The sequence below is a fragment of the Panulirus ornatus genome, chromosome 43, assembly GCF_036320965.1.
Source record: "Panulirus ornatus isolate Po-2019 chromosome 43, ASM3632096v1, whole genome shotgun sequence".
Classification (NCBI taxonomy): Eukaryota; Metazoa; Arthropoda; class Malacostraca; order Decapoda; family Palinuridae; genus Panulirus; species Panulirus ornatus.
The window spans coordinates 22,502,259-22,646,437 of record NC_092266.1 but is presented as its reverse complement, the minus strand read 5'-3'; the positions used below and the strand labels follow the sequence as shown (position 1 = coordinate 22,646,437).

Below are 144,179 nucleotides of genomic sequence, written 5' to 3'. Positions count from 1 at the left end.
ATGGGGAAAATCTAGTAAATTATCCTTAGTTGTTCTTGAAGGAGCTCAGCTTAGTATGTGTTTTGTGAATTTTCCTGATTTGCACTTCTTCATCTCTCCTCTGCCACTACAGGTGGATGACTAATGCACAAAGAACTTTTCCAACTACTGACAGTTCAGCATCGACCTAATAATTTTCATTACTATTAGTGCCCCAAAGTTTAGCACCACTAATTCATGAAGGGCATAAACCTGGGACATACCTTCCCCTCTCATGTTAGACAGGTAACTGAGAGGCACTGGGATTCTTTCACAGCACTAGATTCAGATGCTTGTGACAAAAGGCATCTCTTCATATCAAAAGGATGTCCCCTGTTCAGGTAAAGGCATCCCATACAAGTATGGCTTAGGTACCCACCGATAGGACATTTTGCTATATGTGTAATCATAACTTGAAAATCTTTTCCCAGTGCAAATAGAAAATTTTTGTGAGGCTCCTCTGCATAGCATTGATGTTTAGAGGGCAAGAAGTGGCTTTCCACATCATAGAATGTGCTAGTATGGCTAGGGTTTTTTAGGGGTTAAGATTAGCTAATTTGACTCCTATACTGTCTCAGCATGCAATCCTTTACTCTGTATCTCTCTTCCTTTTGTTCATCAGCTAATTTCACTTTCCTATACTGTCTTAGCATGCAGTCCTTTACTCTGTGTCTCTCTTCTTTTCACAGGACCAAACTTACCCTAAACTTTAGTCCTTTACTGTCCACTCTCATCACCATAATTCCTTTCACAAAAAATTAATCTCAACTGCATGTACATTACTAATTAGGTTCTACTGTTTCATCTAGTCTCCACTTGAACAGACTGGAAGAGGCTGTACCATTCCTATTCCCTTTCATACATACAATTAAGCTCTTTATTTTCACTACTTTCCTCAGAGTACCAACATTTTCTTACATGGTCCTCTTATATTTTTTTATAGAATATTCTTGAAGATTTGAGTCTTTGTCTTAGTACACCTACAGTTCATATTCTGATTCCCATTTTTCAGATACCTTTCTCTTGATTGCACTTGTGCTCTGAACAACATACTTTTGATTGCAGGTGTTGTACTTATTCCTCCATTAGCATCTTGTCTTCAGCAAAATTGCTCTTTCATTTTTTGATATTCTTCAGGTCACCTCTTCTACTCTTGCTTTCAGTCATTGCTGGGTGACCTGAACTTGTCAGTTAGATGTGACACTTCTGACACATACAATATTTCATCTTGATCATGAAATCCTTTATCTTCCAGTTCTAGCTCTCTGCATAATGCATACAATCCAAGAGCATTTCAGGGCCATTTTTAGTTCAGTCTATAATGCATTTTTCCATGTAAGAAATTCACATACACCATCATCTTTTTGCATGGATGAATTCTCTTGGGTTAAAATCTGGTCTGTACAATCAAGACCTTCAGCAAATTCCTTATATCTTACAGTTCCCTTTCCAATCATAATATGCTCCATCACTGTTGTACATAACACATTGCATCTGTACTCAACAAACCAGTTCCTGTAATATTACCAACATTCTTTGTGGACTTACCTTTGTACTGTATCACAATCATTATATTCATGCTGACATTTTGGCCTGTTCCTTTGTCAGGCTCACACAGATAAGGCATAAAAGAACTGCATATCAATCACCATTATGCCCTTTTTACAGCATGTGTCCCAGTTCTTGTTTCAGTATCTTGTGTTGAAGACTTTAGCAGCTCTTCCTGATTGTGATACCCAGGACAGCTGATACACAGATGTTCTTTGTTATCAGCACCATAGCAGTTGCAATTAGATGTGTGTCTATTTGTAATAAAATTATCAGGATACCCTCTTAGCATAGTGCTGTTATATTTGAGCATCAGAAACAGCATTTCATTTCATTTCTTTCTATTACTTTTCCTTCATATTTTGATTATCCTTTCCCATTGCTTTAATTCTACTCCAAGATAACCCTTTATTGTTATTGAAATATATGCTCATGTTCATTAATGACTGCAGTACTAATCATTGTTTTTCTGTCCCCTAACACCCCTCTAGCCTTATTTTTAGCTTCTTTTTTCATCTTCACTGTATCTCGTTTTTAATTTATACTCATTTGATTTTCTCCCTTGAATTTGTTTTTTTTCCTCTTTATACATCTGTGCTTTTCCTTTCATCACTGTATTCTTAAATTCAAAGCAGTAAGTTTTTTGTAATAGTACATTTTATTAATAACCTTCTGTCAATTTTTCAGCTTATTGTCTTATTTCTGTAATGTAAATTGTAATGTTTACACCATTGACATCTGCCATTGATTTACTTCACCCACAAAGCACTGTGAAGGAAAAAGTAAAGAAATTACATTTATTTCCATTTATGGCTCTATTTTTATAGCCACTTTCTAGTAGCATTTCCATGGTAAAAAAGAATTACTGAATATAATATGTATTTTAGATGATTGTGAATATTTGAATTGTAGGATAGAAAATGTGTTAAAGTATTGATGAATTTTGTAAATATTGAATATGAGGAGGTTAACAAAGGCAGTGAGAATGAATGACTATGAAGTAGTTTATTATAAATTTTGTGATTTGCAGATTTTAGTTATCAAATATGAAATTTTCAGTGTATGTATCAGTGGTAGTCCAAAGCGTGGAGAACCAGAGGGTGATGAAGCAGGAGAAACACCTCCAGACTGTTCTCTTTCTCAAGAAAGCTATTCCAAGTACGTATTTTATGATCTTAATCTGAATTATTGAACTTCTTGGACGTCATTTGTAAGGTTTGCATTGCTAGTTCTCTATTTACTTTCATCAACTTCCCTTATGTTGATATCAGTATTCAGATAACTTGCTCATGTAAGAGTTTCCTCCTTTTCTTGTTTTTGTTGATAATATGTTTTAAAGAGCGTCCTCTGATTTACCACTATCTTTTTTGTTGGAGGTTCCTTCCTCTGTTGACATGATTGAAAAAGCATTTGATATTGTTGTCGTTAGATAATGAGCTGTTTTCATTTTGGTAATATTATTATTCATAAAACTTTCTTGGCATTACTGGACACTACCTTCTTGTAGTTAATCTGCAGTTGTAAAATCACCCCTGGCCAAGTTGAATCATCAGAGTAAAATATCTAAAATATCTTGCAACTCATTTGGAGGAGTCCATCCTTTACCCTTTACTGATTTTAGTGTAGCCTTGAAGCTGCAGTAGCCCCTGGAGAAGGAGTCCTGGGGCAATTTTATAGTGATAGTGATGATGATAATGATAATGATAGGGATTATGATAATGATAATAACAAAAATGATAATGATAATAATAGTATAATTACAATATTCTGAATCTTTCCTTCATTATGAATTCATTATCCACATTCCACCTTCATTTTGATGCTACTGTTTCAAGAGCATTCATTATTTTGATATAATTATTTTTTGAGATTTTTATTCTTTTATGTAATTTTATAGGGTGTTCTTTCTACTGATATATATTTTTGAAAGCTTTAGTTACTGTGATATAATGGTAAGACTGTTCTTAATTTTCTTGGCATCATTATTCTAAGAATGTATTCTCATTTCATGTCAATGTTTGAAGATTCTTTTTGTTCTGTACAGTTATTCTTAGAACTTTACCTTTGATAAGATTATTTCCTTGATAGCATGTTTATTAGGTTGTTATTTTTTTGTGGTATACTTGTCTAATTGTCTGTATAATAGATATGTTAGTTTAGATATGCATAGATTATAATTGATTTCCATTATATTATTTTCCACTTGTACAGTTACAGATACTGTTTTGATTATCTCTTTGGTGGAAGATATATGTTTTTCATTGAACCGAACAGAATTGATCCATGATATGAAGAGCTTAGCTGTTTGTTTCGGAGAGCAGTATTGTAAATGTGTTTGAAATTCCATACAATTAGATGTTGGCACTGTTGACTGAAGTCAGCAAATCTTTCTCTTAATACTATTATCATTCTGTGTATCTTCCTTTTCCTTGTGTCAGCCTCCAAGGAGCTTCCCTCTTCAATTTTTGTTATTTAGAATTCTTTCTTCATATTTATAGTATTACTTTGAGAGCATCCTCATGATTTTAACAGACATGCTTGATTTGCCATTTTGTTGATATATGGTTTTATTTTAAATCTGGCTTGTTTTTCCATGGATCAGAATGATTAATAGATTAGGTAAGCATCTTGTTATAACTATAGATACCTTTCATTACACTCAGTTATTTTTTTGTAGCTGTGCAGTGCTCTTACTTTCATCTGTATTGACAGAGATGTATAATTTTCTTTGTTCAGGGAACAGTGTAGTGACGTGTGACGTATTTTTTTCTTTATGGTAATTCATTTCAATGTAATTAAAAATTTCATAAGGAAGCAAGACACTGAGTCAAAAGTATAAGGATAAAAAGTGATTACAACTAGCATGCTAATGTGCACTTTTTAATACATTAGTTCTATCAGCATCCCTAGAAGAAGTCTCGAATCAAATAACTTTTGCATCCATGTCTTTCATTTTATATGAAAAACTGAAAATGCACTCACTAACTGAATGAATTACTACCACTTTTACCCTTCTTTAATATTTCATCTTAGCTCCTACTGAACTAACTTTTTTTGTTGTCTTAGTAGGTTAGATTATACTTTTTAACATAATCTTGTAATATTAGACACATTAGATGACTGTTAGTAACTGAAACTAATAACTAACTTTTTTCTCCTTTCTTCCCTGTTTTGGGGATGTACAGTAAAGTGGAAAAGGAAAAGATTAACCAAAGAAAAAAACGAGTGAATGGTACAGAACTAGATATTAGAAACAAGAATGACAAAATAACTGAAGCAACAAAAAATGTAGTTATAGTGGAGGAGGAGGATTCTAAGTGTGAAAGGATAGTTAATAGAAAAGAAAAAGAAGAGAATAGGAGAAATAATAGTGTTCACAGAGTAGATTTGAATGATGAAAAAGATAAGTGCACCAAGAATGGTTCAGATTCTAATGATGATCTCATTATTGATAACTCAAAGTTGTGTGAGAGTGATCAAGAGGATGAGAGCGATAATGAAATGTTGAATGAACTGCAGTACAATTATGAAAGTGAGGATGAATTAGATATTCCAACAGAAGAAAATTTCCTCAAATCTTCTACCTCTGTCAGTGGTGATGATGAGACATTAGAAATGGGTTTTGGCAGACCCAGATCAGTACATTTTGAAGATGAAAAATGGGAAGATGGAGGGTATAGAATAAAGAAAGACAGAGAAACTGAGTATTCTGATTCATGGTGTGAATCAAAAAATCAAGAAAGACATGAATCCCTTCCATTTGCAAAGCTGGAGAGAGATTCTGAAGTGCACCAAGAAGTGCCATTTTCAGGACTTGGTAGATTACATAATGTAAAAAGTGCCAATAGAGAAAGTGTTAGGGAGCTTCTTCGTCGTAGGAGAGAGGAAGTGGGTGAATGTATTGATCAGGATAGTAGGAGAAGAGTAGCATCAAATGAAAGAAAAAGTGAAGGAAGTGTTAACTCACGACAAGAAAGAAGACAGTCTAGATCGAGAGAACGAACACAGAAAGAAGCAAGAATTAATGATATGAGTAGTGATAGAAGAAATAGAAAGTCTTCTAATGCAGATAATTATTTGAATTCTGAGAGAAGACAACATGTGCCACGATCAAGGAGTCCAAAGAGAGAAAAAAGTTATTCAAAAGGAGTAACTCTTGTACCAGTAAATGGAATTGACAACAGTGATGGAGTTGTCATCTCAAGACGAGACTATGCTATGTTTAAATCATTAGTAGGATTTCAGAAGGTGGGAAGTGACAAAATTAACAGAGATGTTTGGAAAACTACTGGGAAGATGAAGAAACTTGGCCTACCCAAGTCAGGAAATCAGTTAAGGTAACATTTTGGCATAGGAATATGCAAAGAAAGCTTCAGTTTTGTATTTATGTAATATAAATTTCGTAGTTATAGTCTTTTCCTTAACAAAGCACGTTTCAATGTTGCATGTTGTTCATTGATACTGACTGTTTAGATGGCAGAATATTTTTATTAGCAGAGACGCAGAGACAGAACATATTTTCTCCCCAACCATGTATGAAATGGAAAACAGTAAACTGTCAATTACCTACAATCATAGGACTGAGGCTCTTGTTGTACCATTAGTCTTCACTTGCATAATGAAAGGCACCTTGGATTACATCTGATTTTCAGGTATTTTATGATTTAACTTTATTCAGTATAACTATGAGCTAGACACAACTTAGAAGTTTAACTTTACAACTGGGGTAGACATTATCATGTGCACTTATTTGTGAAGAAGTATTATACCTGCGCACAGGGGAGAAAAAATGCAACCATCCACAAATTTCCTGCATGTCATAGAAAGTGACCAAGAAGGGCTGGAAATTTACTCCTCCTGTATTGACTTTCCAAAAGCACAACAAAACAAGTAGCCAAGTCAATTTTTTTCCATGAAGGATATCATTCTGTTCCTTGCACTATCTTGCTGATAAGGGAAAAGGGAAGCAGATAAAAGTGAAGTAGTCTTGTAACATCCTCAGAGGTATTACCCAAAGCTCTTCTTTGCTTGAATCATTGATATAAAAAAGAATAAAAACATCATTAATCAAGATACATGATGTGTATTTAGCACAGACCTAGAAATTATCATCTTTCTGTTTTTAGTCATAGGAAGAAGGTAAACTCTATCACTGATCTTTCTGTGAATAACAAACAAATGCCTCTTTTAGAAAGTTTGATAATTGATGGCTTACTTTACTATCTTTTCAAAATGACTGCATAGATAAAATTATCCTGCCATCATTTTTCTTTAAACTAATCTTTTATCTTTTCCTAACTACTTAATGCTTCCTGAAAGTCACTGTTATAATCTCTTGTGTTTGCTCAGCCCCATGATTTTTATGTACAGAATTACCATTAACTTTGGTATGTAGTCTTTGTACATTTTATTTTTGCCTATACAAATAAAGTAGTACATGAGTTGAGGCATCCTCCATCAGCTATGATCTTGAACTGCATGTCTAAACTCATTCCCATTATACAAGACATTGTGGACTGAGTTCTGTGTGCACTTTCCATTAAACTACCTTTCCAAGTGCTGGTCATGTTGTCAGCATCACCTCTGATAGGGTTATCCTCCTTGGCAGACTTGGGGAGTCTCCCTATGATCCCTTCTCGGCAGCAGAGCTCCAGATGCAGTCACTAATGGGAACATCCACTTCATCTGCAAAGAAAGGGTCTGGTCTTGGGGCAGCAGGGTTAGGAATGGGGGTGTCTTTAGCAGATTCATTTAGGATGGATGGAATTGGAAGGGAATCTCCAGATTTTGAGTTAAGCATTGACTTTGCTGATATAGAGAAAAGTGACTCACCTTCAAGGGAAAAGTCTCCAGAAGTTGAATTAGGAAATTCTAGGGTGGGTGAAGGATGTTCTGGTCTTGGAAGTAATTTGACAGATTATAATTTTGAGTCAGCAAAGTTAGGTTCTCCATTGCTTAGACGAGCTTCAGAGGGAAGATGGTCCTGGCAGTCATCATCAGACAAGCCAACAAACAATATGTCTGTTGGATCCACATCCCCAACATTGAGAAAATCGACCTGGTCCATGAGGGATAGCACTGCAAGAGAAACCAACAGATGGTCTTCTCCAACAAGAGACAGCTTATTACAAGAAAGCCCCTCAAAAGATACCAATAGGTGGTCATCACCCACCCGTAATAGTCCATGTAGAGATACCACATCTCATGATAACCATAGTTGGTCTTCTTTAACACGCGATAATGATAGCTGTTCTTCACTTGTACGTGATGACTGCAATGTTACTTTCCCTGCTGATGATACTCATAATACCTCTCCCCCAACTCATGATACTCATAGCTGGTCTGCTGTCACTCACAAGACTCAGAGTGCTACTTCCCCAGCTCATAATACTCATATACTCTCTTCCCCTGCTCGTAACAAACGTATTTGGTCATCTACCCTCGATAAGAAAGGCACACCATCTCCCTCTCCTGATACTCGTGACTGGTCTCCAGTACGTGAGACTCATAGGGTTTCTTCCCCCACTCGTGATACTTGTAGTCAGTCATCTCCCATCCTTGATACACTTAGTGTGTCATCTCCAACACTTGACAAAAATAGCTGGTCATCTGTAGATCAAGACACCCCCACTGCTGCATCCCTCTCATCCCCAGCATCCAGGACCATCACAAGCAGGTTAGTTATTTTTTATTTTCTATTAAGCAAACAATAACAAATATAGGTTAAGCTCAAGAAGAATCAAATAACATACAGAATGATCGTGTTTTGTACATTATATAAGGTAACTTGTTGCTTATTATTTAAGTGTTTGAAATTTAGGGCTCCCATGGGAAGCTAAGACACTGACTGAGGTTTCTTCCCAGAACATACTAAACTGAAGGTAATGTCTTAAAATTATATCCTACTGATGAGCTCGGTGGTATCTCAAAACAAGTATTGAACAACAATCCAAAGATATTTTAGTTGCTGTCCTGAAGTTTTCTTTGAACCCCACAACTAAAAGATTGGGGAAGCATGATCAGACTTTACAAGAACCCATTAGGATATAGATATGGACAATAAAACTCGCATGATGAATTATTCTTCATAGTATCTTTACAGCTTAAAAACTTATCTTTCAGCTTGGCATGTCCATGGCTCAGACATTTCAAGCAGGGAGCATATATAAGGGTCACAGGCTCAGTGATTGGTTGGAGAAAAAAAAATTGGATTACAATATCAAATTGATATGTTAGATTGGCATTTGTAGAGATGGAGAGTGTTCAGAAAGCAGATGAGAAAGTGTGACCTATATTCCTGAGGAGTGTAATTTCAAATGGGTTTATTTCTGGTGGAGTGGAGTTTAAGATGGGTTGGTATGGCAGTTTTTAGGGAGATGAATGTTAGTTACTATCATATTCATCACACTATCATTGAAACCCTACATGTTGAACTTTTCAAAAGCTGTTTCCAAAAAGCTAAAGGTGTTGTAGTGGTGCTGCAATTATTTTTCTAGCAAGTAACTATTCTACATCTATAAGTTTCCCTTTTGCTCTGGAATGGAGTACATCTCTTATATCTGGGGTGGCTCTCCTTCCAGCTCTATCTTAGCCAAAGTGAAATCAAAACTTTATGCCTATTAACTCTTTTGCAGCCACTTCTCTTCAACCGTCACTTTCTGTCCACCATAATGTTGTTGCCTTTCACTTTGTTCTGGAGGTATTATTTATTGCTTTACTTCTCTAAGTGTTTTACATGTGTTCCATTTACTAAGACCTAGACCTATGGCATTCACCTGGCTCTTGTTTCTTGTAGTTTCTGTTTGGAGATTGTATGTCCTTTCTTCATCAACAGAGCTTTAGAATACTTAGCTATTTTTTTCCATCCTTCTTCAACCTCCTGACCTGTAAGAGTCAGATCTACAGTCACCCAAAGAGCGTAAATTAATCTTTTTTGTATTACCTGTACTCTTCATTTTTCCTTTCATTCAAGATGTTCACAATTTGGGGTATCTTTTTGCTGTCGCCTTTTTTTTTTTTTTTTACTATAAAAAAGTTGCCACTTCATGCTGCTTCACCTCTGTGCCATGGCCTCATAGGTCTGGGCAGGTTACTCTATGGTATTTGAGTCTGTGTGAGTTAGCATCTCCTGACTCCATTTTTTGTGATAACAGAGGAAGTTAATCTTTATGGATTATTATTTGTAGGATGGGTTTAACCCACCATCAAGCAAATGCTCTCATGCTTTCTGGGCTTAGGCTACAGTAAAGATATTGCTTTTCATCCATATTTGTTTCTTATGAATCCATCTCATATTTTATACATGATTATATAATAGTTGTGATATCATATGATGAAAATACAACATCTCTGCTAGTGTGCTACCCATGTATTTAGACACTGAATTGCAGCTTTTATCAAGTGTATTTCCTGTTACTTGTTTGTTACTTGTTACACCCCGCATAAGATTGCACTCTGTCTCCTCACTGTGACCCAGGATGACAGATCTCAAGTTTCACCTTGAGGATGCTGCTATACTTGACTGTCAGGTATATTGTATGTAGGAAGAACTACAGTTCGTCATGGTATGTATGTACAAATTATTGTAATTTTGTGAGCATTAATAGCTGAGATTTTGGTCATTTTGATCAATAATTTAGTAGACACATTAGGTAGAAGTAGTCGGTAGTAATATTAGTTAGGAGCCACTGACAATACTGCACTAGAGTCTCCTCCTAATCAATGGCTTGTTAAAGGTGAGGCATAAAAGGCTACAAAAGCGGCACTGGAATTCACCAGTTATGGAGACTGTATTGTCATGGCCACCTCTTTGAGGGAGTTTCCAAAGGGAACAGACATCAGAGATATAGATAGATAGGTAGATAGATAGATAGAATTTAGTATAATGGCTTCAGCAGTTATTCATTTGACAGTATTTATCACTTATTATTCTTATAAGGAGAAAAGCACTGAAAACGTGAATACCATATAAGTTGTGTACATTTTATCATTAGGTTGGGTGGGGTGGTGAGGGAGGTAAATACAACAGTCTTGGAGAAAAGTGCAAGTATACAGCCTGTAGGGTATGAGAGGATGTAGAAAGTGAGTCTGTTGTTGTTTGCTGATGATATAGTACCGGTGGCAGATTCAAGTGAGAAACTGCATAGGTCCATGTCTGAGTTTGGAAGAGTGTGTGAAAGGAGGAAGTTACAAGTAAATGTGAATAAAAGCAAAGTTATTAGGTCTAGTAGGGTTGAGGGACAGGTTAGTTAGGGTGTAAGTTTGAAGGGAGAAGACTTGGAGGAAGTGAAGGATTTTAGATACCTGGGAGTGGACATGGCTGTGAATGGAGTCATGGAAGTCATAGGACGGGGGAGGAGGTAAGGATTTTGGAAGCATAAAAGAATGTGTGGAAGGAGAGAACATTATATGAGAGGGCAAAAATGGGTATGTTTGAAGGCATAGTAGTCCCATCAACATTATACGGACTTGAGGCATGGGCAGTAGTTAAGGCTGTGTGGATGAGGGTGAATGCTCTGAAAAATTAAATGTTTGAGGACAATATGTGGTGTGAGGTGGTTTGACTGAATAAGTTGTGAAATGGTAAGAGAGATCTGTGGCAATAAAAAGAGTTTGGTTAAGAGAGCTGAAGAGGGTGTGCTAAATTGGTTTGGACATGTGAAGAGAATGAGTGAGGAAAGATTGACAAAGAGGATGTATGAGTCAAAAGTGGAGGGAACAAGAACAGAGAGATCAAATTGGAGATGGAAGAATGGAGTGAAAACGATTTTAAGCAGTCAGAGCCTGAACATGCAGGAGGGTGAAAGGGGTGCACGAAATAGAGAGCATAGGAATGATGCGATATGCTGGGGTTGACGTGCTGTCAGTGGACTGAACCAAGGCATATTAAATGTCAAGGGTAAGCCATGGAAAGACATGTCAGGCCTGGATGTGGAAAGGGAGCTATGGTTTCGTTGCATTACACATCACAATTTTGTGCGTGATCAAGGTATTCCTATGAGTCCACGGAATATATATATATATATATATATATATATATATATATATATATATATATATATATATATATATATTATTTTTATTATTATACTTTGTCGCTGTCTCCCACGTTTGCGAGGTAGCGCAAGGAAACAGACGAAAGAAATGGCCCAACCCCCCCCATACACATGTATATACATACGTCCACACACGCAAATATACATACCTACACAGCTTTCCATGGTTTACCCCAGACGCTTCACATGCCTTGATTCAATCCACTGACAGCACGTCAACCCCGGTATACCACATCGCTCCAATTCACTCTATTCCTTGCCATCCTTTCACCCTCCTGCATGTTTAGGCCCCGATCACACAAAATCTTTTTCACACCATCTTTCCACCTCCAATTTGGTCTCCCTCTTCTCCTCGTTCCCTCCACCTCCGACACATATATCCTCTTGGTCAATCTTTCCTCACTCATTCTCTCCATGTGCCCAAACCACTTCAAAACACCCTCTTCTGCTCTCTCAACCATGCTCTTTATATATATATATATATATATATATATATATATATATATATATATATATATATATATATATATATATATATATATATATATATCATGTACACATACATATGCATATATATATGTACATGTACATTTTCATACTTGCTTGCCTTCATCCATTCCTGGCACCACCCTGTCCCATGGAAAACAGCTTCACCACCCATGCATCAGCAAGGTAGCTCCAGGAAAACAGACAAAAAAGGCCACATTTGTTCACTCTCAGTCTCTATATATATAGGTACTAATAATTGTTACTTTCATTACAGATGGGGTGATTCTTGTGCAAGCACTTCACTCTCTGGCTGGGGTTCAAGTCCTTCCACTGGTGTTGGATCGCTTGGGTCAAGTTTTAACCGGTCTTTAGGAAATAACTTTGCCAGTTTGCAACAGGATTCTTCAGACATAGTGTCCAATGGACTTACTGGAAAGGGATCGTTCACTTGCAGAAATAGCAGTAATTCTGGTTTTGAGACATACAGAACCAACCATACTTCACTTGTGAACAATGTGGATAAAGGGAAAAAAGATTTTCATGGGTAAGTATAAATGTATTGCTTTGATACTTATCTCTGCCGTGTTTTTTAAAGATTTCACAATTTTGTCATTGTATTTATAGCAGAATTCCTCTTTGTAAAGAAAATCCCATAGCATCCAGTCTTCTGAACTGATAACATTATCAGTAATTTCATGATGTTAAGAGAAAATGGTTGGAACATACTTTCAATGCGAAAAATGTTTTTCTGTTAACTTGTAAATAGGGTCAGGATGTCTGCAAACTGAAGTAATTAATGCTGGTGCACTTGTAAGAGGTACATCAAATCAGCAGCTCTAACTCTTGTTTGGTTGCTCAAACTCCAGTTCAAGTTGAGTGATGGGAGACCAAATAATTATGAGTCTGAGTGTCACCTTCCAGCTAGAACAAGAAAAGTAACATTTCCAAAACATGGATTCACCAAGTTTTTATCATTTAGAACTTCTAATGACAAAAGAGTCCTTCCTTTCTCTATCACAAGTTGTAGGACAACTGTGAAGCTTCAGGAGCACTTGGAGAATAGGTTTTGGGGTTATATATTGATAATCACTGGATATGTCATGAATTTTTAGCATCATGATTTTTAGTGAGACTGTTACTTTCCACATTTCTGTCTCTTGAGTGCTTTTACCTATCTACATTAATCTCTTCTTATTTTTGTGTGTGTGTGTGTGTGTGTATTTTAGCTGTAGATGTCAGTATTTCCTCTCACACATTTCTCATAGCAAATAAGTGATGACTGTTTCAATTATTCATTTGCTAGACCAACAAACAAAAATTTCTCAAGGAAGATTTTGACCATTGCCACTGGACCTTTTACCTACATCATTCTCTGGTCATCTTGATTAATTGGAAAATTTCTTTCAAAACTAGCCAAAAAGGACAGTGAAGAACAAACTGATGAACTTGCATTTGTCATTAATGGTTTTAAAAAAGCTTGCTTACTCTAAGTAATATAATTTTTCATTAATTGTATATTTTATTTATTTATTTTTTATAATACTTTGTCACTGTCTCCCGCATTAGCAAGGTAGTGCAAGGAAGCAGACAAAAGAATGGCCCAACCATCCCACATACACGCCCATGCACGCACATATACATACGTATACACATGTATACATTCACAGACATATACATATATACACATGTACATATTCATACTTGCAGCCTTCATCCATTCCTGTCACCACCCCACAACACATGAAATGACACCCCCCTTCCCCCAGCGCATGTGCAAGATAGCACAAGGAAAAGACAACAAAGGCCACATTTCTTCACACTCAGTCTCTAGATGTCATGTGTAATGCACCGAAGCCGCATCTCCCTTTCCACATCCAGGCCTTACAAAACTTTCCATGGTTTACCCCAGATGCTTCACTTGCCCTGGTTCAATCCATTGACAGCATGTCAACCCCTGTATACCACATCATTCCAATGGTTCCATGGTTCCATCCACTGCTCTGTCCACTCCCATATATCTAAAACACTTCATATCCTCCAGTTTTTCTCCATTCAAACTTACCTCCCAAGTGACTTGTCCCTCAACCCTACTGAACCTAATAACCTTGCTCTTATTCACATTTACCCTCAGCTTTCTTCTTTCACACACTTTACCAAACTCAGTCACCTGCTTTTGCAGTTTCTCACCAGAATCAGCCACCAGCGTTGTTTCATCAGCAAACAACAACTGACTCACTTCCCAAGCCCTCTCATCCACAACAGACTGCATACTTGCCCTTCTCTCCAAAACTCTTGCATTCACCTCCCTAACAACCCCATCCATAAACAAATTAAACAACCATTGAGACATCACACACCCCTGCCACAAACTGACAATCACTGGGAGCCAATCACTTTCCTCTCTTCCTACATGACTTACATCCTCGATAAAAACTTTTCACTGCTTGTAGCAACTTACCTCCCACACCATATGCTCTTAATACCTTCAACAGAGCATCTCTATCAATTGTATATATGGTATTAAAAAGTAGGACCAACTTAGTATCTCATAGAATGGGTTGAAGCCTTGAAATTCTCCTCCTTTTCTCATCTTTCCTTCTTACAAACTTCTGACCTTTTAGAGTCAGATCTACAAACACTTAAGATGCTATAATTAATTGATTCTTGTCTTGTTCTCTTTTTTCTTTTTTTCAAGATGGTCATGATTATGGCATGTATTTGTTCATGCCTCGTATGATACTTGACTAAAAAAAGCAGCAGAACTTGAATGTATTAATGTGCTTTTGAATCCATGAATTCCTGCAGGAATTTTTGTTAGTTCATTCGAATTATTTTGTAGGATGAAATGATGATTTGAAGTGAACACTTATAAGCCAGATGAGAGCAAGAAAGACTCAAAGACTATGAGTTATCATAGACATTTTCAGTGATATGCTGAGATCCCTTTTAGAATAGAAACTTACCAATTAAGAATGCATTAGTTAGACACACAGTATAACATTTCAGGTATTACATGAATGCATAGCAAATATATTACCTTTATTTGGCAGAGTTTTACATATAAACATTCAGTCGTTTTCTTTTTCATCTGTCTGGTTATGTATTTTTATACTTTGTTTCCATTTCCTGTATTTAGACCGGGATGATATGTGCTAAATCTTCTCTAAACATTTCAACAATGGACTCTCAAATGTTGAAACTTAGTAACAGTGCATTGGTCATTGGAACTTAAGTAACTTTTCCACTTTTAATATTTTTGCAGATATTATGGTATCCTTTGGTGATGATATACAAATAGCCATTACTTTATACTTACTGATAAGATATATGACTGAAGTGCAGATGATATGATATATAAACTTTTTATTTTACATGTATCCCCAGATTTTTCTTACACTTGGTGTCCTCTCTTTCAGTGTGGATGATTCTCAGCTTCGTGTCTCAAGTAGCTCTTCATCAGATTCATCCCTCCCACCACTGTCATCACCATCATCAACTTCACCACCTGGGACCAATAAAGGAGACTCTGGGAGTGCATCATCATCATCAATGCGGTTGCCAAGATTCTGTCATGAATGTGGTCACAAATATCCTGTACTGTCAGCCAAGTTCTGTTGTCAGTGTGGTTCCCGACGTGCTAGTGTTGAAAACTAAGAGAGAAAAGTTATAGATTAAAAATATGGTGTTGAATACTTAGTCAGCGATTTTTTTTTACCAGGGAACAAGCTAAGAGTGTGTAATAAGAATTCTATACATGTGAAGCTCGATCTGTTAGGAAAAAAGAGGATCCATAACAGTGATTCACCGTGAAATTTAAATTAAATTACCTTCAGAGCAATATTTCGTTATTCATGGAAAAATGATAGAAAAATTTCTTCATCTTAGGTTGTTGTAAATGTATGAAAAATAAGGATTTTGTACTCCAGAAATACATAAGAAAAGCTATCCTTGTTTGACATTATGTAATTTTCTTTTCATTTAACATCTTATATATATAATTCTTTTACATTCAACCATTTATTTACAGCCTATACTTTGGCATTAAACTCCTCAGTTAATGAATTTTTTTATTTGTGTACGATATTAGTTATATGAAAAATGTATGCTGCAATTTATAGATAAAATGCTTCCATAACATTGTTATGATATAAATGTTCAAGTAAAAATGTCTCTGCAACATCATTTTGGAGTCTGTGGAACAGATTTTGTATCTTTCATGGAAAATATTTGAAATATATTTTTATCATCATATCCTGTAGAAAATTTTAAACATATTAGAATATACGTTAAAGGCAATTAGAAGTGGGTTTGATAAATAGGGAATTATGATAAACTTAACTAGTAGTTTTGTATATTTTACAAGATAATTGAACTTTTTAAGTAACCTGAGGAGTTGCACTTAGGATAATTTTAGATACCACCTATCCATCTATACGTAAATTATAATGCTGATATAGGATGCAAAAATAGAACTGGATGGCAAACCCAACTTCAGTTGTGGTCAGAATGGTGATACAGACAGTAAATACAATTCCCTTTTTTATATTAATATCTCTAGGGAAGAGAAAGTGCATCATGTTTCTTTCTTACTGAAAAGTTATGAATATTGTGTGTTGCCAGTCAGAATCAGCACAATTTGTTAATATTGATTTGCCATAACTCATAAACTTGTATATTAAGTAGTATAAACAATTATGTCAAAGTACTACAAACTTCCAAATTTCTTAATCAATAAGGTTTTGCATTTTTCACTTAATAATTGAAAATAATTAAGTCCTGAACTGAGGTCATATTAATATTGTTAATCATACCATGGATAAGTGGTATAGTTCTGATTCATACATACAAAGATGTATAAGATGAAGAGATGTCATAAGCTTTATTTATTAAATGATTTGGCAATAGGAATGGTATGGAAAATCCATTGGTTTTTGTTATATGCTGACAATCAGTTCCAAATCTTATATGGAATATTGCCTTTACCAGTACTGTCTTGCCATACTAACACAGGAAGAAGCTTTAATAAGGAAAATTTCTAAGTCAAGCTGTAAGCTGTCAAATAATCTTATTGTCCAGGTGCTATTTTATTGATCCCTAGTTTATAAAGGTGATACAAAGATAGTAGCAATATTAATTGTATTTAATGAATTTGATCTTAAGTTGCCATTGATTAGAATGACAAAGATGTATACCCACATTACCTCCTACTATCTTCCCCTTGCCTTTTATTGTACAGTTTCAAGATGTACAGTCTTAATGCAAATCACAAATCAGATATACTGAGAGTTACACTAAGATTCATTACGATGCACAGTTTCATTGGGAAATAGTGTGAAGTTCTTATTATTCCGTTATTGTGAATATATTTTAAAAATATACTCAATATTTTTGGTTAAAGTTTGTAACAATTTTATGCATGAAATATTTTTTCTGCATTTTTTACAAATGAACATGATTGGTGGTATGATTACTTTTATTATTCTTAACTTTTGGTCTTGACTTTTAATTGGAATATTTGTTATATCAAAGCATTCTACAGACTAAAAATTTTATCATACCAAAGGGTTACGTAAGATGTAAAAAGCTTATATGTTTGAGGGGTTGTAGGTACTCTTGTCATTGTAATCATAGTTTTCATTCTGATACTGGGATTCCTGTTCCTGTTTTCATAAACAAGATCTAACATTGGTTCCATTATGCTCTGTAACAACATCAGAGAAGGTGTTTGATGGGTATTATGCTAGCATTGAGTCATGTCATCCTGCTTTCAAACTATTAAATTTTGTTTGTTGTAGAACTGCTATTTAGAATGGGAAATTATGTTTATCATGAGTGTTCTGAATTTAGAACTATTGGGGAGAAATTTTTAGCAAGCCACTATTTACAAGCAGCAATAATATTAATTTTTGTTGAATATATAATTCTAACTTTTTGACATTTACGAATTATCAAAATGAGCAAATTAGAAGTCATACACAATACATACTTTGATAAAACTCTTCACAGATAATACACAAGTTTTTCCATTTTGTGTTATATATGTGATGAATGCATTGTTGTTCAATACAGTAAGTTCCCAATCTTTAATTCAGCAAAGATCTAAAATAAAGCTTTTGCTGTTCAACAAGACCGTGAAATAATCAAAAGCCTGTTTTTAGTCAGGTAAATTGTTTTGAAGTTTCCATTCATCTGAAGTGCTAACAGTATATTTGTTGTAATCATTGTGTTGTATGCTGGCACCAAAGACTAGTTGTACTGAAATCTTATTTATTTAAATTGCTGGCTCTGAGATATCAATTGTACCTAGTCAGCAAAATGCACTAACATTTGAAAGGATAATTTGGCTCTATCAAAGAAGTTGGAGTATATAATTATTTGATAATTTGCATCAGGGTTTGACAGTATATCACTGCAGACTTCATTGTTTTCTTGTGGAAAGTGGTTGCAATGCCAAAATGATTTCATTCGGGAACTTAGATCAAGGACATTTTTTTATGGTCAAGTGGCAATAATAAATCTGAGACAACCCATTTCAAGGAATTAGTATGTGGTACTGTATATTAGGTTTGTTACCATTAGAAGGGAAACTTAGATACATCTGTGGATAAAATGGAAATATGTAATTGCACCTTAATATGCTTTTGTCATAAGGTCCGTATATTTTTTCATTTATATATTTTATTAATAAACTTTGCATCATGTATTCCACAATAGAGGACTGCATTATAGTTATGAAAAGCAATGTTTAATTGATTACTCAGGTCACTTTATTACAGTGTATATTAGATTTACATTTCTTCTGAAACTTTTATAAGGGAAGTAATAATCAGTGTTCTCAAATTATTAGCGAGAAACTAAAGAATACTTATATATACAGTAAAAAGATAATCATATATATGATGTTTTCTATAATTTATGTATTACTGATACAGAGAAATGTTGAGTGAATGCCAAAGTCAACCAATATTGTTGTTAGATATGGTGCTTCAAATCTTTAGGCTGAACTGAAGGCCATTTGTGATTTCCATGCAGAAGGCTCACTTTGGGCACATTGGATCTGATGTGTTATTGTGAATATGAATTGGAATAACCAATTCACAGTTTCAGTCTAAACTTATTCATATGTATATCATTCATGATATGATTCCATAATGTACAGATTTTTTTTATCTCTGAGGTACAGTATTTAGTCCAGCCAGCTCACATGCATTGAATACACTCTGGCTTGTAGCTCTTCCAGTTGTATATCGGCTGTAGTATTAAGCTGTATTCTTGCCCTTGCTAATGATGTATTAAAGATTTTATATGTAATCATATGTCAGTTACCTGTCCTCAGCAGTGATCTTATTTTTTCTTTCTCTTTAATAACTGTTTGCTGTATATCATATTCATTTATTTATTATACTTAATCACCGTCTCTTGCATCAGCGAGGTAGCACAAGGAAACAGATGAAAGAATGGCCCAACCCACTCACATACAGATGTATATACATAAACGTCCACACATGCATATATACATACCTATACATTTCAACGTATGCATATATATACATTTATACACATGTACATATTCATACTTGCTGCCTTCATCCAGTCCCGTCAACACCCTGCCACACATGAAATAGCATCCATAAATCCACTCCCAGATATGATATCTAAAACACTTCACTTCCTCCAGTTTTTCTTCATTCAAACTTAGCTCCCAGTTAACTTGTCTCTCATCCCTACTGAACCTAATAACCTTGCTCATTCAGATTTACTCTCGGCTTTCTTCTTTTACAAACTTTACCAAACTCAGTCACCAACTTCTGCAGTTTCTCCGAATCAGCCACCAGCGCTGTATCATCAGCGAACAACAACTGACTCACTTCCCAAGCCCTCTTACCCACAACAGACCGCATACTTGCCCCTCTCTCCAAAACTCTTGCATTCACCTCCCTAACCACCGTATCCATAAACAAATTAAGCAACCATAGAGACATCACGCACCCCTGCCGCAAACCAACGTTCACTGGGAACTAATCACCTCCTGTGGCCACCCCCTTCAGGGGGGTGGCCACAGCAAAAGAGTCTTTGTTGCACTCAGTGCCACTTCATATCCCTTAGTGCCTCACGCTTAAAAGGCCATTGGCAGAGGGCAACTGTAGCACAGTGTTTTCATAGGCTCATACTTGATATTCATACCTACTATTTCGATCTGATGTGTCTGCCTAATATTCCTGCTGTTTTTCACTTTGACAAGGTAGCACCAGCAACTGACAACTGAGTCTTTAGGGAAAAATTCTCTCATATCTCTGGTCTTTGTTTTTACTGTTTGAAAGAAATTTAGGAGGCAAGGATTTTCAACTTCCTTTTGCCACACCTCTTACTCCCTTTCAGTGACATGCAAGAGATACATGGGTAGCATTCTTTCTTCCCTGTCCTCTAGAATAGGTATCTTTGTTGATTAATAAAGGATCATATTCTCATATTTACTTAATGGCAAACCACAGACATGTGCAGGTTAATCTTCTAATGTTTTTACCAGTATTGATTCAAGTTCATGTGAATCCTCCTTCTCATGATACATTGCCTTTGCTAATTGTTAGTTAAATACCCTTGAGTTGGTAGCATGCTTTACTGCAAGTAATAGACCATCTCTGGAATTAAACCTGTCTTGTCACAAGCGTTCAGTCAGCATGGCAAACGTTTCCTCCTTACTTTTGTACATTTAATGAGGGACTGTTTTTTCTTCTTATACCAGTAGATTGAAAGAAGGAAATTGTCTCATTGATCTATATATGATAAGATTTTACATGTGCTGATTGATTTCTACTGGATTTATTTTTATGAATTATGAAGTCGATATATAGCAATTTTTGTAATTGCTCGTTTTACATGGTTCACAAGTTACTATGGCTTCAGTAGTTCTGCAGGACACTCAGTTTTCACAAGATTTAAAATATGCACAACCTTTGGCAATTTTCCAAGCTGCTTAAACTTACAGATTTTGTAAATTGCATAAGTTTCACATATTGTAAGGTTCATCTGCATATTTGTTCAAAATGGGGAGGAAGTTTTGCACTTGTAGGGTTCCATCTTTTGAATTTTTAACCTCTAAACTGCATCCATCTTCATCAGACAGTCCTTAGAGGACTGCTTTTATTATCACATGATTAAAGTTTACACACCTCCCAGATTATCTAGTTGACTTACCATACCATTGGTTGCTCCATGAAGGTTCAGGAATAATTGTCCTCTCATCACTGCTCCTACAATGACCATCATAAGTACACATCCATTAGTGTGCAGGTCATGAGTAAATGGGTAGACTGTTCAATGACTTATGAGGTGGAACACATATCATGTTTATCATCTGGTAAAGAAAGTGTTGTTCTGTTTAGTGTTGCTTAGTTATGATTATCTTTATCCTGTTATGTATTTTTTGCAGGAAAACAGAAAATTAGTATGATAAAAATACATCAGGCAGTTCAGAAGCCCTGCACAAGAACAAGCAACATCCATCATTTTCTTTTTCCGGAGTTGTGCTCTCGGCCAATGTGAACAGTGTGTATTTAGCCTATCAGCAGCACTTTGCTCCACCAGTTTTGAGTACTACTCTCAAGCTCCTGCATACAGCACTGTGATAACTATGTTTCTCTTCTGTGATGAGAGCAGAGATTCTGCTAAAGGAATCTCATCGTGACAAGAAACTACAGGCAAGGCTGCCTACTACAGATACCTTCATCAAGAAGGAGCACAAGGGAGTATTGCCCACAATCTGGCCCATCTTAATGGCAGTAGCTCTTCCCACTTCCTTACTTACCACAACTCATGAAGTGGTGCTGATAGATGGTTATCTTACACTGCTTTCACTGAATGCATTGGTGAGTACCATAACTGGTATTATTTTTTGTTTCATTATGAGAATTTCTTTATTATACTTGATCGCCATTTCCCGCATTAACGAGGTAGCTAAAAAAATTTTTGATATTTTGCTTAGAAATTATTACTAAAAAAATCAATATAAAACTATCATTTGTATACAACAATTTTTTGTGGTATTACTAATATCCCAGTGAAGCCCTTATGTATTACTTGTAAGTACAGTAAGCATTGATTGTCTGTTAGGAATCTTTGCTGCAGCCACATTATTATTACTCTTTGCTTTGATTAATGCTGTTTTCCATAGAATTCTCAATCCTTTAAAATGGCCTAGGGCCCAGTAAACTCTTAATTCAGCCCTTCTTGTGAGATCTGTCATATCATACCATCTCATGGGCAATTTCATATTATTTTATGTATCTTCATAGTTTATTTCTGTTAGAAATATCAAATAGTATTGCACATCTCTACTGATGAGATTTATTGAAGGTTGACCATTCACCTGTGGCTCCAAAGCCACAGTTTCTGTCAAAATATTTGTGTAATAGAGCCCCTGTGTATGACACTGACCATTGTTAACCAAGCATGCGTTGTACCTTCCAACCTTCTCCCATTCGCTAAGTTCTCAAAGCTAAAAGATGTAGTATGGATGTGGGAAAAGCTTCTTTTCCTATAGGTGTGTTGAGCACTGGAATAAGTTACCATCAGACATAGTGAATGCTAAGACTACAAATACCTTCAAAAGTAGTTTAGACAACTATTTTATGAATTCAGGTATACTCTGAGAAAAATGCCAGATATGAGCTGTATAAACAATAGTGGTAACGGGGACAGAAGGTGAATGTGCAGCAGTGGGGAGTTGGTGATGGCTTGGAAAGTTGCAGAGTAGAATTGAATTTTCTTGTTGAGCTCTTTTCCTCTTTACCAGATAACTCAGTCATGGGCCAATCAGGCCTCCTGCCGTTTGTCTTCCTCAAGTAAACTCACATGGTCCTCCATGGCATGGTTAGTGTTCTTGATTATGAGGCACTATAGGCCAGCCCAGGGTTAGACCTGCATGGATTTGAATCCTGGGCATAGCAGACTCATTTTATAGCCCATGCCTCACATCAATACAACTTCTACTATGCCTTCATACATACTAATCTTTGTCCACCCCACAAAACTCTGGCCATACTTTGTTTTTATTGCATTAGGTGCAGGGATAAGTCTTTGCATGTAAAAGAAACTGATATTCCATGGGGGAGTGATTTGTGAATAGAATAAATTTTTTGTGTCGTATATATTTCTCGGGTTGTAGGGAAAAGTACCAGTGTGAGAATACTCCCACAGAAGTGCCAGTGGATGAAGCTACATGTGTATATCACTACCATTGCCTTCTTTCATCATCTAAAATGATTATTTGGGTTATCAGTATGTTATTTACATCATCATTGTCAAAATGACTTTGTTGTGTACACATATCAGCATGTACTAAGAATGCCACCCATCAGTTTCCTAACACCGATGCAAACAGTGGCCTCACCAACGTCCTGCCTCTAAAGTTCATCTCAACGTAATCGTCGATGAAGCAACAAAGATACTACCAGGTCAACTTTTGGAACATAACACGGTAGATATACCTTTCTATACTGGGCTGTAACAGTAGTCATCCTCATGGGGTAGGGGGGTTACAATATCATTAATTCTGACAGCTATTTATATTGGATCTACAGGTAAAGGAAAAAAAAAACACGAACTTTGGTAATACTGTTTAGAAACCTGTACCGCCAAGAAAAAGTTTTTCAAAATAAAAACATTTTACTATTTCCTGTCAAATAAGGTGTTATGCTACGGAACCACCAGGAATTGCGAAGAGACTTCAGAAACTTCAACCACACCTCGCCCTTACTACAATGGGACACCACCTTTGACCCTAACTCAACGGCAAGGAAAAGAAGGGCCTTTATTGTGACGTGCAACCTTATTTATAAGTGAGGTTCATTGCCAATCTAGAGGCTGTCTTGGTCCGTGACAACGTGGTAGTGGTACCCTGTCGAAACTTACATAGACAACAAATATCGCTCGACCAGATGGCTCAGAGAAGTTTGATTTGAGCCGTTATCTTCGGCACATTTATTGTGCACCCCATGCTCATCCTGTGACCGGTGAGAGATGCGGAAACCGCGTACCAATCTAAGACCACAATATAGTTGGAATATCACCTTACAACCAAGATTGTATGTGCTAGAGAAAAATCTACTCTAAAACATGATTTTCGGTATATCGTGAATCTGGTTTTATATGTGAAAGAAAATTTAGTGGTTAGAAAATATTTAGTGTATATTTATGATGATTTGTGCCAGTAACCCGGGCAAGATTACTGTGCACCCCATGATCATTCTGTCAGCGGTATCGGAAAAGGATTAGAGGTCACGAAGGGTCTTTAGTCAGACCCCAGTGGGTTGAGAATGCTCAGTGCTTTCAGCAGACTAAACGGTCGCATTTGGCCCCATGATCTCTAGCGCCCCCCTCCCCACTTTCCCTCGTTTTTAATCTAAATAAAAGCAGTAAAAGAGTTATGAGTAATATTTCTTGAATTCAAAAAAAGTAACCCATTGATTTGTTGCTTTGAAATACATGCACCAAGTACTTTGGTTTCCATCTGGTGGCGATTGCAGCAACTAGACGTAAACATAAGGGTCAGCTGAAACAGTTTATCAATATTCTCCCGTCTGTTTACACATTTATGGTAAGTTTTGAAAGGCTAAACGACATATCTAGTGGAAATGTGATATCATAAGTGTGGCTCGATTTAAGTGAAGTTTCAAGTAGCTTTTTGACAAGTGTTATTAAGTTCATGATAAGATGAGGGTTACGTCTGAGTATACCAAAAGTTAATTCGATTTTACCAATGTTACAGCAGTGGTGCATTAGACATAAAGCATGCTATGCAGGGCATAGGGACCCGTGCTCATCATAAGTTAACTGAACTGTGTAAGTGATTATGAGAGAATGTTAAGTTTGAAACAAGAACGGCACGACTCATCACGACGTCCAAAAGGAGGTGTCCTTCAGGAGCAGAAAAGAGGGAGAAGGAAGATTACACCCCCTCCTCCGGACAAAGGCATGTACTCTTGTTTACAATCTTTCAAATTTACTGAGGTAGTTTGGCACTGGTACCTTGTTCTGTCACCGAAGCTGAGGTACAGTATAGTAAGAACTGCTTTGCTAGCTATCGCTGGCTGGCTCTTATCTTGGACAACAAAAAAGAAAACAATAAATCTCAAGTGTCTAGTTAGCTAGCCAGCATTTGATCTGGGTAGTTTTTACTAATTGTTGTAGTGTTCTTGAAGTTTTAAGCACTAGGTAGCATAGTCTCTGGCTAGCTGCACAGTTCCCATATAACTTCCTTTCTATATTTTCATAAAGGTCTGGTAAGCTATTGAGTGAGTGAGCAAGCTAGGACATAAATGTATTTCAAATAATGTATAAGTTGTTGCTCTGATGTATTTACTCACGGCAGTATTGCTCTTCAGTCGTTCATAATTGGCTTAGAACACTCTTTAGGGCATATAGTCACACGTGGCAATTGTTGTGTGCATTAAATTCTCTTTACAAACCTAGTGTGTGGTGACTGAGCAGTTCCTGCAACACAATGATCTCAAATATTTCTTATACGTATTCAATCATTTACAAGAATTCCTTAACGTAAATTGTGCCTAGCCACAGACAAAATGGCAGATAACGGATAAATCTTAAATAGATAGCCATTTTATTTCGAAAGCAAAAAATGTTGCTTATTTGGAGTTGTTGGGTCAATGTATGTTGACAATCAGTATTTGCGATCCTAGGTAAGGAAAACGTTGTCTTCATCCTGCTGTAAATTAAATCCAAAAAAAATTATGTTGTGTAGGGCCCCCCAAAATGCTGAGGTCGGACCAGAGTATGCTAGGTTTTCGTGAGTTCCTCAGAGCGATCGTTGGACGCAATTGTGTCATCACAGAGTAACAGAAGCTCTTTATACGTGAGCTCATATTTTACTTATTTTTAGGGCGGTTGAGGGTGCAGGGTCAATTGTGAGGTGCATGACCGCCCTCTTGTGCTGTTACCAGCTTTGTGCGTCTTTAGTAACCTGCATGGGCCACTCGTTCGTACGCGCACACAAGAACACGTGTTCATTGTTAGTTGTATAACATTTATGATGGTCCGCCGAGCCTTCAGTGTTGCGATGTGAGCAAAGAATTCGAAATGGACACAGTTAGTGGTATTGCAACATGGTGGCGGTGTTACATAAACAAAGCCATATCATATATATGAACTGCTGGTGAAGGCGGTATTTCTTCGGGGAGGCGAATATTATAAAATTTTGTTTATGCCTACAACGGTACTTGATTTTTGTTGAAACTGACTTTTGTTTGTCATAGACCAAGACTTCGATGGATACTAGGACGGGAAAAATTGGTGTTTAAATTGCAAGTTTTCACCAGAGCTTGAAAACGCGCGTGATACACGTTTATTCCCCAGTGACCCAAATGGAATGGTACCTTATGATTCATATATTTATTTGTTTTCATATATTTGAAAATACCCAGTGTCATCAAATTATAGGAATGGCCCTAAGAGGTGCAGTTTTCTTAATTTGTACCAATAAAGTGAGTTGAAATGTTTGATTTACAATAATATATTGTAACGTAGAATATCCTTGCCTCGTTGAGCATGAGCAGCAAGAGGCTGAAGTACTCAGAAAAAGAACTTAAAAAAAGTCAGATTTGTTGGTAGGAATGGTCGTATTGCACAGTGATATCATGGTTACTCGTGCCCACGCTGACCCTGCAACGGTCACTTGGGCACTAGACACTACCTAACGAGTGATCGTAACACAATGACATCATAGTTCTTCACACTGGCTCTCCAAGCCACCGAGCACCTCCCCAAGTTGCACCGCTAAACGCTGGTGTAGTACTAAATTGGTTCACTAACGTCTACACGTTATTTATAAAGTTGACTCGAAGACTAAGAGCAAACTTCCGAATCGATGTCTCGAGTCTGGTAGTCCAGTCCGTAACTGTCCACACCTGGAGGTTATGAGGGTGGGAAGTGTGGAGGGTCAGGCAAGCAAGGCGGGGCACGTCCGACTCTCAGTTACACCCGTTGCACTCGGCACGTGACACGGCTCACCTACACCTGACCCACATCCTGTACAGACACACACACACAATCACGGTGCACGAATATGAACGCATATTTCGTCAAAAACATCAAACATGGTGACAAACCCAAACAGTCCACCAATGTGCTCACTCAAGAACGCGGCACATATTTCCCTAAGGTATTTAAGTTGCATCTGCTAGAGCCTAGTGCAGTACGGTACCCTGCTAAGAGTGAGCCTTGCGGGCCGTTGACTATTGAGGCCATCTCCATCCGACTGTGCTCGGTGATTCATCATTCACGTAATGCACTGGAATTTGAGGATTCCAATCAGTAATCTACACGCGATACGTAAAACAGTGCTTATACAGTCGACGGCGGAAAGACCGTCCAGACGCAATTTGCGAATCTTCTCCAACCGCTAATAGTAATAAATATTAGACTCGCCGGGTCGCCACTCAGCTCTGGCCTTGTGAACTGCTGTCGGGTGATTCTTCATGAGAGCCCGACTGCCTTAATTGTGTAAATACGAGTCTTCTCTACGCAAAGGGAATAACAATGTGTAGTTTACGGGAATGAACTGTCACACAAACTAACCACAGCACGATTGTGGTGCGTTCATGTGAGGTTAAGGTTCTGACCACTGATAGACGTTGTAAAACCAATTTGCCCATAGGATTTCACCCGGGGAATAATATATATATATATATATATATATATATATATATATATATATATATATATATATATAAAATGTGTGTGTCAGTTGTTTACTGATGATATAAGACCTGTGGCGGATTTGAGTGGGAAATTGCAGGAGTTGGGATGTGAGTTTGAGTGGAGAAATTTTGGAGGAACTGAAGTGTTGTAGATACCTGGGAGTGGACATGGCAACGAATGGAATCATGTTCGCGGAAGTGAGTTAAGGGGGGAAGGAGAACTCTGAAGAATGTGTGGAAAGAAACAACGTTATTTGGGAGGTTTAGTAGTTTCTACAATTAATTGTATGGATGAGGGATTGGCTGTAGATTAGGGCCTAGCTGGGGGCTGGAAATGCAATGTTTAAGGGCAAAAATGTGGTGTGAGATGGTTTACTCTTGTAAGTAATGAAAGGGCAAGAAAGATGTGTGGTAATAACAAAAGTGTGATTAAGAGAGCAGAAGAGGGTGTGTTAAAATAGTTTGCATATATGGAGCGAATGAGTGAGGAAAGGTTGACATCATTTGTCAGAAGTGGAGGAAACAAGGAAAACGAGGAGACGAAATTGTAGAAGGATGGAGTGAAAAAAGATTTATTGATCTGGGCCTGAACATGCTGGAGGGTGAAAGGCGTACACGGGATACAGTGAATTGGAAAGATGTGGTTTAGTGGGGTCGACTGAACCTGGCATGTGAAGCGTCCTAGGTATGTGGGGCCTGGTTGTGGAATGGATGTTAGCGGATGTAGCCTTTTTTTCGTTCGTGGTGTGTTACCTCGCTAACACGGGAAAGAGCGATTAAGTATGTAAATAAGAATTGAGATAGGGTGCAATGTAGGGTGTGATAGGTGCGGGGAGGATAACCGGGGTAGCACAGTCATCCACTTTCATTTCCAAGTCTCCGCAGTAACGATAATTAGAGATCATGTAAAGTCCCTTGCTCTCATATACTTCATACATAAAAGTTTTGCATCATAGTCATACATATTCTTATATTCCGTGCTTTGCATCAATCGAGATAAAATATTTAACTTTTTTTATAAGCCCCTGACTTGGAGCACTCTTCTCCAAGGTTAGGTCAGGTTTGTTTAGCTTAGGACGTTTCCCATCGCTCACCATGATATTGCTGTGCGACAGAAAAAGTAAAATTAATGTATAATCATCTGAAAAAATAATGCTTCTAAAATTTAATTCAAATATAGCCATGTCAAGGAAGGTCTTTAAGGGGATAATAAACGTCCTTTTATGCACTTGTTTCCTCACGCATGCTTCTCGTTTATGAGTTTTAGCCGAGCGACATCTGTTCTGCTAATTTATGTCTGCACCAATCCACATTCTCCCACAGTTATTTCAAGCGTTTTACTGGGTTCTCGGACGCTCTTGGTAAGGGATTTGGAGGAATGAATCCCCCCCCCTCTTTTTTTAGGCTGATTTTAGGGGCCCCTCCATAGAATAAGAGAAAGTATGCTTAACGAGGTTATGGAATAAGTGCTATTAATCAGAGATAAAGAAAACGAATATCTAAAACACGTATTTCGTGTTATCAGTAGCATGTTTATTTCCACAACCCTCTATATGATTCTAGATTACTGATCACCGAGTCACTTTCAATTCACAGAAATGAGGTGCAAAAGCCCAAACAAGGGAGGGCCGTATACACAAATTGAGAATGCATGTAGTCTCAGAATGACCTTTGAACACCTTGAAGATGTTAAGATTTCTCGATTGTTGTTTATATATTGACGTTGAGAGCCTTAATGGCCTGGTAGTTAACAGGCCCAGCTAACCAAATAACCAGCCAGCGAGGCTGTTCCTTAGACCTGGGAAGAGACGTGGCTCCTGCGTTTGTTAGGTGAAAAATAAGAAAAAAAAAAAAAAGAATTAGAGAAGTAAGGATTTTAATATTCAGGAGGGGCTCTGATGCTCCGCCCAACCTGCCACCGGCGTGGGAACAGCAACATAAAGACAGACTGCAGTGGAATTACTTCATTATGAAAAAGAAATTTAATTCGGGTACAGTAATTTTCCAATACCACTTTTCCAAAATAGTCTATTAGAATTATCATTCTTAATTATGTAATATTTGAAGGTGCAACACCGGTACTTATAACATTTGACTGAAAATTCTGGTCTTGTTCTACAAATTACAAAAAAAAAAAAAAAAAATCCAACCCTGATACATGCATATAATCATTTCGGGAAAAAGATGATTAATTTGATGGAAACAACTTCATAGTCTTCGCCAGTAGAGAAATCCACCAGAATTGTCTTACACCGATATATTTTCAGAGCGAATATTTTATACCTGAAAGTGTCAGAATTCTGTGCTAAATGCCGTTTTTTAATCGCGGGAACGTTGCACTTACCAAATAGTCCTTAATTGGAATATCTTGAACTGCTAATTTAAGATTGGATTGATTTAATCGTATCTTGTAAGAAAAATTACTTCTCTAACATATCCTCAGACGTTTATTTTATACTTTAGAGGAATGTCACTCATACTGCACTTTTTACCTCTGAAGACGAATATATATATATATATATATATATATATATATATATATATATATATATATATATATATATATATATATATATGATGATAATGAAACGTATCTGCTTCTGATTAGAATTTTTTATTCACTGATAAACGTTTAAATTTGGAGGAGAGCGAACCTGTAGCACTTTCGGGTTTACAGGACATAACGGGCTTCTTAGACGAGTGTAGTGGTGTGAAAACATATGCAAATTACTTCCGGGATGAAGAGCAGTTCTACCAGCTAAGCGTGACGAGTCGTATGTCTTCTCTGGACAGCGATAGAATATACAAAGCTACAGTAGTTCCGCTACCTGCTCACAGCTGACGTCAACACCAGCTTCTTCAAGAGTTTCTACTCTCTCCACTTGTCAAGAAATGAGACTGTCCAGTCTCTTGTGTAGAAGAAAAAAAGGTAATCTTTGCCGGCATGATGTGCAGATATTTACTCATCGCGTGACTTAGCCATTACTACGGTAGTCTTATCTGTCCCGAATCTCGCCCTGATGGTCGGTGAAGTATGTCCACTCGCGCCGCCGTGGTCCAAGCGAGCATCCAGACGAACGTTCGAGCTGACTGGCAAGTCCTTCTTGGCATCTCACGATCCTGCTCCAGTAAGCACGGAATGCATCGGAGATTTCCAAGAAGTAACGTGCGACACGTCCACGTCATCAAATGAGAATGTATAGTATCAAACATACCTCTTCATCGTGGCGCAAGCGCACGAGTGCCGTTGTGGGAAGGTTGGCCATTGCAACGTAAGAAGCTACGTGGACAAGCTCGGTACATGTATTGAAGTTTGAAATACTGAAGGTTCATTATTGTCTTTGATGATACTGATAAAGAAAATTCCTTCTCAAGGGACCAACAATAAACGTGCAGAGAAGGTATAACGAGAAGGCACGAAAGTTAATTACCATACGTTCGTAGTTTCCGGAAGTATTTGGCCTAGAATCCGGTAGTAGGAAAAGAGCAGCTATGAATTTATGACCATATATGAACAAGGAATTACGAAATGAGGCACCACCAGCTCAAAACGTCTCCATGATACAATCGGATGATAAGAATTAGGAAGTGCATCGCTCCAGTTTCTCCGCGGACCGAGATGTCGGCATTACGCTGACTTGTGATATAACCAACCATCTACAGTGTCTAGAGTATTTCCCTGTGACAGGCTCCCACGCGCGTCTTACAGAGGAAGTGAAAACTGGATTGGTGTACCGTTACGTCATGTCCGTTATGGTCCCTCCAGGAACCACGTTATGGCGCAGACGTAAGACGCCTCTACAACACAAACAATGTTTGGTACATACAGTATGAAACACTGCTCGAAAGACTGTATGATATTGCGTATATTAATTCATGAAACACGCCATTTACAAACATCTAACATATGAGATGTAACGGAAATTTACAGTTGACAGTAAATGCATAGTATTCAACACTGCTTACTGTATATAAAGAACGCAACACATAGCAACAATACTCATTACAATTTTCTAACACCCCCTCCAGAATACCTAAACCTACCAGACAACAACAAGGAACACCTTTTATAAAATGCAACTCCGCCAACGAGTGACAGTCGACGCAAACAAAATATCGTAGATTTTGCATCTCAATAGAGTATGTAGTGTTAGGAACTCTGGCGACCGAATTGCTATTACCTTTGAGCGAAGCTGACCGTGACTCTGTCCCCCTATGCCATTCAGTGGGTTACCCCAGGGATACTCTAGCTTGAGGGACGATCGCCTCCCTGACGTGGGCTATTCGCCCAAAGAACATGTATTCTATGACTCCGGATGTGATTGTGGGTCTCGGTTAACGATCCTGGTGTTTTTGTGAAACCGCTTCTTTAATGTTTTATATTAGTGGTGTCTAGTCGGAGATGATTACATTCAGGGTGTAGGGTAAGCCATTTTCGATATAAGCTCGAATCTATAGCAGGTAAACTACCGTTTGGCATTATACACTGTAAGTGAAGCAAAACGGATTATGAATGATAAAATGAAAGGATTCCATGTCACGATGGTTACCCGAATGGAGTAAGGAGTGGTGCTGAAACCTATTGGCCATTTACGGGTCTCTCACCAGGATTTTCGGTCGTGCAGAATCACAGACTGGCTTGAAGAAAGCCTCGTATTCATTACGTCCGAAAGAAAAATGAACGAATTCACTGGAAGAGCGAGCAGCACCAGCTACCAAACAAACGTGAAAGCGTTACTTCCCTGTGAGTGGTTTCCAAGCTAAAACTCTTGTTTCTCGTCAAAACCTGAATTCACACCGATATCTCGAATCTTTAGGTCTTCCTTTGTCGAATGATGTACGGTCTATCTAAAATCCGTGCATATTCTACAGTAAATTCAGAATAATACAGATAGCTGTACGTGCCACAGCTCGAAATACGAATTGGCAACGTTCGCGGACTCACATTTATACGAGCGTGGGAGCTACCGGGAGCTACTTCAACGCCAGCGTCAGAACAAACAGTAATCCGTTTCTAGTTTACTTCCTGAAACTCTCCAGTCCGTAAGTACACCCACCAAGCACTGCATGCCGTAAACAAAACGCCAAACATAAATGACTTGGAATTAGATGATAAAAATTCATGTTAGACAAAAAATGGAAAGTATAATGTTAATATGGAAACAAATGTCGACTGATGTACACTTAAGATGAAGATAATCGAATGGAATAAAAGGAATTCAAAAGGTGTTCAGAGTAAATTGGCTCGGAAGGCTTCATGAAACAGCCAAACTGCCTTGGCCGGCTCGCTGACGTACGTCAAAGTCTGCGGGTGGTTCCGGAGGCGGGGTCTCAGTGACCACGAACTGCGGGATGGTTACGCTCCATGAGCAAGTTACTGTGCAGATGTTCTACACAGGAAGTGAACTGGTTAGCCGTCGTCGCCGCTATTACAGGGAAATAAACTGATTTTTTTTTTCATAATCTGTAGAAGGAAGAGTCTAGATTTAACAAGCTGAGTACGTTGTGAAACGGCAAACAGACACAACGATTGTGTCTATGAAGTAAGAAATTAAGAAATATACAGAAGTTTTAATGTATAATGCGGCATTTTTTTTTTTTTAGATTTCCTGTTCTTGATATGACCTTACAATTGATTTGATCGTCTGAGCCAAAGACAGCTAATTGACCAAAAAAAAAAAAAAAGAGGTGAATGATCGTTACGTTTATTCTTTACCTGACGTGTGTGTGACGCAGTTCATGAATGGCAACAACGGGACTATGGAACGAGTTGTATTTACGGTGGTCAGCGGACCGAAGTGCACCTCATGATGTGTTTGTTATGGTGTGGCGGTGTACCGGTGTGATGGTGTTGGGTCATGATATATATGGTGAGGCACTTACTGTTCAGGTGCATTTTTTGTGTGTGGATTTGTTGTGGTGTTAATATGTATCGATATGGCTGTGTATTGTGATTACTCGCTGTTACGGGGAGAGTTTCAGTGTTGATCTGTCTCTTTCTTACCCTTTGAAAAATCTGATCTCTTCCTCCATCATAACTAGCGCCGTTAGTACCCAGTGGTCTCTCGCTGTTTGACTTCAGTTGTATAATTTCTTCTCTCCTATGCATATGTGCACACACACACACACACACACACACACACACACACATACCCCAGCCTAGGCAAGATAACCATTTTGCGGCCAGACCCCGGGGGAAGGGAGGGGGATGGGGGATGAACACCTTGGTTGGTTGTAGGCCGATTGCCACGCCCAGAATTCGAACGCATGAGGGTTCGACTCCTGGCTGGGCTGTGGGATCATGGTCAGTAACGCCAAACACTGCGCCACGGAGGCCCATGGCGTGTTAATCGATAGGCACGGGATTAGCGTATTACTGGTGTACGCTTAGTGTAATGGCGTCTTACTCTGGTGTAGTAGTTTTACTTATGGAATTTGAGTTGCGCAGTTGTAGTAGTAGTATTGCTGCACTGGGGCTTTTGCTAAGGGTCACATGTTGGGCTAGGCTCACACAGACAAAGCAGGTTAGGCCAACACAGGTTAGACCATGATCACATAGACAACATAGGTTATGGCAGGCTTACACAGACAACACAGATTGTGCTGGAGTTGAACCCACCGTGGCGGTTCCATCAGCAGTTAGGAGTCTGCGGTTGTGAGGTGGTCAACCCGTCGACCATTGCCCCGAAGTAACAACTGCATTCTCACTTCCACTTAACACACACACACACACACACACACACACACACACACACACACACACAAGAAACTTCATAGAAAATCTATATAGAGGTATTTATGCTGTAAAAGAGCAGTGAATGGATGGAATAAATTGAGGGATAAAATCGTGAATGCTGACAACATACAGAAGTTTGAAAAGTTAAATCATAGTGAAGGATAAAGACATGGGTTCCCACGAGTGTAGAGCTTCCTTACCGTGCGGTAGAAATAGGTGTTTACGTCGTGCTCAGATATTAGCCATGTACGCTAATTTCGTCAGCGTTGATTTACGCCCCAGCTATTGGGGCTGTGGAATATATTGCAGCTGTACTAAAGCATGTTGCACCTGCAATTTGAGAAAAAGTTCTCTCGAGTTATAATCTGCAGTTTGTTATTTATTTAAACCCATCTTCATTTTTTTCCTTGATTAGTGTAGAATCGTTTCGTTTGATGCAGTGCTGATTTTTTTTTTTTCAACTAGTCGCGCTGAACCGCATATCGTACTAGAAGGTAGAATTCTCTGGAGCTTTGAAAGAAGTTAGATCCAGTTTTGGTCAGTGTAGATTGTAGCTGTCCTAAGCACTATTGCTGGTAAGCTTAGCATCGTCCTCAGACATGTTTCATTATGAACTCAAGTCGTTCTGGCAAATCATTAATAACAGCCGCAAGATTGAGCCATGCGTGACACCATCCGGAACTTGAACCAATCTGAAGAGACATCTCGGACGTGTCTTTAATTTCCTTCACCTTGGGCCTCATTTTGGTACCGATCTCTACCATTTACCACCTAACCTGGAAAACTTTCTTGCAGTCCAACGCTACAAAGTCTTCCCATGCTTTTCTTATTCTGCACTAGTGCTGCCTACTCTGTCACAAGGGTGTGGAAGAGTGGTGAGCATTTAGGTAGAAAGGAAGCTGTGAGACAAGAGCTGCTAACCAGGATCTAGTTCGCAGCATTGCGAAATATATCCTGCGTGACAACTCTGTCTCGTTTGTTACCATCTCTTCTCACTCTTGGAACCCTCAAGTAATTATCTCTTTTGTCTTATAGCGTTTGTGTGGGTTCTTGAAAAAACTGGAAAGCATGAGCATCCTTTAAGCTGTTGCTGTTCGCCTGAATAGAGAAAACTCGTAAAAGTGTTACGGAACGGTCATTATCACGAAGTGAAAACTTGCATTTATTAGGCGTCAAAAGTATACCAAAAATTGTTGAGGATTCTATATAGAGTTTGAAAAGCAAAGCAGATAATTATATCGATTGATAGATATATTTATTGTTGAAAGTTTTTTTTAACTCCTTTTGTTAAACATTTGACTGTGAAGATGATACAAACGTAGACTAAATTTCCTACGAATAGTTTATCACGCAGTGAAATCAAGCGCAACTGATTAATTTTGTTACTCGGGATGGTAACCATGGATGATTGCTTGGAAATATCATAAAAGGTTTAGAGGCACCTTCCATGAAATTCATAATCTCATGCTCAGTAAACTGTGACTCAGAGAAGTGGTGAAGACAAAATATTTGGAACTTTATAACGGTGTCAGATTCTCTCAGGATTTTTCCAGGTAAAAGATTTTAGTTTTTTTGGGGCGAGGCAAGTAGATGTTGGACACTCGCCTCAATTATAAGCTTGGAACAAATGTATCCAAATTTGATTGTAAAAATTCTTTTATTAAAGTGTAGTCCCCTTCTGACATGATGTCACATTTAAAAGAAATACGAGAGCGTTTCTAAGAAGTCAATAAGACTATTAGTATTTACGAATATAAATGTTATAAGTTCTAACCTCTATAGCTATTAACGGCAAACGATACAGATTCTGGCTTGGTAACCCTTCAGCAGCAGAAAGACATTAAATCCAAACAAAAGATAAATAGGCAAACCGTTTGTGATCACGAGACGCCAGCGTGTGCACGCATCCCAGGTACGTACAGTTAATACAATGTTTACATACCAATTTCCTACGTCAGCTCCAGTGTAACTTACAAGGGTCACTGAGTCTAGTATCATGCGATTAGCTAGCAGACTGCTGAACCATTGGCAGAGGTATATGATTGTGTCATCCAATCACATGACAACTTCGGGTCAATTTGCATTCGTGATTGCCGTTCTAACTGTTATGGATGACAATGGAAACAGTTATTACCAACAGTGAGGGCAAGGGATGGGGGATCTTCGTACACCGATAATATCGCGCCATTTGCCCTTTCTACGCCACTCCGTTTGTGGATTCATCTTCATTCCGGCTAACAAAAAGTTATCTTTTCCAAGGAAATTAGTAGTTGGATACAGTTTATTAATGTTAGTTAAAAGGAATGATTAATCCAAGGTGTTCTTAACATGATATTAGTAATTTCGAAGGGTCTGTATTCTCAAACGACAGAATAGAAATGTAGAATGGATGATTACAAAAAAAAAAAAACATCGCAAGTCTGTGAATGAACAAATGAAGTGCCATAAGGAATGAAATTCTCGCGATAACTCTTTTTTTTTTTTTTTAGAGAATTGTGCGAATCGTATCACCATCATCTCATGTGATGGATGTTGACTCATTGTCTTTTGCTTAGACAGGACACGTGTATCCGGAATACTACGGTATCATGGTTTGCATCGGTAACCGTGGCTTACGCTTGGGTTGGCTAGGCTTCGAATGTGGACGCAGGTTTCCCTCAACCAACGCAGCCGTTTCAACCTCCCTTCCGGGATGGTCAGTAAATGGTACCTGGCTTAGGCTTGGGGTGTGTGTATACACGTGAGAACAAAATTATGGTACATATATACAGGGTAAAGAAACGGGACAACACGACTTTACAAACCTCCCCGATCTACAAATAATAATTACACTCAAGCAAAGGCAGTGTGACCCCTGGGAGACTGGGAAGATTCGATAAGCCTCGAGTATTGTGCCTCCTCAGGATGAGTAATCTGAGTGTGAGCGACGCACCGGAAGAGGTGTGTCTGTTTTAAGTGATCACTTCCCTTTACGTTGCGGTTATAGAGAGAAATTGCACAATCGCCGCAAAGAAAAAAAAAAGTGATTCTAATTGTCGTATCAAGATATTTCCGGAATTGTTTTCTTTAAAGCTGTGGTTGGTGCTTAGGAAATATAAATATCCTTAAATGTGTATGACTTCCTTCCCATTATGTCTTGGTGACACAAACGCAGCAATGGAAGTGGTTAGCTGGTGCATCAGTGGTTGTGAAATGGATGATAGTTTGGTTAGAAACTGAAGTGCATTCGCTCATTGTCTGGGGGCGTTTGGCCAGACGCTATACCTCCTCGCTCATACGATTACCTAGGATGCTGGATCGCCGGTGAATCCGATGACCATCGTAAAGAGGAAAACGGTTCGGCTGGATTCTTAGCCGATGTATGTTTGACTCTGTTGCTCGCTGGGTACTGTTACGGAAAATATTACAAAGGCAAATCATGAAATTAGACGTATGATGCGTATAATCTGTGTGTAATATCTATGGCGTGCGTGTGTTGTAGCTCGGCAGTGATTACGAATGGGGATACAAGAACCGCAGTCATCAACAAGCCCCATGACCGTAGCCACTTTGCTTGAGAGGGGCAAGAGTAAAGTTATATACATAATTCGTGTGCGGTATTTCATAAAGGACATGTTTCTTGTCCAGTAAATACCTGGAGCACTCAGTGCTTGCATCCACCGTTATTTTTTTTTCTTGGTGATTCCTTGATTTTTTGCAGTTAAGATATCGTTATTTGGCTGGTATGAAGATGTTACATTTCCTGGTTGGGATTGTACATGACCCGAAATAATTTCGTGTAAGTATGAAAACAAAATCTGCCAGGCCAGTCAAGCAAATCTCCGAGATCCCAGCTGCAGTTAACCTGTAATACAGTAGTTATCAAGGCAAGATATAACTTTGTTGATTGTCAAAGATGTTACTATGATTATTATAGACGTACGTATGTCTAATTCACCACAAAAGATTACTAGATGCAGTTTTTCATTAAAGTTGAAACAACAGCGTTTGTGTTAATGAGGGAAATGACTGACAACGCGCCTCTCTTGGACTGATGCTCTGACCTTTACATCTATAATATAGTCTGTAAGCACATTCAGTTTCACATTTGTTCTAATTATGGAAAAGTAGGCTCGTTAAGATAATACTGTTCCTCAAATGTTGCCGGAATCCGATGGTAGCCCGCGGCTGTTACTATGGTGGTACGAAATTTAAGACAAATGGATGCCTTTTTTTGAAAGTAATAATTATAGAAGAAACCTGAATGCTGGCGAAAATGAGGGGGTGAGGAAACGAAATACTGCTTTTAGACCACTGTGGTTATTTAGCGTTGCCTTTGCTACGCACCACGTCAGGGGCTGCTAAAGGAGAGGTTAGGGTAACGGGACACTAACCTCTGCCTTCAGGGGATCATCTCCGGTGTTTACCCTGAAATTAACATTCACTGCTTTGCTCACCTGCAGCTAGGCCACCAAACCGCCAGACGTTCACGTTCCTCCTAACCAGACGCACTGAATCAGCTGTATCGACAAGCTCCGATTAAAGTTAAGCGTCCGTAGTGGTTTGGTTTCTATCATCTTAAAGACCAGATGTTCGTGTTCATTAGAAACCAAGTTTGTTCTCCGGTTTTTATTTACTTTGAGAAATTGTGTCCTATTTTTGGTATGGATACTAGGTGCTCCTCTTTTTTCTTAAAACCCAAGATTTTATATATATATATATATATATATATATATATATATAAGAGCGACACCAGCGCTTCTACCCCACCTTTTGGGGTTTCCACGGTTGCTAGCGGGTGCCTCGGGCGAAGCTGGGGCGAGCGTTGTTTGCCTCTTATCCTGAATGACAGGAAACCACCACGTAACCAAGCAACTTTTCCCTTGGAACATACCAATTGTCTGTCATTTATTACTCTGCAAGCAGTCAGATCCTAACAGTTGACACGGTGCAACTCGCAGACTCTGAAGTTGATAAAAACTTCAGAATTGAAGTTGATAAAAACGTCAGAATTCGTAAATGGCTTTCATGTTGAGAAACTCATTTAGAGCTGTGTGACCCTGCCTTACCTCTAGCCCTCCCGGTGTGACCCCGAGCTGGTATTTCCTTACTTATAATAGCCCTCCACCTCGACTATACAACAACTGCTAAACATCTGGTATTGAGGCACTCGACCAGGATTGAATCTTGCTTGAAAACTCGATTCTCAGAAGACGCAGCAGCCCTGGCCGTGAGAGTAAGCCTCGACTGTTTATTAGAGACTTGGGCGCTTGTTCTCAGCGGGCGTGTAGGTAAAGGACCGGCTTTTATCCTGCTACTTCTTATTGACCCTGATCTCTGACCTGCCTTCCTTGGAATGAGAGAGAGAAAAAAGAATGCTCTCAAGTTTAAGTAATTGCAGCGAGTTGTAAATATATGTGGTCAAATAGAGAAAATCGCCGTAGAGTTTAATGTGTAAGAAAGATGACGCTGGTGGAGAGGTGAAGCGGTTAGGAGTGTCTTTGTAACACTGAATACCGCTACTTCGGCGTTACGTTGTTACCTAATGGGTGCAGAGTCGTATTACCACTAAAGCTGTATCATTATAACGTATCATTGCACTGTAGATGCAGGCAAGATGGTCTAGCTGCTGCAATTAGGCAAGTGCCGAGGAAAAAGAAAGAAAGCGATAGGTGCCAAGCTTGGAATTGTATGTAAATTGGTGTCTTCCGCCAGTGTGTGGTTGACGGGTATTTAGAAAAGCTTGTTTACATGCAGATGAGAGAGAGTAAATAATGACAAGGTCAAAGCGCTTGTGGGGAGGGGGATGGCTTCAAGCCTAGCCAATAAGTAGGGCAGAAGTGGTTCCTCGCGGCATATATGCACCTACGGGCTGGTGGTTGGAGAGTCGATTCTCTAACTGAGAGAACTGACTGATCTATAAACAACTCCAGCATATTTATCTTATGATGGTAATCCTCGGTGTAAACTCATGGCACAGCCTCTTAAAAATCCGTCCGCAAAACTTTCACTCTCGCCTTGATTTTGATATAATTCTGGGAAGGTTAGAAAAACTGATGCAGTCTCTTGTTATCCTGAACTTCATTTTTATTTACAAGGGGGTTTGTTAAAGTGCCATGCGTACTGATAAAGTCATTCGCATTTTCATTTTCAAACTTTGAAACGCTAACTAAAAATATCTATACGATCACAGTAAATTGACGTTAAATTGTATAGGCGGAAATGACTATCTAACAGTAGTAATCTTGATAAGCGAAATGTGCGGATTTACGGTGCATGATAATGAGAACTTTGATTTTTTCTTAGAAATTCGAGATTGGAGTTAATTTTCTCTCTCAGCAACCAATATGATTATTCATAGAAAGTTTGGGAAGCTGTAGCAGACTTGACAAAGTGTTTTACGGTAAGTTAATCGTGAGTGAATTCACATGTAAGATTTTGATTTGTGTTGTACTCTTAAGTTCATCCTGTGAGTGGGAGCACGAAAGGATTAAGACCCCAGTGGCCAGATGATTATGACAATTTGCTGCCAAGTTGGTTCATTGAATAAGCTTACCTTTTTTTTTTTTTTAATATAGTCACTGTATCTGCTCGATGCAAAAAGTGCATACAGAATCAAAATTTTAGGTTGCTATTTTATTAACGGTAAAATGTTTTGCCATTTCTTGCTGGGTCTGTTTGGACGTATCCCTAAAAGGTTCTGTATTTTTTTTTTTTCAGTATAAGATATAGCGTTTGGGTGTGTCCATATCTCTGGCTACGAACCTTACTCTTCACAAAATTGTCATCTCCGTTGTAGCGTAGCTTTGTTATATCATTGACAGTATCTTGTAGTCTGCTGATCTTGTTACTTTCTCCATACGCGTGCTTTACTCGACACATTTCATTGTGAAGGAAAGTGGATCTGCTAGTGCCTCTTTACACTCTTTTGTTTGCTTTAAAGAGACCTATTAGCTTCTTTCTACTCACAGTTTTACGGCATGTGATTAACAAACTGATACTGTTTTTAACAGCATCTCGTTGTCGAAAACAAATTTGGCTAAAACGTCATTATGATACCCTGGAGATCTGAAAGAGTCTGAAGTGTTTTCTGCGGACACAAGAACGGTGAGTAAGGCGCATAGTTCAGTTTGTAGAGTAGATGACCAATCATTTACATAAACATTTGTCTTTAATTATTTATGATTTGGCTGGATCACAATGGCAGCACTTCCAGTCCTGTGTTATGTTAATTTCAGTGTGTGTGCTTTCGGGAGAACTAGTTTTGGCATAGTTGAAGGTGAAGGTCGTGTCTTTGTGCGTGTGTGTGTGTGTATGTGAATAAGTAGGCATGATGATGTCAAAGGGAGTTATTTGCCGGGGATTCGGAGAATGCTAATTGGAAATTATCAATACATTAAATGATAGGGGACTTAGTACTCCATCTTGAGGAGTGCCAAGTTATATATATATATATATATATATATATATATATATATATATATATATATATATATATATATATTAACTTCTCTTTTGTAGCACTGAAATAATACAGCAGACTTTCTATTGGAAAGATAATCAAGGCTCCATTGCAAAAGTCGACCATCTACTGTATATCCAGTTTAACTAGCTTATTTTGTATAAAGTGCATATTAGCAAGATCAAATGCAGCTTGTAGGTCAGTAATTGTTGGGCACTTGTGCCATCTGTCCCCAGGAACTGTTAGGAATGTTGTGATACAGTTGTGTACACTTTTGCTAGGAGTGAAACCGTTAATGTGAGGCGACATGTGTTCTTTGATTCTCTCTGCAGTAGTCTGTTGAGCATTATCCTAGTAACGTTTCCTAAGCAGTAGTAAGAATTCCTATAAAGGCTTTTAATTATTTGACAAAAACTTGAACATTTTTCTCATGCATAATCTCATTTTAAGACTATATTATCCACTGGACGTTTACTGGTTAGATTACAGCTGTATGCCTTTCAATACATGGGGAATTTCGTTACAGAGAAGAGGAGCATCTGAATTCAGTTTAAGCGAGTCAGAGAAATGATTTTTTTCATTTTTTGTGATAAAACATTTAATAGTATAATACACGTAGGCATTAAGTTACCGAAGCAAATGTTGGATACTTTTTACCCATCACGTTGACTTTAGAGCGACGTGCCATTAGCCAATTACGAATCTTTGGATTTGTTGAAGAGTCGAAGTCCCAGTTGGTCTTCCCGAAAACGATTGTATACCCTCCACGTGTTTTACGGAGATCGTTCAAGGACATCACGGTCGCATGCTCGCGGAGAAAGCGTGCGAAGAGCGCATAGCCTAGCCATAGCGCGGGTTGTTGTGGAAACGTTGAACCGCAGCAGCTACGCGTAAGACGTCAAGGGCAGCGGAAGGTCATTGGTGAAGAGAAACACAAACTCGACTCCCCCCCCACACACTCTGGGTCTTTTTTATGTGCTAGGGTTCACATTTTGCTTCTCACTGTAGTGGATACTAAAATCAGTTCCTTAAACTCGTTGCAAAGCCCGTCGGCCAGATTTGTATTGCTGACCAACGTCTATAAAATACTGTTGAATTTCCTGCGTCATCTTACCGCATCACCATCAGAGGGGACAGCAGAAGTGTCCATAGCACAAAGAAATCATGTCAGTACTTAGGAATGAGGAGCTCACTGGCAGGATATCACTGTAGCCAAAAACTCGACGTATGATACCGTTGACAGAAGTCAAGGACCCTGTGTTTCCGCTCACCCAAACAAGAACATTATTCTTATTAAGTTCATCCTGCATCTAATGAGACGACCCTCCACTGCCAAATATTAATTTGCTGTGCTCAGCGGTTCGACCCTTGTAGCACGACGATAGGACCCTGAGGAGGACGGTGCGACTTTAGAGAATAGCTGTACGACCCCAGGATGTGACGGCTCCATCTTTTACCTGAGCCTTCAGAGTCTGGTCAAAGGCCAAGCCATCCTACAACCCAAAGGGTTTTACAGTCGTGTTCAAGGATCGTACCGTTGTGTTCAAGGGGTGTGAATAATTCCAAAGTGTCTCTGGAAAAGAATCTACATCACCGATTGTAGTTTCTTGGGAGAGAGCGCCATAAAGGTTCTGATTTTCACGTCTGAAGTTCACAAGGTATCGCCTGTAAAAGGTGGAATATGGTATATTTTGTATGGGCGTCGTGCACGGTGTTAGTGTTATCAAATATGGAGGTACTGAAGGTGTAACGTAATGTGTGAGAAAGTCTTTGCCGGATACGAAGTCATTTAGAAATCGAGCAGATAAGAAAGTGTATGGGATACCTGCAGTTGAACAGGAAAGTGAAGTGCCAAAAATCCAGAGAGAGGCATGCATACAAATCACGAGGTATCATGAGCTAGTTTCAAAGAGCTATTTCGGATATTTATAAATGGACACCAGAGTGAGGTTATAGGGACGGAGTTCCTGCAGCCATACACCTTGTGACATTTTGCTTGGCCTGGTATAAGATGCTTGAGACACTAGCCAGGATGGTTGGATGTTAAATCACCGTTGTTAATCAAATTCTCGTAGAACTGAATACAACTGTGGTACATAAGTAGATTTATTATGAAAACGACCCCATTTTTTGGTGATGATGAATATATATTGAGCAAGATATAACAGCTGATAACTTATCAAGTGAGCTCTCTTCAGTGAAGCAGATTAACGTTTTTGCAGATAAAAAAAAAGTCGTTCTTATAAACTTATGTCAGCTTTTTAGGGAGGTGGTGAAACGGACACTTTTATTTCATTTATCACTTATAAAACCCTGAAACAGTTAAGTAGATACACATACACATTTATTTTTCCTCTCGAGGAACTAAAAGAGTTAGAAATTTATTAGAATATATAAATCATTATCTTGAGATTAGCCTGTAAATATATAGATCATTATTGATAAGTTTAGCTTAGGTGGCGATCGCTCCTTGCACATTCCACCACCCTCGATACTCCCTTGGCTTTCTGTCGGCAAACAAAATTCTGCACGGAAAATAGGAACAGTAGGAATTGGAAGCTTATAATGGGCAGTAAACACAGGGAATAGGAAATCAGGATTATTCTTGAACCATACCAAATAGCCGGAAGCCATTTCAAGTAATAGCTTAGGAAATACCAGAGAGAAGTTAATAGTATTGTATTTCCTGCAGTCATACGAAACAGCACACTATGCACAATCTTCGATGGAGGTTACAACAAGCCTCAACTACAGTGTCGTAATGTAAGACTTCTGCGAAAATAGAGGCCCATATATATATATATATATATATATATATATATATATATATATATATATATATATATATATATATATATATATTCATAAGGCTAACCATAAGAGTCTTTTAGAGCTTTAGAGTTATTACTAACAGAATATCTTTGCAAGGAGTCTTGAAGTAGTATTGGAAGCTTGTGTGTCTCGACAGTACCACATCACACACAGCACACACATCCATGGGCCGAACCTATGAAACTCAAGTTTACAGGAAACCAGCTGTATGTATTTCTCGTTTTCCGAATGCATGTTCTGTCCTGTCAAACTCAGCGACGTTAGTTGAACAACATTTTTACCAGGGTCTCATGTATTTGTAATTTGATTTTGACAAGAATTTGTTGAAAAAGAAAATGGTAAATATAACGGCTACGTGAGAGAACTCGGGTCGGTGTCATCTAACTGTAGATAATGGTAGTCGTTCTGAGGTCATTTTCTGGGCGGTCGGCTGGTGTTCGCTGGTCACAGCAGGAAACATCACGTAAACTGGTGCAAGTTATTACTTTGACGTTCTCAGAAACAATCATTTTAGTTTCCGTGTGGCCTGTGTTGGAACTTGACGACTAGTTGAGGAGGAATCTGTGCAACGAGTAGGCTGCGTTGATGGAGGAGACTGTCGATCGTAGGAGAGATGTATCGTATGTTGGAGTTTATTGACTAGCGGGATTGTTGCAATGTGTAGGATGTTTTGAAGGAGCCTGCTAACTGTAGCGTAGTGTTAAGGATGTATGCAGATGCTCATGACTGGTTGGGAAGCTCTGACGTATTTTCCAAAAAAAACTTTGCCACATTCCTCGCGTGAAGTTTTAGATATGGTCTTGCAATGGTATGAAGTCACTAACACTGCACATGTAAGCATACTGAATTGATATCTTGTATGTCTACAGGGGAAATAGAAAATACAACTTGGAATATTAGAATTTAATCTGGAGTACTACAATTAATATGAAACCTGAGCATCATTATGGAGACTTGAGGTAGACACAAAAGATAAACAAATGAAGCCTTTAGAAGAGAATCATAGATGAATATGAAAGCGATTTCACGACGCTTACAAACTTTCGATGATGTCACATATGATAAGCGAATTTTTAAGTAAATGACACGCGTACTACAACTTATGATGTTGACACGTTCGTGAGAATGTCCAGAGTCGTCAGGGCCTCCCGGCTAACGTGCAGTGCTAACTGGTACCTCATAATTATAGCTGGAGAGTTTTTGTCTTACAGCGGCTGCGTAGACTATGGCAGGTATGAGTTCTTTGGTGCTAGTTTGGTTCAGATGTTGATGTTGCACTTTCCTGGATTGGGACAGACGTACGTAGGTCCAGAAGTATTGATTTGGAACTGGACAAATTTACTTATTACTTTAACAACACCTTTAGAAAGTTGTAAATCCTGTAGGAGTATTACTGTTGAACCAAGTATATATACGTTGAGCGCCGCAGTATTGCCATCTAATTCTATTATTTACATGATGCGTGGGTGGCTAGGTTAGGCCACATTATGGATTTCCAGCAGCACAGCCTCGTCAGGAGGTCATCGCCATGTGTCGGCAGGCAGGTCATTCCAGAATGCACGAGGAATTTTCCTGCCCCTGGTGAGGCCCATGGTGAGGTCAGTCACCAGGGGCAGGATTTGTCATGCACACCCAATGTTGCCCACTCGCCACTGCAACAAAAAAAAAATACGATTCAAGCTTTAGATTATGTTTGGCATCCCAGTATCTTACATGACTAGCAGCTGGTGCATTTTAACGTCAATGAAAAGTACAAATGTTGCCGGAATATACCAATAATAAGAACACTTTGAAAGAAATTGGTGATATTTCTTCAGTATCTACTAAATAACGATAAAGGAAAAAGAAGGCGCTTACCATCTATGCAACACGTCTGCAGCAACATTGGTGCTTGCAAGACACTGGGGAATCCATGAGGCAGCGAAGGTATATATGTGATATGTTTGAGAGCTGCCAGATAGCGTTGGTGCTTAGAATAAACTGTTTTGTTCAGTAGTGCCTTTGTACGTGGTAATTACTGTGTTGTTATTGGTCTTGTTTCTAATATTAGCAAGGATTGATTCAAATCTAACATATGAACTGTAACTGATTTAGAGTAGAAGCGAATAACTTGATGTAGGTTGCGGCAACGTGTTGCATAGCGTCGAGAAGGCTGCGTGAGTCAACACCACGTCACTGGGAAGCCCGCGGATAACCTGGAGCCGATCGGTCCTCGACTAGCCGAGTTCATGCCGTTGATAGACTGCATCACATGTTTATGTGATGACAAGTTGGTTTCCTTAGATTCTAAAATAATTTCTTCTTAAGTATTCTATGCTTTGGTCTTATCAATATTTTTGTTTACTCGAATGATTTCGTGGTTGTCAGCGATATATGACGATAGATGTAAACCCTTATTGCCCCTATCATGAAAGACCATGCATTCTCCTGCTTGTCAACATTCTAATATTTATGTCTGTTAGCAAAATGAATAATGAATTATATAAATTCCACACACACACACAGTTGTTGGAATGAGTGCGATTTTGTATGTTATGTTCAAATGGTCTTAATGTCAGACAGAAGTTATTTACTGTAGGGGAAAAGGAGGGAGCAGCGAGACTCACGGCTGATATATATATATATATATATATATATATATATATATATATATATATATATATATATATATATATATATATATATATATATATGATGTGTGTGTGTGACGTTCATACAGTATTCGGTTTCACCAGTGATCAAGGTAATACATATACACAAGATGTAAGATTTTTATTTTTATTTGGCCCTTTCACATGGCTGCCCTGATCTTTGATCACATATATTCCATTATATATAACAATATTACATTGTACTGTGCATAAAATTTGTCTTTGAGGCTTACATCACATTGCACTATACATAAGATTTTTGTCTCTGAAGCTTATAATACATACGAGTGACTGACTGACCTACGAATATAGTTTGGTTCGTGCTAAATGTCATACCAATTGAAAAGCCTCTAGAGAGTGCCGCTGGGGAGATATTACACTTTATGAATGCAGTATTCATTACGACCTTCCTCCGGGAGTTGACGACAACCTGGCGTTGGTTAGAGCAGACGTATTTAGAGTCCTGTGGTAGTGGATGGGCCAGAGTAAGGTGCAGGTCGAGCAAGCCAGATCATAGAACATACACCAATTCCGTAGGTCTGGAGATTCGCATATCCCGTGGTACTTTCGTCACTCTAAAAGTTCACTGGTCATATTTTCATGGCACAGGAGGGGAAGGTCTTTTGGCGGTTATGATTTGTCCAGCGGCACCTGTGATGGGGGGTCACGAAGGATGCTCAGCATCCTGCGGCCCTAGGATGGTGATATTGAGAAAGTGGGTGTTTGTGCCCCTGGCAAAGACTGGAGAGCCATTCACCAGGGGCGAATCCCTTCTTTCGCCACGGCCTTCCAGACAACTGTCTCATTGCTGTAATGTACAGATGATATTGCATGATACTTCACCTCAGAATTCAGTAATAAAAATATTGGTCCTCTCCCCTCAAAAATAAAACACTGAAATTTATGAGTATTCAGAAGTATTTGTAATAGATTGTGTCTGTAGAAATCGCCAAAACACAGCAGTGATGAATTCATTATCTCTGTTAACCCGTACTTAGTGCTACATCATGATGCTGACACGACGCTGTAACCCAGGGATCATAGCACCATCATCCAGAGGTCACAGCACCATAATCCAGAGATCACAGCACTATAATCCAGAGATCACAGCACCATAATCTTGAGATAACAGCCCCGTAAGCCAGAGGTTACAGCACCGTAACATATAGATCACAGCGCTGTAACCCAGTATTACAGAACCAAACCCCCGGGATCACAACACCATAACCCAGTATTACAGCACCAAAACCCAGGGACCACCAGCATAACCTAAGGATTAAAGCACCATAAACCGTGGGACAGCACCATAACCCAGGGGTCACAGCACCATAACCCTAGGGTCACAGGATCATAACCCAGGGATCACAATACCATAAACCATGGGATACCACCATAACCCAAGGGTCACAGCATCATAACCCAGGGATCACAATACCATAAACCATGGGACACAGCACCATAACCCAGTATCATAACACTAAAAACTCCGGTGATCACAGCACCACAACCGAGAATCACAGCATCATGATAGACACAGGATCACAGCATCGTGACCCAGTCATGGCATCATAACCCTGGGTCAATGTTTTAGCTCTCGACATAATCTTTAATAACAATTTAATGCTTGAGGGTAAACATCTGTTCAACAAGTTAATGCTTACGCTCTCACCTGTTGATTGTAAGCATAATGCTGATGCGAGTGGTAGCTAACTGATTGTGGCTGGACGATTGGCTGGCTGACTGGAGGATTGGCTTGCTGTGTACGGTGGTCAACAAGTCTGATGGTGATGTGTGTTCAGAGAGTGTTATATACCCCTCCAGCAGTCGGTTGCCAGATGCACTTCCTAGTTAAGTCGAATTTAGTATTTTCATAATGAAATCGAGATTTTAGTTGAAAGAATTGATTATGAAAGATAAAGGTTTGATAGTCTGTAGTATTATAGACGTGATATTCCTAGTTGTTGCTCACGATTAGGAATATGTATTTGAATTCCCTTCTTAGATGACGTGGGTATTCTAAGGTGTTCGAGAATGTTTGAGAAGGATGGAGAAGCTAACGCAACGTAGCACTGTTCTTACCTCTCGTTGGCTCCCGAGTCGTGACGTCATGGGACACACTGTACGCGGCCTCCTGCTCCCTCGCTTAGTACACGTCAGCTTAACTCCATGAAAATATTTACGTTCTGTAGAATAATGGGAATTCAGTTAATGTTAACGAAATCGTAGTTATAAGAATGGAGAATGGAGAACATGCGACAGAAAATGACATAAAAGCTAGAGATGTGCTGATATCAAGCAATAAACGGAATGAAATGGATAAAACGGCTCAGTCATGAATTTTGTACAAGGACAAAGAAAGTGGCGTAAGTTGAAATAGTTACGCCCTATTCTGTTTTTCTTTTTTTTCTTACCAGTTATTTGCTACGGAGAAAGTTCCAAATGAATGAAAGTTTGCCGGTGTAACACCGATATTGGTTAAAAAAAAAAAAAAAAAAAATAAAAAAAGAGGTAATAAGTGACTGCCCGTAGATCATCGTCCAATTACGTGACTGAACGCCTGCAGTTGGAAAACTTATGGAAACCATCACGGGAGACAGGATTGTAAACTACTTAGATGTGTGTGTGTGTGTGTGTGTGTGTGTGTGTTCGTAAAAAAAAGCTCAAGAATTTATTTTTATTTTTTTCTCTAAAGCCCTTATTACCTTGTGTCTGTAGGGAGTATGTTAAAGGCCTCCTTCGGGTTGAGGTAACATACTGCTTCCCTGATGCAGGGATGGTAAATCCGACCACTCATCTGGTGGAAAGATAACATACCATTATCCTGATGCAGGGGTGATACAGATAGCCTCTCACCTGGGGTAGGATTAAGAAAGCTTATTACCATCCTGATGTAGGGATGATACAACTGCCCCCTCGTATGGTGTAGGTTTGAGATGACCAGCCATCCTCCTGTAGCAGAGTTAATACAAGGTTAAGGTAACATGCTTCATCCCTGACGCAGGGGAAGGATGTATGACCAGTCATCTGGTGTTAACAGACTCCTCTCCTGACGCAGGGGTAAGATGTCCAGACGCCTTACTGACGCAGTGGTTATGTATCCGATTACCTTCCTGACGCAGTGATCAGATATTAATTTTACCCGTCTTACTGAGGGATGAGACATGTGTTAAGGTGTCCATCTGTCCATCTGACGTAGGAATACGACATCCGACTTTATGTGTCCTTCTGACTGTCTGACGTAGGGATGTGACATCCGACTACCCACCTGATGCAGTGTTAAGGCGCCCGTCGACACTCCTGTCGAAGGGTTTCTTTAACCAACCACTCGTCTCTACAGTCTAAGTGAGCATGTCTTCAGACCCCATTGAAATCTGGTTATGACGCTGGGCCTACATATTGGTTTTGGTGTCTATAGATAAGCAAGTCATTGTATAGAATTTATCTTATATGTAGCCAACTACCAAACTGCACCTTTTTTTGTAGATATGCTTGTGGATAGGGTGGAACGAAATCGACTCATATTTCCGAAGTGTTGTAGAAGGCGACTCAGAGGGGCTGGAAATCACCCTTTCTTATATTATCATCTTAAATGGGAACGTTAGCTGCCAAACTTAGGTTCGGTTTGTTCCTCAAGGTGTTTCGCAAGGGCGGGAGAGTGTATGTTAACAATAGAAGGAAAAACATAAAAAGTAAGAGATGTGTTGAGAGGGACCGATTCATGCACACACACACACACACACACACACACACACACACACACACACACACACACACACAAACACAAGGGAACCCAAGGAATGCAGAACTTTCTCCCCGTGCTGTACATACAGTTAAGCATCCAAGCACAACCAACGCTCGTAAAGCTCAAGCTTTACCAAACTGCCTTGTAATGTACTGAGTAATTATTTTTTTTATGTTATCGGAGACGGCACAGGCAGCTGAGGCCCTGATGAAGGCCATCTCATTAACGCTACACACACACACACACACACACACACATATATATATATATATATATATATATATATATATATATATATATATATATATATATATATATATATATTTATTTATTTATTCATTATTATTATACTCCGTCGCTGTCTCCCGCGTTAGCGAGGTAGCGCAAGTAAACAGACGAAAGAATGGCCCAACCCACCCACATACACAAGTATACACATACTTGTCCACACACACACACACACACATACATACCTATACATCTCAACGTATACATATATATATATACACAGACATATACATATATACACATGTACATGATTCATACTGTCTGCCCTCATTCATTCTCGTCGCCACCCCGCCACACATGAAATGACAACCCCCTCCCCCCGCATGTGCGCGAGGTAGTGCTTGGAAAAGACAACAAAGGCCACATTCAGTCACACTCAGTCTCTAGCTGTCATGTATAATGCACCGAAATCACAGCTCCCTTTCCACATTCAGACCTCACAAAACTTTCCATGGTTTACCCCAGACGCTTCACATGCCCTGGTTCAATCCATTGACAGCACGTCGACCCCGGTATATAACATCGTTCCAATTCACTCTATTCCGTGCACTCCTTTCACCCTCCTGCATGTTCAGGCCCCGATCATTCAAAATCTTTTTCACTCCATCTTTCCGCCTCCAAATTGGCCTCCCGCTTCTCCTCGTTCCCTCCACCTTTGACACATATGTCCTCTTTGTCAATCATTCCTCACTCATTCTCGCCATGTGACCAAACCATTTCAAAACACCCTGTTCTGATCTCTCAACCACACTCTTTTTATTACCACACATCTCTCTTACCCTTTCATTACTTACTCGATCAAACCACCTCACACCACATATTGTCCTCAAACATCTCATTTCCAGCACATCCACCCTCCTCCGCACAACTCTATCTATAGCCCACGCCTCACAGCCATATAACATTGTTAAAACCTCTATTCTTTGAAACATACCCATTTTTGCTTTCCAAGATAACGTTCTCGACTTCCACACATTCTTCAACGCTCCCAGAACTTTCGCCCCCTCCCTCACCCAATGATTCACTTCCGCTTCCATGGTTCCATCCGCTGCCAAATCCATTCCCAGATATCTAAAACATTTCACTTCCTTCAGTTTTTCTCCATTCAAACTTACCTCCCTAACCTCCTATATATATATATATATATATATATATATATATATATATATATATATATATATATATACATATATATATATATATATATATATATATGCTATAGCCAGGTACTCAATTTTTCGACCAACCCCTGAAGGTGGATTGTGAACATTTGGGTAGACTGTGGACCGATTGCCGCAACCAGGATTCGAGTCTGTGCTACTCCCTGGGAGGGCTGTGAATGCGTCACGGTCATCAAAACATAAATGAATATGATCGTAATTAAAAAGATTAAGAATATTTAATTCATTACATATTTTCCATAATGATGGTACAGATCATTTTCGTTTTCAGTTAAATTGTTATAGACAATTAAGATAGACATTTCCTCGACATTTTTCAACTTTAAGTTTATTGTCCAAAAGAAATTTTTTCGGCATTCAAAGGAGAGAAAAAATATAGTTGTTATGATTATGATTTATTGAGAAGTTCCTCATTACTCAGACATAATTACCTGAAAATATAAATATGGCAAGGATGATGGTGTAGTTATTTCGTATTCACAGAGTACAAACCTAATGATCCATAAAACCGGAATCATTTTTTTATGTGAAGGCATTGGTAATCCTGCAGCAGCATTTATGGAGATGTGTGAGATAAATGTGGAATGTGTGCAAATCAATACCAGATAGGTCAGAAGTTTTGTCCGGAGAGTGTGAATTTGTCTCGTGTCCTTTTAAGTCGTCAGGACCACCCGAGAGATGTGCCCTGGACCTATTATTAAAACTTAGGGAAGTTTGTACGTCGTGCATGTGCCAGGAGAGGTGTAGGTCCGGCAGCACATCTGTCAACTCGCAGGTCTTGTAACTCCAGCAACTGGGGATATCAGCTGCTATTTCCACAGACTTCGAACGGCTTTACAGCTCTCTTATGTGGTTTTCTTTTTTCCTCCGCAACCTCATGCTGTTGTCATTAGCGTGACGCATCGCGAAGTTAGGCCAGGTTAAGGGTGGGCAGCAGCACAGCCTCGTCAGGAGGTCCTCGCCATGTGTCGGCAGGCAGGTCAGTCCGGAGTGTGCGAGGGATGTGTCCTGCCCCAGTGGGCCCATGGTGAGGTCAGTCACCAGGGGCAGGACATGTCCAGGGCATCATCGTTCACGCCCGTAACCCAAACCAACTCCTCGCTGGAACATAAAATTTTATGATTATCTTTTCTGTCTATAATAATGATGAACTATATGCAGTATGTTCAGGACTTAAGGTAAACCAAAAAAAAAAAAAAAAAAATGAAGCTTTTCTGTTGTTTAATGCAGATATATCGAAGTCTGATTGATTAAAGCTGATTATGATGGTATCAGTTCTTGACAATAATAATGCATATGACATGAGTAGGCACTAAACAACTGCATCTCAAACGTGTGTGTGTGTGTGTGTGTGTGTGTGTGTGTGTGTGTGTGTGTGTAGATTCGCCAAGACTAAGCTTGGGACAGGCTGTAATCAAAGTCACCTGGCACAGGTCGTGTGTATGGCTTGAGGTACCATACTGGCAGAGGGCGTCCAGTGTATAACCGTTACGTAGTGAGCTTTTAAGTTGATGTGAGGGTGGTGTAAACCACTATGACCAAGAATTACGACAATCATGATGTCAAACGAGCTATGCTACTGATTACTCTTAGAACGTATTAAGGTTTACGGCTTCCCCCCTACAGCTACGTTCTCGCTTGGGTGGAGAGAGTCTTTGAAGCGCAAATTTAGAATACACGGAAAAACACGTATCAGTATGAAGAAAATCTGAACATGTCGTGTAACTTCATCTAAGACAGGAAGCTTATCTCATCTTTATCGTGATAGTAATATAAGTGTGTGGTAATGACTTTGGTCTCAACCACTCGGGGCGACTTGAGAAAATGTATACGTCTGCAGGGAACTTTTGGAAATGGTTTTTGATATAAAAGGTTGTTCATGATTTGATTTGAGATTTGTATTTACATAAAATTAAAGGTAATGATTAATCAAGACAGTTTTTTTTTTTTTGCTTTATATTATTAAAGCCTGTATTTCCCGGCATTTTTCCCTCGCATTCTGCTACGAGTTATTTTGTCGGTACAACAGATATTACTTGACAGTTTTACGATATACGAAATAATAATTCAAGACACTAGAAATGATAGGTAAAATGATATGGTCTCAGAATTGAAATAAACTGAAATCCAATGAGAGTCACAGGGAGGACATCTCTATACTTACCGTCTGCTGCTGGCAGCGAACTTCATGTGCTCATGTCAGTAGCAGACTGCGTGAGGCGAGGAGGGCCGCGCGGTATTTAAACGCTTCGCCAACGCGACTACCAGACATTACCCGTTGCTTGTGTGTCGTTTTAAAATGGACTTTAAACTTGACATCTCGGCAATTGATGTGCTTTTCTGACGAGTTCACTCACTTGAGACGTCGTGTTGTGTTACTGTAAGGAATAGTAACACAGTATTGAGGGTTTACGTCAGGTGTTGCAATCATGGGTGGGAAGATGGTGGCGAAAGCAAGTTAGGTAGATACTCCCGCTGCATCACAAGATAAATTCCCTAATCAGCTCTTGCTGACTGCTGGTGTAATATCGTATCCCCCCCCTTTTTTTTTTATCTCAGCATTTACGTTATATTGCTATCGAGAGACCACAGACAAAAACGTATGAATTGTATAGCACAACTAAGTAAGAGTTGATATTAAGGAAAGTACAGAAATAATGACGTTGCGCTGTTAGTTTTTTTTTTTTTAATTTTTTGTCTTAAATTGTTGATGTGATATGCATCATACTAAAGTCAATTTTTTTTTCAGTGTGGCCAAAGATTGATGAAATTCATAAAGGCGATCGTTAAGTTAATGTAGATGATAAACTGGTGTTAAAGAAGATTTGATCGTGTGACTGATATAAAAGATGTTGTAAGTACATACAAGATGGGGAAATCCAGGTTTCCTGAACTTCTATGTAGACGAAAGAATGAGGTGTCGTATTACACCAAAGATTGGAAATCGTTTTATCATAGCCTTTGTACTGAGGGAAATGTCAGTAAAGAAAGTTTCCTGCTCTCTGGAAATGTTCATCATTTTAAGGTCTAATGATCAAAGTGCTGGTTAAATGTAGTAACGAAATAACTGGAAGCAAAGTATCTTAAACTGGACGAAGTTTATTGGTTATATTTTTGTTTTTATACTTTTTGACTTTTGGTAGTTATATATTACATGGTGATAAAGGTGGCTGATGATTTACAAAGGGTTGTAGTTTTTGATTGATTATAACCTTCTGCACGTTGTTTGATTGGTTATAGCTTGTTGCACGTTGTTTGATTGGTTATAGCTTGTTGCACGTTGTTTGATTGGTTATAGCTTGTTGCACGTTGTTTGATTGGCTATAACTTGTTGCACGTTGATTGGTTATAACTTGTTGCACGTTGTTTGATTGGTTATAACTTGTTGCACGTTGTTTGATTGGTTATAACTAGTTGCACGTTGTTTGATTGGTTATAGCTTGTTGCACGTTGTTTGATTGGTTATAGCTTGTTGCACGTTGTTTGATTGGTTATAACTTGTTGCACGTTGTTTGATTGGTTATAACTTGTTGCACGTTGTTTGATTGGTTATAGCTTGTTGCACGTTGTTTGATTGGTTATAACTTGTTGCACGTTGTTTGATTGGTTATAACTTGTTGCACGTTGTTTGATTGGTTATAGCTTGTTGCACGTTGTTTGATTGGTTATAGCTTGTTGCACGTTGTTTGGTTATAGCTTGTTGCACGTTGTTTGATTGGCTATAACTTGTTGCACGTTGTTTGATTGGTTATAACTTGTTGCACGTTGTTTGATTGGTTATAACTAGTTGCACGTTGTTTGATTGGTTATAGCTTGTTGCACGTTGTTTGATTGGTTATAGCTTGTTGCACGTTGTTTGATTGGTTATAACTTGTTGCACGTTGTTTGATTGGTTATAACTTGTTGCACGTTGTTTGATTGGTTATAGCTTGTTGCACGTTGTTTGATTGGTTATAACTTGTTGCACGTTGTTTGATTGGTTATAACTTGTTTCACGTTGTTTGATTGGTTATAGCTTGTTGCACGTTGTTTGATTGGTTATAACTTGTTGCACGTTGTTTGGTTATAGCTTGTTGCACGTTGTTTGATTGGTTATAGCTTGTTGCACGTTGTTTGATTGGTTATAACTTGTTGCACGTTGTTTGATTGGTTATAACTTGTTGCACGTTGTTTGATTGGTTATAGCTTGTTGCACGTTGTTTGATTGGTTATAACCTGTTGCACGTTGTTTGATTGCTTATAACTTGTTGCACGTTTGATTGGTTATAACCTGTTGCACGTTGTTTGATTGCTTATAACTTGTTGCATGTTGCTTGACTAGTTACGGAGTGAGATAAATTGTGTAGGATAGATTACAAGCTATTTTTTTTTTATTAAGGTTGCGGAAAGTTTTAGGTTACTTCATAAGCTATATGGAGTGATATGCATTTATTTTTTAACGAATGACCGCACAAAGTACGTGAAAATCGGCTGTTTGACGAGTATCTCATTTCTGCCTGAATTATAGAATGTTGTCCGTCAATCAAATTGCGATATATAGTGTTAAACAAGTTAGAGCCTTGGTGTTTTTATTCTTTCACCATCATAGACCATACAGGTCACGTATAGTTATAATCACCTATTTATAGATTGTATATAAGATTAAAAAGATGATATATTAGGACAAGGCCTATCAGCTGAGGGTTTAATTGCTTAAACTACAAGCAGACGCGTATGCAGGATTTAGACAGGGTAGGAGGGGCTGAGTATGAACTTGCCGAGACTATGAGAAGTGTGGTATGTACGAACACAATATAACTTTAATAAGACCTAGCACATTTTCAGTTATTTAAATGTTGAATTTAGTTACTAATAGAAGTGAAATTCGCCTTGAATACAGCTGAAGTACATAAGTTTATTAAAGAGACCGGCATTCATATTTTGAACAAAAATAGGTTCGTGAATTTTGATAAAAACTGGAACAACGATCAGGGAATCTTTACTCGTTGAAACAACACAGAAGGCTTTATTAGGTAAAGAAAATCTCATTATTATAATCTTTCGTTAGTGTTTTGGAAAAATGGTGAAACTGACATTTTTTTCACAAGTTACGAATGAAAATCAGTATGAAAGTAAATATACATAGAAATACCTTTAATTTGGGTTTCGAGGGATAAAAAGTAATAGAATAATGTGTGAGAATACATTTTTAAACAAGTTTAATGTACATCTCAAGGAGGAACGGGGGTATTAACCCAGTCGTCCCACCCCAGGAACATGTGAACGCTTGAAGCTATCAAGCAAGACAAAGGGTTGATGTTGAGCCAACGTGGTGCGAGGCTGTGAGCGGTTGCACCACGTTGCCTCAGTCGCTCGATGCTTCTCGAACCTAAACTGTTGCACGGCACGAGATTGCGTTTCTTGGATCTTTACGGACAAGCTAACACAGGATGGGTGATACATTTTAAGGGTTTGGCTGATAAAGATATAATTTGATAAATTAATGTATAAGTTCTACTCCAGGTTAAGTTGTGGACTAACGCCATGTTCTCTGTCTTGTTAAACTGGGGTTGTGTATAACAGTTCAGGACTTATTTCACAACGAAACTTCACTCCCAAAGCAGACCCTCATCAGCTGCTAACCCTCCGACACAGAGTTAGACAAGCTGAGTCGCCTCGTCCTGCATGTCAATAACTCTAAAGTTCATCACAGAAGATATTTCGTAACCAGATGAAAGGATACTCCTTACCATCATTTTCAACAACTCACAAGTGCGCACAACCCAACAACAGCCACCCCAAACTTCTATTCAGCTGCAAGAATATGAAGACTAGGAACCTCACTCAGAACTATAATTTCCTCCAGAGCTCTCATTTCACATATGCAGAGGGTTTTATTATAAAATATGTGTTACCACCACCACCACCTTCACTAAACCTGTCATTATACACCTCCAACAACAACGTTCACCCAGGTCACAACACATGGCCACGCTAACCATACAGCAGATGGTAGATTCAACAATAAGAACATTAAACACACATAAGTGTCTTGGCGTCTCAGAAGTTCTCGTTATTTGTGACAAACGACCTACGATCAACCTTCAAAACACCGAACAGGCAGCCATGACAATCCCCACACAGTTGTCTTTACGTCCGCTTCTAGACTCGTAACTGTGCCGTGCCTTCTCGAAGGTTTGTTTGATCAAGGTTAACCCTCCCCTGACCCATGTCTGGTAGACACTACAGTCATCTTGCATATAGTCTATGAACGAAAATCAAGGGCAGGTGGGATAATGATCGAGGTTGTATTTCTTCGTTCATCTCAATATGGCCTGGATGAATAGTTGAACGAAAAAGTCTGGATGTCTGTCTTCAAGTGAAGCTCACTTTAGGGCTGTGGTGGTTCTTGCTCCACCCAAATAGAATTGGATCCTTTTCATTTAGTGACACTAACCAGTGCAGGTTTGCTTCTGGATCAAGAGATTACAACCGAAGGTAGGTACTCAACTCCCGGTGCTCATTCGTAGTCATCCTCGACCATAACTAAACCATAACTAACTGATAGAGAATATGATCCCGGTGGTCAAGTTAGTGGAAATGTTGGGTTAACATGAAGGACTTGATACATATCGTCTGTCTCATAAAGATTAAGTCTCACACTTCAAATCCTGGATGGAAGGGAACTACATTATACCCTTTAGTGGAAACGATGCAGAAGTTATCCCAGACGACCGTGACAGTAGGACTCCTAATGACATCTGAAGAAGTGAAAATGGTGAAATGGAGCCTGTGACTCAGTGTGATTTAGAACATTTGAGAGAAATGTCGGAATTGTTGAAATATAACACAGGTGAACAGATGAGACTCTGAAATCTTTGATATCTTAAATTATAGCTATAGTACCTTCTCTAATAAAGAATCGGCAGTGGGATGTGGTAAGAAACTTAATACAGTAATAGAAAAGATATATTAAAAAGTATGGAGACAGTCAAAAAAGCAATAGAACGAGACTTCCAAGAGTGCAGTTTGATTATATTCCTTTCATCACTGTACCAGGATATTGAGGTCAATTTAAGAAAAGCAGAAAAGAAAGATGAAGAGATTGGAAAGCAGGGTGTAAAACAGACGAGTGTGGAGCTTATGAAAATCAAAGATAACACTAACAAACCAACAGAAGAATAACTCGTGTATGACAGCTGTCGAGATGATTCAAAGATATCATCCCTAACCAGAACCTTAAGCAAAGGGAGTCATTTTATGTATATTACAAAATAAAGACATGGAAGGCCTCAGAGACATACATCCAACTGTGATCATCGTAAAAAGAATGACAAACTTAATAGGAAGTGATATCATTCGTTAGGCCGTGAATCCTTTCCAAGATAAATATATGCTGGAGAGATGCTTATGTCAAAGTACACATCTCATCCCCAGACCACGGCTACAGATGTTAACTGTATGGATAAGTGCGAAGGACAAACGAAAGAAAAATTGTTTGTTTTTTAACATTTTAATCATTATTTTCAAAACATTCTTGTGCAAAGGGTAAGACGGATTCTACCCTCATCTTTCATACACAGTGCATTGGACGAGCAGAAGGGGCTGGAAATCCTCGCTTCTTGCATTATCAGAACGTCAACAATTGTTATACAGGGACAGACTCGTGCTAAAAATAGCACATAGACTCTGTCTCTTAAAGAGTACACAGAGATCCAACGACATCCCAAAACTGAAGTTCTTCCTCGACGTATTTACTTGACAGACACCCAGGCACACACCACACTTTTCAGAAACTTTTACTTTATGTTCCTGTTCCACACTACTCAGTATAGATCGAGTTATCACTTGTCTGGTTCTCCACCACCACATCATAAAAGTTAATATGGTTGTTATTAGTCATAATGAAAGCCCCAAAAAGACACATCCACATTCATTATCTGCAGTATTGATATGTAGTTATTATACCGTTGAACATATTCAAAACTGGGGACATTTAATATAGAATTTTTACAAAAACACCTTACACAGCACACATCTACCCTAAGGAGCCCTTTAAACTTTAAGCACGCACGGGTTGCTCTCTGCCTGTCATGACACACTGAGTACAAACCTGCCACTTTGCTAGTACTACTAGCATACAGAGAACGAGCTGTCGTTGGAGCCAAGCTTGTCTTGGTTAATCTTTAAACATACGCCATAGTGACATGTTGCCCAAGTATGAAGTAACGTACATTTCATTTACAGGAGAAGGAAGACAACACATATTTTGAATGTGATTTATTTCTAAAACTCTCATATCAAGTCAGGTATAATGTCCAGAACAGATGTAGCTACGATGATAACACACTAATTATTTCGTATTCATAGAATACAAATTTGTTAGTTCATAAAACTGGAATATTTGACATATGTGATGTGAAACCACATACACAAAATTAATGGAATTTATGAGATAAAAGATGTACATCATGCTACACACCATACAATTAAGTCAGTAATTTGGTCAAAATGTATAGATTTGCCTCTTGTCCCTAATTCGTCAGGACCTCCCAAGAAATGTGCCTTGGACCCGTTCATGCAGCGCATGGAGGTTCTTCTGTCAACTGGAGGGCTTGAAACTCCAGCAGCTGAAGATATTATTTATTTCCTATAGACTTCGAATAGCTGAATAGATTCCTATGTCAAACTTTAGTTGTTGTTGTTTTTTTCTCCAAAACCTTACGCTGCTGTTATTCGACTAAAGGGTCATGTAGTTAGGCCAAATTATGGGTTACCAGCAGCACAGCTTCGTCAGGAGGTCCTCGCCATGTGTCGGCAGGCAGGTCAGTCCGGAGTGTACGAAGGATGTGTCCTGCCCCTAGTGGGCCCATGGTGAGGTTAGGCACCAGGGGCAGGACATGTCCAGAGCATCACTCACGCCCGTGACCCCCACTAGCTCTTCGCTGAAACAAAGACATTATAATTAGGTTCCCTGAACATAATATTCTTCGTCTAAATATATCACTGAAAGATAAATTCTTTAAAATTTCTAGAATTTCACAATTATATTCATCGACGTTTGGTTCACCATGAATATGAGTTATTGATTGTTAACTACGATGCTGCAAATAATGTCTGATAACAAATCTAACCACCATAATTCTTAAGATTAATCAAAACATCACTTCACCATCGTGCATCATGTGTGAATATACGGAGAAAAACTTTATTATGGCTGGCAGTTATACCATTAAACCTACGGTTATATCGACCAAAATTATATCATTCATTTTTTTCATTTGATAACCAGCATTTTCATACTACATACATATGAAAGAATTTAGCTGCTGTCACAGTTTCTTACGAGTTGAGAGAATTTAGAGGAGAGGGAAATGTGGGGATTCACAAAATACGAACATCGTCCTGAACAAACCCGTACGTCTTTCGTATGACAACAAAAGAGGAAAGGTTTGCATTTACGTATTATACTGATGTCTCCTCCACTCGATTTGGTTAAATAAAAGTTATAATTGTAAATGAAACTTTACCAAGTAGATATTTTTTCTCTTACTGATTTTAGTCATACATCCTATTTAACATGAATATATCAAATAAAAGCTTTACTTACGTTAATTAATCAAGACAGCTTACTTTCACATGTTTAGGATGCATATCAATTATTATTTCTAAACCTTTAATTCTCGTACAATAATAATTCCTGCACTTGCTAACATATTCAGTTCACTTCCGAATTTAAGCAAAATAGGTAAAGAATGTACCCATGAACAATCCAACAATGTTGACTGTACTCCAACGTTCTACAACATTGTAAATTATATGTAAATTCATATAGGTGCGGTACTCTTGTACACTACAATCAGATGGTACTCTTGTATATTACAATCAGATGTTAAACACAAGTAGAGCTGTGTGTGTACTTACCATCTGTGCTTCACGAGCGTGTCCATGCTCGAGTTCGCAGCAGACTGACAGGTGGAAGGCCGCGCGGTATATAAATACTCCCGTCGCCTCAGTACCATACGGTGCCTGTTGCTTGCGTTCTCTTTTTAATTTGAACGTAGAATCTGATGTTTTACCCATGTAATGATCCACAGTGACCAGTAATCTTGCTTGAGGTGTAGGGGTATGTTCATGTAGGAAATAGTAACATAGAAAAGAAGTTTACATAAAGTGTTGCAATCGCTGGTGGGCGGGTTTATGTATGACTGTGAGGCGCGGCATTGCGTCTCGTAAATTTCGTGACACTACTGGTGTCCTGTTGTTATCTTTTGTTACCACAGCATATTAGGTCATCGTTTTCCATGGACCATAGGGGATAAATAGAACGTAGAATGGTGAAACAGAAGGGTTGATAGGTTGGAAAAAAAATGGATGGATGGTGAATAATTTCGTTACACCATTATCAGTGGGTAATGCAAAATGATGATCATGATGTTGACGTAGATGAAACTGAGTAAAGAGCTGAGCGAGTGATTAATGAGAAAGATGCTTTGAAAAAAGAAAATAAAAGACGTGCTTTAGGGAGTAAATGTTATCCTATTACACATAGACCGGGTATTCTTTCATTAGATCCTATGTGTGGTTGGGTTGAATAATTAAAAGTAATGTCAGCTAGTGGAGAAATTTTCCAGCTTCAAGGAAATGGTATCATTGTGTCTTATGGATGAAAATGCAAGTTAAATCCAGTAACAATATCGTATACTTAACTCAGTAGATGTTTTTCCATTAGTCCATTATTCTTGTAAACTACATTATCTCATTAAAGTTATGAAGCAGTACATGTTTCATTGCTTAACTAAGTACGAAGTAGATATTTTTTCCTATGATCTACGTGAATAGTACAGGTTTAGTTGCATGTTCTTTGATAGTTAATTGTTTGGCACAGTCTGTATGAGAGGTTATAGCTTAATACAAGTTGTGTATGTTACGGAGTGGTATAGGTTGTGTACGAGACTAGTTATTTGTATATACTGTTCTATAATTAGGTTTAATGTGGATTTAGCTATTCTGATAGAATTCTGAGTAGTGTCTTTATTAAGACTGTATGAGTTATGGAAGTCAATCCTATTTGACGAGTTTAAACCGCACAAACTGAAATGTCTCGATAAATCAGGTAAAGAGTTTTTGATAAGTTATTACAGGGAAGTTGCCTGGGGCAACAGGAAACAAAAGATAGTTCAATTTTGGCAAGGAGTATGGCGACAAGCTTCTTTTAACCCACAATCCTTAGATGAAAATGAAATTTATGAACGAAGCATGTGAAATTTGTTTACGAATGCTCTAACTGCAGGTGACTACATGAAACAATCACACCTAGATACAAAGATGCAACGTTCTTACGTCAGATTGCGCCATATTGCGTTAATGACTCGATGCTTCCCAATTCATTGATTTTTTTTTCTACATTTCTACAGGCCAGCTACTGTAGAAAAGAATGATGTATTTCAAGGGTTTGTTTGATAAACAAGAAAATTTGTTGGATAATCAGATTCATGTCATTGGTTTAATCCCGGCTGACGCCTGGCAGCGGAGTAGGTATTGGCGATGCCTGACGGCAGAATATATTATGTATGTTTTGGTAGTTACAGTAGGTAAAGTTTTGTCTTTGTATATTTACAGTATTAATGATCATATGCTTTACATACTTACATATAAGCTGTCATCCTTTTTCTCTCAGTCAGTTAATGTTCAGTATTTACCATCTGCAGAAGAGGTAGACGTTGTGGCATGGTGATGCCACTTATGGAAAACTTACATCCCTAGTTAGAAAAAATAACTATCCCAACCTTGTCTGAAATATACTTTTTGTCATCCCAGACCACTTTACAAAAGAAAAGTAACCAAATGAATAAAAGGAATGAATACATTGAGAGAGAGAGAGAGAGAGAGAGAGAGAGAGAGAGAGAGAGAGAGAGAGAGAGAGAGAGAGAGAGAGAGAGAGAGAGAGAGGTGCCTGATTCCACCTTTGGCGAGGCTTATCGTCTCATCAGAGTTTATCAGATCAGGTAGCTGAGTCCAACATTTCGCTGCTACCGGAAGTAGCGCAGGAGCTTGCAAGTGAAAAAGTCACCTTCAACGAGGCTGCGCCATCACCTTCTACTGGATGTAACTCACGCACCCTTGAAGCTGCATGAGTCCCTCCAGCAGATAACTTCGTTGTGGACCATTAGGTGTTCTGTTATCTCATTTCTTGCCCCCCCCCCTAAAAAAAAGAAAATCACGAAATCAAATTGTGAATTAATACAACGAGTCCTTATGTAAATCATGTTGGCTTAGTTCCGACACGAACCACACTCAGCATGAGGCTGGGTTGTCCAGAACTTAACTTTTTTTTTTTGAGCAGCTGAATCACCAACTCGAGAAACCTCCTCCCTGTCATCACACTACCACCAGCAGTGGTGGTGATGACACAGTCATTCGATGGTAGAATTGGTATTGGGAATAATGGCTGAACGAAAGGAACTTGTCAAGAATGAATAATGTTTAGTATATAGTTTTCGGAGAGTCCTCTGTCCCTTCCACCCAACCACTGCCCGGTCTGGGCAAAGACAGCGAGTGATAAGGTCTGTGCGTTCAGTCGAGAGGTGGTGCTGAATCCTAGCAGACTGATTTGCTTAGACTGTCAGCCGTGAGGAAGTTGTGGTCGGTTTAGGGATGTTTGTGCGACGCTCGCCCGACTTTCCACCACCACCGTCTCTGTGTGATATCATTACCACCATGACACCTCCCTGCTACCACCGTAATAGTTACCATCTTCGTACGCAGGGGTTCCACAAGTTGCGAAAAAGTTAGGGAAATATTGTAAAGTTACAGGTTCAGGGAGGTCATGTAAATTGGAAATCCCAGGATATTGTAGTAGAGGTTACAATAATATGACACTCAACCCAACACCCTTCACGACACCACTACCTTTATACCATTATATTTGGATGGTTACTTCATGTATACCTCCGAGAAATTGGACTAGAACGAAAAGCAAACATTCTCACATGTATAGTGGGTGTCATGTGAAGCAGACTAGTGTTTATCGAACTCACGTTTGTCGTGCTGTGATATTCGTAAAGTACGTGTGTGTGTGTGTGTGTGTGTGTGTGTTGTGCAGGAGAGAAAAATATACTATCATCAAGGCTAAAAAATGTGGAATGGAGAAGAATGTAAAGACAGCCCAGTTTTCTTGTGTATTGGGCTTGTTACAGTCAGTCTAGTCCTTACCCAGGGGCAAAGTTGTACATTTTTCCTCTCCAAGCGATTGACAAATGTGACATATATGCCACCGTGTGTATGACATACAACAGTGCATATGACAGTTTGCGCACGACAAACAGCGGTGTTTGTGACGACCAGGGTACGCTGGGAAAACTTCTCGTTTGTAATGAAGGAAAATTTCGTCAAATGTCCGTCCTGGCGACGGACGTGGCAGGGGGTAACCGTCTCCCCCAGTGATTTAGGGAGGGGAGGCCTCCCCCCTCTCCCATCCACGGCTTAAGGGCTGAGCGCCCGTCTCCACCCCTCCTCTAATCACTACCTTTGCTCACCCATAACGGCAGTTGAGGACCGCGCGCGTCGCCTTAGCCTGGGAAAATAACCTGTGAAAATGTCAACCGCTGATGCCCCTGCGGCCGCCACCAGACACACGAGAAGTAAATTGAATTCAATTTTTTTTTAGTAAATCTCGTTTTATTCATTCATTTATTTTTTTAGTGTTTCAGTTGATTAGACTCTACAAAAAAAAAAAGAGATAACACTGTATAGCTATGTGGCTCCAAGTAGACCCCTCATTCCTTTTGTGTCATCACTGCCACGTCTTACTGTCCACCTCATGAGCACGACGGTACGTACGCCCCTCGAGCCCAAGGGTTATACTTCTGTGCTCAATATCGTACTGTCCTGCTCAAGGGTCACACCGTCGTGTTCAAGGGTTGTGCCTTCGCGCTCAGGGAACGTACCGTACCTTCGCCCTCAAAGGTCGCACCGCCTCGCTCAGCGGTCGTACCGCCGCACTCAAAGGCCATACCTTCGTTCCTAAAGGTCGTACCGTCGTGCTCAAGGACCGCACCATCGTTCTCAAGGATCAGATCGTATCGCCGTGTTCAAGGATCGTTCTCTTGTGTTCATCCTTCCTCGTGGTCTCATATTCCTGCCGTTCGCAACTCTTCACGAATCATCACAGGTGTACGTATGTCTTCACCCATCGTGTACATATATATATATATATATATATATATATATATATATATATATATATATATTTTTTTTTTTTTTTTTTTTTTTAATTTTCCAAAAGAAGGAACAGAGGGGGCCAGGTGAGGATATTCCAAAAAAGGCCCAGTCCTCTGTTCTTAACGCTACCCCGCTAACGCGGGAAATGGCAAATAGTTTAAAAGAAAGAATATATATATATATATATATATATATATATATATATATATATATATATATATATATATATATATATATATATATATTGAAAAGTGATTGCACCTATTCTGTCATTCATTTTCCAGTTATGACACGTCTTATGCATCGGCACGTGTTTGTTTAGGCGTGCATGAATATGACAGCTTGGCTGTTGACTTTCTTGTACCCGGGGGGGATCTTTCCATGACAAACCCAGAGGAAAAATCGGTTTAGAGCGAAAATGTATTTCATGTTCACGTTCTCAGTCGCATGAAGTTTTCAAGGAATTAGTTTCTGTAGCCAGCTTAGACGACACGACGGTACGACCCTTGGGCATGATGAGTTGGTCTTAAGGTTACCTTAAGGTTAAGGTCAAAGGCTAGGCCATCATATCCAAGGGTTCGTTCCGTCTGGATCAAAGGTTTAAAAGAATCTGTTCAACTGTTTTGATAGTTATAGAATTGTCATCAGTTACAAAAATATGAAATTAATATTCATATGTTTATTCACAGATCTCTAGCAGCAGCAGTAGAATGTTGCAATATAACCACACAAGCTAACCAGCAGCCTAGCGGGTTTCTTAGGAAAGCTCGTACTCATCACCACTTTCTTTTTTCCATTCTTTTATTCTCGTTGATAGTAATCTGCTATTTTACCCTGCATGTAAGAGGTATTAACGCTTATGTTGTGTTGACGGTGTTGTATTGTGAGATGTGCATGAACGTCTCAGCTAAAAGTAATCGCTCTTTCAAATTCTCATCTAGGCGACTGAAGCGGTTACGCGTCACGGAGTTCCGGTACCATGACCGTTGCGGTTTGAGATGTTATTTATCTATTACCTCAATTTCCAATTTTCCCGTTAACGACGGACGGTTTATTTTGCAGACCACATTCAGTCTATGAGCTGTGGCTCAAAAGGATTACAGAGGTTCACGAGTTTTTTTTGTTCAGATTGCAATTAGCGGAAAAGTTTTGCACAAGGTTATTACAGACTTGGTTCATTACATTAGTGCCCTCACATACTGCAGTAGCCTACTCATTTACATGATTCAGTCTCGGAGCTTTCGATATCATTTACAGTAAGATGATATAAATCGCTTAAACCTGCATGAACAACTCAATCAAAATACTTTTCAAAACTATAACATTATACAGCATGAAGCAAAGAAGAGGACAGGAAGATTAGTTTTTGATAAAAATAACACGAGAGGGGTTGGTGGTATCTGTTGTGGGCCGCACAACGGTATGGCTCGTAACAGCTTCCATCCAACGAATGAGCCAGTCTCGCATGACCCACGGTGCTACGGCTGTGTCACACAGCTTGAGCGTGAAGTTATGGTGTCTGGCAGACCAGGAGGATGCAAGGCTTTGCTTTGCAGGGTTTGTCGTTCAGCGGGAAGTCACGTTCCGCATGGATCGGTCAGCGCGTCGAGAGCAAGCCGAGACGTGACAGAAATGGATGGATGGAGAGGGTTGTGTGGACTCCCATGCTTTATTACTTCCCCTTCCTGACTTCTTATGTTTCTGCCTCTTCATAGTGTTTCCTATTACTGTTTTTAACCACCCTTATACTACCTTTCGCCGGTCCTTCCTTCTTTGTCTACTTTCCTTATTATACCTTTTGTTGTTTTGGTTTTATGTCGATCGTCTCCCGTTTCTTTGTGACTGTCTCTCTAATTGATAGACTTCTTCATGTATACAGTGCATGGTTTTATTTTCCATTAACTGTTGTTACTTCTTGTGCCATGTTGGTTCCCTTGATATTCTTATTTTAAGTTAATTCTTGCTTATTTTTCCCTGTTCTCTCGTATTGACCTTCGTCTTTTAAAACTTTTCCAAACGTCCTAGCCTATATTCATCATTATTTCATTCTACTGTTGTAGTTCCGTTGAGTTGTTCAATGATTTCCACCTGTTGACATTTCGTGCCTTAGTATCTTAATTCATATTAAGTTTATTACGACATCCATAATCCATAATTCTTTAGTGCAGGACTGATTCTGTCATCACTTATGGCGCCTACTGCCTTCCTGTTGGTAGTGATGGTTCTTGGCGTTCGCGGGAATACAGGAATCGACCTATCCTTTAGGTTTGAACTCTGCATCTACAGGGATGTGCTGGTAATAAAGAACTGAATATAAATAGTAGCTAGATCTTGATATAGGATCTGGTATGCCATTTACAGATGAGGGCATCAACAACTTTACAAATAGTTGCATCAAGACATACAAGCAACTGTTTTTCCGTGTTTCCCGTACGAAGTCAGTGTACAGAAAAACTTGAAACCTCATCCACTGGGTTCATGTCTGTACAATGACCTGGTTCAACTACAGTTGTTATTGTACGGAGGTCGTCGTCAGTTGGACTAGTCTGGTCGTGATCAGAGGTACTCTTGTGGGATGGGTTCGTGTGGTGCCGGGTTTCCGGGGGCGGGGCAATCACAGGTTCCCTCCCGGTGCTAAGACCTGAGAGTGCTACATGATCCGCCGCCCAAGTTCGGGAATTACAACAGGTTTGGTTCTCCATTAGTGTAATATGAGGAAGATGTATAGATTATATGCAGATAACTTGGCAATGTCACTGTTTTTCCAGGACATGGGTACAGGAAACTTGTTAGACTGTAGCTAAAGAGGTTGCTCATGGTTTCGTCTTTGAATCCACATGAACTGAGGCAAAGATGGGAATGAAGACAAGGAAAGACCAGGCCTTTTGTTGGTTTTGTTACAAGTTAGCCAGCGCAGTTCCTGCGCGCTAGCGCATCATCTTTGTATACTTGCTCTGTAAGCAGTGAAGGTTTATCCTCTATTCCAAAGAGAATATCAGATATTTCAGGAACTCTTTACTTGAGTAAAGGCCCGAGTGTGGCAAATGACAAGCAAGGAGAAACTGTGATGAATGAGACAGCGTGGAGAGGCAAATGGCCGGAGCGCTAGCCGCTAGGGAAACTAATCAAGAGCTTCCGTCGCCGCTAAACATTCCTGGCGTGTCTGCTTCGAGAGACACGTCCGGGTGGCGCCCACGATGAAATATCATGCTCGTGGCTGCCGCTGTTTAATTGCCGTATCACGCTCCCTGTTGCGTTCTTGGCCGTGGCATAACCCAGTAACCCTCAGGGTGGGGTGTCGGGTGTTCCGGCACCCAGGAAACCACACCGTAATGACAAATAGTGTCTGCCGTTGTCTGGAACATTTCTAGTTATTTAGCATATTATCTGACGAACTATACTTTTATGCAATTTATGCTTATTTTGTAATTTCTTAAATGCTCGTGATTTTCTGACTTTAAAAATGAATGTTTATATATTAATTGGTGTCAATTTTAAAAACGTAGCATTCTTCTTAACAGGAGCAACGACAACAGGTGTGCAGAGGAACAGCAGCATCAGCAGTTCAACAGCAGTAGCACGACAAGGACTGCAGGAACAGTAGCACCAGTAGCACAACAGGAATACTACAGGAACAGCGTCATCAGCAGTACAACAACAACAGCAGAGCATCATGAGAGGCTGGGTTCTGGTGTCGGTGGTGTGGGTGCTGCAAGTATTGGGCTGCCACGCCCTTGGAGGATACCCAGGTAGGTGCACCTCCCGTGCCTCACGCCTCCACCAATGCCTCAAGTAGCAGCATCGGTACAACTTACACCTGTCAGTGACCACAGTGGTAGCACGAGTGATACTTCACACCACACCTAGTACACACACAGCAGCAGCAGCGTTACTGGTACACTACACATCTGCCACCAGCTATAGTGACGGCATTAGCTTTAATCCTCTCATTTCCCAGCACTCGATAGTAGCCAGCTGCACACCATAGACCGCCATGGCGTAGTGATTAGCGTTACTGATCGCTCATGCACGGGCCGCTTGGCATCAAACATACGTAAGTTAGAATCGTGGTTGCGGCAAGCTGGTCCACAGCCTCTCCAACTTTCATCCTCCCCAAGGGTTTGGTGGATAGAAGAGGTACCTGACATAGAATGAAGTGCTTGTGTGTGCGTGCAAATGCAGGAGTAAACACAGTACACATAAATTAGAGTAGGAAGATGGTTCAGCACGAATGTAAAACTCTGACACCACAACATATAGTACAGTAGGGAAACAGGCATTAGCCGACAGCTTCCGATGCTGTGTTACACATGCTGACACCACAAGAAAAGTGGTATTTTCCCACTGACTATTTTCCCGGCAGAATATTAAGGATTATTATTATTATTATTATTATTATTATTATTATTATTATTATTATTATTATTGTGTGTGTGTATTTCATATATTCGCCATTCCCCACGTTAGCGAGATAGCGTTGAGAACAGAGGACTGAGCCTTAGAGGGAATATCCTCACTTGGCCCCCTTCTCTGTTCCTTCTTTTGGAAAATTAAAAACGGGAGAGGAGAATTTCCAGCCCCCCGCTCCCTCCCCTTTGAGTCGCCTTCTACGACACGCAGGGAATACGTGGGAATTCTCTCTCCCCTATTGTCAGGGTGTATTGTGTGGGAGATGTAATTGTTTTTCCTCCGAAGAGCTGTTTCATGTCTGCTGGGGTTTTATTCCTCACCTATAGAGTGCTGCTCTTCATCTACCTCTTGATTAGTTAGAATGGAACCAAAAGTCTGGCATCTTGGTAATTCTCCAGACATATCCTAACGTCAACCATCCCTCTCTCTGCACTACGATGTAGCAGCCTCCTTCTTATTCTACGAGTATTATTTTGGTCATTGCTCTTGCGCGCTTTCCTCTCCTTGTTCTATAGGTATTATTTTGGTCATTGCTCTTGTGAGCTTGTCCCAGACATCTCGGTTTGGATCTGCGACACTTTTCTAGCTGCTGCTTCCCACTGCGGACACTGGCCACTCGAGGTTCGATCGTTGTGATACCTCCCTCTTTTGGTTGAACAGCTAAGTTGTGGAATCCTCTTTCCTTCTTTTGTCTTTCCCACATCCTCTAACCGTTCTACCATTAAGAGTCATCCGTCAAGCCCTCATTAATTTCTGTGTTTTTTCGTATTTTTTTTTTTTCTTTAACCTGAGATGCCCGTGGCATGTAGGTCGCGATGAATGTACTAAATAGTATACAGAAATGTGATTTATGCATGTACAGATTGATTGTTTGAATATCTATATCTTCTCCCTCCTAGGTACCTTTTACCAGATCATGTTACGCTTGAACAAGGAACGCAAGTACGCCCGCACGGCACCTTCCCCCAGCAGGTTATGGGCTATCCTGGACCCAGCAGCCTCACTCGGCTCCCTCAGCCACGAACCCCTCAACTCCAATCGCATCATCAGGAGCGCAGACTACCTCAGGTATGCACCGCAGCCACGTCTCATAGAGTTGTGTATCGGACATTTCTTCGGCGTTTCCATGCTCAGTCACATGGAAGAGTAGGTTGGCAAGGGTGTTTTCGGAGAATCGTATGAGGAGGTTAGGTGGTTCATTTTATGCCAGGTGTCTTGTGCTTGATATGAGGGTCATGGCTAGGTTAGATTAGATTAGTTTAGGTCGTGTGGTTTGATTTAGGTTCTTTGGGAGTTAGGTGAGGATAAGGTGAATTACGTTGCTGAACTGCAAGTACTAACCAATAGCATTTCAAAAAGAGCCAGGCTTAGAGCTCCCTGAGCATACACTTTCAGTGAGTTTGCCTCTCATGTACACCGAATTTAACATGGAAAGATGGGAAGAAAGATGTTCTAAGTGTTTAGGGTCACGACATGCAGGAGGGTATAAGGCGTGCATGCCATAGAGCGAATTGGATCAGGGGAACACGTGCTGTCAGTAGACTGAACCAGGGTATATGAAGTAGTCGCTAGAGTCCCGTGGAGGGATCCATGTAGCTTGGATGTGGATGGTGGGCTCTAGTTTTGGTTTATTATTATTTTTTGCTTGTGTTGAAACCTCCAGTCACGGACAAAAGTCCACATCAAGGCCGGACCTCATTTGAAATATAGAGATGATTATGAAAGGGAAAAAGAAGAAGCAAGGGAAAGTATTCATTAATTATGGAGGAAGTGAATGTAAGGAAATGATGCCAATCTCCTTCAGTTCCTAGCGCTACCTCGCTGATGTGGGAAACATCGAACATGCATGAAAGAAGAAAGACCACATATTTATATCTACAGTGTATTTCCGAAAGAGTTTATTTGTGCATCTCAGTCATAAATACACCCGTGTGTTAATACTGCCTTGGACCCTCAGTAGGATGTGGGAGCCCCGGCAGGTGCGGGAGGAGGAAGCAGCCGCCCTGGAAACTAACGAAGCCTCTACAGAGAACCCTGTGACTGAGGCACACAAGGAGGACGCTGGGACAGAGGTGCTCACCCAGGAGGCTCAGACGGAGGCGCCGACCGAGGCAGGAGTGGATATCGCGTCTCCCACCGGAGGACCAGGTGTGTGTGTGTATATATATATATATATATATATATATATATATATATATATATATATATATATATATATATGTATGTATGAATGGTGATGAAGTTGTTCAGTACATTAGAAAACAAATTTTTCTACCGCAATATTACATGACTAACTATCATGAAAACAAGGTGGAATTATATAGTTAGAATTCAGAAACAATTGACGAGCAAGATTAAGGCATTAGAGCATATGAACCATCAAGAAGGACTGAAAAACCTTGAACCCTTCAGCCGAGAAAGAAAGAAAGAAAGATATTTGATAATATAGATATGGCAGTATGTCTAGGGGATCGAGAATAGTGTACTGGGAGAAACATAGGCAGAGTATTCAGTGCACTGCCAAATGATGGTGGTAACAGAATAGCCACAGAAGCATTTAAAAGAAACCTAGATTGGTGTGGTTAAAAACATTCCAGATGAGACTATGATCGATGGTTATACAGTGAGAGTAATTGAAGGGAAAGACAGTATCATAGATTAAGTAAAGACACAAGATGAACACTATGTATTAACCCAGCCTGATGACAGATCACTACAGTTCCTCGCTCTCATTATTTCCATGTCAACAGTAACGTTCTTGATATCAGAACATTTATGGTAACAGTATAATGATAACAGTTTGTGAGTGGTAACATCACCTTTGGTGAAATTCTGATTTACGTAATTGTCAGGTCTTCCTTATTCACACAGTTGTTGTTAAGTTTCCATTCTTGACTCATTTGTAGTAATATTCCTTTTAATATTATTGTATTAACATTCCCATTGTTAGAACACGAATTATACAGTTTCTGGTTATCTAAACTTTACCTGTCATAAACTTCCTTGATATTGCTGTACATGTAGTATGCTAATACTTCAAATGATGTGTTATTGACAAGGAATTTAGCAATGTTCCTCTCTCTCTCTCTCTCTCTCTCTCTCTCTCTCTCTCTCTCTCTCTCTCTCTCTCTCTCTCTCTCTCTCTAATATTGTGTATCTAATTCTATATATGTAAAGTTATGTGTGATTTCCTGACCAGATACAAAATACTAGGTATTGACATTGAATAAAGTACTTAATGCTGATGATTAATTTGTCCACTAAACTCAGATGACGTTTGTTAAGAATTTTGAATATTAAAGACAGTGAGATCTTCCCTCTTCAAAAGCATCATTGCCTTACTTCATTCTTGGCTTTGCAGCGACACAGCCTCCTCCTGTCGCAGAAGAGTGTGGGGGCAACATTACCATGACGGAAATCCCTTCTACTGTGACGGTTCAGGAGGGTGCCAAGTACGAGGAGGTGCTGGTGACGCCAGGCTGGGAGGCAGGCCAATACCCTGAGAGCACTGAGTGTGTCTGGAATCTCCATGTAAGTCCTTGCTTGTGGGACTCCAAAGGATGTTGCTAGTAGTGGCAGGACAGTACATGGGAGGGCAACAGGTTGAACTACCTCTATGCAGGGCCTCCTGTCTCCCATTCGATAGCTTTGCATAGGCCTTAGTGACACTTTCTGCCCTCTGATTTATACAATTTCCTTCACTCGTACAATAGTCATTTTTACTTTCCTTTTTCATTCCCTTCTCTAAGGCTCATCATCTGCTCTTGACGCTGCAGTCGTAAAGTAACTTAGACTTTGATTTTGTTGAGTTATATATGTTGGGAGGGAGTACATGTATGTATGTATGTAAGGATTTCAGGGGAAGTTATGTGTACCAAAAGGTACCACCGGGATATTAAGCGGTGTATAGGTTAGAGTTCCAGACGCGTTCATGGGCCGCCCAGGGTCGAGCGCATTGGTTCGAATCCTGGTTGCGGTAGCTGGTCCACAGTCAACCCAGCTGCTCATCCGCCCCAAGGGGGGTTGGTCAATGAAATGAGATGGCATTGATTAGGGTCTCAGTTGCCCGTGCCGTCTCAGCTAACATAATGAAAAAAAAAAGTAGATTGTAAGACTATGAAACATATCCACCACATGTAAAATGTATGTTTAAAGATGAAACTGACTGATATCAAAAATGTAAATGAATAAATACTCTTAAATTTCCTACGTACGTTTTCCTGTACTTGTGTGAGCGTAGCCCCACGTGTTTGTAAACATGTTCCTCCCTCCACAGGTTGGTCTGGAGTGCCAGGCAGGGCTCCTGCTGTACAAGGTGTTGGACGGTGAGGTGCGCGAGACCCAGAACTGTATTGAGGACTACCTCGAGGTCATACAGCCCAACGGCTACACCACCAAGTGAGTCCCGTTGCTCTCTCTCTCTCTCTCTCTCTCTCTCTCTCTCTCTCTCTCTCTCTCTCTCTCTCTCTCTCTCTCTCCACACCGAAAATACATCTCGACAAAAAAAAGATATATGTAGGACAGTGCCAGCCAAGAAGCAAGGACGCACCGCTAAGGAGAAATAAGAAACACCTTGGAATAGTTACAGAAACAATTTAAAAGAAAACTTCACGTGTGACTCAAAACAGTCCCAGATTAACTAAGAATCGATGACGATGTACTGCAGGTACCAGATGGGAAGAACAGTCTCGTGCATAAAGAAGACATACGGTGAGCGCTTCAATGCTAACCCCCCCCCCCTCTGCCATCTAGCGCTTCACGCTATCCTTACCAGCTAGGCTAAAGGTTGTCAGAGGAGTGCAACTTGACAACCACTTAAGTGCTGGCTTACCGCACAGCTGTCACTAACCCTCCCAATACCCAGGCAGGTAAAACTCGAAATATATCTACCTGGTCGGTGGCTGGCTAAAATAATCATTCATTTGTTTTCAAGTTCTTAAGGTTGTTCCTTCAACCTGCTGGACATGAGAGCACAACCCTTGGATATGATGTCCTGGGCTAAGCTTAACTGACTGATGGGGGTTTCGTCAAAGGTCACACCATCAATACCTATTGATGGTGCGCCGTCGTGTTTAAGGATGGTAGTCGTGTTTGAGAGGGTTATTTCTCGAACATATGACCTCCCAGCATGATAGACAGGTAAACTAATCTCATTCTCCTCTTCGTCCTGCCCTACCAGGTACTGTGGACCTCTGACTATGAACGGGAACCATGTATCTGGGACAGACACCTGGAATTCTGCCCAGCTGCGCACCACCACTCTGCGCTTTAGGTCCGAAGTCCGCTCAGGAGATCGCAGTTCTGCAGGGAACCCAAAGGGCTTGAAGCTCCAAGTTACTTGTAAGTAGATGGTGCGGAGATGAAGGGAGGGAGTAGGAAGGAGAGGCAAGGTTGAGGTCTGATATTCTTGCAGCCTACCTGCATGTATGCATTCGAATGAAATCTTCAGTATGTTCCAAAAAAGAAGAAAAGATACGTAGCACGGGGAACGTTTAAATGTACCAGCAGTAACTAGATGGCTAGCCTACATCTGATAGCTTTCTTTTGCCATTTCGCTTTGTAAAGTAAGGTGAAATTCATTTTGCTCAAAATGTTTGTACTTCTTCCTTTAATAAGGGGTAGTATGTTACCGTTTGTTAGGTCTTCTGTGGATGGTGGGATGTCTGGGCCCCCAATGATATTTTCTTGGCTGCTAGAAATCAGAACAGGTCATAGTTGTGAGATGTTTCATGAAATAGACCAGATAGTTTCAACATAGCCATGAACTCTTCATAAGTGTCGCCAATCATTGGCATAGTTAGTTGAAATACATAGAAATACATATTTAAAAGTGAATGTGTATATCGAAGTTTGACTAGCAATTTAATGTCGACTCTCCCTTTAGATTACTGCTGGCTCTACAACAAGGACCTCCTCTCCACCACCACCACCAAGGCTCCAGAAGAGGTGGTCCCACAGGGAGGTACAGCCACCTCTGGGGAGACTCCCATAGCCACTAGTAACAACAGTGCCACGACAGGTGGGGACGCTAGCGTGACTGATGTAGACACTAGCTCAACTGGTGGGGACGCTGACACGACTGGTGGGGAGACGGACACGACTGGTGGGGAGACGGACACGACTGGTGGTGATGCGGACACGACTGGTGGTGATGCTGGCCCGACTGGTGGGGAGACGGACACGACTGGTGAGGGTGGTGTGAGTGGTGGGGAGGCTGACGCAACTGGTGAGGTTGCTGGCACGGCTGGTGGGGAGACAGACACGACTAGTGGGGCGACAGAAACGACTGGTGGGGATAGTGTGAGTGGTGGGGATGGTGACACACCTGGCAGTGACTCTGACATTACTGGTGGGGACACAAACACAGCAGGTGGGGATGCTGGTACGACCGACGAGGACGCCAGCACGACTGGTGGGGACGCTGTCATGACTCGTGGAGGTGCTAGCACGACAGGTGGGGACACTGGCATAACTGGTGGCGATAATGGCACAACTGGTGGCGATAATGGCACAACTGGTGGCGATGATGGCACAACTGGTGGGGACACTGGCACGACTGGTGGGGATCCTGACATGACACATGGGGATACTAGCACGACAGATGGGGACACTGGTATGACTGATGGAGATGTTGGCACAACTGGTGGGGACACTGGCATGACTGGTGGAGAAAGTGATACAACTGGTGGGGACGCTGGCATGACTGGTGATGTTGGCACAACTGATGGAGACGCTGGCATGACTGTTGGGGACGCTGGTACGACCGATGGAGACACTGATATGACTATTGGGGATGCTGACACAATTGTTGGCGATAGTGGTACAACTGGTGGGGATGCTGGCGCCACTATTGAGGACTAAGGTATTGATGATGGAGATTATGGCACCACTGGAGAGGATGGAAGCTGCTCCACTGCTGATGGGGACAGAGGCACCAGTGATAGGGTTGTGGGCATCACTGGTGAGAACAGTGGCTCAAGTGGTTGGGAGGTTGGTCCTCCTTGCCTTAAATCTGCTGAACTAAACTCTCAAGTGATGTCGGGCAGTGAGGGTGGAAGGGCCCCAAGAAGAACACCCACCCCAGGCTTTTCATTTCGCAGTTGCTGATGCTTAGCCAGAAAGTGAAACAACATTGCCTTGACTCAGTGAACCTTCATCAGCTGACTGTGAAGCATTATCATGACAGTGAACCACCATTAGACTAGTAAAGCATCATCATGACTTAAGTCTTATCATCAGGCAGTGAAACATCGTCCCAAAACGGTGAATTATCATTATCAGACAGTGAACCATTATCATTATCAGACAGTGAACCATTATCATTACACAGTGAACTTTTATCATGGGACTGAACCTCATCACCAGACAGGGAACTGTCATCTTTAAACAGTGAACCATTGTTATCAAACAGTGAACCTCGTCATCATCAGATGGTTATCCATCGTCACAGCATAGTGTAACATTATCAACATTCAGTGACAGCATACCCAATTACCGGACAGTGAACCTTCATCACCAGACAGTGAACCAGCCACATCACAAATTAGTGAACCTTCCTTCATCAGACTGTGAACTCCATCAGTAGATGGAGCCTCCATCCCTTAGCACTGAAATCTCTTTTCACCACAGGAATTAACCCTTCACCACAGCTACCAGCTCAGAGGACCCCGGACAGCTAAACACTGTGCAATTGCTGAGTTCTTCAAGTTAAGCCTTGTGCTTGCTGTAGTATAGAGAATCTTCCATCTTAGAAAAATATATAGTGTACTTTATTAGATCCTTGGGAAAATTTTGATATACAGTCACCTTTGTATGTACTCGCTGAAGGTGCAAGATTACGCTAAGGACTGGGTGAACAACAGGAGTATCTATAATGATGTGTAGTAGTGCGACATTTATTGTAAAGTGAGAATGTATTAATCGTGTCTCATGGTGTGTGTTCATGAAAAGGGAAACATCCCGGTTAAATAGTTGTACCAAGTCCTACTGGTACAACTGCCGTTCCCTCTACCCCAAACCCACATGCTTTTCCTGGTCCCAGGTCTGATTGAATGAAAAATTCCTTTCAATCGGTAGTTATGTTTGAAAATTCTTACGGTAGCTATGATGCTGAAAGTTATAGAATTTTTGTTTTGCACCCTAGCAGCTTCAGATAATTTTTTATGAAATATTCATTAATAGCTGGTCATTTTTGAATGGTCAGTAAACTCAAACATTGAACTTGCGTGTGAAGTAGAACAAAAGAAAAGGAATGAAAGCAGAACGAAAGTAGTATTAACACGGATCATGCGATGTAGCATACCCCATCGGACACTGTATTAAACACATGGGTCTAAAGGTTTTATACATTTCTCTGTTAGTTTCCAGAAGGTTTCATAGTCTCTTGACCTGGATGCAGACAGTATTCTGTGTAGGTAGGGGAACTAAAGTGTAAGGGCCATTGGGAATCTCATCATTCATAACGAAATGGGAAGGAGACAGTGAGAATAATTATGTTCTCTGTCCAGACGCACTAGAGTGAAGGACAGAACTATATGTTAAGTAACATAAATCTAAGATTGTTGCAGCTGTGTGTTTGGCTAGTGTGTGAGAGCGAGTGTTTAGACTTAGTTTACGAAAGCATGTAGCATGTCAGGCAGCCCGGGTTATGTAGTGGCTGCAGGCAACATAGCTGTAGCTGTCTACATTTACTGTACTCAGCTAGGCTAGTGGAGCCACGACAAGTGAGGTACTGTGAGAGACGGGCATTGGGCTGGCCCTTCCCTCCAGTTCCACCAAAGTCTCTTGTCTTGTTTATATTGCCAAAGCGGTGTGTTTTGCAGTTTGTAATAAATATTGATAAATGTACTTGTTTTACTGATACAGAAATATTCCATTTTCTAAAGAGATTCAAGACACTTATAATGTACCTTTTTCCTGTACTGTTGGAACCTTTCGAGCACGATGGTAAGACCTCTTGGTATAATGTTCTGGTCTTGAACATGATCCTTCAAGGTCAGGTCATTGTATCCAAGGAACATAGTATAGTTGTACAAGGAAGTATCTCACTCAATCGCCATTCATGGTAAAAAATTTAAGTGGTATTGTTCTTTATTCCTTATTAATGTTATCAATTTTCCATGTCCTTTTTCATCTATGGGATGTTGGTGAAGAAAACCTATTATTTTGTTCTATAAAGCAGACTAATCAGAGTCTTCTATTCAGGAAAATTATTATTTATTTGTTTACCAAGATGCAAACTAATATCGCATAGGTATTCACAAAATGCAGTAATGTATTAACCATCCCATGATCAAAAGCAGGGAAGAAAGGATGCAAAGAAATGAAATAATGGCTTAAATTTAGGTCTCTAGATAGTTGGAATAATCTAAGCAAGGATACTGTGAATAGCGACAACCTACAAATATTTGCGTCTTCTATATAGTGTTGAAATTACAAAAGACGGAGACCCCAAGGGTGTGGAACTCTCCCATTTCTCACATGGGACATTAAATAAAACATATCGCACACACACATGACGTGTCGCAGTTATATGACCATAGACACAACCATCGACACATGCTATGAATATTATACATTAACCGAGCGTGCAGTGAGGAATCTATGACTGTAATTTCGCATAAACATTTGAGTCCCTGAGGACCCTTGGTCAAGTTCTTTGGGCTTTATTTATCAGTGCTGAAGACATCGTCTGTTAAACCCCCCGAGAGCACGTTAACACAAAATCTAAGTAGGTCATTTATAAAGTGCGTATAACAAATGTTTTAAGTCAGATATAGAAACATGTGTGAGGCAACACATTGTGAAAATATATTTTCTCCATCGGAATAAATGTGTTACAGTATGTGACCTGTGACCCGATGACAGAGGGCAAAAAATGTACACCCATGATGGCAACAGCTGATCACATACAAACATACCCGGCGTAGCGGCAATTACTCACGAAGGAATGCAGGTATAACGATTTATACGCATTTTTCGCTAACTACTTCCCCCTTTATATGATAAGTAATCATCACGCTATTTCTCATGTTTAAGATAATTATGAAAGTTAATTAAAAGGGCTAAAAAATTTTAGGGGAAGTCGAGTCAAGTAAACATACGGTTGTCAACATTGGTGCAACGGGATTCCGTAACTCCTGTCCGAGTCTCTTTCTATCTAATTTGTGTTTATTGTGGGATCTGAGTGAAGTAGATAATGTCTAAAGATAATGGAGAAGATCAAGTGAGTCCTACACCAAGGTTTAGTCATGAAATTGGCCGAGAATTCTAAACCATCTTGGCAGAAACGAGCAGGACGTAAACAAACCTGAGAATATTTTGACATGTCACACGACTCCCTGTCTACAGGCGACACTTCCAGCTGGCATAGATAAGGTAAAGTGACAAAGGAAGAAGGATATCATGATAGGAGGACAATGTAAGGATCGAAGGATAGGAGGATATTGTGAGGATCTCCTAGATATGTTGACACTATTGCAAAATACCTGATTTTGTATTGTGTGTACGTCAGACCACACATGGGGTACAGCATACAGGCCTGTTCACAGATATAGATCTATTGATTAGATCGCTTTCAGGCACGAGACCATGGATTAGTCTCAAGGTTGGCACAGTACAGCAATGAGGAGAGGCAGAAATTGATTGATATCAGTGGCAAAGGGAGAGAGACGTAACCTGACTGAAACTAATGAATATGGAGAGGGCTCGTTAAAAAAACGCCTTGTTAAGCTAGGTGGAGTAGTATAGATGTCATCATACTTTCAAGATCATTATAGAAGCAGGTAAGGCTAGAAGTAAGGAAAAACGTCCTCATTCAGAGTGTTTGATTCCTTGAATGAACTTTCATTCCATGGATGTAGTAAAGTTCCTGTGTCGGAGCACCACAGAGGTAAAACGGATTTGAAAGAAGCTCCTATCTCTGGACTCCTAGTCAAGGTGATATAGAATGGGAAAGTGTGATTTGAAGCAATTGATTTTTTTTAGAACAGTATAATGAATAGATTAGTGGGGATGGCTTTGATGATTGAGGAAAATGTGGGATGCAAAAGCAAGTGAAACTAGTAATATTAACAGAACCTTAGTAAAGATCATTTGATTTCAGTTAGGGCCAGGATTGACCATGAATGATAAAAGGCTAGTTTAGCTCCACATTACTTATAGCATTATTCAGCAGTGTTAGAGTTATGTTTAGAGGACAAAAAACTGCTGTGAAATATGCTTACAAAAATGATTTATTGTATGATATTGAATAGTAGTAATTCAGGGATAATGGTTTAAACTAGATAATACTTTAGAATTGTTAGAAATCAAAAGAACCCCATGAAAATTTCACCTAACCTCCCAAGCAGTCAAGTATTATTTAATTTTTCAGTATTCTAATTGATATATACCAATCACAACCTTGTGTTAGAGCCACAAAAAAGGCACTGGGTGTTAATAAGCAGATGACACAATGAGTGGCCATGCAGTCTTCAGCAGCAGATATGTCTACTTGTAGTATATATCTGCTATAACTTTGGCTACTTGATGAGGTTAGTAAGGTATCTATAGGTTCTTTTGATATTTTACAAGTGCATTACCTACCTGTACATTGAGCAATCCTGTATTGGTAAAAATCTATTGTATCTTTGCATTGAAACTTGCTCTAGGAAGTGGCATCTTTTATATTGAATGCTCTTTTAACTTCATTGTAATTACAGAATTACGTGCAGATCATTGTTCTATTTTATCTTTTAGACCAAATGATATCAAATAAGGCATTGGTTGTATATCAGGGAACTATGATGTCAGGTTAAGGAAAAAATTGGTGCTGCACTTGTAAAAATCAAAATATACCAGTCACGGTCATGAAAACACACTTTCAACATGGGGTGACTCTCAATAAATAGTCGACATATGAAATACTAAGCAGTGAATTAGTATGATGTTGGTATATTTATACTATTTCTGCCACTAGGTGAAGTATTTATTATTTCTGTGGATGTTTTACTAGTTTATTATATACTTTTGCATTAATGAATTCCAGATAAATATAACCCCTATCTCTGTAGTTGATATCACTGAATAAAGTATAGTGTTCCAAATAATTGTACAAGTGTTACTATAGTCTCTAAACACTTGCATTGCACAAGACAATCAGTTAATATTCAAAGTTGTTAGGCAGTGCTTTTCTAGACAGTTACCCCACATTTTCCTTGGGTAACCCTTATTGCCTTACTGGTATTTGAAATTGTTCATTTGAATAAAATGCTCCAAATGTAGCTCCAGAACTGTTCTAATTCTCGGAACACAAAACAAGCATTGCATGACATTCATTTGTTATTTGAAAGTAACCAAAATACAGTTTAACTAGGAAATTACTCCATATTTTAGAGGAATCATGATGGAGATAAACCAAATACACTGTCATTGGTTTCATTTTTATCATTTGCTATGCTGAGAGGATTGGTTTTATTTTTATCAGTTGCATGTGCTGAGAGGAAGTAAACACTGTGAACATAGCAAACAAACCTTCCAGCATTTGAGTGCAGAATACCAGGACATTCTAAGATTTTCAAATGATATTGGAAATAAGGTAAATTTAGGTTGCTGTGGAAGATTAGTTGATTTTTTTTTAAAGAATTGTTTCAGTTACCCTATACTCCACATTGTCTTTGATCATCATAGTCCCCCACTATGTACCCCACATTTTCCTTGATCCTAATAGCCCTATCCATTATTTCTATATATCGTACAGTAAAAATCCAAGTCTCATTCTTCCAATCTGAATCACTTTTACTAAGTACCAGGTGGAAGGAGTCCAGTGAAATGTATTTCTTCCAAATCCATAAGTTTTCCCTGTAGTGCTCCTAAACTGTAACTTTGCTGACCCTCCAACTGTGAGTAGTTCAAGAATACCCTCAACAAGTGTTGGCACTTGTTCTAGATAAACCTTGAGGTTTAGGATAGACAAGGGGTAGGCACTGGAGACCTTACTGTATGGTTACTTTTGTGATAACTTCCATATAGAGTAAGGGGAGGGAATTGTACTCCATCTGTCATTGCAAGGCTCATTCATAAGAGAAGCTAACACCATCATGCAGGATTTTGTGAAGTTATCATAGGTTACTATGAAACAGTGCAGCTGGATGTCTAGTCACCAGGTACCAATTTCTAAAGATGGATGTTTGGTCAAATCAGATTCATTTGAGATCTCATTGTCACCTCTCACAGCTCTCATTTTTGGTGACATTTGGTAGATTTTTGAGACTTTTACATTTGGCCCAATGGCAAGGTGGCTTTTAGGTCAGGTTTCTGCATATGTAAAGCTGGGTGTTTGATGTACAAGTTCCCTGTGGTCCTGATATCCAGCAGATATTAACTTCTCAGAAATGAGGTGCTCTGACAGTGTAAATCCAGTTAGTACTGTTAGAATTTTGAAGGGTAGAGACATGGTCATGGAGGCCATGGAAAGCCTGTTTAGCTTTATGTACTACATACCACTATTTTTGGTGAGTACAGAAATTTACCAGTGCTCTCTGATGATTTATTTAGTTGCTGTGTCTTAAGTATTCAATTATATTTTTATGTGTGTTATGTGTAGATGTTTATGATTATCATAGTATTCTTTAGTATTAAGAATATAATCAGTTAGGTAGTGCTTTCAGTCCATGCATAAACAACCAATGATAACAGTTTTTAAAAAGATTTGTTTCATTAATTTGAATCATGTATCTTGTGTGGCTGCATTTCACTGAATGTTTTATGCAGGTGTTTTTTTATTTGTATGAATTATGTACATGTGTATATATGTGTATATATGTATATGTCTGTGTGTGTATATATATGTATATGTTGAGATGTATAGGTATGTATATGTGCATGTGTAGACGTGTATGTATATACATGTGTATGTGGGTGGGTTGGGCCATTCTTTCGTATGTTTCCTTGAGCTACCTCGCTAACGCGGGAGACAGCGACAAAGTATAATAAATAAATGTATATGTGCATGTGTGAGCATTTATGTATATACATGTGTATGTGAGTGGGCTGGGCCATTCCTCATTTGTTTCCTTGCACTACCTCACTAATGCAGGAGACAATGGCCAAGTATAATAAAATGAAAATATTTTTGTATTTAGATTAACCTTTAAGAATAAGAATTTGATAAGAATTTTGAATTGATTGTAACCATTATAACTTGGTCTAAGCTACTGGCTTAGTAATTTCCAAAAATATTAAGGTGACAATTCTTTTTCTTGTTTTGCCATATGTCTATGCATTGGTTATTTTCATGTTTAGGTAACATTTGCTGGTCTTTTCTCCCCAAAAAAATATTTAGAACTAAGAAACCCTGTGAAAGTTAGGTAAAATATTTTGTTTCATGTTCACATTCGATTACACTTCAATTGATATTTTCACCAGGAATAGAAAACTTGATAACTTGGGGAGAATGTTACGACACAGACGGAAAGCACTTCAAACAGTGAAGAACTTTGATGCCTTCCCAAAAACAAATGAAGAATGTGTGGAGACAACAACCACGGGGGGTACATGTAAGTAAATAAATGCCATTGTATGTCCTGTTGGGTGCCAGGTGATTATAAGAATATTTAGTAGTTTCTGCTAGAAAAGTAGTTTGATAAGTGCATTATATTGATTGCAGACAAACTGGGTCTGGCAGTCTAATTTTTTTTTTTCCAAAATGCCCTTCCTGCCATAGTGAGATAACATCAGAAACAAACAGCTGCTATGTTTGCTCACATCTACTTTTGCCTCTCAGACTATTTCATGATTTATCTTAATATGTTTGTATAATTTGGTTCACCCAATTGTTGGCATGTTATCCCCTCCCCCCACTCCCCTTCCACACATTTTTCAATGCTCCCAGAACTTTCGCCCCCTCCCCCACCCTATGACTCACTTCAGCTTCCATGGTTCCATCCACTGCCAAATCTACTCCCAGTTTTTCTCCATTCAAACTTATCTCCCAGTTGACTTGTCCCTCAACCCTACTGTACCTAATAACCTTGCTCTTATTCACATTTACTCTCAGCTTTCTTCTTTCACACACTTTACCAAACTCAGTCACCAGCTTCTGCAGTTTCCTTCATGGTAAAATAGGCTTAATAGTTCAAAATGAAATCAGGAAAAACCAAGAAATTCTGTGTAGTTTTAGATTGCTCATGTCAAGCTTTAAAAGTGTTTAGATATGTTTTAAATGCTTATATTACTACTGCGAAGCAATACAAAGTGACCCATTAGCTCTAATTTACAAATTCTTAAAGATTCAAAAGAAAGGACTTAAAATTGATGAGGGATATCGTCGTTGAATCTTAAAACTAATTTTCTAGTTATGAGCTGGAATGCACTTTATCTTAGAAACTGTAAGTTTTCTGTACCTTGATGATATGTGTGAAGCTAACCATATTGAAAAATTTCCCTTAATAAGTGTTTCATTTCTTGACCATTTCAGAACCCATTAGAGTTTAAGACCCAGCAGTAGTGCTGAAAACATTTGATGGAGAAATTTGTTTAGATGGCTATCACATAAGAAAAGAGACTGAGTTTTCTCCATAAATATACTTTAAAGGAAAAGCAAAGGGAAAGAAGCAGAAGGTAGGAACGTACATGAGTAATTGAAAATTATAAAAGGCAGAGAGGAGTAAGAGGCATATCACTAAATGGGATGGTGGGAAGAATGTGGCTTAAGCAAAGAACTATTAAGTGAAAGATAAATCCTTCTTTTGTTTTTTCACTGTGGTAGTGTAGTAGTGGGTACATTTGACTAGCCAGTATACTATGCAAAATTTTTCCACCATTTATTTTAAGTACAATGATGAAATAGTGTTTGTGTAAGGTATTCTTCATAATGCAGGTAGTTAATTATGTTTTCATTTTCAGTGTCAGTGCTTAGCCGTCTGGTGATGGCATGGTTGGTGGTTATGGAGGTGATGTATTACACTGAGACTACCTTTACTTACACCTTCAGGCCTGATGCAGATTTTACCGAGAAACTCAAGATCAATGTTGACATCACAGTTGCCATGCCATGCAGATGTGAGTTTCTTAAATAGACTGGCTACAGTTTTGCCCTCTCTAATTGTAGGTACTGTTGAAGATAGGTATCCCCAGTTCTGTCTGGTTATGATGGAAACTCAATAAGAAAAGCATCAAAATCATCAGATTGTGTACAAGTATACTTTTGAAGAATGTAGACCAATTTAACAGTGATTTACTCATAATGATCGAGAAATGTGGTGGATTCTTGACACCCTACAAGGTAGATGCTTGGGAAATCTTTGATTTAGGGATCAGTCCAAAGGAATTAGAAGAAAGTTGAGGAAATGGCCCAGAATTATAGATTGGTTTTACTAACAACTGTGATCATTGTATTGACATAAAAGGAAGCAAATTAATGTTCATAAAAAAATTATTAAATGTGTGCCACCATGGGTCTAGAGCAGAGGTTCCCAACCCTGGGGTAGCAGCCTTCAGCATAGAATAAAGGAAGGAGCTAAGTTAGGATTTTTCTTTGAAGATTGAGTCATCTGTTTCTGTCACTGTCTTATTTAGGTAGAAACAGCAAACTGGCATGAAATATGAAACATTTTTTAAGAGAGGAACCATTCATTCATTCAGTAGAGTGAGAGAAGAACTAGCGAAGGTGAAATCGCTAAATGAATATGAATATGTAGCGCGAAAAATTGAAGTTTCAGTTATTTGTATGACAGAAACCCAGCTGTATATATAGCTGGGTATTTATGTAAATGCATGCATTCCTGTGCACATTTACAGTTTGGAAGTGTGTTAGATTCAATATAAATGTGAAGATGAACACCCTGGAACTGAAGAGCATTTGCAGTCAAGAAAATGCAAGAACAGTAGTACTGTGAATAACTTTTATTGGTTTAGAAATAACATGATAAAAATTTGATAGAAAGGGATGGAAAAGAAAAGGGGTATACATTTGAATATGTTAAGGATTATGCTTTCATAGGTCTTGAATATAGCAACTTTCAGGATAATAAGAAATAACGTGTAAGGTTTAGATAAATGAATTGTGATTTTTCTGAGTTCAAGTCTTGTACATTTTCTAGCAATTTTTGTTGAATGATTGTTTCTGATGGTCTTATATTAGACCTTTTAGATATACTGTATCATAGGTGTTTGCATCCCTTATGTGTGACTGCAGGAAATTGTAAATTGGATTTTGAAATTACAAATTGCTGTGTAACCTAAAGATGTAACTGTTTTTGGTAATATTAATGTGCCATCTGAAAAATAATGTGAAATAAGTCACTCCATTTATGAGATTGTAAAAATTTTTATTTACACCATGCAGATGTTGGAGCTGATGTGTTAGACATGACAGGTCAGCAGGTAATGACATTTGGTTCGTTGAATATGGAAGATACGTGGTGGGCTTTGGATCCTGACCAACGAATTCATTTTGAAGGTGTGCAAAGGGTAAGAATGCATCATAGATTGATCACAGTGTATATTAAACTAATTAAGTTTTGACTGTGGGTTACTTTGCTTTATTGTCATGTTCTTGAATTATCAACATGATTTATTTTTAAGCCACCCATCTGAAATTTGAAATTTATAATGGTGATTAGATCTGCTTCAGGATTTTGAATGTTAGTGAATTATCATGAAATTATAAAGTTCAGTTAATGTTTAAGATGTTCGGTTTCTGTTACAGGTCAACAGCTACCTTCGAGAGCAGTTCCATTCAGTACATGAGTTACTCTGGAGAAGTGGTTACACCAATATTTTTGGTGATATGCCTCGCAGGTAACTATACCTTTATTTACTTAAATCACTCCATTTTTCTGGTTCTTAAGGGATGTACTCATGCTTCAGTGCCCTTTTTTAGAACAGTGTAGTGACTGACCTGAACACATCTTAGGATTGCATAGTTCACTTTGAGCAAAATGAAATACAGTGAAACCTCATTCTAATGGACTAATGTTTGGGATAGATGGTCCATTAGAAACTGAAGTCCATTTCATCTCAAAAAAAGGAATTTACTTGGTTAAGTGATGATGATGTGGTATGTATGTCAGCTTTAAGGCTGAAGGTGTTTAGGAAGTGGTAAAGACTACTCTGAATCAGAAGGAAATAACTCCAGAGGAGTGTAGTCACATGAATTCTTGATCAGAAATGGGGCATGGATGAGGTGCAGGCTACTCTCTTGATGCTCCTTGATGCTAATTCATTTCATGGCTTTTCAGTAATGCTGGTGTGTTTCCTGATCTTTTAACATGTGCACCACTGATTGTATTCTTATCTGGCCCGATGTAATTAAAAAGGCAAGCCTTTGTACCTCAAAAGACACTGCATTTGTTTGAGAACACAGGCACTGAGTTTGTTCATTGTTAACCAAGAATGTGCTTATACTGGCAGGCAGTGTCTACGTTACGTCTTGTTTTGTATTGAAATTTTTACTCAAATTATCTTAGTAGGTGTAAAAGTACAGAAAATAGTATTATATTATTAAACTGTTCTAAGTCACTGTAAAGCTTCATGTATGTGTACTGGGAGAGCATTGTGCAGTATTTTCATGGAAAAAAGGAAAGGTGCACTAAGGTGATGTGCATCTGGCTCTCACATGTCCTCCTGATGCCCAGCATCCTGGATTAGGTTGAGGAATTAATGAGCTACTTTTTCACATTCCAAACAGTATGATGAATCCTTACCATACTGGACTAAATTTGCAATGTTATGCACTCTCTTGTTTTTTTCTTTTCTTTTTGTTAGGCCTTAAACTTAGTCTGATGGGGTCAAAAGGTTATTATAAGTAGAATTATGGAATGATATTGATTGTTACTGGGACTGAATGGAGTGAGAACAATGGATTTATCAATGGAAAAACAACAAGAAAGTTAAGAGTGAAATTATGACATGAAAACAGTTATTGGTAAGTTTTAATGAAGTAAATGGTTTTAGATCATATTTTGTCTTGCAAGGAATTGTGTAATGTGTAATTTAAAAGTTTTCCCCTGGGGACTGGCTTGTACGTGCTTGATTTTTAGGCTCACTAGCTCCTCCCTCAACATGTACGAACAAATGCCAGATGTTTAGGAGTCTTGATGTCACTTTTATGAATTATATTGTAACAATGGAAGAAATAAAAGTATAGTAGAGATGTTAGACGTTGATCATTTATGTATTTAGATTGATTAACTTTCTAAACAATTTAGAGTTTTTAGATGTCATTTTCATGCTATAAAACTCAGAAATACCATTAGGTTTTAGTTCTTTATGAATTCCTTAGAATCAGTCAGTCAGTCACTTGAACTATTGTGTCTCTGCTAATTCATTATAAAAACATGGAGCAAATGACAGATAATACATCATTGAGACTTGGAGCCAGTAACATAATTTACTGTAATTTTTCCTCAGTAGCATAACATGTTGTTGCCTTTATTTCTTTCAGACGAATCTATCCTGAGAAGGAGAAAGATGCATGTCAGGTATATGGCACTCTAGAAATTAACAAAGTGGCTGGCAACTTCCACATAACAGCAGGTAATGTGTGATATGTAAAATATATCTTTTTATTGAAATCGTTTATCATTATTCACTAGAAGGTTGGTTTTCTTCAAAAAATCACCGAATTTTCTAATTTCATATTTAAGAAGCAGAAGCAGCTGTTAATTGAGATGACATTGCTCTTTAGATTGTTATGCTTTTACATAAGATCAATAGGGGTGGTAATACTTCCTTTTCATGAACTTATCCCTAAGATCAAAGCTATGTGTTTGTTTTTGTAGCATTCCGCCTTAGTGCTAAAGCTATAGGTAGTACCTTTTTCAGTATATATTGCTTATGTAGTAGCAACATCTTTTGCTTTTTTTTTTTTTTGTAGGAGCGCTATATAGGAACATTATGTAGAAGCCTCTGCAAACACTGCACTAGACATGCCCTTTGCCAGTGGCCTGTTAAAGGTGAGGCACTAAAGGCTAAGAAGTGGCCCTGGAGTTCACTAGCTATGGAGACTCTATTTCTGTGGCCACCCCCTTGAGGGAGTTCCAGAAGGGAACAGGCATCAGAGATATAGATAGATTGTTTTTTGGCAACATTTGCACCTGAATTGTGTGAACTTGAAGATGGCCAGGTTGATTGAGACACATCTTTAACACAGTACTGTGAGCATTTGCACAGGTTTAACTTCACCTGTCACATTAAAGATATATGGGGTAGGGGGACACATAGGAGCATATGCATTTGCAATAGTGGATGGAGAGCTGAGTGAAAGTTTTGGTGTATGTGTGAGTGTGATGCGATGTGGGGCTGTGTGATGTCACCGTAACTTTCTAACATATCTGTAGAGAGATGAAAACAAAACTGGGGAAAATGGATGTCGAAATGGAAGTGTGGTGGTTACATTCCTGTATGTGTATGATACTGACATGTTTGTTGAGATGGAAATGAAGTAGCAAAATGTTGTAATTATGCTTGATGAAGTGTTTAAGTTTAGGTGATTGAAGGTAAATGCACATAGAAGTAAAGTACTGGTGTTTGAGAGGAAACAGACTGAAAGTATAGATCTTACAAAGCCCTATATCCCTGTAGAGTGTACTAAACTGTGTTATAGATATGGGGGAAGAAAGACTGGAAGAGGTGACTGAATTTAAGTATTTGGGAGTTATCTTCTGTAAGTTTGGATATATGGAATGAGAGATAAGGGAGAGAGCAGTACAGGTGGAAGAGTCATTGGGCCCCATAATAGAATAATGAAGGGTAGAGGGTCTGGAAGTGAAACAAGGATTAAGGGATAGCATACTCCTCCTGACTCTGACCTATGCAGGTGAAACATGGCCATGGGATGAGTCACAGAGATCAAGAATCTAGGCTGTGGAAATTAATTTGAGAGGAGCAAGTGGTATGACGACTGAATGAAGAAAGTAATGAGAAAGGGTGTATGAGAGATTTGGTATGGCAGGGAATGCAGAAAGAATGAATTGTAGTGTGGTAGAGTGGGTGAAATGTAATACTTTGAGGTGATTTGGGCATGTGGAAAGAATGCAAAACAGGAAGTTTACTACTATAATAATGCAATTAAAGGGGTTGTTGTTAGAGGATAACCTACTGTGACAGCAGGAAATAGAATAGGAAAGTACTAGAAGGAGAAATATAGGGCAAGAATGCATGGAATGATGTATATGAGGAAGACAGTAAGGAAAGGATAAGTGGAAGGTCTTTTGCTGTGGCCTCCTCCTTCTTGGGAGTTCCTGGAGGGAATGGGTGGCAAATAGAGATAGATTAAAAGAGTGCCATCATTCCAATTGAAAATCAACACAGGTGGCTCTCTAGAATTTTTTATTGTTAAGAGTATTCCAGGCACCCACCTAACTGATGTAACACAGAGTTTTCCAAATTTTACGTGTTTAGTTGAATGAATCCAAGCAACACCACACTGGTCATTAAAATTTTTCCGTCTTCATGTCCTTAAGTTTCATGAATTGCCACAACTTCAGGATTCATCTCTCATCGAAAATAGTCTACAGTTGCTATTTCACAGACTGTGGGCTCAGTAACATTTTGGTTTCTCCTTAATGCTCTTTTGCTGTGGCTATCCCTTGATGGGAGTTCCCTTAGGGAACAGGCATCATAGATATAGATAGATAGATAGATGCAAGGATTATAGTCACCTTAATTACATTTGTTTATCTGTTCTTTATACCTCTGATGCCTGTTCCCACCTAGAACTCCCTCAAGAGTGTGGCCACAACAATAGAATCCCCATAACTAGTGAACTCCTGTGCTGCATCTTACCCTTTAGTGCCTTATCCTTAACAGGTCACTGGCAGAAGGTAACTCTAACACAGCATTTGCATATTACTACTGATTACTACTGCCTTCTGCCTAATGTTCCTACTTACTATCTCCACCAGCTGTTTCTACCTAATGCTCTTGCCTAAATGTTTCTACCAACTGCTTCTATCTGTTGCTCACACCATTTTGCCAAAAGGTGGGTTAGCACATAGCGTTATGTATGACAAGGAAAAAGTGTATGTTTATAGATAGAATGCCAGTAGTCCACATGTGGATGAGGCAAAAAGAAAGAAGACTATAAAGCCATTACTAACCCTCCCGATACCCAGGTGGGTAGTACTGGTAATATACTTCCCAGGTTGTAGGCTGCCTACCAACTACTACCTACCATAATTACATTTACTTTGCTAATCAGTCTGCTACATCAAACCCACCAGTTTACAATTGCTTTAACATTTAGTGTTTTTTTCAGTACTTAAGCAATCAATAAGTTATTTAGTATTGGTATTTTGTATCTAGAAGAGTATCTGTTACATTCATCTTTCATGCTGGGACTTTAAAATTGCAAAAGCATTAAAATGTGCTTGTTTTTAGCAGGACACAATTTATCATCAAAGCTTACTTTGAGTCTTGAAAATTCATATTCATTTTGATGGTTTTGCATAATGCTTTGCTGTACTGTGTGGGATAGCAAGTGTATTTACAATGCTTCATTTGATTCAGGTAAAACTATACCACTCCCAAGGGGTCATGCCCACTTGGCTGTGTTCATGGATGACAAAGACTACAACTTCACACATCGGATCAATAAACTTTCTTTTGGTGACCCAGCTCCTGGTATTGTGCATCCTTTGGAGGGTGATGAGCAAGTAGCTTCAAAGAGTAAGTGTTATAAACTATTTGTAAGGTTGATAATATTGCATTTTCAGCTGTAAGTTATTACCTTTTATATTAAATATGATTTCATTAGTAAAAATGTTATCAGTCATATAGTTACCAGTTTGTTGGGTACAAATAGCAAGCAGAAGTTAAATTGGCTTGCAGAACACCCACAGTCAAACTCTGGTCATCAAATTATTGTTGTGGCATTAGAATTACTTAACTGAGGGTGCTGTTCGTATTGGTATGTGTTGAAGTTTTATGAAATCACATGATCATGTTTTGTTACAGTAGAATGTGCTTTGAACCATTTTAAAAGGGCTCATATATGTTAATTCATTAGTTAAGTGACTAAGAAGGAAAAGTAAAGGAAGAGAAGTTGAATAAGAAGTTGATGTTGCATCTGTACCGTTACACAAAATGAGTTTCCTGTGGTGTGGAAGTGGTGGGAAGTACTGAAGGTAAAAGTAGACTAGTATAAAAGCATACTGGAAGAGAAATTGACTTCTCCAGTGAAAGGTAGGGAATGGAAGTCACAGAGCAAACTGTTTAAATGTTGTCGGACAAGGTAGCGTACATGAAGTGATTGAAGATTTTGGAAGGAGAGGAAGGGAAACATATAAGAAGTATAAACTGTTCAGGAAGAATATAAACAAGGATTTGATTTTTAATTTTTATTTACATTCATGTATATGTAATAAAACCTCTGTCATCCAAAATGTTTGGGAATCAGCTGTTCCAGATAAAAAAAAAATTGGATATTAAAGTTTTTCATTCTTTAAATAATTCAGAAATTGTAATATTTTGAAATATTTCAAATATTTTACAGAGAGGAAGTATTCATATATGTAAGCAAATGACAATCAAGTCCTTCATGTGTTGTTTTAGAATAACTTTTGGCTAGCCCCATATACAAATCTATCTTCTTTATGGGGCTTAAAATGTTCCCCATACTTCATTGAGTGACTTTACTGTCATCTTAGCTTTTCGACTACTATCCTATCAGTCTAGTCAATGAAAAATCAATAATCTCATTAACATCTTTCAGTTCACATTCTAGCCAGATTGATAATGTTCTAGGACTGCATATTTTGTTCATAAACATCTTACATATATTTCAGCATCTTCCTCCCATATACAATATTCATCAAATAACCTTTCATTTTGTCCATCTTGTAATTCAGTCAGTAGAATAGCATCAGCTGCTTTTAAGAACTGTGGTGTCTTCTCTTCTGTTCCACTTTGGTTCGGGGGTCTACTATAATAATTTCATCTTGCTCAAATCTCATGTAATTCCTTGTTTATAAAAAATTTGAACTTTCAAGGTGACAGAACACATTTTTCACTATTATTTCAGTTCTTCCTTGTAATAGTTATCTTTAGCATTCTTAGGTATTTCATGAATACTATAAAGTATCAGAACATCCCAGAATCCCTTCTTATCACCTTTGTTGCATGCTTCTGTAAATCCATATACACGTTCGTACATTATTGTTTTCCACCCAAACATTCCTTCTTGCCTACCTGGAAAGAACTGGTCTACACACTTTCCTTTTCAAATTTCACATTTTCCACCAAGGGATACTCAGTTCTTTTAACATGGCTGCTACTTATGGGTAATTCATACAGTGATTTTTATTATATCAATCTTCTTTTCTTTTAAAGGACTCATCTTCAAATGGTCTTCCTCCAGCAAATAATGTTATGAATATTAAATAATGTATTAAGGTTGGATTTTGAAGATCACTTGTATGCTTATGTAAGTGTATCCAGTAAATATATCCCTCTGCTTTCTTTTTATCAGATCACATGTCATACCAGTACTTTATAATGGTAGTGCCAACGTATGTCAACACTTATAGCCACCGTGGATCTTCATTCCAGTACTCTGTATCAGAGCAGTCAAGGGAAATATCTCATGAAAAGGTTTGTTTTACACCACTATATAATCCCTGTACATTAGATGTTGACATATTTCATCATAATTTTTATTACATCTGCGGTTTAAGGACTGGTAGAGGATGTGTGCATCAGGAATTTCCTGTGAAGGATTTGAGAAAATTCTTAGGGAAAGAGTGGTATTTATGATTAAGGTTGGTAGCTGTGCCTTGTGGAAGGTGCTACAGAGGTATGGTGTGGGAGTAAAGCACTCAGAAGTAGTGAGAGTTAACAAGTGAGTGAAGTGGGTGTGCTGATTGGTTCCAGGGGAAGGTGGGGTCTGCATTGTTTTGTTACCACAGTTATTTAGTTGTTTATGGATGTGGTAGTGAGGGAGGCAATTGTCAGGGAGTTGAAGAAAGGGACAACTTTAAAGTATGCTAGCCCTGGAAGGTGAGTCATTTGGTGTTATCATAAGCTCTGTTGACAGACTCATATGAAAAACTGCAGAATCTTGTATCTGAGTTTGGGAGTGTGTGTAAAAGGAAGAAGTTGAGAGTTCATGTGAATAAAAGTAAGGTTATCAGGTTAGCAGGGTGGAGAGAAAGATTGATTTCAGTGTATTAATGGAGAAAACCTGCATGAAGTGGAACTGTTTTAGATACCTTGGAGTGGACATAACAGCAGATAAGACTGTGAGAACTGAAATTAATTTTGAGATGAACGAGGGGCTATGATTCTGGTGCATTACACAGGACATTTGGAGAATGGATGGGAATGACTGAAGTCTTTTCTCCATGTGTTTCTGGTGCAACATCACTAATGTGGGAAACAGCTAATGAGCAAGAAGAAAAAATTATTATTGCTATTGTTTTTTTTATTATGCTTAGTCACTGTCTCCCGCGTTAGCAAGGTAGCACAAAGAAACAAGATGAAAGAATGGCCTAAACCACCCACATACACATGTATATACATAAATGTCCACACATGCACATATACATACCTCTACATTTCAACGTATACATATTTATATACATACATAGACATAAACATATATAAACATATACATATTCATACTTGCTGCCTTCATCCATTCCCGTTGCCAGCCTACCACACGTGAAAAACATTACCCCCTTCCCCCTGCGTTTGCGAGGTAGCGCTAGGAAGACAACAAAGGCCACATTCATTCACAGTCAGTCTCTAGCTGTTGTGTAATGCACTTTTACGTTTATTACTATATCTTTACTGTATGAATGTGAGGCTTATTACCTTGTGGCAGTATGGTATGAGTAATGGGTAAAATTTAGTGGAAGGAACTTAGCTATAGGGTGAAAGCAGCTTCCTTTTGACATTTCTATACAATAGTGGTTACCATGAATGTGATGCAGGGAAATCTAAGTCAGGTGATCAGGTACCATTTATTTGGCTTATTTTGATAATGAACATAATCAAGAAAACAGAGAATTTATCTTGAACATTGCTTGAATTAATAGTTAAATCCGAGTTGGCTTAGAAGTTGCAAGTTGTTCTCCACTTGATACTATTCTTATAGTTATTTGATTGAAACATTATTGTTCAGAAATACTTTAGCAAGTAATTCTTTTTTTGTACATATAAACATGGTGAAGTCTGTTACATTTACCTGTGAAATTTCAACAGAATTCACATGGAACCCCAGGGATATACTTCAAGTATGATGTTTCTGCCCTGAAGGTGGAAGTGGTAGAAAGTCATGAACCTTTGATAAAATTTCTTACTCGACTTTGTGGGATCATTGGAGGTGTCTTCACATGCTCAGGTACGTTTTTGAGGTATTCTTGAATGTAACAAGTGTTGTTCAAAGTTTGTAGATTTCTTGGTGTGATATACTGTTAATTTACATTTAAGAAAAATGAAATTTCCACCTCATGTACACAAATTCCCATTTTCCCCTGACATCATTATAGTGCATAACTATTCAGTCCTGTTATACTAGGCTGTTTATACATGCTTATTTAAATTTTATACATTGTGTTGTTTTACAGTGAAGGTTATCCTTGGAAAGATCAGTTACATGTCGGGAGTGGAGGGAGTAATGGGGAGGGAAGACCTAGTAGGTGGAGGGTTGGAGATATCATAGCATGAACATTCAGGAGGGTGAGAGGCATGCGTTAGATTGAGTGATTTGGAGCAGTGGGCTGAAGTTGGCATATAAATTAGATAGGGGAAACCATGAAATGGTATATGGGGCTTGGCTGTGAAAGGTGGGTCCAGGTTTAAATGCATCATACATGATGTCTACAGAATAATTTGTGAACAGATCTTCATCTGTTTCTGGCCCTACCTGACTATTGGGAAACAGCTTCATCTCTTTATCCTTTCTTGTAAGTGTTCATAATTTCCTATTTGTTCCCCTCTTTTACTCCCATTTGTTCTTTTCTTGCAATATTCACCTTCAAAGACATTTTCATCTTTAAGTTTGCTGATCCTCTCTTCTTCTCTCATCCCCCCCACCCCACCCCATTTTTTTTTTTCTTCTAATAAGCACTTGCATCTTCCTGTTGAACTCATGCTGCTTCCTCCTGTATATCTCCCAGGCACTTGTACTCCTTACCTGAAGGATATTGCTCATACACCTCTTTATTCTTTCTCTAATATCTGAACTTTCTCATTTCACCACTCATGAACCTTTCTCACATACCTTCACCCCAACCTTCATATGCCTTCCTCTTTTACACATGTAAGCACTGCTTCCTTAAGTACCTTCTATTCCTTGATACTTCACATATTGTTTACTCACCTTTTGTTGTTCTTCACATGCGCTCATGGTATCTCCTTATACGATCCTCTTTACCAAGCTGACTCACTCTCACCATCCTCTTTTTGGCTGTATCTTATGTTTTCCTGAAGCCACAATAAGCTTTCACCTTGCCTTCACCAAGTGATAAAGACATTCCACCTGCTGCCCCTTACAACACATTTACTTCCATAATGAAACAATTCCTCTTGACCCATTACCCCACTCATCCACATTTATCCCATCTTTTGAATTGGGTATTCCTAGTGACCATTCGTTTTCAGCACAGATCTCCACAAGCAGTTCATTTTCATTCACACTGGATCCCCAGTCATGCCCCCAGCTACCTCATCACCCATTTATAATATGTGATCCCTTTCTATATCTGTAATTCATGTTCCAGCTGGAACTCCCTCAAGAAGCTCGACATTGAGTGAACTCCAGTGCTGATTTTTAGCCTACTTCTACCTTGTGCGTCCCTTCAGCAGAAGTGCCATCCCATCCATTGGTGTCACCCTCACACTAACCATAGACTTTACTCCTTGTACATTCCCAAACCATTCTTCTTACCTCCATCTTGATCTTGGTTTCAGTCACTGCTAGATCATCCAGGTTCCTCTTTCCTAAGCATTCCATCTCTCCCTTCTCATCCTAATAATACGTATGTACATTCAGACACCTCAGCGTAAGGCTTTGAGGTGGATGAACTTTCTCCTTGCTTATCTCCTTTTCCTGTACCCACTTTTAGAAACGGTGACAGCAAAAAAACAGGATGTCACTTTAGATGATGAAGTTATGTAAATAAATGGTCTTCAAGGACCATTTCACCTCCATATGTACCCATCCCTTTATTCCTGGGGATAGGGGAGAAAGAATACTTCCCATGTATTCCCTGCGTGTCATAGAAGGCAACTAAAAGGGAAGGGAGCGGGAGGCTGGAAATCCTCCCCTCTGGTTTTTAGTTTTCTTAAAGAAGGAACAGAGGAGGGGGCCAAGTGAGGATATTCCCTCAAAGGCTCAGTCCTCTGTTCTTAACGCTACCTCGCTAAAGCGGGAAATGGCGAATAGTGTGAAAAAAAAAAATGTACCCATCCCATCCTACACACATATGGAGTGTAGTTGTAAATGAATTCACCCTATGCTCTGACTAATTACAATTAACTGAATTTTATTCAGCATTATTATAATTTACTTTAAGGCACACCGTATCTCTATACTGTGTCATAGGGTAATAAATTTACATCTCCAGATAATTTCTAAATTTGTTTTTATAGGTGTCTGTTTTGAAGAGACGTGTTACTGGATTCCACCTACATGTGGTTACATCGTGGGTGAAAAGTTACTTTTGCTGAGGCTACATCATTGTCTGTCAATGAAGCAGAGAACATTCTCATCAAAGAACTTCTCACTCCAAAGGAATGCATCATTTACTTGCTACTGGAAGTAGCACAGCCTTAGGGCTAAGAGCTCCTCCTAGAAAAGGGGTTCTGGGCAATTTATAACTATAAATAGTAAATGAGCTGCTAAACAAATTTGGAAAGGGTTTGTGGGATTGTGAATTTATTACCCTTTGATATGTGCGTTTTATGATGAGATGGAATGAAGAAAGTAATGAGAGGCGTGTGAAAGATTTGGCATAGCAGGAAAGGAAATGAATTGTGGAATGGTAGGGTGGGTAAAACATAATACTTTGAGGTGGTTTGGGCATGTGGAAAGAATGCATGATGAGGATTTTATAAGGAAAGTATAGATGATAGTGAGATTAAAAGGGAAACATTGTGGAAGAGTACTGGAGCAAGAAAAATGAGGGATGAATGCTTGGAATAGTACACGAGGGAGATATGTTAGGACATTGACAAGAAGAGACTGTTTTGCTGTGACCACCCCCTTGATGGGAGTTCATGGAGAGAATGGGCATCAGTGATGTAGATAGGTATATGCCAAAGAGAAGTGAGATGCATCTTAAAAATATAAACTAATGAGAAAAGTTTGTTACCTGAATAAAAGTTAGGTAAGGAGAGAAAAAGTTTAGAGCTACGCAGTGAACAAACCTTTTTTATATTTCCTCAGTACCAAGTATATTGCTTCATTTCTCCTGGTCTGCTGTTATTTCATGATGAAAAAATAAGCTATACTGTATTCTGGTTTGCTATTAATTTTGATATTTCTTTTCTGATCCCCAGGTTTGATTAGCCGTTTTGTTGGTCTCATGGTGAACTGCCTGACATGTCGTTTCTTCAAAACTGACCCAAAAGGAATAGTGGAAGAGGAGGATCTTTCAAAGGCTTCACTTAGAACTCCTGCTACACTTCTCTTGACATCAACCCTACCACCTCCAGATGGTGGACCACAGCTAACCTCTGACATCACTGCAGCCACAGTACCTCTTTTGTCAGAAGAATCTCAAGAGGAGAGCTCTGCTACCTGACACTTTTTCATCTTTCATCTGTAAAACAAAAATAGTTTAATTTTAAGCTTTCTTACCACATTTTGAATATCATATAAAAGGAATTCATCATTTTCATGTAGCTGAATATTTTTGTGTAATATTTCTTTTCATATCAAGTGTGGCTGGATAAATTGTATGTTTCTTGTGTCTATTTATTCCCTATCTTTGACTTGCTCTGCAAAACTATGTGCTTTAAGTTACATTAGATTTTGTAAAAATTATAGGAGGTGATATCAGGCAGTATAGGATGAAGAGGGGAACAGCTTCTTAATAAACAGTTCAATAGGTGTCAAAAAGCAGAGGAATGCTGAAGCTATATCATGAAAAGTATGAGATGAAATACACCAACTCTAGTATTTCTGATACTAAAAGCTATTAACAAAAATGAAGGGTATTTGAAAAGCTGAATGCAAAATCATAAAACATTTACAGTACAGATTAAGTGCAATCAACTTCCAACATGATATGAGTATATTAAGCTACCAAACTGACAGGAAGCCCATCGATCATGTACTGTACAGACAATGATGTTATTTTAAAAAGATTAAAATTCCAGACAAAACAAATGTTTAGGGTGTCATTTGAAAAGGGATGTGTTCCATTAGGATGAAAGACAGCAAATGCAGTACCCACGTTTCATAAATGTGATGGAGAAGTGGTAGAGGACGTGTGGATCAGGTGTTTGCTTTGAAGAATGTATGTGAGAAGTAGAAAAAGATGGATTTGTATGTAGCATTTATGAATCTGGAGAAGGCATATGATAGGGTTGAAGAGATGCTTTGTGGAAGGTAAGTTGCTATAAGCAGTGAAAAGCTTTTATAAAGGATGTAAAGCATGTGAACGGTTTGTGGCAGGGGTGAGTGATGTCTCCGTGGTTGTTTAATTTGTTTATGATGGGGTGGTTAGGGAGGTGAATAGAAGAGTTTTGGAGAGTGGCAAGTATGCAGTCTGTCGTGGATGAGAGGGCTTAGGAAGTGAGTTTGTTGTTTGCTGTGATACAGCACTGGTGGCTGATTTGGGTGATAAACGGCAGAAGTTGGTGACTGAGTATGGTAAAGTATGTGAAAGAAGAAAGCTTAGAGTAAATGTGAATAAGAGCTAGGATATTAAGTTCAGTAGGGTTGAGGGACAAGTTAATTGGGAGGTAAGTTTGAATGGAGAAAAACTAGAGGAAGTGAAGTGTTTTAGATATCTGGGAGTGGATTTGGCAGTGGATGGAATCATGGAAGTGAAAGTGGGTCACAGAGTGGGGGATGGGGCGAAGGTTCTAGGAGCGTTGAAGAATGTGTGGAAAGCAAGAACGTTATCGCGGAGAGCAAAAATGGGTATGTTTGAAGGATGTGGTTCCAACAATGTTATATGGTTGCGAGGCATGGACTATTGATAGGGTTGTGCGGAGGAGGGTGGATGTGTTGGAAATTAAATGTTTGCAGACAATATGTGGTATGAGGTGGTTTGATCGAGTAAGCAATGAAAGGGTAAGAGAGATGTGTGGAAATAAAGTGTGTGGTTGAGGGTGTGTTGAAATGGTGTGGTCACATGGAGAGAATGAGTGAGGAAAGCTTGACAAAGAGGATATATGTGTCGGAGGTGGAGGGAACGAGAAGCAGGAGACCAAATTGGAGGAGGGAGGATGGAGTGAAAAAGATTTTGAGTGATTGGGGCCTGAACATACGGGAGGGTGAAAGGCATGCAAGGAATAGAGTGAATTGAAATGGGGTCAACGTGCTGTCAATGGAGAAAGTTTTGTGGGGCCTGGATGTGGAAAGGGAGCCGTGGTTTCGGTGCATTACACATGACAGCTAGAGACTGAGTGTGAATGAATGTGGCCTTTTTGTCTTTTCCTAGCTCTACCTTGCGGGGGGGAGAGGGGATGCTATTTCATGTGTGGCGGGGTGGCGACGGGAACGCATGGAGGCAGCAAGTATGATTAGGTACATGTGTATAATGTATATGTATGTATACAGTGAAATGTATAGGTATGTATTTGTGCATGTGTGGGCATTTATGTATATACATGTGTATGTGGGTGGGTTGGGCCATTCTTTCTTCTGTTTCCTTGCGCTACCTCACTAACACAGGTTAGCAAGAGACAGTGATTAAGTATAATAAAAAAAAAAAATACAAAGCATTCCACAGTGAGAGTATGGGTGAAGGATACATATGTAGGGTTAGATGGAGGCAAGTACAGACAGAGTGTACAGTTCACTGAGATTGGAGGGGGGTCTAGAATAAATCAAGTACGCAATTTATTATTACAAGACTGTCAGTGATTCTGACACTAATGGAGATAACAACATTGGTCTAATACAAAAGTCTGACATAAGTACACATACAGAACATCTTGTTACCAGTGATTGTAATACAAGGGTAGGTGGAGAAACAGCTGATAGTTACATTAAATGTGCTAACAATTTACATGTAAAAATAAAATGAGCGTGTTCTTGAAACAGGACACAATGTAGAGTACAATAATTTTCCATGATATTAATAAGAGGTCAGAGATACATTACATATGGGACATGCAGCTACAGAATGTACAGGCACAAAGAAGGTTAAGGTATATTACGTAGAGAACAGAGTATTCTTTAACTGGGCATGATTACATCTTATACAGCTCAAGGCTTAGCGTATTTTGGATAGAATGTCAGACTGTTCTCAAGGATATTACAATCAGACATCACAAAGCTGTCACAACAGTAACACTTGATAAAGTGAGGGTTGTGATGGTGTCAGTAGTGACAGTGTGAGGGTGGTGATGGTTTGTGATGACGAAGCTGTGGATGGTCATGACAGAGTGAGGGTTAGGATGGTTTGGGGGTTGCAACAGAGTGAGGGTGTTTGTGATGTCAGGTTAATGATAGAGCGAAGGCGGTGATGGTGTGAAGGTAGTAAGAGAGCAAGGATGGCGATGGCATGATGCTGGTGATAGTTTGAGGGAGGTGAAGGAGTAAATGTGGCAGTGGTATCATTGCCCTTAAACTTTCAAGACTTATGGTCAGTATTGACTAATGCTATAGCAATTTGTATTTGTTACAGATGACAGCCAACAGTGGCGACAACAACGAACATTGCCACATGACAATGACATACTTTACACCCAAAGGTGTTATACCACGCCACAGAGCTATGTAGATATGACAACCTTATGTACTACTCATTTCCTAATAACAGTCGGTTTTATTTTACAAAAGCAATTCATATATTCTTATATGTGTGTGTATGTGTGTATTACGCTATCATCTTACCTATGAATGACTCATAATAACATAATTGTTCTGTACTGATGTTCCTCCTACTGACAGAGAGAGAGGAAGAAAAGAACGAGGTGAAGAAACAAGACAACACGGAGGGAAAAGGGGAAATAAGTGGAAAAAAGACAGAGAGGAGTGGGGATGGAAGAAGTGATGTCCGATTCATACCTTGAGAACCAAACACAAGTCCTGTAAGTGAATCATAGGAGGATGGGGATGTCAGGATCATACCTTGAGAATAACCAAACGCACTGAATCCTGTCAGTGAATCATGACAGGAAGGTATATCAAGATCATACCCTGAGAAAACCTGACACAGGAACCCTGTAAGTGAATCAATGGATGATGGGACGTCAGGGCAAGCCTTGAGAATGACACAAAAAGGAGTCCTTAAGTGAGTTACAGTGGGATGGGATGTCAGAATCCTACCTTGAGAATAACCAGACACATAAGAGTGCTATAAGTGAATCACAGGAGGATGGAACATCAGAATCCTACCTTGAGAATAACCAGATATATAAGAGTCCTATAGGTGAATCACATGAGAATGTCATGTCAGATTCATACCATGAGGATACTCGGACACAAGAGTTTTGTAAGTGAATTACAGGAAGGGGGGGTCATAATCCTTACTTGAGAATAACCAGACACACAGGAGGCTTTTAAGTGAATCACCGGAGGATTGAATGCCAGAATCAAACCTTGAGAATAACTAGACACAGGAGTTCTGTAAGTGAATCACTGGAGGACTGGATGCCAGAATCATACCTTGAGACTAACTAGACAAGAGTTCTGCAAGTGAATCACCGGAGGACTGGATGCCAGAATCATACCTTGAGAATAACTAGACACGGGAGTTCTATAAATGAAACACAAGAGGATAGTGTCAGGATCATACCATGAGAATAATTAGAAACAGGAGTTCTGTAAGTGAATCAATGGAGGATGGGATGTCAGAATCCTCCTTTAAGAATAACCGGACACACATGAATCCTATAAGTGAATCACCGGAGAATGTGATGCCACAATATTACATTGAGAATAATCAAACACATAGGAGTCCTGTAAGTGAATTGTCGGTGGATGGTCTGTGAGAATCATGCACTAAGAGTAATAACTGGTTACACACAAATACTGTACGTGAATCACCGTAGGAAGTGATGTCAGGATCTTATCTTGATTACAGCCATAGTCAAACACAGGCGAGTCCTGTAAGTGAATCACTCATTTAGTCAATGTAGCTCATTCATTACATATCATTATATTCACATAGTTAAAGAAAGTATGACCTAACTTGATAAGTGGTAATTTATACACATTTTAAAAACCAAAGAAAATTGAACCCCTGTTACCAGTTACAGTAATGGCCTCATCAAAACAAAATATATCCCCTAAAAGCATATCAGACTAAACAGACAACACCAGATGAAATAGGATAAAAGATCTTAATTGTACCTAGTCAGAGATAAGGTCTGAACAGTCCAACCTCTCTTGTAGGTGTCAGAGGAAAGCCATTCACAGAAATACAATTTCTGCCTTATTTAGTGAACAAAACTTGTGGCCCCCTACAGCCGGTCCGAGTCAGATATCCTGTAAAACAAATCTTGTCATTATTTCAAATGGTATCTTAGCCTAGCTTATCCACCTTGGCAGAGTGGTCTATGATGTTGTGAAGCTTAAATACAATTAATGGCCTTGCTCTTGAAATCAATTCATCTAAAGAGGAATGATGTTAACCACTGTTGTAAATAATCATAAAAAAGAAATCCAACTTACTGGAGCTGTCTCTTAGGGAAAAGGAACAGAGAAGATCCAAGTGTCAAAAAATCTCTAACGTGAGGCAGAAGAGTAGAAGACATCCCTGCTCTTTGTCAGCTGTAAAATTACTTCTAAAAGATGCAGACATCCGTACACCTGATACATCACTGAAATGGAGATAGAAAGGTACTGATGATAACTGTGAAATAAATGTCTGAAGAATTCTATATATTTCATGCAACTACAGTACTGGATATCATTTATTCTGAACAATTTCCTACCTAGTATAAATTCTTGTAGTTAGAATCGTTTAGGGTTTAACAACTTATATTTAGGTGCAGTGAAGATCGCTTTATGATTTTTTATTATTATTATTATGATTTTGCTTTGTCGCTGTCTCCCGCAGTTAGCGAGATAGCGCAAGGAAACAGACAAAAGAATGGCCCAACCCACCCACATACACATGTATATACATACACGTCCACACACGCAAATATACATACCTATACATCTCAACGTATACATATATATACACACACAGACATATACATATGTGCACATGTACATAATTCATACTGTCTGCTTTTATTCATTTCCATCGCCACCGCACCACACATGAAATAACAACCCCCCCTCATGTGCGCGAGGTAGCGCTAGGAAAAGATAACAAAGGCCACATTTGTTCACACTCAGTCTCTAGCTGTCATGTAATAATGCACCGAAACCACAGCTCCCTTTCCACATCCAGGCCCCACAGAACTTTCCATGGTTTACCCCAGACACTTCACATACCCTGGTTCAATCCACTGACAGCATGTCGAACCTGGTATACCACATCATCCAATTCACTCTATTCCTTGCACGCCTTTCACCCTCCTGCATGTTCAGGCCCTGATCACTCAAAATCTTTTTCACTCCATCTTTCCACCTCCAATCTGGTCTCCCACTTCTTGTACCCTCCACCTCTAACACATATATCCTCTTGGCCAATCTTTCCTCACTCATTCTCTCCATGTGACCAAACCATTTCAAAACACCCTCTTCTGCTCTCTCAACCACACTCTTTTTATTACCACACATCTCTCTTACCCTATTATTACTTACTCGATCAAACCACCTCACACCACATGTTGTCCTCAAACATCTCATTTCCAGCACATCCACCCTCCTGCGCACAACTCAATCCATAGCCCACGCCTCGCAATCATATAACATTGTTTATTTATTTATGTATTTATTTGTTTTGCTTTGTCGCTGTCTCCCGCATTAGTGAGGTAGCGCAAGGAAACAGACAAAAGAATGGCCCAACCCACCCACATACACATGTATATACATACACGTCCACACACGCAAATATACATACCTATACATCTCAATGTACACATATATATACACACACAGACATATACATATATACACATGTACATAAATCATACTGTCTGCCTTTATTTATTCCCATCGCCACCCCGCCACACATGGAATAACAACCCCCTCCCCCCACATGTGTGCGAGGTAGCACTAGGAAAAGACAACAAAGGCCCCATTCGTTCACACTCAGTCTCTAGCTGTCATGTAATAATGCACCGAAACCACAGCTCCCTTTCCACATCCAGGCCCCACAGAACTTTCCATGGTTTACCCAAGACGCTTCACATGCCCTGGTTCAATCCATTGACAGCACGTCGACCCCGGTATACCACATCATTCCAATTCACTCTATTCCTTGCATGCCTTTCACCCTCCTGCATGTTCAGGCCCTGATCACTCAAAATCTTTTTCACTCCATCTTTCCACCTCCAATTTGGTCTCCCACTTCTCCTCGTACCCTCCACCTCTGACACATATATCCTCTTGGTCAATCTTTCCTCACTCATTCTCTCCATGTGACCAAACCATTTTAAAACACCCTCTTCTGCTCTCTCAACCACACTCTTTTTATTTCCACACATCTCTCTTACCCTTACATTACTTACTCGGTCAAACCACCTCACACCGCATATTGTCCTCAAACATCTTATTTCCAGCAAATTCACCCTCCTGTGCACAACTCTATCCACAGCCCACGCCTCGCAACCATACAACATTGTTGGAACCACTATTCCTTCAAACACACCCATTTTTGCTTTCCGAGATAATGTTTTCGACTTCCAAACATTCTTCAAGGCTCCCAGAATTTTCACTTCCACTTCCATGGTTCCATCTGCTGCCAGATCCACTCCCAGATATCTAAAACACTTTACTTCCTCCAGTTTTTCTCCATTTAAACTTACCTCCCAATTGACTTGACCCTCAACCCTACTGTACCCAATAACCTTGCTCTTATTCACATTTACTCTTTAATTTCTTCTTTCACACACTTTACCAAACTCAGTCACCAGCTTCTGCAGTTTCTCACATGAATCAGCCACCAGCGCTGTATCATCAGCGAACAGCAACTAACTCACTTCCCAAGCTCTCTCATCCACAACAGACTGCATACTTGCCCCTCTTTCCAAAACTCTTGCATTCACCTCCCTAACAACCCCATCCATAAACAAATTAAACAACCATGGAGACATCACACACCCCTGCCGCAAATCTACATTCACTGAGAACCAATCACTTTCCTCTCTTCCTACACGTACACATGCCTTACATCCTCGATAAAAACTTTTCACTGCTTCTAACAACTTGCTTTCCACACCATATACTCCTAATACCTTCCAAAGAGCATCACTATCAACTCTATCATATGCCTTCTTTAGATCCATAAATGCTACATACAAATCCATTTGCTTTTCTAAGTATTTCTCACATACATTCTTCAAAGCAAACACCTGATCCACACATCCTCTACCACTTCTGAAACCACACTGCTCTTCCCCAATCTGATGCTCTGTACATGCCTTCACCCTCTCAATCAATACCCTCCCATATAATTTACCAGGAATACTCAACAAACTTATACCTCTGTAATTTGAGCACTCACTCGTATCCCCTTTGCCTTTGTACAATGGCACTATGCAAGCATTCTGCCAATCCTCAGGCACCTCACCATGAATCATCTTTTTTCTTTCAAACTATTCGCCATTTCCCGCATTAGCGAGGTAGCGTTAAGAACAGAGGACTGGGCCTTTGAGGGAATACCCTCACCTGGCGCAATTCTCTGTTCCCTCTTTTGGAAAATTAAAAAAAAAAACGAGAAGGGAGGATTTCCAGCCCCCCGCTCCCTCCCCTTTTAGTCGCCTTCTACGACACGCAGGGAATACGTGGGAAGTATTCTTTCTCCCCTATCCCCAGGGTTATTTAATCATACATACATTAAATAACCATACCAACCAGCCAACAATACAGTCACCCCCTTTTTTAATAAATTCCACTGCAATACCATCCAAACCTGCTGCCTTGCCGGCTTTCATCTTCCGCAAAGCTTTTACTACCTCTTCACTGTTTACCAAATCATTTCCCCTAACCCTCTCACTTTGCACACTGCCTCGACCAAAACACCCTATATCTGCCACTCTATCATCAAACACATTCAACAAGCCTTCAAAATACTCACTCCATCTCCTCACATCACCACTACTTGTTATCACCTCCCCATTAGCCCCCTTCACTGAAGTTCCCATTTGCTCCCTTGTCTTACGCACTATATTTACCTCCTTCCAAAATATCTTTTTATTCTCTCTGAAATTTAATGATACTCTCTTACCCCAACTCTCATCTGCCCTCTTTTTCACCTCTTGCACCTTTCTCTTGACCTCCTGCCTCTTTCTTTTATACATCTCCCACTCATTTGCATTTTTTCCCTGCAAAAATCGTCCAGATGCCTCTCTCTTCTCTTTCACTAATAATCTTACTTCATCCCACCACTCACTACCCTTTCTAATCAACCCACCTCCCACGCTTCTCATGCCACAAGCATCTTTTGCGCAAGCCATCACTGCTTCCCTAAATATATCCCATTCCTCCCCCACTCCCCTTACCTCCTTTGTTCTCACCTTTTTCCATTCTGTACTCAGTCTCTCCTGGTACTTCCTCACACAAGTCTCCTTCCCAAGCTCACTTACTCTCACCACTCTCACCCCAACATTCTCTCTTCTTTAACATTGTTGGAACCACTATTCCTTCAAACATACCCATTTTTGCTTTCCGAGATAATGTTCTCGACTTCCACACATTCTTCAACGCTCCCAGAACTTTCGCCCCCTCCCCCACCCAATGATTTATTTCCACTTCCACTGTTCCATCCACTCCCAGATATCTAAAACAATTCACTTCCTCCAGTTTTTCTCCATTCAAACTTACCTCCCAATTGACTTGTCCCTCAACCCTACTGTACCTAATAACCTTGCTCTTATTCACATTTACTCTCAGCTTTCTTCTTTCACACACTTTGCCAAACTCAGTCACAAGCTTCTGCAGTTTCTCACATGAATCAGCCACCAGCACTGTATCATCAGCGAACAACAACTGACTCACTTCCCAAGCTCTCTCATCCACAATAGACTGCATACTTGCCCCTCTTTTCAAAACTCTTGCATTCACCTCCCTAACAACCCCATCCATAAACAAATTAAACAACCATGGAGACATCACACACCCCTGCCGCAAATCTACATTCACTGAGAACCAATCACTTTCCTCTCTTCCTGCACGTACTCATGCCTTACATCCTCGATAAAAACTTTTCACTGCTTCTAACAACTTGCCTCCCGCACCATATATTCTTAATACCTTCCACAGAGCATCTCTATCAACTCTATCATATGCCTTCTCCAGATCCATAAATGCTACATACAAATCCATTTGCTTTTTTAAGTATTTCTCACATACATTCTTCAAAGCAAACACCTGATCCACACACCCTCTACCACTTCTGAAACCACACTGCTCTTCCCCAATCTGATGCTCTGTACATGCCTTCACCCTCTCAATCAATACCCTCCCATATAATTTACCAGGAATACTCAACAAACTTATACCTCTGTAATTTCAGCACTCACTTTTATCCCCTTTGCCTCTGTACAATGGCACTATGCAAGCATTCTGCCAATCCTCAGGCACCTCACCATACATTAAATAAACCTACCAACCAGTCAACAATACAGTCACCCCCTTTTTTAATAAATTCCACTGCAATACTATCCAAACCCGCTTCCTTGCCGGCTTTCATCTTCCGCAAAGCTTTTTCTTCCTCTTCTCTGTTTACCAAATCATTCTCCCTAACCCTCTTACTTTGCACACCACCTCGACCAAAACACCCTATATCTGCCACTCTATCATCAAACACATTCAACAAACCTTCAAAATACTCACTCCATCTCATCACATCAATACTACTTGTTATCACCTCCCCATTAGCCCCTTTCACTGAAGTTCCCATTTGTTCCCTTGTCTTATGCACTTTATTTACCTCTTTCCAAAACATCTTTTTATTCTCCCTAAAATTTAATGATACTCTCTCACCCCAACTCTCATTTGCCCTCTTTTTCACCTCTTGCACCTTTCTCTTGATCTCCTGCCTTTCTTTTATACATCTCCCAGTCACTTGCATTATTTCCCTGCTATTAATCTTGCTTCTTCATCCCACCATTCACTACCCTTTCTAATCTGCCCACCTCCCACACTTCTCATGCCACAAGCATCTTTTGTGCAAGCTATCAATGCTTCCCTAAATACATCCCATTCCTCCCCCACTCCCCTTATGTCCTTTGTTCTCACCTTTTTCCATTCTGTACTCAGTCTCTACTGGTACTTCCTCACATAAGTCTCCTTCCCAAGCTCACTTACTCTCACCACTCTTTTCACCCCAACATTCTCTCTTCTTTTCTGAAAACCTCTACAAATCTTCACCTTCGCCTCCACAAGATAATGATCAGACATCCCTCCAGTTGCACCTCTTAGCACATTAACATCCAAAAGTCTCTCTTTTGCGCGCCTATCAATTAACGCGTAATCCAATAACGCTCTCTGGCCATCTCTCCTACTTACATACGTATACTTATGTATATATCTCTTTTTAAACCAGGTATTCCCAATCACCAGTCCTTTTTCAGCACATAATCTACAAGCTCTTCACCTTTTCCATTTACAACACTGAACACCCTATGTACACCAATTATTCCCTCAACTGCCACATTACTCACCTTTGCATTCAATTCACCCATCACTATAACCCGGTTTCGTGCATCAAAATTACTAACACACTCACTCAGCTGGTCCCAAAACACTTGCCTCTCATGATCTTTCTTCTCATGCCCAGGTGCATATGCACCAATAATCACCCATCTCTCTCCATCCACTTTCAGTTTTACTCATATCAATCTAAAGTTTACTTTCTTACACTCTATCACATACTCCCACCACTCCTGTTTCAGGAGAAGTGCTACTCCTTCCCTTGCTCTTGTCCTCTCACTAACCCCTGACTTTACTCCCAAGACATTCCCAAACCACTCTTCCCCTTTACCCTTGAGCTTCGTTTCACTGAGCCAAAACATCCAGGTTCCTTTCCTCAAACATACTACCTATCTCCCCTTTTTTCTCATCTTGGTTACATCCACACACATTTAGACACCCCAATCTGAGCCTCCGAGGAGGATAAGCACTCCCTGCGTGACTCCTGTTTCCCCATTTAGAAAGGGGAAACGTCGCTTTTTCTCTAATTTTTTTCTTTCCAGGCCTGGGATATGTATTTCTGACCTGGTAATGTGTTAATAATGTTCTGAAAAGGTGTGTCACTCATCAACCCTGCTTTCAATGAGCATAAGTCTGAATGAATTAAAACCCATGAAAGTGATCGTGTGAGTCGTACATATTTAAGGTGATCGTAAGTAGGATCGTATATATAAGTGATCGTGGGTCGTATATATAAAGGTGATCATGGGTCGTATATGTGGATATATCATTTAATGACTATCATTTGGGCAACATTTGTAGTCCACACGTTAAATTTACTCGTCTGCCCCGTCTCTCAGCAATCAACACTTGTTATTCAGTATCTAAGCATTTGTTTTCTCACTTGAATCTTGTCAGCAATCATTTTACAGTATCATTATTTCTTCGCAACTTCCCTGATTTCGTTTACTTTTTTATGTCTTTCGTCTCCTTTACTGCAAATAATTCCTCAGCACCATTATCGTCAATTCAAATTAGGAATATGAAGTCTGCCGAGAAATTTTCCCATTTTCGGTAACCACATATCCAACACAGACGGGGCAAACGGAAGCCCAGACTCTCACGAGAGGATCCCCTGCTCCTTCACCTCTCCCAGGAGGTGTGTGGTCCTGAAATGGTGACACCTGGACATCACTGTCCAAGTAATGGAGATCCTTACCGTTACCATAGCACTTCCTGCCACATTCTGTCACCCGCTTCAACAACTAAAATGTTCTTACGAGCGTGCGCTAGAAAAGGCGATTTAATAATTTATTTAATCATATTAAAACCAGTTTAGGAGCACTGAGAATATTATTGGTATTAAAATATTTTAGATAAGTTTTTTCCTTTTACCCAATGACAGTGTATATTACCTCAGTCTGAATATATTATAGATAAAGATCGCGACATTTGAATGTACTGCAGTTGGATTTGAATGAAAATTCTAAAATTTTCTTTGCTCAATTCTGAAATACTCATTAATTAAAAGCAATATGCCACAGTTATGAGGCACACGTGTTGGCTGATAGTGCTGCCTTAGATATGCTAAAGTTGATTTTATTAATCATTTGCTATAAAGCTGTGATCAAGTACGGTGTAGACTTGAGAGTGAACACAGACATCTTTTCTTCTTCAATTACTGACACTCGCTTGCTCCCTCTCCCTCTCTCTTCACCCACTCGGCTCCCTCATTTTCCTTGTCTCATTCCTTCTATCCCCCCCTCAATTTGCCTCTCACTCGCTGATACTATCAAAGTGATGTTCAACTTTAAAACCGAGCTGATCTTTCCCCCCCTACCCATGAGCGTCATCATTGCCCTGTCGACATTATAAGGTTATGGTGTAGAAGGTGAGGATCCGTGGATCCGGGAGAAACAGACAAGTGTACGTACGTCACCCACATTCCACACTTCTATCTCCGGTTTGGTTCCAGTTAGCGCTGCCTCGTTCTACGCTCCTGAACCAAACCTGTTTCGTTCGTCTTGCCGTCTTCCGGTTACATGTTTGTATGACCTCAGCCAGGCGTAGCGTGACCGTCTCTCGTCTGTGCTTCACCTCTGAACACTAAAAAAAAGAGATACCTTCATTAAATACACAGAGATATAAATACAAAGGAATTCAAACACTCAATAGACCACGGTGTCCTAACGATGCTGTAACATGGATAATAACATCGGATCAAATGCTTATAAGAAGACGTGCAGGTGTTTTATTCGTTCATGTTGTTGTTATAATCTTAAACTGTATCCATATTCAGTGTAAGTGTATTGGATCGAGATCGGGGGCAAAAATTATGATTACGATCGTGTCGCGCCTGCTTATCAAGGGAAATACAGAGGGTGATGTCCTGTGGCATATTACATGCATATACATCGGGTCGTCACCCATTAGCCAGGTGTCTCAATAACTCCCAGTCATAAAACGCTCTGCAGGCTGACCAAGTAGAGTGCGCCTCTGTGCTTGCTCGTCTGTTCCGTTTCACTTAAAAAAAAAAAAAACACGAACTTTTCCCTCTTGGTAGCATGCGCTGGTATATCTCATCCCTAAGAAAGGTGAACGTTCTAACCATTCGACCGATCTTTCTGTTGCTTTGACATCTACCATTTCCAAAGTCTTTGAATCCCTCCAAAACTCCCGTATCCTCAGACATCTTGAATCTTCGTTTTCTCTCTTATTCACTATTATGGTTTACGTACGGCGAAATCCGCTGGTGGTATTCTTTCCCATCTTACTAATGTTGAGTCATCATCCTTAAAAGATTTTGAGGAAACATGCGTAGCTGACCTTGATATATCTAAAGCTTTTGACAAGGAGTGGCACTGGGGTATCATTTCTAAGCTCCCCTCTTTCACTTTCCATCTCTGTGTGGAAAATCCCTCACAACTTTTCTTTCTCCTTCGACAGTTCTGTTATGAATATACTTGGTACTACTGTAACATCTACTCTATCTTAGAAACCCTGCATTACGGAAATAGCTGAGTCTGCTCTAAGAACTGGGACTCCTGTCTCGATATTGGAATTTCTTTTTTTTTCCTGACAGTTGCTCCGTTTATACAAAAGATTGATCCGTCCTTGTATGGAGTACTGCTCTCACGTCTGTAGTTCTAGCTCTGACAGACGAGGCGAAAGTGGTCAGACTTATAAACTCTCCCAGGCTAACTTAAAACCTTGACCCGCTTGTCCTACGTCGCAATGTTGGTTCGTTTTTCCTCTTCTGTAGGTATTACTTTGTTTTTTTGCTGCCGAGCTAGCTGCTTGTGCCTCCACCACTAGTTAGACTCGGCAAGTTGTTGCGTCACATGATAACTGTGTGGCCGTTGGCAACTCAAGGATGGGCCGTTTTGATAGCTGTATCTTTCCCAACACCTTGAAGCGTAGGAACCTTCTTACCCTCTCATGTCCTCCCCAATAATTATGAACTGGCACATTTATCTATTTATTCATTCATATATTCGTTTACTTACTTTTGCTTTTTAAAGAATTTGTAAAACACTTTTCCTTATCTTCTCTTTTTTTCCCAATCAATAACCTCTCTTATATTTTAATTAAGGCCCGGCCTTGATGTGGACTTTTGTTAGTGACTGGAGCCTCCAACGTAAATAATAATAATAATAATAATAATAATTTGAATGCATGAAATATAGGTGTGTGTGTGTGTGTGTGTGTGTGTGTGTGTGTGTGTGTGTGCATGCTTCAGATCCAGACTGGCCCACATGTGTGATTACCATCTAGAACAACAACAACAACAACGACAAGATTCAGAAACTCCACTACAGCTAGAGAGAGAGAGAGAGAGAGAGAGAGAGAGATGGATGGCTTTGTTTCACCAGTTAACGGATGTGATTCAGGCAAGTCACAACAATCCTGAGGCATCAGCGGTGGGGTCGCGCCCCTCTGGACCAGTTCACCACGAACTACCACTTCGGTGTTTTCATCGCGGGCACAGTGTGGTGCCCAACACCGGTGGGAGGCTGTCCTGGCTGGCGGGCGCCTTGAATGTACATAAAAGAAGGGGACGACACTGTGGGAGTGTGGGTGTGTGTGTGTGGTGGCAGCTACGGCGTGAGATAACAACACACACACTTGGGGCCGGAGGTCGCCAGGTGTCTTCCGATAGATTGATGACCAGTGGACAGGTGTTGCAGTCTTAGTTAACGAGCTGGGATCAGATCAACCACCCTCCCATAGTTCTGCATGTGAATGCTTCATATACGATACAATCCTCTATACATACACTGCGAAACCGGTAGTGTTCCATGCTTCATATAAGATACAATCCTCTATACATACACTACGAAACCGGTAGTGTTTCATCCTTTGTGTGTCCCAATGTAACGCTAAATCGATCAGCTGTCGTCAGGGCGTGTGATCAAGCTCTTTGGCAGTGACATCACACACAACCCATGTACTTAATCAGAATACAGTGGGAGCTCGAGGTTTCATAATCCGGACACACACAGAAGAATTCTATACGAGATTCTGTGACGTATGTAAGAAAGTTAGGGAGACATGTTGAGCTGGGAGGGAGAAGAGAAAAATTATGAAGGATTGGTTCAAAAGGTGTAGCAAAGCAAGAGAACATAAGGAAACAAGATGTAGGTACTACCTCATGGATTCACGTGAGGAAAATGAACCAAAAAATGGGGGAAAATATATCAGTTGAAGGACCTCACAAGGGAAAGTTGTTGATATGGGTGACAATGCGTGTGGGGAGGTGAATGTGAAGTTTAAGATTATTTCTATAAAACACATCATCTCTGGATTTAGAATATACAATTACTTGAATGTTTATGGCTATCTAGCGCTTATATAATCGACCACAAACACACTGTTCATTATGTAATGCTGAAAACATTTTCTCTAACAGTAAGATAGAACAGTATGGGTTATTGGTCAATAATACTTTACCCCAACCACTTGTAGACCAGCAAACCTGACTGGCTATCAGTATGTGCGATAAACATCTACCGCAGGTGGTACACATCTAGCACGGGCCATAACATCATGTCGTAAGTATATACATACACACACACACACACTCATCTGTACCCTTGCTTCTCATACTGCTGCCTCACACGACAATTCCGAACGGCTATTCATCTTTTGAACACGAAGATACGACCATCGGGGTGCGACGGTACATATCCCTGAGCATGAACGGTACGATCTTTGTGTGCGACGGTACGATTCTTGAGCACGACGGTACGATCCACAAGCATGAACGGTACGATCCTTGTGTGCGACGGTGCGACCTCTGGCCTTGCAATGTCACTTCATGGTAAGTTCGGAGGTGACTTGCCACGCGCTGCCACTGTAATGACCACGTTAAGCGACTGACCCCTACAACGCCTTCCTCTGGTAAGAGCCGTACTCCAAGTATAGTTAAACCTCACCAACTTCACCCACTCCACCAGAACAGGGGTGAGATTCAGAGCTTTGCGACTCTCCGCCCTTAACAAAGCCACCTTCGCCCTCGGTGACTGAAAGCCCGGCCGGTTCTGGGTTGCACCAATCGGCAACGTCTCCCATTCCCTAAGGGAACAGCTTCTCTCACTCCGCCTTCGTGAGCTGACTCCGCCGCCTTTCAGATCCACGAGGATCACCGAGGACAGGCCAGTCGATCTGTGAATGTGTGCTTTAGACATACCAGTTCGCCAACTAGCGCCCTCCCGTCTCCTGCTGTGATACCCAGACCTTCCTACCATAACCCAGCTCCTTCAGGAGCTCGCTGCCCTTGGGTGGAATCGCCACAGTATATAACCCAACAAAACACCGGGAATGGCCGATAATATGGCGTCCCCTTCCGAAAGATCAAATCAATAACATTGATAATAATGCTATTAATGATAATAACTGTAAATGGTAAGTAGCAATACTGTAATTATTGTTTCCGTATCCCTCATCCTCAAGGACCAGGCCGAGATAACCAATAAAAATAATTACAAATAAACAATAATTCATAATTCAAGGTATTTCTGAGTTATGACGTGTGATCCACCAGCCTCCACGTTACACACACTCCCGCACCCACAGACACACGCCTGGGACCCCTAGCGAACCAAAGCCCCCACAAGAGTATCGGCGCCGCGTGACTCTGCCTCACCCCCTGCAAGACTCAGCTCACGACTCTCACACGACACTCACACTACAGAGGAACAGTTCGTGAGAGGAGAGGGGGTTCCTCCTCGGTGGAGTTCTACGGGACTACAAAAGGACGTGACTTTTTGCAGAGTCCTTTACCTTCGTCTGAGGACCACGAGGGCGTCTGTCCTAATTCTTCAAGACGTGGTGGTCCAGGGCTCGTGTGGGGAGGCCGTTCGACCCTTCGACATCCTCCGCTGGAGATCTCCAGGTCCCCACATCAAGGACCTGTGGGTAAGGTATGGTGTGAGGAACTATCATCACCACGTCGTCCCTATGACCTCTAGAAACACACACACACACACACACACACACACACACACACACACACACACACACACACACACACACACACACTGACTTTGCCTACACACACACACACACACACACACACACACACACTGACTTCGCCTATACACATGCCTCATGAACGTACAACACCAGAAGGGGCGATTTCAAAGACACGTGAGCTATGTGCTGTAGTGTGGTGGTGGTGGTGAGTGGGGTTGGCTGCGGTGTGGTGGTGGCGGGTGTGGTCAGAGAGTCAGCGTGGACGCCCCCCATCACAAGTGTTCACAGGTACGATAGGCTTACCATGGGATTAGAATCGATTCCCGGGATACGGCAGGTGAGGAACCAGCACAGTTAAGGACACACACACACACACACACACGGTCCTGGACGCACGGGTATAAGGACACAGGGATACGTACATACGTACACACACACGGTCGTGGAGGGGTAACCATAAAACAGACAGACAAGATGGAGGTGGTGGACAGGGATAACATGTTTGTCTCCTCAGAACGGCTCTCTACACCCATGGAGTACAGGTCACTGTCACACACGGTTACCGTCAGTCACGATCAAAGACAGTTGTCACCGGTCAGTCACACTGTTACCACCAGTCACCGAGACATTGTTATATATAGTTACACGGTTACTGCCTGTCACAAAGATGCTCTTCTAAAAGTCAGACTGTTATCACCACTTACTACCAGTAAGTTAATAATAATAATAATAATAATGATATTATTATCATTATTATTATTATTATTATTATTGTTATTATTATTATTATCATTATTATTATTATTATCATTATTATTACTAATATTTTTTTTTTCATACTATTCGCCATTTCCCGCATTAGCGAGGTAGCGCTAAGAACAGAGGACTGGGCCTTTGAGGGAATATCCTCACCTGGCCCCCTTCTCTGTTCCTTCTTTTGGAAAAAAAAAATAAAAAAAAAAAAACGAGAGGGGAGGATTTCCAGCCCCCCGCTCCCTTCCCTTTTAGTCGCCTTCTACGACACGCAGGGAATACGTGGGAAGTATTCTTTCTTCCCTATCCCCACTAATATTATTATTATTATTATTATTATTATTATTATTATTATTATTATTACTGTTATTATTATTATTATTAATATTATTATTATTATTACTGTTATTATTATTATCATTATTATTATTATTATTATCATTACATTTTACGTAAGGGCCGCCGTATCATGTCATTCGCAGGCCATATGGACACGTGAGTCATGCGGGGCGAGCCGTTAGGTCTAACGGCCCTGACAAGCACCACTGACTGAACGCCACTATGGCTGCCGCTGACAAGGTTGTTAAGCCTCAGTAAAATAAAAAAAAAAAATCTAGATTGAAATGTTTCGTTGGATTGGATTAAAAAAAGGAAATCTGCTTTTAAAATTCAATTGGTGCCCCTGACCAAATATGTGCCTAACCAACCCAAACCTGATTTAATGAAGTCTATAGTTATATCTAAGGGTCGACGTGCTGTCTCCATGGACTTGAACCAGGGCATGTGAAGCAGCCGGGGGAAACCACGGAAAGGTCTGTGGGGCCTGGTTGTGGATAAGGGGGGAGCTGTGGTTTCGGTGCATTACACACGATAGCTATAGAATGGACGTGGGCGAATGAGGCCTTTTCTTCGTCTGTTCCTGACGCTGCTCCGCTAACGCGGGAGACGGCGAACAAGCACGAGGAAAAAACATTGAATATGGTGACGATGCAGTTAATTCTATAACTCCTTCCGTGCAAGAAGCATCCTTTCGTAGGCTATCGCCGGAGGTAGATAGAATTCTCGTGTTTCTATATGAAATATAGAAGCACCAGCAATGGTCAGCATCGATCCCCAATTGACGCCGAAAGCACTAATCAGCGGAGCCAGTTGTGTTCTCCCCAGAGAGTTGTATACTACGGAAACTTGGCTATGACGGCGGCGCCTGAATTCGGTCGGTCGTCGTCCCAACACTGGACACCATCTCCCACCCTATCCAGGCCACACACACACACACACACACACACACACACATATACACACGCGCGCACACACACACACACACACACCTGGCATCGACTCAGCTATTGGGTCACATGTGTACTTGGCATACATAACTATCGTGTCACTCTTGTACTGCATCACACTAAGTAGCCTGATGCTAAACATTTCCATAACTAACATACAAATTACTAATTGGAAGACGTACTTAACATCCAATATATATATATATATATATATATATATATATATATATATATATATATATATATATATATATATATACAAACGTCCGTCTGTGCGCGCGTGTGCGGACGGCTTGCTGATCTTATCTGAAGTGGAGGAAAAGGAAAACATAGAACTGAGCCGGTATTACTGTATTGGAATGCTGTTGGCCGAGTCCAGTTGGCGTAAAGGTCAGTGTGTGTGTGTGTGGTGTGTGTGTGTGTGTGTGTGTGTACTTAGTTGGGAGAGTGAGGACGTAACTATAGGCCAGGAAGCCCTACGATCAAGGATATCCACCAGTGTTTATCTCCTCGTCGTCTGGTCACCGTTCGTAAATATCCATTCATGTTGCTTTCATTAATGTCCCTCCAGCAAAGGGGATTATCGACCTAGTTCCGGAATAACGTACACGAAATTCGGCCCAATTTACCGAGGGATTAGAGGTTATAATTTTGTATTCGCGTGTTCACGTTTCGGCTGATGAGGAGATGCAAAGAAAACGTCATTTCGGAAGCAGGTGGGAAGCGGTTCCCAAGCTGGCGGATGCGCGATGATATTCTCCCGATGCGGGAGGAGATGTCTCTCCCCTATCTTTGCTCACCCGTGGATAATATTTTCCCGATTCGTTTCAACTGTAACTGTCACATCAGGGTATAATATTTAAGTGGATATATTCGAGGTTGTAGTGTCAGTAGGCGGGAAGTAAGGAGAGTGAGTGTTGTATGCATGGTAGCGGCAGCGGGTGGGCGGATGTGGAGGGAGGGCAGGTGACGGTCGGCCCACTTCCCCAGCCGCCGCCATGCGTCGCTCTAATGCCATTTTAAGAGACTCTCCACTGTCACTGACCATTGTTGTCGTTCCCTCATTGTTGTGCCACATGAGCCAGCTGCATATTTTTGTCATGCGAGGGGTGAGGGAGGTGGGTGTGGGGGGGGGCGAATGTATGAGGAGCCATTCATTACTGACACCGAAACTTCAAAATGTGTGTTCCTTAGCTCCGTGGGGGTAGCGTACAAGATTGTAATTCTAGTGTTAGGTTTCTTAACTCGCATTTTATTGGCTGATTGGCTGGGGATTTAGGCCTACTGATTGCCAATGGTCATTAAGGCCGTAAACAAGAAGATATGATCACTAATTGACTAAAAGGTAGAAAAACTGGGTATTAACTGGACGTTAGGGAGAACACAAAAATGTCCAAAATAAATCGTAAGCATTTTTAAGACTTGCTCCCTCAAAATAATAATCGCAGAGCTCAAATTGTGTCTCCAACGTAACAAGTTTCCAGCCACAAAGGAGTATACAAATTTTACATAATGACTAATTCGTTAAAGACTAACTTGTTCCCAGCCATATCTCCCCAGAGATATCCCTAATCTCATTTCACGAAGTCGTTAGGGGGCGTGTTCCAGGCTCCTGACACTTGTCCTACAACTTAAGCACACAAACTGTCCTCAACGCCGCCCCTGGTGTGTGGGACCTACATGGGAACCTGTACACTACGTCTGTGTAGACCGTCCTCGATATATATATATATATATATATATATATATATATATATATATATATATATATATATATATATTCCTATGAGTCCACGGTGAAAATGAAACACGATAAGTTCCCAAGTGCACTTTCGTGTAATAATCACATCATCAGGGGAGACACAAGAGAGAAATATGTCAGTTGATATACATCGAAGAGACGAAGCTAGGACGCCATTTGGTAAACATGTGATTGTCCAAAACATACCAAAGCATATATATATATATATATATATATATATATATATATATATATATATATATATATATATATATATATATATATCTTCTTCATGCTTGTTCGATTTCAGTTGACGCATAACAGCACTGTGCGGAACATAAGACTGAGCTTTGAAAGGAACATCTTCACTTGGCTCCTTCCTCTTTTCCTTCTTTTGGAAAGTAATGATACGGGAAAACAGGATCTCAGGTCTCCCGCTTCTGTCCCTTTCTATCTTAAATAGCAACAAGGTTAGGTTTCCGGCGCCATCGTGCCGTTTTCTAGGATTTGTCAGATTAGGGTGGGTGGAGGAAGGGTTACTTCCTTCCTCCTCTCCCCCCCACACTGTGGCTGAGTTCCTGCCGCTCAGCTGACCAGTGGAGGTAACGGGCGGGCCAGGAGAACTGGGGTAGTGGGGTGGGAGTCATCTATGTCCCGCTGCCGCCTCAGGCGAGGGAGACTGACCGAGTCGTATAATGCACCCCGGAGCTCTCCTATAGCACCGGCGGGGTGGGCGGACGGTCGACCGCCCGCCTCATCCACACGCGCGCCACAACAGGAAGGTACGGGAGAGATGGCACGCCCCGGAAGATCCCTCGAGCACGAAGAGTAACTACAACGGTACGCTCCTTCAACACGACGGTACGATACTCGAGCATGAAGGGTTAGACAACGGTACGCTCCTTGAGCACGACGGTGCGACCCTTGGGTCATGATGACCTGAGCCATCAAAAGGTCATGTGAAAGGTAATGCTGGTCCTGCCGTGCTCTTGGATGATGATAGTTACGGTAATCACGAGGGAGACAAAACATGAGAACATCGGGCCTTCTGATCACAGGAGTTACCAAAGTCATTAGCAGACACGAACTGGAATCAACTTCGAGAAGAAAGTTAGTTGAAAAAAAAGAAGTGTCCAAGCATTTCTACAATATTGCGATTAACATAAATATCAAAAGGACTTTGGTACAAGGAAGAAATTGAGTCAATGTCAAACCGTCCAGGTCCACTGGTATTCATCCAGACTACAAAGGTTTTGGCCTTTAGTGATCCCTTTAAATGTCTCACGGATCCATTAAAAAGACGCTCTGATTCTTCCCCATTGCCATCTTTACTCTCACAAGTCAGAGTCAAGGTCACAGGATCAATGCAAAGCCCGAGGAATCCTGAGTCGAAACACCCAAGACCTAGGACTGACCCAGGTGATGTTAGGAAGCCACCCAGTTTCTCTAACACCGAGAACAACTCAAGTGTTTCCGACTTGCTATGCATCATAAGCGACCAAACAGCTGCCAGCCAGCCTAGACCTGGCGTTGGTTAAATCGGTTCCCTTCCAGTAACTGTAGGTTCGCGAGGGCCCCGGAGTCTTCGTTATCACCCGCAGTCTCGCAAGGTTGCGTACTGCAGTTTGGAACATCTGTAACATGAACGGGTGACGAGAGAGTGAGAGATTTTCAATGATTCGAGGGTGTTTCCAAAAGTTCAGACCTTCGGGCACGACGATGAGACCTTTGAGCGCGACGTTACGACCTTCGACCACGACGCGGTGCAACCCTCGAACACGACAGAACGACTCCTTGGGTATGACTACAGCCGCCTGCCTTTTTTTTAAAAGTACGACCCTTGATAACGATGGTGTGTCAACCACTAGGTAACATGGCCAGGGCCGTTGACCTGATCCGTAGGGCGTCACACAGTCGTGCTCAAGCGACCAAGCCAAAGTAACGAGGCGTGTTGGGTGACAAGTGACTGAAATACACGACCGAACTGTAATTTATATTCCGTCAGGTCCATTGAAAACTGAACCAATTGGCGAGGGGGGGAGCGGAGTCTACGTGGAGGGGTTGAATGGGGGAGGCCTGTGGCCACGGTGGCCTAGGAGATGTTGGGGAGACCTGCAGGTGGGAGGATGCTGAGGGGGAGAGGGTGAGGGTGCGGACCTCCGCCTGGTGGTCAATAACATGTGCAGGTGTGCGTGACCAACCCGCCCGGGGTCTTTGCACTTTTCCCGCCATTTCGAGTCACGTGGTGCAAATGCCTGGCACAATTTCGCGCGCACGCGCGTTTATGTATGTATGTGTGTGTATATGTATGTCCCTGTGTACGCATGCCTCATAACCTATTTGTATAAACAGCAAATACGTCTTACACTGGTGAAGCCACGTATCTGAACACCTCGTACTTCGAGTCCTTATTCTAGAGCCTTCCAGCTGTGCGTCCGTCTTTGCAGTGCTTCCCCTTGGCTCAGCTTGCTCCACGAGTCCGCTATTTGACTGCTCAAGAAATACTTTCTTGCGTCCCTCCCTTGATATCTACTTTGTCTACTTCCTAGTTATGGTCTCTTGTTCTAAGAGTCCCCTTCTGACGTCAACGACTTCCGAATTAACGTCTAAACGTGGCCTTATTCTCCTCCTCTTCTAATATGGAAATATCAGAGGCTTCCTTCCTTGATTAAATGAGAGAGGGTTCGTTCTAAGACAAGGGTCTGAGCCCGGCACAGAGACCTAGCTAATAGAGGGACAGCAAAAATCTCTCCATAATATCCCTACTCGATCCATACCTCTGGACCATCACCTACTTTGTCTTTGATTCCCCAAAGTATGGGGACCAAACTGTTGTCATTCCAACTTAGGTCGAATATCCGTCGCATATGAGCAACTTATTGGCCGTGTTCTTAGCTCAGTGCAGCACCGGAGTACAACGTGGCTCCCTCACGATCTCCCTCAGGCGAGGTTCTCTCGATATGTGCACTGGCACGATCTAGGCAACATACCTTGTTGTAGCCGTCTTCTCTGTTCATTCCCTTTATCATGACCAAACATTTTGATAATCATCCGTACTTTGTATTCCCTGTGAGTCTAAGCATTTTGTTTCATCTATACTTTACATTTCCTGTTTCATATACTTCATCGATAACTTCTGCAAGTCATTTACGTATATCAGAAACACCAGTGGTTCCTACACTGAACCCCAAGGGACCTCACTTGTCGCCCTTGCCCAACTTGAATTGGTCCCCCCTGACACGCGTTCTCATCTCTCTCTCTAGGCTGGACAGCTGCCGGCTTATATGTACATATATTCCTCCTCTTGACACCAGCTTAGAAAGCGGCCATTATCAGTAATCTGTGAGGGATGGCCGGGGCGGACTGCCCATTAAGCTGCACTAGCTTAAGCCTACGGCTCGGCGACAGCATGGCGAGGCCCGTATGTGCTGCGTGGGACGTGATGGTCCTGACTAACACCATTACGATACGAAACGCTCCACTCATGTTGCATCACGTGAAGCCACAGAAATGGAACGTCTCATAGCCAGATACAGGTACATGCACACAGTGAACACAAACAAAAACAGAATATCGTTAAAAAAAAAAAAAATTCGATGAAGGAAAATAAAACTTATGTCCATCGCCCCAACACTGAGAAACATAAATCAGTTAACCTAAATATAATACCCATAATAAGAAACTATGAATGGAATAAGCCATATAATATACCTGGCTCTTCTGGGAAAAAGTTATACATCACCTGCAGGGGTTAATGTTAAGAAATAACAGTTATCAAGAACGTAAGTTATCTGGTGTTCCAATAATCCCAGGCCAATGTACAAACCTTTCCCTGATTACATGTCGGTCAAGAGTGATCCTATGATCAGAAAAACGGAGAAACAACTGAGAGATCACTCTATCCAAGTGAGAGTCACACACGGCATCAATATACGACGACCACACCCCATGCTACACTTACCAGTCCGGGCACACGCTAGGCTGTCAAGGTTCAAAAGCGTAGGTTATATATATGTATTGCCGGACTCCGCCTGCTCGAGGTTACACCGCGAGTGAAAAGTCACCTCTGGTGAGGCTGCCAAAGAAATGATCACTAAAAGGGAGTTTTCCTCCCTTTCCGTGCTACTGACAGTAGCGCAGCCTTTAGAAAGGTATATATATATATATATATATATATATATATATATATATATATATATATATATATATATATATATATATATATATATATATATATAATCATCAGTCTGTGCAAAAGGTGAGACATCGCGACCGATCTGTCGTGTTTAGGTGTTCGGGACTCGAACCACGACACGCGCTGCTGGGCAGACGACACTGCTGCACACCACCCACCCCACCACCACCAACCCTCATTACGGCTACACCACACTCATTACGTCATCCTGGTGTGGCTAGCACCGCCCCTACTGCTCTGCAGGGGAGGGCATCGACCCAAGACCTGTTAGGTGAGAGAGAGAGAGAGAGAGAGAGAGAGAGAGAGAGAGAGAGAGAGAGAGAGAGAGAGAGAGAGAGAGAGAGAGAGAGAGAGAGTTCTGGTTTTGTGTGTTGTGTAGGGAGACCAGGCTGTGTATGAACAAACACACGCACGTCTACCCAGTCACTGTCTTAACACAGCCACTGTCGTAACACAACGATAACATAGTCACTGTTGTAACGCAATCGTAACAAAGTCACTGTTGTAACACAATCATAACATACAGTCACTGTTGTAGCGCAATTCTAACATACAGTCACTGTTGCAACATCTACGCTGTTTAGGTGTTGTACAGGGAGGGAAAGTCTGATGCTACTCATAGTGTGTGCACTACTGTTATCACCCACATGTGCAGGGAGACGATAGTTTGACATGTATCACACACACACACACACACACACACACCAGACGATACGTCTTTCTGAATTCTACACCCCTTAAGTGCGACGGTACGACCCTTGAATACGACGGCACGACCCTTGAGCACGAAGATACGACCCTTCAGCAGAATGGCCTCGCCTATGATGACCTGACCTTTAAGGTTGTGGTCAAAGCCGGAGGATGTGAGGGTGTTCGTAAGTCAGAGCTTTGAAGGGAATACGACTTGGCAGAGATGGAATTTGCATAAATTCTCGACTTTAAAAAGGATCTGAGCTCAGCCCAAGGAGCGTCTGACGAAGAACAAAAAGTGAATCAAATTACGAGAACTTTTATAAAATTCATGACCATACCTCCTTCTCGAGTATCATTTCCGCGTCTGCGCAGACTGTCCCACGGGAGTTGTTACCTTCATCATTCGACTTGAGCGCCGCGAAACTCAGCAAGAAATTACACATTACGAAGGAACTGTTCCTTGGTCGTTCGAGGAAAATTTCTGGCTCTGTTGTGAACATGACGTGTGCCTCTGCTCATATATATATATATATATATATATATATATATATATATATATATATATATATATATATATATATATATATTGCCATTCACTAATAATAAAAAAGGACTGTCAAGGACCTGAGCCAGATGAACGTCCAGAGGCGCTAGCGATCAGATACACAGGATGACGGAGACTCATGTATTAACATTACGCACCGATGAATAATAGTGACTCATGTTCAGATTAATGTCTCTCTCCCTCCATCAGGGTCTTATCTTAGTCTAGTCTATTACCCCGGTGATGAACGTTCCCTCATGCCATCGCGTCCTGCATCTCGAGGATTATACAGACACTGCCCTTTGATCACGGTATTTCTGATGAAGATTTACGTTATCAGAGACGGACATCTGTCATAGTCAAGCATGTAATGAAGGCGCTCTGGAGGGAGAGCGTGCGGTGGTGGTGGATGGAGGGGGGTCACACGTGTGGAGGTCGTGTTGGGCAGGGAGCGTGTGTGAGCTCTAAAGGTGAGGTCAAAGACCAGCCCATTACGCCAATGGCTCAAATCGTCGTGATTAAGGGACTAAGAGTTGTCGGGTCACAAGCACCAGGATTACGCTATGTCACTGTACGACACAGTCCATCACTAGTATCTACAGCGAGTGTGTATAGTCGGCAATTAAATCAGTTGGTCAAACGAGCTAGGATACTGAAGACGGACGGACGCCTAAGATACTTAGGACACAATAGGCCGAGTAAGGATGGGTCAAGCCTCGGTGACAGGCATTTTCACCAGAGGAACAACGGATCCTTACATACATTAACTGGTGGAACAATGATGCTTTGCGTACAAATTGAGGGAACAAGTGTGACACGTATTAATCGATGGAACAAAGGCGACATGCGCATTAACTGATGGAACGACGGCGACATGCGTTTTCATTGGTGGAACAACGGTGACAAGCGCATCAATCGCTGGAGCAACTTGCGGTGACATGCGTCTGAATTGGTGGAACAATGGTGACATGCGCATTAATCGATGGAACGGTGACATGCATTTTAACTGGTGGAACAGTAACGGTGACATGCGTATAATCGGCGGAACAACGGTGACATGCGTACTAATCGGTGGAACAACGGTGACATGCATATTAATCGGTGGAACAACTGTGGCATGCATATTAATCGGTGGAACAACGGTGGCGTGCAGAATAAGTTAGAGTAGCAGCGTGCGTGAGGAGACGGCGGAGGATGGTCGGTGTGCATGTAGAGGTGTCGTGGAGGATAAACTCCCTCCCTGCCTCCTGCACGTGACGACGAGTCGTCTGGCTAGGCTGTGGCTACACTACCGTACTCCCCGACCTCATAACATCTCGGGAGGCGTCGTCATTCCGGCGGAACGACGACTTCTTCCTGGAACCTCAGGATTAGCCTCCACCATGGGTCTTCCCCGTCATGTAAACCTCTACTCCATGACGTTCAGCGCCATACATGCAACATGAAATGATGCAGCCAAACTAAATACGTTACAGCTTAAGCGCACTGGCACGATCCTACAGCACGTCGGTGCGACCCTTTTGATGACTTGAATCATCTCTAAGCTGATCCTTAAGGGTGTCAACGTCATGCCATGGGGTTACTGATACAATTCGGGAAAAAAAATATGAAGAATATAAGCTGACCTGAATGCATTTTGAAATACGTTGTTGCGAACGGCCAAGGGGGTGCGACGTGGGCCTCATCATGCTATTATAATTTATTCTCTTTTCCTCACGACGCGTCGTGTCCATGGATGACGAATTCGTACCCTGGAAGGCGCCTGGCCACTTCTGCATCTGGAGAGATAATGAACTGATGAATAATGGTAAACGGTTTGCAGTCAGCTAGAAAGGGATTAAGAAAAATAACACGTGTTTAAGGCCCATGCCTAGTTAATCCTGAGATTACTACAAGGATCTAGAGATGGGAATATGTTACACAGCAGTCAGACACACTAGCTAACACTAACATGAACGGGGCAGACAACAAAAGTCTTGTTCATCGCACATAGTGACTCATCTTTTTCTGTTCAGTAGAGCGCCACACAAATCTAAACTTTTGATTTATAAATATTTTTACTAATAAAAATCATGATTATGGTGACTCTTATCATGAAAATAACATTCAGGTAAATTCAAATGCTCTATCAATAGCTTATCACCCCATGTCCATTTCATCGCCCAACAGACGGGATAACTAATGTAAAGATGCACAATACATACAATATGCATCCAATACAATCAACCGTCGTCTACCTCCGAAGCTAATAACGGGTCACTTCCTCACATTCAGTGATCCAATAACCACACATCCGTTAAATGTGCAACCCTGAATTTATTCACAGTACTCACGCGATGTCTGCCGGTCACAAGGGTTTGCAATACTGTATATTTTACGTGCATTATGATTTCCGGTTTAATGACATTACTGTTGTAGCTGTCTACTATCTGTTCAAGCTAGCAGATGTGAAGATAAAATACATAAGTTATTTTGAAATGTACCACAGCGTGACTAACCAATCTTACCATGCCTAGCTTAATCTAACACAAGCAAAGTTTAGCAGAGTGGTTAAAAAAAAGGACGTTTTCAAAATATTTGTCGGAAAATTTAAACCACATAACGTGCGTCCTGAGGAAGTAGGTAAGTAGAATAGGTTTGTTTGGATAAAAGGGTAGGATTCAAAGCAATAATTACATTACTTTCTACACTGCCAACAGCTTATACTTTTGTAAGGTACGTGATATGCTTGCATAGGTATGCCTACTGGGGTTAACTTCGGCATTGTTGCTGGTGTTCGTATAGAGGTGACATGACACTGTCTCATATATATATAATTTCCAAATAGCTAACGTCACTGTGCTCGAGAGAACACGCAAGCACGACCCGGCATGCTACATAGCTGGAAATCTAATTTCTGCGGCATGCATAGCTTCACGCACTACCTCTATGGTGTTTCATTACACATGAAAGCGATGTCCCTTTCCCTAAGCTACATATACAACTTGGGAGGTATATATATACACACGCTCGTCCAGCATATGTACGCACATAAACAAATATACACCAATAACCTTCGATGAAAAGGTCCTGTCATAATGACGGCACTCGAGCATAACCTACCTCCCGCACCTTCAGAGGCGAGGCTACTCGACAAATTATACTTGCAGTGTGCGATGAATTCCTTGGGTCCCTTTCCGCACATGAAACTTATTATTTCATTTACTTTAACTAGTGTATACAGATATACGCACGTACATATGAGGTGTGTGTGTACACCATACCCACAATGAAATACACCAGATCCTCTGGTCACCGGAATCCGGTACAGTATGCCGTCCCTCTTATTCAAATACCTTGATGCGTAAAGGCAAAGGTACGCTTACACTAGACATAGACATGGGATACAGTTTTCTGTGGGTTGGATTTCCCCCATACCCTTCCGTTCTGTTCACACAACAACGAGAACCACTGTCCCTGCCCAACGATTCTAAACAAACGCCGGCCGTTATGAACCCTAAACATTTTTCTCCTAAATAATGCCATATTTAACTGCCTGAGTGTGTACATGGAGTTGAAAAAGAAAAGAAAAATAACGAAAAGGCTTTGGGTAATACCAGGGTTACAGAAAAAATGCAGATACCTACTGTGACCTCTTGTGCCACTCTCTTGAATGTTTGTTTTCGTTCGAGAGTCAGTTGACGGTCTGAACATGATATCTTGCTGGATATATAATTTGAAATACATGTTTTATAATCTTAATACATATTTGTACACATCTAAAAGCACAATTTTTATAATGTAATAATAGAAATGGATATTATAACTGATATACATATGAATGATAATATAGTGTACACAATTTCAATCTGCGTCCGGAGGGTTCCCAGAGAAAATCCGTTTCGTAGGCAGTCGCTTTCCCTAAGCGTTTCTGTGGATGATTCGTAGAAAACCGGAGATATCTATGGGCCCAATGATCTTTATGAATAGTGTAAAAGTGCCTTTAGATGGCTTCCTAGCTGGCTGGGAATAAATACATCAGTGATGATCCTTCAGCATGCAAAGATGAGCTTATTGCTATATAATCTTAATAAGCAATCAGCATAATGGGTTACCGAGGTCAACTGGCTAGTGAAAATAAAAAAAGGTAAAGACATTGTCCTGAGATTTCACAGTCTAGTAAATGGTACATCGCATCCAACTTTCCACTTCATTAATTTCCCTTAACCAGCCGTCTTAACTGAAATTAGTTTCATGTTCGGAACAATTCAGTGCGAAACAGGACCTATAACTCTAGTTTTGATTTTGTCTGAGGCCCCTTGTGAAAAGGTATAAACTTGAACTTAATCTAATCATAATTCAAAGAAAATGCTACATATGGCCAGGGAACCAAAGGTGCGTTTGATATTTTCTAAAACAATATTTCCGTCCATCTTTATTTCAACAGCTACACTGCACTGCAATCCGCATACAAGCGTTCTCTGCAAGTCTTTTGTTTTTTCTTCTTCCACGGGAAAATAATCTCTAGTTGTACATTGGATTGGATACGTTGCCGCGATCATCCAGCGAGAGCAATATGGAGTGCTCTGAGGCATGTTTCACCCACGTAGCTTTATTACCCCCTCACGGCCAGGGTCGGGGTTAGGCTATGGAGGAGCTGCCCCCACCTCCCTGCGTGTTGCCGCCCGTCACGCACTCCTCTCTGAAACCCACGGAGGAACTCCGACGTTAATTTGTACGAATATCCCTTGTGTACGGAGGATAATTCCATCCTAATTCGGGAAACACAGCTTCATTCTCCCAGGGACTTCCGGAAGGGATCTGCGGAGGGTTGCGAGAGGACCGTCTTTGGTTATTACATGCGCCACCAGAAGAACACGAGTGCAGTCAACTGCCTGCCTGCTGCCATGACGAGGATGCAGTGCGTAGACGGTGGTTATAGGTTATATAAAAGAGGTATCGCATCTACAGTCCACCCGCCTAGACTGTATAAAATAATCCGCACGTAAGTCAACAAAACAATCTTACCTAACCTATAATTAAAGAGAATATATATGACGATGCCTACATGCAAAAGGGAGGAAATGAGTATGGATCGAAAATATGATTAATATTCAATAACTGAATCATGTATACACTACATGAACAGAGCCGAATCGAAAATATGTCTTTCGTCATAAAAAGTAATAATAATAATGATAATATTGGAGTAATAAGATGAAATGAAATAGAAATAATAGCTTTCCTTGCATGAGTTATGGACCAGAGAGGCAGCTCATGTCGGATGATTGCTCCGTGGCGTGTCTTCATAAAAACATGATGGGGTTTTAAGCTCAGGGGAACTAAGCCTCCGCTGAAATCTTACCCAGAAGACTTATTTAATGTCCTTTGGATTCTAACCTCTCACACAACTGACTTTTATTTGATCGCTAATCTTGAATTAGTCTACGTCTCCACAAAGTCCCTCTCAAACTTTATTTTGCGTATGTACATTACATTGTTTTTTGTTTTCTTGGTACCTTGTGCACTAACATTTTACGAAAAACATTTGAAATCACAAGCGTCAATCCATGTTCAACAATGCATTTGCGTAGCAAAGTGGTCAATATTTTACCATGGGGTAAACAGTAAACTGTTTTCAACAGATATGCAATGCCTGTATCCTGGTCTACCTACTACAAACAGAACAGGAAACCCGCACTTAAAATACAGTACATATGTAGACAGGTAAAAGAAGACCTAATAGTCTGCAATGAGGTTACCTGATGAAAGAATTTTACTTGCTGAAGAACTAAGTGATCACTGAATAATTGGTCGTTTCTTTAAATGAAATTCCTTGCTACAAACGATAGGGTATTTTGATGGGGGGTTACATCTACCGCACCAATACATTCTCTATCTAAAGCTCCTGTTTCACAATGACTGTCCTGTTTCATGCAAAGATGCAGCAGTCTGGTACGGGTCCACCTCGGAGAGAGGGTCTGTGTTTATGGCCGTCTTGCAGTTTCTCGGTCCGCTTTATTATCTAAAGTGTGGGGGAAAAGGAACATCCATCATGTCTGCGCGGAGAGTGTAAATCATGGGTGTGATTAATGTTAATCATGGGCGTGAATTAGGGCAAAACGACACACACACACAAAAAAAAAATTGGTTTAATTCATTCATCCCTCGAGCATGACTGTACGACCCGTGGGTTAAGATGACCTGGCCTTTGACCTGACCCTTAAAGGCAGATGGATGAGTCTCGATTTATTTTGAGAACTGCCCGGATGTGCTTTAAGTAAACAACATGAATGCATGGCCTTATAAATAAAGCTATGCGATGTCGCCGTTCACAAACCTCCAAAGCAAAAGGAAGAACACGACATGAATCCTCTACAGAGACAAAACTAACTGTAAACAGGGAAGATATAACGGTACACAGGTGATTCTGATAGTCCAAGTGTGGACCACATTAACCTAATAGGTCATCAAGAGGGAAACAAAATACTTAGTTTGACTGAGGACACTTTTCCCAACCAAGTAGTTTATACGCCAACTAAAGACATTATTGACTAGCTCTCGCCTCCGAACAGCGAACTGATCTCTACCCCTGCGAGGCAGGTAAGGCCTTAGCTAATGGCAGCAAGACTAGAGGCGAGAAATTAATGCAGTTTTTGATATTAGCTGTGACATAATCAAGGCACGTAAACTTTGTGAAGTTTGACACGAAGTCAGCAACAGGACTTGGATAAACCTCTTTCATGCTCACACAAACAGATGCAGAGTAGCTTTAAAAACAAAGTCATTCTCACTGAATATGAAACCTTCCTTAAGGAAGATGACTCAAAACCATATATATATATATATATATATATATATATATATATATATATATATATATATATATATATATATATATATATAAGTACTGGATATTTAAGTTAATGGAAAGGAAAACAAATGCTAATCGTCAAGAGCTCATAGCAATCCAGCGAGGGAGGGAAGCGAAAATGAAGAAATATTTTTCCTGAATTTGAAAAACAATCCAGTTGATTCCTAAAAACGTAAGAAGAAAGATACAACTGAACCACTCCAAAAAAAAGCGATGATGAGAAACTAACAGCATGCTAAACAAATCCTTCAATTCTGTGTTTCCAGCGGAACATTCATGTTTACCACGAGGTAAATTTCTTCGAAGTTCCTGGATCATGTGGCGAAGAAATGGAAAATGAAAAAAACAAGAGCAACAAAGTACTGAGATCACGTTAACCCAAACATATAGACTGTCCCTGCTAATTTTAGCCCCCAGAGTGGTGAAGACGTCAGACGACAATCGACATCTCTCATAAGCACAATATTCTTCACTAATCGAAGCTAAAATACCATATTGACGGGAAATTAAGAAATGTCACACACACACACACACACACATACATACATACATATATATATATATATATATATATATATATATATATATATATATATATATATATATATATATATATATATATATATATATAAAAGGAGGAAAAGAAGCGTACCTCAAACTACCGCTGACTCAGCCTATCGTCACTATTGTGTAAAACGACGGAAAAAAAAACATTAAGAGAAAACTACGATCCAAGGATTATGATGTAATAATCCGCTGAGCGTCTGCCAAGCAACATGTGTTACGTTGCTGACTAGCAAGGCAGGAGCGTCTAGTACATTGACTTAAGCCAACCACGCTGGTCGGCACATTCCTCTACCCTTCCTAGAAGTTCGTTCCTCACGCAATATCATAATACTCATGTCTGTACCTCTAAGGTTTCTGTAGATCATTCAAATCTAAAATTAGATGTTGTTTTACATTCAGTTACTCCCTCCCTAAAATCACAAAGTTGCTTTGCAGGATTTCAATCGTTAATTAACGTTTGGTTATCACCGTGTCAAACGTTTGGTTACTCAGCGTTAGCTAGCGTTTGTTTCTGCCTTCGGGCCTCAGCTGCCGTCCTGCTAGGCCACACCCGTGTTCCCCCCAGCCTACTACCCAGCGCCCGCCTTCCTCCCTCGCATCAACCAATTCACTCCTGACGTAATTGTTTCATTCTAGTGATTGTTCGGAGGGTAAAACGAAAGAGGTTGGGATGGTGAAGATACATATGAGAAGGAAGATAGTCACAGAGTGTATAAATGTTGCATGATGGGGTGAGAGGGGATTGCTGGATACGTATTTTTTGGTGCCTTAATTAAACACATAACTCCCGCAGTGTGTGTGTGTGTGTGTGTGTGTGTGTGTGTCCTTGTTTACTGGTACAGAAGGATATTACCTAAGCCAAGCGATATTCACTGGTGTACGTCGATGAATGGCTGGAGCCTACCTACCTGCCTCCACCCTCCCTGTCGATATTCATACATTCCATTCTCCCTGCAGCAGGTAAGAGTCTTCACTCTGGTCACGACCCCCGACACAAGACGGTACGGACCTCTGGGCCACCATGACGGTAGATCTACCTCAGGGTATGATGACCTTACACCCTTTGAAAGGGTCTGGTCAAAGTCCAGGTCATCATGACCCTGTCGTAATGTCGTGGTGCTCTAGGGGGTGGAGGTCGTACCGTCAAGTGTTCGAGGGTCGTACCGCGTGATCAAGGGTCGTAACTTAATGCTCAAAATTCTAATTTGTGCTGTGACGTGTACACGTTGCGTCACAGCAGTTTGATGATGGGTTCTACGAAGTACAATATTTATGTCATTTCAGCATGGTTTTCCGTTTTCTATTTCACTGCAGATCGCGTTCTCTTTTAAGAATAATGCTGGACTGCAGGGGTAGCCTCGGTCACGAGTTAATTCATTTGACCTTTTCTCCTGCTACATCCACTCCCCTCCTCCCTATTCATGTTCTTGGTAAACATTTGTTTATCGCGACAATCCTATGATACTATCTGAAATTTCGTACACTACGCCTTTTCTTGGATATAATCCGATTCTTATGTATTGCCTAAACTCATGTATTTATGTCTTTAACTTTATCTTACTTCATATGCTCTTGTGTCAAATACTGTCAGTAAGTAATGTGTTATGTTACTTAGCGACGATCCTTTCAAACTCCTACGGCACCTTGGCTTGCTTCACACTGCTTACGTTAAGTCCTCACAACCACCATTCCTTCACATCTCACCTTTATCTATGGGCTTTCACTGACGGATATCAAATCAAATGATTAATTCACGTAATGTAATAAATTTTGACACACGAAGTTAAGTTTAGAATACCTGTTCATCTGGTTTAAGTTTTGCTAAGTAACATTACCTATGAGCGAAAAAATTAGGCTAGGCTTCACTGAAACTATCGTTTATACTGATATGACTTTTCCAGTCAATTTCTCTCTTTTACTCTCATTTTCAACGCTTTGTCAGTTCCATCAATCTCCTTTTCAAAGATCTGTTACTGGTCTCGTATAATCTCACCCAGTATAATCTGACTTATTCTTACTCATTCTTCCTGATTTAGTAAGTCGTCAAAAGGGGTTGGCAGCATATATACAGCTCTATCTATCTATCTATCTATCTATCTATCTATCTATCTATCTATCTATATATATATATATATATATATATATATACATGATGAGGGTTGGTGATGGTACGGGGTAGGTGTGAGAGACAGCGTCGCATGGCATGATGGAAATGATGATCATGCCAAGTGTTAATGATGATTTTTTCGCGGCATCTGATGGTCATTGGCAGCGGGAAGATACTGACTAATGCAAGGCGAGGTGCGGTCGTGATGAGATGGCAAGTGTGGTAATGGTTTGGAGACGGTGTGGAGTGGTGAGTGGGCGGAGTGGTCAGTGGACGGAGTGGTGTGTGGGCGGCGTGGCGCGTGGCGAGTGGGTGGCGCAGGGATAAGACGTGTTTGGCGTATTGACGAGGATGAGTGTGGCTGGGTAGACTTCGGTTGTAACGGTGAGGGGGAGGTGAAGTGGGTAACTCATCGCATTGGATATGTAAAGCGCGTGAACTTACTGGCTATTCAGCGTTTTTAATCAAAAGTTACATAAACAAATTAAGACTATTTGAAAGCACATATTCTAGCTGCATTTCAAAAAATCATTAATCTATTTACAGTAACATTATCATATAATTTTCTCCGATCCTGTATTTCTTTCCATTCTTAATTCAAATTTCACTCTGATACCCATATGTTTTTTGGCAATCTGTCTAGTATATGTTCCATGGCAATATATGCACTTCCAGGTGTCACATATCCTGGGGCAGATCTCTTCTCCATTAGATAGCCTAAGTTCAACATTGTTGTAAATAAGGACGTTTCAAAATGGGGATTTCCTCTTGGAGGAAATCCCCTCCTTACTTTATCCTCCATGGTTTGTTGTTGTTCTAGGCTTCCAAAGTCCCATTTACATCTTGCCTATATTTACATCTTAAAATAGTCATTCCCTTTACCCACAAAATCACTGTGAGGTATTACACTCTGTCTGCCCCTTTGTCACTGCTGTTACCAACATTTTCCGGACATCAACACAATTCTTCACTCTTATGTTTGGAGTGGATTCGAACCACGGAATGCACCGGGGCGGAGTGTGTGATATGGCTTGGACTAATTGGAGTAGACTGTAAATTTCTCTTTATGGGACTTCTCAATTAATTCAACCGCAGCGTGAATACCATACACTTGTGTAGTAAGTAGGGAAGATTCTCTTGTTAGTTTTGCTACATGATACTCTTCTATGACAACACCATCACCATCATCACACACACACACACTGCACCATCAGGGAATATCTTGCCTCATATTTGCATGACCAGGAGCACGATAGTGTAAGTTACTTCCTTTTTTTTTTTTTTAATATAACAGAAGCAATGTTGCTTTTGGTTCTTTACATCTATTCTTGAATTGAGTTTATGTCCAAACCACTCACTCTAATGGTATTCTTTTTCTAATTTTTTTTTTTTTTGTACATCCTTACAGTAAAAGGTTTAGAGGACTTTGGACAAAGGTCATATACCTCAGTAGTTTTTTCTTCTCAGCTTCACAATGACACTTATTCGTAGGGGTAGGATGGTGCACATTTAAGTCTAAAGACATACTCTGTGCCAAGTTGGGTAGACGGCAGGGTGATGACGGTAGGTGGATGGCGTGGTGATGGGGAGTGAGTGACGTGGTGATGGTGAGCGAGTGGCGTGGTGATTGGTGTGTGGATTTCGTGGTGACGCACAAGGCAAGTGGTAGTGACTGTGATGGTGACTAAATATGTGTGTCAGTGTGATGATAACGAAAACCATGTTACCCTCAGTAGAGCACCTTGACCTTACAACCTTAATCTGTCAGCTGGTAAGACACGACAACCCAATCTATCTGTTGGCCTAGGCTGACAACCCAATCTGTCAGCTGGCATGGCCTGACGACCTAGGGATCAGGTGAAAATCGAGGTCATCCTGATACCTCGTTATCTCACACCTGCGAAAGAACAAACTGCATGCCAGTTCTCTCACACACCTGCTCTACATCTTGGACATACAACGCCCACGCCAGTTCTCTCACACACCTGCTCTACATCTTGGACATACAACGCCCACGCCAGTTCTCTCACACACCTGCTCTACATCTTGGACATACAACGCCCACGCCAGTTCTCTCACACACCTGCTCTACATCTTGGACATACAACGCCCACGCCTGTGTGTCCACACAACAGTCACTGGACGGCCGCTGTGTGCGGAGATATAGGCGGATCCTGCCGGACGCGAAGGATTCTGCGGGTATGGTGCGTGACTCCCGGGAGTACACAAGAAGGCCTTCATAAGACCCAATGGTCTATGACGAGGTTATCTGCTGGAGGACCCGCACAGTATTCTAAATACCTAACTCATACAGTGGAAAAGTCGGGGACTCTCTACCGTGGCCAGAGTCGTACACTTGTTACAGGTACGTGGGCAGAAGAGGGGCAGAAGCACAGAATAGGGGCAGAATCATGAGTACAAGTGGCAAGTAAACCAAGAGGATGATGGCAGAAGCGTTAGATATCGTTAGTAAACGAATCCAGTACCTAATAAGAGCATCAACGAATCCAACAGAAAGGAATCCCAGCGCTTAATAAGAATATGAGCGGATCCAGTGGGAGGCAATCCTAATATTCTCAGGGCGTTGCTCTATATTTACCTCCCCACATCACAACGCTTAAATCGATCCTGCCAGTAATCAGGCTCTGGACGTCTGTCATGTACGTAATTACAGTGCATTGTCTTGATATCAAAGTCACGGCGATTCAAAAAGCCAATGAAATATTGTTGAACGCTGTTCTTACTTTTATCAACAGGCACAGGGCCCAGTGTTTCTCGATGCTGTCCCTCCGCTTAAACTAACCTGGCCCCATTTGGTCTGATTAGGAATGTAGGATACAATTACTATATCCTGCAGCTGATGACCTTGTCGTAGACAATCAAGGTCCTGTGGTCCCCACATGTACTTCTCATCTTCGTCATGGAGTCTGAAGGAGGAGGGGGAGAAAAAGATGAAGTATTAATTACTCTCGTTAATTACGACTTTTATATCTAATCTACATCTTCATCTCCGTTCTGAAGGTCTTGTTCATTACGTGAGTCAATCTGGTGTCCCAGGGCAAAGGCTTCCTAACTACGTGTTGATGAACAGTGCTGCAGAATGCGTCTGGTCTTTCAGGTCTTTGTAGTTTATGTTTTGTGGTGACGCTTTACACACGTACGGCTTATGAAGTGCACAAGCCTCCTGGCATAACACGGTAGTGAGTTTCGAATCTTGCTAAACTCAAGGCAAAATGTTTCAGATCTGACTCAACAACCCAGAATCTGAGTTTGGTAATGAACCCGTCTCATTCTAATGGTGTAAATCAAAGGTCGTGATGTGAACATGTGTTCACCACCTGACTCGCTTTATTTGTCACTGTGGAGTAAAAGGGGACGAGCGACCGTGTGGAAGTGTTGTGGTGGAGGAAGGGGTGTGGCTGTGTGTGTGTGTGTGTGGGGAGCAGAGGGTGTGTGGGGGTTTGGGTGGCAGGTGTGCGCTGGCCAACACTTGCTGACCCCGCCCTCACTCCCTCCCTCACACACACACACACACACACACACACACACACACACACACGTGCACTTGAGCCACAAATAATAATTCATATGCTGCTTTTATCATTTTTTTTTTCTTCCAGATGTCCATTTCACAGGCAGGGGAGTAGCTTCGACCTGTATTTTCGAGTTCGATTTGACTTTAAAATTCACAACAGGACGACCCATGAGAACGATAGGACGACCCATGAGAACGACAGGACGACCCATGAGAACGACAGAACGACCCTTGAGAATGACAGGACGACCCATGAGAACGACAGGACGACCGCTGAGAACGACAGGACGACCTATGAGAACGACAGGACAACCCTTGAGAACGACAGGACGACCCATGAGAACGACAGCACAACCCATGCGAACGACAGAACAACCACTGAGAACGACAGCACAACCCTTGAGAACGACAGGACGACCCATGAGAACGACAGGACGACCTATGAGAACGACAGGACGACACATGAGAACGACAGGACGACCGCTGAGAATGACAGGACGACCGCTGAGAACGACAGGACGACACATGAGAACGACAGGACGACCGCTGAGAACGACAGGACGACCGCTGAGAACGACAGGACAACACATGAGAACGACAGGACGACCGCTGAGAACGACAGCATAACTCTTGAGAACGACAGGACGACCTATGAGAACGACAGGACGACCCATGAGAACGATAGGACGACCCATGAAAACGACAGGACGACTCATGAAAACGACAGAACGACCCTTGAGAATGACAGAACGACCCATGAGATCGACAGTGCGACCCTTGAGAACGAAAGGACGACCTATGAGAACGACAGGACGACCCATGAGAACGACAGGACGACCACTGAGAACGACAGCACAACCCTTGAGAACGACAGGACGACCCATGAGAACGACAGCACAATCCATGAGAACGACAGAACAACCACTGAGAACGACAGCACAACCCTTGAGAACGACAGGACGACACATGAGAACGACAGCAGAACCCATGAGAACGACAGAACAACCACTGAGAACGACAGCACAACCCTTGAGAACGACAGGACGACCCATGAGAACGACAGGACGACCCGTGAGAACGACAGGACGACCCATGAGAACGACAGAACGACAACACGACCCTTGATAACGACAGGGCGAACCTTGGATATGATGGCATAATCCGAGCAGTGGTAAGTCATGTACCGTACCCAAGGACCTTACCGTCGTGCTCAAAAACTAAGTAAACACCTTTACTAATTCTAAAGAAGTACTCGAGCGGAAACTTATGAATCCAACCTGGCATACACACACACATACACACACATACATACATGCATACCTTTACATACACACACACACACACACACATATATATATATATATATATATATATATATATATATATATATATATATATATATATATATATATATATATATATATATATATATTGGAAAGGATCACAATTTTGCGCGTGATCAAGATATTCCTAAGAGTCCCCGGGGAAAATGAAACACGATAAGTTCCCAAGTGCACTTTCGTGTAATAATCACATATATAATCACACACACACACACACGCACGCACTTATATATATATATATATATATATATATATATATATATATATATATATATATATATATATATATTGTTGGAGGCTACAGTCGTGGACAAAAGTTCACATCATTGCCACGCCTTAATAAAAATGTAGAGAGGTTCATAAAAGGGAAAAAGAAGAGACAAGGGAAAGTCTTCACGAATTTTGGAGGAAGAGAAAAACATATTGGAAAAAAGTGAAAAACCAACCTGTCTTTCAAAATGTACCAGGTTATAGACGTCATAGTTATTGGTACATGAAAGGGTAGAGAGTCCAAGAGCTTCGAGGTGTAGGGAAAAAAAAAGTTATCAAAACGGCCCACCGTACGGAACTCATCCTGGTGGCCAGAGAGGTCTGTGTGAGATTCCAGATGTCTAAAGACAAACGTAGTTTAAGAGAAGGTTCAAAGACTTTGGAAAGTGGTAGATGTCATAGCAACAGAACGATAGTTTGAGGGGGGGTTAGAACGATAATTAGAGGAGGGGTTAGAACGATAGTTAGAGGGGGGTTAGAACGATAGTTAGAGGGGGGGGGGTTAGAACGATAGTTAGAGGAGGATTAAAACGGTCACCCTTCTTAGGAGGGGATGCATCAACACATGATTTCAAGAGGACAGGAACGGTTAGGTATCTAAACACAAACGTAATAGACGAGCAAGCACAGGTGCAACAAGTCCAGAGGCACACTTTCAGTACAATAGGATGGGTGCCATCAGGACTACAAGCCTTGCTTCTGCCCTTAGAGAGAAGCGCATTTCGGACAGTTCGACCACGCGATCGTTCGATCATGTTAATGGAACACAATACACAAATCATTACGGAATTTTCACGCACCTTCGTGTGTGTGTGTGTGTGTGTGTGTGTGTGTGTGTGTGTGTGTAAGTCAAACACATATAAAACTCTCTCGTACTTCAAAAAGTGTACTTCAGACACGGACAGACAGACAGACACAGATACACAGACACACACAGACAAAGACACAGATACACACAGACACAGACACACACACACACACAGACACACACACAAACACACACACAGACACACGCACAGACACACACACACGCACACACACACGCCTGTGTATGTATGGGTGGGGGGCGCCAGTTTCCATAAGATCAATACCAGCTGTCTCAGATTTCCTCTACACTACTTCTCGACGATTCGATTAGGAGGCGGAAGTGACGTCACGGGCGAGGCTCCTGACGAGGTCGTCGTGACCTCACCTCAACCACGTGACCCACCTCACTGACGTCACTGCTTCCAGGTCTTATTCATGACCTACGGGTCATCAGGTCTCGTGTGTATAATTCTTCGTCTTTTTTTCGGGTCATTATTACCACCGATGTGCTTTATTTTTTTTTTTCCCTGGTCATTATCATTACTCAGGTTATCATACTCGTGTAATCATGATTAAGGTCATAACTGCTCCTCGTATGACCTTGTAATGACCCCCCCCCCCCCTTAGAGAATAACACGGAACTTTACCAGAACGTGATTGGTCCTCACTGTTACATCCGGGGTCTCTATCGTCTACAAGGATGTAATTGTAAACATGACCCCTTAAAGACCAGGTCAAAGGTCATGCGGTCATGCCCAGACGAGGTTAATCATCCGGTCCCGCCATGCATGGAGTAGTGTGGCAGTTATCGAAAAGCAAGAGAAAGAATAGTTGAAAAGCGACAAAC

The 144,179-nt window shown here is 40.4% G+C and overlaps 3 protein-coding genes and 5 long non-coding RNA genes across 20 annotated transcripts in view; 3 read left to right on the top strand and 5 right to left on the bottom strand.

Annotated features, from left to right (window-relative positions):
• The window catches only part of LOC139762399 (uncharacterized), a 132,972-nt gene extending 113,551 nt beyond the window's left edge, over positions 1–19,421 (top strand). For 7 of the 9 annotated variants that reach the window (XM_071687235.1, XM_071687233.1, XM_071687236.1 and 4 more), the window contains 5 exons: positions 2,626–2,724; positions 4,752–5,903; positions 7,175–8,242; positions 12,385–12,654; positions 15,527–19,421. In XM_071687235.1, coding sequence (XP_071543336.1) covers positions 2,626–2,724; positions 4,752–5,903; positions 7,175–8,242; positions 12,385–12,654; positions 15,527–15,764 — 2,827 coding nt within the window. In that variant the 3' untranslated portion in view covers positions 15,765–19,421. The remainder of the gene's footprint in view (positions 1–2,625; positions 2,725–4,751; positions 5,904–7,174; positions 8,243–12,384; positions 12,655–15,526) is intronic. The other 2 variants (XM_071687239.1, XM_071687238.1) reach the window with 2 other exon arrangements.
• A 26,299-nt stretch (positions 19,422–45,720) lies between these two features.
• Positions 45,721–46,819, bottom strand: LOC139762398 (uncharacterized). Its single transcript, XR_011715714.1, has 2 exons — positions 46,690–46,819; positions 45,721–46,484 (listed from the first exon to the last, which is right to left on the bottom strand). It is a non-coding gene; the product is annotated as an uncharacterized lncRNA (long non-coding RNA).
• Positions 46,820–47,596: 777 nt separating this feature from the next.
• Positions 47,597–49,292, bottom strand: LOC139762397 (uncharacterized). The gene is made up of 2 exons (XR_011715713.1): positions 49,153–49,292; positions 47,597–48,291 (listed from the first exon to the last, which is right to left on the bottom strand). It is a non-coding gene; the product is annotated as an uncharacterized lncRNA (long non-coding RNA).
• Positions 49,293–53,073: 3,781 nt separating this feature from the next.
• On the bottom strand, positions 53,074–54,995 carry LOC139762396 (uncharacterized). The gene is made up of 2 exons (XR_011715712.1): positions 54,859–54,995; positions 53,074–53,795 (listed from the first exon to the last, which is right to left on the bottom strand). It is a non-coding gene; the product is annotated as an uncharacterized lncRNA (long non-coding RNA).
• A 5,943-nt stretch (positions 54,996–60,938) lies between these two features.
• LOC139762395 (uncharacterized) lies at positions 60,939–62,737 on the bottom strand. The gene is made up of 2 exons (XR_011715711.1): positions 62,598–62,737; positions 60,939–61,618 (listed from the first exon to the last, which is right to left on the bottom strand). It is a non-coding gene; the product is annotated as an uncharacterized lncRNA (long non-coding RNA).
• A 7,684-nt stretch (positions 62,738–70,421) lies between these two features.
• On the top strand, positions 70,422–80,150 carry LOC139762394 (uncharacterized). Its single transcript, XM_071687229.1, has 7 exons — positions 70,422–70,645; positions 72,206–72,374; positions 73,264–73,454; positions 74,668–74,837; positions 75,583–75,704; positions 76,486–76,646; positions 77,191–80,150. The coding sequence occupies exons 1-7, from the start codon at positions 70,570–70,572 to the stop codon at positions 78,165–78,167; spliced, it is 1,866 nt and encodes a 621-aa protein (XP_071543330.1). The 5' UTR covers positions 70,422–70,569; the 3' UTR covers positions 78,168–80,150.
• Positions 80,151–81,113: 963 nt separating this feature from the next.
• LOC139762392 (endoplasmic reticulum-Golgi intermediate compartment protein 2) lies at positions 81,114–101,198 on the top strand. Of its 4 annotated transcripts, none has more exons than XM_071687227.1 (10): positions 81,114–81,261; positions 85,713–85,843; positions 87,192–87,347; positions 88,633–88,757; positions 88,996–89,087; positions 90,733–90,824; positions 93,798–93,956; positions 95,758–95,879; positions 97,491–97,629; positions 100,791–101,198. In XM_071687227.1, the coding sequence occupies exons 2-10, from the start codon at positions 85,741–85,743 to the stop codon at positions 101,033–101,035; spliced, it is 1,233 nt and encodes a 410-aa protein (XP_071543328.1). In that variant the 5' UTR covers positions 81,114–81,261; positions 85,713–85,740; the 3' UTR covers positions 101,036–101,198. The 4 variants fall into 4 exon arrangements, with proteins under 4 accessions (XP_071543328.1, XP_071543329.1, XP_071543326.1 ...); XM_071687228.1 differs by lacking the exon at positions 81,114–81,261 and adding an exon at positions 81,380–81,683; XM_071687225.1 differs by lacking the exon at positions 81,114–81,261 and adding an exon at positions 81,972–82,090.
• Positions 101,199–101,460: 262 nt separating this feature from the next.
• On the bottom strand, positions 101,461–130,222 carry LOC139762393 (uncharacterized). Of its 2 annotated transcripts, none has more exons than XR_011715709.1 (4): positions 129,476–130,222; positions 118,447–118,575; positions 114,099–114,270; positions 101,461–106,235 (listed from the first exon to the last, which is right to left on the bottom strand). It is a non-coding gene; the product is annotated as an uncharacterized lncRNA (long non-coding RNA). The 2 variants fall into 2 exon arrangements; XR_011715710.1 differs by having other exon boundaries at positions 114,099–114,263.
• Positions 130,223–144,179: the final 13,957 nt, after the last annotated feature.

Coding starts and splice junctions, on each gene's coding strand:
- LOC139762394 (XM_071687229.1), top strand. CDS start 70,570: ATGAGAGGCTGGGTTCTGGTGTCGGTGGTGTGGGTGCTGCAAGTATTG. Junction 75,705..76,485: donor CCCAACGGCTACACCACCAA/GTGAGTCCCGTT, acceptor CTGCCCTACCAG/GTACTGTGGACCTCTGACTA. Junction 76,647..77,190: donor CTTGAAGCTCCAAGTTACTT/GTAAGTAGATGG, acceptor CTCTCCCTTTAG/ATTACTGCTGGCTCTACAAC.
- LOC139762392 (XM_071687225.1), top strand. CDS start 82,056: ATGTCATCATACTTTCAAGATCATTATAGAAGCAG. Junction 87,348..88,632: donor AGTTGCCATGCCATGCAGAT/GTGAGTTTCTTA, acceptor TACACCATGCAG/ATGTTGGAGCTGATGTGTTA. Junction 95,880..97,490: donor GGGAAATATCTCATGAAAAG/GTTTGTTTTACA, acceptor AAATTTCAACAG/AATTCACATGGAACCCCAGG.